The sequence below is a fragment of the Somniosus microcephalus genome, chromosome 20, assembly GCF_052327205.1.
Source record: "Somniosus microcephalus isolate GS21.2 chromosome 20, FLI_Smic_1.0, whole genome shotgun sequence".
Lineage (NCBI taxonomy): Eukaryota > Metazoa > Chordata > Chondrichthyes > Squaliformes > Somniosidae > Somniosus > Somniosus microcephalus.
In genome coordinates, this window is record NC_141006.1 from 39,730,223 (window position 1) to 39,874,401 (window position 144,179).

The 144,179-nt window shown below is 47.1% G+C and overlaps 3 protein-coding genes across 7 annotated transcripts; 1 reads left to right on the plus strand and 2 right to left on the minus strand.

Moving 5' to 3' along the window:
- Nucleotides 1-3,495: 3,495 nt before the first annotated feature.
- On the minus strand, nucleotides 3,496-39,186 carry LOC147103136 (interferon alpha-inducible protein 6-like). 3 transcript variants are annotated; one of them, XM_085962471.1, is made up of 5 exons: nucleotides 39,069-39,186; nucleotides 33,372-33,509; nucleotides 29,424-29,486; nucleotides 27,166-27,327; nucleotides 3,496-3,688 (listed from the first exon to the last, which is right to left on the minus strand). In XM_085962471.1, exons 2-5 carry the CDS (start codon nucleotides 33,436-33,438, stop codon nucleotides 3,579-3,581), a joined length of 402 nt encoding a protein of 133 aa, XP_085818597.1. In that variant the 5' UTR covers nucleotides 33,439-33,509; nucleotides 39,069-39,186; the 3' UTR covers nucleotides 3,496-3,578. The 3 variants fall into 3 exon arrangements, with proteins under 3 accessions (XP_085818597.1, XP_085818599.1, XP_085818598.1); XM_085962473.1 differs by having other exon boundaries at nucleotides 33,372-33,505; nucleotides 39,069-39,128; XM_085962472.1 differs by lacking the exon at nucleotides 39,069-39,186 and adding an exon at nucleotides 35,258-37,858.
- Nucleotides 36,142-83,943, plus strand: LOC147103137 (ficolin-1-like). 3 transcript variants are annotated; one of them, XM_085962468.1, is made up of 9 exons: nucleotides 36,178-36,258; nucleotides 58,726-58,866; nucleotides 66,808-66,942; nucleotides 69,479-69,532; nucleotides 70,775-70,816; nucleotides 71,817-71,944; nucleotides 81,099-81,228; nucleotides 81,314-81,448; nucleotides 82,764-83,942. In XM_085962468.1, exons 2-9 carry the CDS (start codon nucleotides 58,770-58,772, stop codon nucleotides 83,009-83,011), a joined length of 969 nt encoding a protein of 322 aa, XP_085818594.1. In that variant the 5' UTR covers nucleotides 36,178-36,258; nucleotides 58,726-58,769; the 3' UTR covers nucleotides 83,012-83,942. The 3 variants fall into 3 exon arrangements, with proteins under 3 accessions (XP_085818596.1, XP_085818595.1, XP_085818594.1); XM_085962470.1 differs by lacking the exon at nucleotides 58,726-58,866 and having other exon boundaries at nucleotides 36,142-36,258; nucleotides 82,764-83,943; XM_085962469.1 differs by lacking the exon at nucleotides 70,775-70,816 and having other exon boundaries at nucleotides 36,177-36,258.
- A 31,770-nt stretch (nucleotides 83,944-115,713) lies between these two features.
- Nucleotides 115,714-125,481, minus strand: LOC147103138 (ficolin-2-like). Its single transcript, XM_085963134.1, has 5 exons — nucleotides 125,445-125,481; nucleotides 124,170-124,297; nucleotides 117,664-117,793; nucleotides 117,444-117,578; nucleotides 115,714-116,124 (listed from the first exon to the last, which is right to left on the minus strand). Exons 1-5 carry the CDS (start codon nucleotides 125,479-125,481, stop codon nucleotides 115,877-115,879), a joined length of 678 nt encoding a protein of 225 aa, XP_085819260.1. The 3' UTR covers nucleotides 115,714-115,876.
- Between the last annotated feature and the right edge of the window lie 18,698 nt (nucleotides 125,482-144,179).

Below are 144,179 nucleotides of genomic sequence, written 5' to 3' on the forward strand. Positions count from 1 at the left end.
GCTCCACTCTGACCTCTCTGTCCTCGGCCTCTTACATTGTTCCAATGAAGCTCAACGTAAGCTCGAGGAATAGCACCTCATCTCGATTAGGCACTTTACAGCCTTCTGGACTCAACACTGTGTTCAACAATTTCAGACTATAACCCCCCATTTTTTCAGGCTGTTGATGATTCTGCAACATTTAATCTCTTCTGCCTTCAATCCTAGCACAGATTGTCCCTTTAGTTCCTTCCTCCCCTCCTCCTCCCCCCCCCCCTTCCCTGCCTCTGCACCTGCTTAAAACCTGTTACTTCTCTAACTTCTTCCAGTTCTGACGAAGGGGCCCAGACCTGAAACGTTAACTCTGTTTCCCTCTCCACGGATGCTGCCTGGCCTGCTGAGTGTTTCCAGCATTTTCTGTTGTTATTTCAGATTTCCAGCATCTGCAGTATTTTGCTATTGTATTAGTAAATAGTGCGCCCCTATTTTCATTGTGCTACCACCCTGTTCCCGCCCAAAACCAACAATGAAAATTGGCCCCATATCTCCTCTTAAACCATGTAAGTGGACCCACAAATTGAAGATCAGTGTCAGAAGATGTACTTGGGATCTAATGACATATAATAACAGCACTGTGTGGGTTGGATGGCTTGCCTCTTGGCAATGTGTCAGAGTAACAACGAATGCCTGATCCCATCATCTATCCATAGATACTGCTTTGGTTTCCACCAAAAGAAATGGCGAATGAAAAAGATCTGCAACAATTTCACAGCATTAAGAGAAAAGAACTTTATTGCTCATAACTTATGCAGTTGGAATATTGTGGAATATTTTCCAAGATCAACCTTTGCTTGCTGAGCATCTTCATTCATCACAGATACAGTAACTAGCATTAATCCTTTCAGAACCGGCGTGACATATCGGCGCCAGAAATCAAGTATAACAAATTTACAAAAATTTCAGCTTATACAAGGTACACTTTGGTGACTAGCTAAGTAATTGTTCTCATTCACGTTATCAAGATTTGAGCTTTTTGGCCCACAACAAAGAAGACCAGGTAACAGTATTCATAACAGATATGATAATATGTGAGCATTATATTGTAAATCAATACCTGAATCCACATGGTCATTATGGCTCCAGAGGGGGATGGGGGAAGGGCGGTCGGGGGCGGCAGTAGTTCTGGTCAGGCCCAGAAGTCTGGGTTCACCGAATGCCGGGGAGTTTTGACTCCACAGCGTGCGTGTTTTTTTTCCCCAACAGGATTCCCGCCTGGAAGACAGCCCGATTGACAGGCTTGGCTCCCTGTCAGGCGGGGAACGCTCCAGAAGAGGCCAAAACCCAGGAGCAGGTAGGTTTCCTGCTGCTGGGGTAGTGATTGGCGGTGGGGGGTTGGGGGGGAGTTGGGTACAGCGTGGCCCGTAGGGTCGGAGACAGATCGGGGACAGAGGTGAAGGGTCAGGTGATTGCAGGGTGTCCGATTGTGGGTGGGTGGGGTGGGGGTGAAAGCAGGCGGGGTGGGTCAGTGATTGTGGGGGGGTGGGGTCCGATCACGGATTGAGGGAACAGATCGTGGGAGAGAAGCATGTTAGCTTGAGGGGTCGGGGGAAGCACTCCTGTTCCTCCTGGCACACAAGTAGTGCTGGAAGGGCACTTACCTCTTCCACACAACAGTCCTCGCCTCCCTTTAACTACTGGGTTTCCCGAGGCCTGGGAAACCCAGTTGGCCAGGGTTAAACCTGGAAGAGAGCTAAAATCTGAGGCATCCAGCCTCATTAAAATATTGAAATGGTTGCCCCTCCCCACCCCCTGCCCTACCTCTGTTAAAACTGGAAGTGGGCAGGTTCGAGGCGGGTTGGGTTCGGGTTTGAGATTTAAAACATTTTTACATCCCACCCGACCCAAACCCACCCGTTTTTGGGGGGTTAAAATTTCCCTCTGTATTTTTCTTCATAATGTTCCACCTTTGAAATATAGAGCGTTGATTTTGTGGATTGTGTGTGACAGAAAGTGCAGCCTACTCCACTTCAGTGAACCCCCGTTAACTTAATCATTTTATTCTTTACACTCATTCAGTGATTTAATTCTAACAGGACTAGACAGACTAGATGCAGGATGTTCCCAATGGCGGGGGAGTCCAGAACCAGGGGTCACAGTCTAAGGATAAGGGGTAAGCCATTTAGGACTGAGATGAGGAGGAATTTCTTCACCCAGAGAGTGGTGAACCTGTGGAATTCTCTACCACAGAAGGCAGTGGAGGCCAATTCATTGGCCCAGAAATTCGGGTCTCCACGGGTGAGTACGCACGGGGTACTCACCCGTAAGCCCAATGGAAGTGCCGGTTTCCTGCATGCACTGCGCAGTGCATGCAGGAAACCGGCACTTCCGTTCCCCTGAAAGCAGGGGTTCAGAGGTCGAATGCGTGCGCAGGAGACGCTGCGCATGCGCATTGAACTTCGTTTTTTTTTACAGGTTTTCCCGAGAGGGTAAGCCTCCAGAAGTTAGACATATAAAAAGCAGACGTAAGGCCTGCTTTTTACAATGTAAGTGGTGAATTAATTAAAATTAAAACATTTTTTCCACAGGTTTATTATTTTTAAATACTTTAAAGAAAGATAAGTTTATTTTTAGCCCCATTAGAAAATAAAATTATTTTTTTCAAAAATTTAAATTATTGTTTAAAATAGTTTTCATGTAATTTATAGTTTATTTAAAAAATGTGATGTTTTTAAAAAATTTATTTGAAGATTTAGTGATGTTATGGGGCCCGTAGTATTTCTAAGTTTTGACAGGTCTTCCTGTCAGACTTATGAATGGAGCATTCCCTGCTCCGATTGGCTCCCCATGGCCCACGTGATCCCAGGGGACACATCGAACTAACTGCGCCCCTGGGATACGCAAGCACTGCCCGCGGCAGCTGGAGCAGGCCCCGGATCGGAATTCCACGGGAGCCCACAGCTCAACGGCCGGCGCGCAAGGTAAGTGCAGGTCGGGGGCTTGCACCCATGGGAAGCCCCCGGCCCAAATTTCTGGGCCATTAAATATATTCAAGAAGGAGTTAGATATATTTCTTAAGGCTAAAGGGATCAAGGGATATGGGGAGAAAGCAGGAACAGGGTACTGAATTTGGATGATCAGCCATGATCTCATTAAATGGCGGAACAGGCTCAAGGGGCCGAATGGCCTACTCCTGCTCCTATCTTCTATGTTTCTATCATTTGTTTTTGAGAATGGACTGAAGTTTACAGTCTGCACCGTACACAGGCACATGTCATGTTAATTATGTTACTGCTCACCAAGTAAACACAGTAGCAGAGTAAAACAGTTCACCTGCAATGTAATCCTACCATGCAGTTGATGGAATTATGCAACAGAAAATGGCTGCTAACATTTCATTGTAATCTCTTGAATAGTGAATAAAATGTAGTGTAAAATTGGAGAGCCATTGATCAGGAGAAGGACATATGCACACGATTATGCTCCCATTTCTTAGCCACAGAAAGCGTCAACAAACTGTTTGAAAGCTACAATTTATTTATAGGCAGAAATATCAGAATCACACACACATAATGCAATTCTACTTTCGTTGCTCAGCAATGTCACTCATTTTTGCTTGCCGTTTTATTTTTTTGACACACAAAGGTGTCATGAAAGTAACGTCCGACCTTCGCTCCGAGCCAGCCCCAGGAAGAAATCCCAGCTTTCACCCCTGTTGAGAGAAAACACAATTATTTGCTTGTTGCTCGGATTATCCTTAAAGAATTAACATAATAATTAGGAACCGTAAACAAAGGGATGGTTATTGCGCTGTGGCAATTTTTGTGCGCAGTTGTATAAAGAAATTGCCATGCTGTAATTGCACCTTCCCGCCAGGTTACAGTGCCACCACTTGTGGGAGGGTATATTTACAACGTGACAAACTTAAATAGGTAGTTTCCCTTATAAATGTGGATGTAGGAATTTATAATGGTAATATAAAAATAAGAACAGAATGTATGACTTTAAAAATGGATGTATGTCTGTGTGGCCTGCTTCAATTACCCCCTGCCTTTTAACCCAACTTCACCTGAGGACTTCACTTGATTTCTCATCTATGTGCTGCCCCTCGGCGACATCATCCGAAATCACAGCATCAGTTTCCACATGTACGTTGGTGACACCCAGCTCTACCTCACTATCACCTCTCAACCTCTCCACTGTCTCTAAATTGTCGCACTGCTTGTCTGACATCCAGTACTGGATGAGCAGAAATTTCCTCCAAATAAATATTAGGAAGAATGAAGCCAGTGGGCTCGATTTTTAGTGTGCCGTGGAGTCAGGATTGGAGGCGTGCAGAGGGGTAAATTCCCGAAATCGGGGATCCTGACACCATCCCGCCCCCATGCCAGTTTCAAAGGAGGCGGGTACCCGCCCCGCACTGGGACCCGCCTACCCGAGGCGGGAAGGGATTAGTGCTAATTAATTGCCTGTTAACAGGTAGTTAACAGGCAGTTTTTAGCCTAATCCCTATTTTGAAGGTTGAAGTCCTGCCACATCCAGTCGTGAGTGGTGGTGGACAATTAAACAGTTAACAGGAGGAGGAGGCTCCAAAATATCCCCGTCCTCAATGATGGTGGAGCCCAGCACGTGAGTGCAAAAGACTAGGCTGAAGTATTTGCAACTATCTTCAGCCAGAAGTGCTGAGTGGATGATCCATCTCGGCCTCCTCCTGAGGTCCCCAGCATCACAGATGCCAGTCTTCAGCCCATTCAATTCACTCCACGTGATGTCAAGAAACGGCTGAAGACACTGGATACTGCAAAGGCTATGGGCCCTGACAACATTCCAGCAATAGTACTGAAGACTTGTGCTCCAGAACTAGCTGCACCCCTAGCCACGCTGTTCCAGTACAGCTACAACACTGGAATCTACCCGGCAATGTGGAAAATTGCCCAAGTATGTCCTGTCTACAAAAAGCAGGACAAATCCGACCCGGCCAATTTCCGTCCCATCAGTCTACTCTCAATCAGCAGCAAAGTGATGGAAGGCGTCGTCGACAGTGCTATCAAGCGGCACTTACTCAGCAATAACCTGCTAACTGACGCCCAGTTTGGGTTCCGCCAGGGCCACTCAGCTCCTGACCTCATTACAGCCTTGGTCCAAACATGGACAAAAGAGCTGAACTCAAGAGGTGAGGTGAGAGTGACTGCCCTTGACATTAAGGCAGCATTTGATCGAGTGTGGCATCAAGGAGCCCTAGCAAAACTGAAGTCAATGGGAATCAAGGGGAAAACTCTCCATTGGTTGGAATCATACCTAGCACAAAGGAAGTTGGCTGTGGTTGTTGGAGGTCATTCATCTCAATCACATGACATCACTACAGGAGTTCCTCAGGGCAGTGTCCTAGGCCCAACCATCTTCAGCTGTTTCATCAATGACCTTCCCTCCATCATAAGGTCAGAAGTGGGGATGTTCGCTGATGATTGCACACTGTTCAGCACCATTCGAGACTCGTCAGATACTGACGCAGTCCGTGTCCATATGCAGCAAGACCTGGACAACATTCAGACTTGGGCTGACAAGTGGCAAGTAACATTCGCACCACACAAGTGCCAGGCAATGACCATCTCCAACAAGCGAGACTCTAACCATCACCCCTTGACATTCAATGGCATTACCATCGCTGAATCCCCCACTATCAACATCCTGGGGGTTACCATTGATCAGAAACTGAACTGGACCAGCCATATAAATACTGTGGCCACAAGAGCAGGCTGGGAATTCTGCGGCGAGTGTCTCACCTCCTGACTCCCCAAAGCCTTTCCACCATCTACAAGGCACAAGTCAGGAGTGTGATGGAATACTCTCCACTTGCCTGGATGAGTGCAGCTCCAACAACACTCAAGAAACTTGACACCATTCAGGATAAAGCAGCCCGCTTGATTGGCACTCCATCCACCACCTTCAACATCCACTCCCTCCACCACCGGCGCACTGTGGCTGCAGTGTGTACCATCCACAAGATGCACTGCAGCAACTCGCCAAAGCTCCTTCAACAGCACCTTCCAAACCCGCGACCTCTACCACTTAGAAGGACAAGGGCAGCAGACGCATGGGAACATCACCACCTACAAGTTCCCCTCCAAGCCACACACCATCCTGACTTGGACCTGTATCGCCGTTCCTTCACTGTCGCTGGGCCAAAATCCTGGAACTCCCTTCCTAACAGCATTGTGGGTGTACCTACACCATATGGACTGCAGCGGTTCAAGAAGGCGGCTCACCACCATCTTCTCAAGGGCAATTAGGGATGGGCACTAAATGCTGGCCTAGCCAGCGACGCCCACATCCCATCAATGAATTTTTTAAAAAGTGTGGGATTCCCGACGACTCCAAACCACGCCGAGTTGGAGGAGTTTTGCCGTCGGGTTGAAGGACTTGGAGGGGTCGAGATGTCGGTGTTCAGGTGAGTGATGTGTGCATAGAAACATAGAAGATAGGAGCAGGAGTAGGCCATTCGGCCCCTCGAGCCTGCTCCGCCATTCAATGAGATCATGGCTGATCATTCAAATTCAGTACCCTGTCCCTGCCTTCTCCCCATATCCCTTGATCCCTTTAGCCTTAAGAAATATATCCAACTCTTTCTTGAATATCTTTAATGAACTGGCCTCCACCGCCCTCTGTGGCAGAGAATTCCACAGGTTCACCACTCTCTGGGTGAAGAAATTCCTCCTCATTTCAGCCCTAAATGTCCTACCCCTTATCCTTAGACTATGACCCCTGGTTCTGGACTCCCCGACCATCGGGAACATCCTTCCAGCATCTAGTCTGTCCAGGCCTGACAGAATTTTATAGGTTTCGATGAGATCCCCTCTCAATCTTCTAAATTCCAGTGAGTATAAGCCTAATCGACACAATCTCTCCTCATACGTCATTCCTGCCATCCCAGGTATCAGCCTGGTGAATCTTCGCTGCCCTCCTTCCATGGCAAGAATGTCCTTCCTCAGATAAGGCGACCAAAACTGCACACAATACTCAAGGTGCGGTCTCACCAAGGCCCTGTAGAACTGTAGCAAGACATCCTTGTTCCTGTACTCGAACCCTCTTGCTACGAAGGCCAACATACCATTTGCCTTTTTAACCGCCTGCTGCACCTGCATGCTTACCTTCAGCGACTGGTGCACAAGAACACCCAGGTCTCTTTGCACTTCCCCTTCTCCCAATCTATTGCCATTCAAATAATAATGTACCTTCCTGTTTTTGCCACCAAAATGGATAACCTCACATTTATCCACATTATAGTGCATTTGCCATGTTTCTGCCCAATCACCTAACCTGTCCAAATCGTACTGGAGTTTCATGACATCCTCCTCGCAGCTTACCCTCCCACCCAGCTTTGTGTCATCTGCAAATTTGGAGATATTACATCCAATTCCCTCGTCCAGATCATTAATATATATTGTGAACAGCTGGGGTCCTAGGACCAATCCTTGCGGTACCCCACTAGTCACTGCCTACCACTCGGAAAATGACCCGTTTATTCCAACTCTTTGAATAGTGTTTGGTGTGTCTAAAGTGATTAAAGAAGTGTAAATTACCTTTTCTTACCTTTTCAGCCTTCCTTCCTTTAGGTTCATGGAGTCCCTCATCTCACCGGCACAGAAAGCAGAATGGCTGCGAACTGTCAAAAGTGACAGCCTGCAGCTTTCTGTGCGGGAGAGATTTCTAACTGAGTCTGTGTAGAAGGACTCATGTTAGAAGTAAGACTGTCAGTGTTTGACAGCTTCAAACAGCTGTGAAACACTGATATTTCATCTGTCAAAACCTCTTGACAGATGAAATTTCAGTCTGTGACGTCACCTGTTGCCGGGTAGCCCTTAATTGGCCTGCTGAGCCCGCTGGGCGGGCTCAACAAGGTCAATCAAGTTAAAATTGCGTGGGTTGGCCGCATCTCGATGGAGGCGGGACTACAACCCCGAAAGTTGTAGTCCCGCCTCCAACCCAACTCCTGAATGAAAATCCAGCCCATTGTCTTCGGTCCCCGCCACAGAATCCGTTCCCTAGCCAACAAATCCATCCCTCTCCCTGGCAACTGTCTGAGGCTGAACCAGACTGTTCGCAACCTTGGTGTCATATTTGACCCCAAGATGAGCTTCCGAACACATGTCCATGCCATCACTAAGAACGACTATATCCACCTTTATTTTTTATTCGTTCTTGGGATGTGGGCGTCGCTGGCAAGGCCAGCATTTATTGCCCATCCCTAGTTGCCCTTGAGAAGGTGGTGGTGAGCCGCCTTCTTGAACCGCTGCAATCCGTGTGGTGAAGGTACTTCCACAGTGCTGTTAGAGAGGGAGTTCCAGGATTTTGACCCAGCAACGATGAAGGAATGGCGATGTACTTCCAAGTCAGGATGGTGTGTGATTTGGAGGGGAACTTGGAGGTGGTGGTGTTCCCATGTGCCTGCTGCCCTTGTCCTGCTAGGTGGTAGAGGTCACGGGCTTGGGAGGTGCTACCGAAGAAGCCTTGGCGAGTTGCTGCAGTGCATCTTGTAGATGGTTCACACTGCAGCCACGGTACACCGGTGGTGGAGGGAGTGAATGTTTAAGGTGGTGGATGGGGTGGCAATCAAGCGGGCTACTTTGTCTTAGATGGTGTCGAGCTTCTTGAGTGTTGTTGGAGCTGCACTCATCCAGGCACATGGAGAGTATTCCATCACACTCCTGACTTGTGCCTTGTAGATGGTGGAAAGGTTTTGGAGAGTCAGGAGGTGAGACACTTGCTGCGGAATACCTAGCCTCTGACCTGCTTTTGTGGCCACAGTATTTATATGGCTGGTCCAGTTAAGTTTCTGGTCAATGGTGGCCCCCCCAGGATATTGATGGTGGGAGATCGGCAGTGGTAATGCCATTGAATGAAAGGGACGGTGGTTAGATGCTCGCTTGTTGGATATAGTCATTGCCTAGCACTTGTGTGGCGCGAATGTTACTTGCCACTTATCAGCCCAAGCCTGAATGTTATCCAGATCTTGCTGCATGCGGGCATGGACTGCTTCATTGTCTGAGGAGTTGCGAATGGCACTGAACACTGTGCATTCATTAGTGAACATCCCCACTTCTGACCTTATGATGGAGGGAAGGTCATTGATGAAGCAGCTGAAGATAGTTGGGCCTAGGACACTGCCCTGAGGAACTCCTGCAGCGATGTCCTGGGGCTGTGATGATTAATCTTCAACTAACACAACCATCTTCCTTTGTGCTAGGTATGACTCCAGCCAATGTTGCTTTTCCCCCCGATTCCCATTGACTTCAGTTTTACTAGGGCTCCTTGATGCCACACTCGGTCAAATGCTGCCTTAATGTCAAGGGCAGTCACTCTCGCCTCACCTCTGGAATTCAGCTCTTTTGTCCATGTTTGGACCAAGGCTGTAATGAGGTCTTGAGTTGTGTGGTCCTGGCAGAACTCAAACTGGGCATCAGTGAGCAGGTTATTGGTGAGTAAGTGCTGCTTGTCGACTGTCGACGACACCTTCCATCACTTTGCTGATGACTGAGACTAGACTGATGGGGCGATAATTGGCCGGATTGGATTTGCCCTGTTTTTTGTGGACAGGACATACCTGGGCAATTTTCCACATTGTCAGATAAATACCAGTGTTATAGCTGTACTAGAACAGCTTGGCTAGAGGCGCGGCTAGTTCTGGAGCACAAGTCTTCAGCACGACAGCCGGGATGTTGTCGGGGCCCACAGCCTTTGCTGTATCCAGTACACTCAGCCGTTTCTTGATATCTTGTTTCTTGATATCGCTTCTGTAACATCTCCTGACTCTGCCTCAGTTCACCTGCTGCTGAAACCCTCACCCATGCCTTTGTTACCTCTATACTTGACTATGCAACACACCCCTAGCTGGCCTCCCATCTCCCACGCTCTGTAAGCTTGGTTATCAAAACTCAGCTGTCCATGTCCTAACTCGCACCAAGTCCCATTCACCCAGCACCCTTGTGCTCGCTGACCTACATTGGCTCCCGGTTAAGCAACGCCTCAATTTTAAAATTCTCATCCTTGTTTTCAAATCTCTCCATGGCCTTGCCCCTCCCTATCTCTGTAACCTCCTCCAGCTCTACAACCATCTGAGATATGTGTGCTCCTCCAATTCTGGCCTCTTAAGCATCCCTGATTTGAATGGCTCAACCATTGGCGGCCGTGTCTTCAGCTGCCAAGGCCCTAAGCTTTGGAATGCCCTCCCTAAACTTTTCTGCCTTTCTACATCTCTTTCCACCTTTAAGACGTTCCTTAAAACCTACCTCTTTGATCAAGTTTTTGATCACCTGCCCTAATATCTCCTGATGTGGCTCATTCTGAAATTTTGTTTGATAAAAGCTCCAATGAAGCACTTTGGGATGTTTTACTACGTTAAAGGCGCTATATAAATACAAATTGTTGTTGTTGTTGATCTTGTCTCCTTGTGTGCAATGCCACAGCAGATTGACTAGTTGCAGATTCTTAAATAAATTTGTTCCCCTCATACTGCACTTACATAAATAAATCAACCTTTGCAGGTAATATTGGAGAGTAGTGCTTTAAGGGCTGATTTCTGAGTTCATACTTATTAAAATGAATAGGCGGGAAATTGTGATTTCCCGATATGAGCAGCTAGGAGCAAGGCTCCCTGCCAATAGCGTCAACTCAGAAAATTATCTGCTTATTGTCCATTTATTTAGGATGGTTTTTTTATATAGTGAAATTTTGTTTGATAACTCTCCTGTGAAGTGCCTTTAGACATTTTGCTACATTAAAGGCAATATATAAATGCAAGTTGTTTAAATTCAAGAAATGTATCAAACTAAAGAAGATTAAACCAATTTTCATTTTTCATTCTTTACCAAATATCTCTGCAGCAGTACTTTATGCACTCAATTTCCACTCGTTCATAGTCAATGGGTGGAAAATCTAGAGTGTTATCAAAAAATTCTGTTTAAAGAAACAGCTAAATCAGGACTTTTATTCAGAACTTCCCTCCAAACTTCGACAATAATACAGTCCTTCCAAAACATGTCATAATTTATATATGAATCATTTTATTTTCCTAGTTTTTGAGTTCTGTGATAAACCTAATTAAAAGAAATATATCAGGTATAACCATTTAGAATACATTACAAAATATAAAAAGACATTGTTCAAGAAAGGAGAGAGGAATAAACCAGCAAACTACAGGCCAGTCAACCTAACATCAGTGGTGGGAAGTTATTTTTTTTTAATTCGCTTATGGGATGTGGGTGTCGTTGGCAAGGCCAGCATTTATTGCCCATCCCTAGTTGCCCTTGAGAAGGTGGTGGTGAGCTGCCTTCTTGAACCGCTGCAGTCCATGTGGTGAAGGTACTCCCACAATGCTGTTAGGGAGGGAGTTCCAGGATTTTGACCCAGCGATGATGAAGGATTGGCGATATAGTTCTAAGTCAGGATGGTTTGTGACTTGGAGGGGAACTTGGAGGTGGTAGTGTTCCCATGCGCCTGCTGCCCTTGTCCTTCTAGGTGGAAGAGGTCGCGGGTTTAGGAGGTGCTGCCGAAGAAGCTTTGGCAAGTTGCTGCAGTGCATCTTGTAGATGGTACACACTGCAGCCACGGTGCGCCGGTGCTGGAGGGAGTGAATGTTTAAGGTGGTGGATGGGGTGCCAATCAAACGGGCTGCTTTGTCCTGGATGGTGTTGAGCTTCTTGAGTGTTGTTGCAGCTGCACTCATCCAGGCAAGTGGAGAGTATTCCATCACACTTCTTACTTGTGCCTTGTAGATGGTGGAAAGGCTTTGGGGAGTCAGGAGGTGAGACACTTGCTGCGGAATACCTAGCCTCTGACCTGCTTTTGTGGCCACAGTATTTATATGGCTGGTCCAGTTAAGTTTCTGGTCAATGGTGACCCCCCAAGATGTTGATGGTGGGGGATTTGGCGATGGGAACGCCGTTGAATGTCAAGGGGAGGTGGTTAGACTCTCGCTTGTTGGAGATAGTCATTGCCTGGCACTTGTGTGGCGCGAATGTTACCTGCCACTTATCAGCCCAAGCCTGAACGTCATCCAGGTCTTGCTGCATACGGGCATAGACTGCTTCATTATCTGAGGAGTTGTGAATGGCGCTGAGCACTGTGCAGTCATCAGCGAACATCCCCATTTCTGACCTTATGTTGGAGGGAAGGTCATTGATGAAGCAGCTGAAGATGGTTGGGCTCAGGATACTGCCCTGAGTAACTTCTGCAGCGATGTCCTAGGGCTGTGATGATTGACCTTCAATCACCACAACCATCTTCCTTTGTGCTGGGTATGACTCCAGCCAGTGGAGCGTTGCCCCCCCGATTCCCATTGACTTCAGTTTTACTAGGGCTCCTTGATGCCACACTCGGTCAAATGCTGCCTTGATGTCAAGGGCAGTCAATCTCACCTCACCTCTGGAATTCAGCTCCTTTGTCCATGCTTGGACCAAGGCTGTAATGAGATCGGGAGCTGAGTGCTCTTGATGGAACCCAAACTGGGCATCAGTGAGCAGGTTATTGGTGAGTAAGTGCCACTTGATAGCACTGTCGATGACACCTTCCATCACTTTGCTGATGATTGAGAGTAGACTAATGGGGTGGTAATTGGCCGGGTTGGATTTGTCCTGCTTTTTGTGGACAGGACATACCTGAGCAGTTTTCCACATTGTCGGATAGATGCCAGTGTTATAGATGCACTGGAACAGCTTGGCTAGAGGCGCGTCTAGTTCTGGAGCACAAGTCTTCAGCACGATAGCCGGGATGTTGTCAGGGCCCATAGCCTTTGCTGTATCCAGTACGCTCAGCTGTTTCTTGATATCACGTGGAGTGAATCGAATTGGCTGAAGACTGGTTTCTGTGATGGTGGCAACCTCGGGAGTAGGCCGATATGAATCATCCACTCGGCACTTCTGGCTGAAGGTGGTTGCAAACGCTTCAGCCTTGTCTTTTGCACTCATGTGCTGGGCTCCACCATCATTGTGTGTGGGGATATTCATGGAGCCTCCTCCTCCCGTTAGTTGTTTAATGGTCCACCACCATTCACGACTGGATGTGGTAGGACTGCAGAGCTTTGATCTGATCTGTTGATTGTGGGATCGCTTAACCCTGTCTATAGCATGCTGCTTCCGCTTTTTAGCATGCATTGTAGCCCTGTGTTGCAGCTTCCCCAGGTTGGCACCTCATTTTTAGGTACGCCTGGTGCTGCTCCCGGCATGCACTTCTACACTCCTTATTGAACCAGGGTTGGTCCCCTGGCTTGGTGGTAATGGTAGAGTGAGGGATATGCCAGGCCATGAGGTTTCAGATTGTGGCGGAATACAATTCTGCTGCTGCTGATGGCCCACAGCGCCTCATGGATGCCCAGTTTTGAGCTGCTAGATCTGTTCTGAATCTATCCCATTTAGCACATTGGTAGTGCCACACAACTCGATGGAGGGTGTCCTCAGTGTGAAGACGGGACTGTCTGTGCGGTGGTCACATCTACCAATACTGTCATGGACAGATGCATCTGCGACAGGTAGATTGGTGAGGACGAGGTCAAGTAGGTTTTTCCCCCGTGTTGGTTCTCTCACCACCTGTCGTAGGCCCAGACTGGCAGTTATGTCCTTCAGGACTCGGCCAGCTCAGTCAGTAGTGGTGCTACCGAGCCATTCTTGGTGATGAACATTGAAGTCCTCCACTCAGAGTACATTCTGTGCCCTTGCTACTCTCAGTGCTTCTTCCAAGTGGTGTTCAACATGGGTGAGTACTGATTCATCAGCTGAGGGAGGGCGGTAGGTGGCAATCAGCAGGAGGTTTCCTTGCCCATGTTTGACCTGAAGCCATGAGACGTCATGGGGTCCGGAGTCAATGTTGAGGACTCCCAGGGCCACTCCCTCCTGACTGTATATCACTGTGCTGCCGCCCCTGGTGGGTCTGTCCTGCCGGTGGGACAGGACATACTCGGGGTTGGTGATGGAGGAGTTTGGGACATTGGCTGAGAGGTATGATTCTGTGAGTGTGACTATGTCAGGCTGTTACTTGACTAGTCTGTGCGACAGCTCTCCCAATTTTGGCACAAGTCCCCAGATGTTGGTGAGGAGGACTTTGCAAGGTTGACTGGGCTGGGTGTGCCGTTGCTGTGTCCGTAGCCGGTGCCGAGGTCGGGTGGTCCGTCCGGTTTCATTCTTATCAGGGACCAAATAAACTTTCATTTGGAAAGGCATGGGTTAATCACGGAGAGCCAGCATGGATTTGTTAAAGGCCAATCATGTCTGACTACCTTGATTGAATTCTTTGATGAGGTAACAGAGAAGGTTGATCAAGATAGTGCAGTAGATGTATATATGGACTTTCAAAAGCCATTCAGCAAAGTGCCACACAGGAGGCTTATTAAGAAGATGGAAGCCCATGGAATTAAGGGGAAAGTGGCGGTATGGATATGGAATTGGCTCAGTGACAGGAAGCAAAGAGTGGTGGAGGGATGTTTTTCAGACTGGGAGGTGGTTTGCAGTGGTGTTCCCCAAGGATCAGCTTTGGGTCCAATACTCTACAATTTTTATAAACGACCTACCTCGGGTGTAGGGAGCAGCATTATAAAGTTTGCAGATGACGCGAAACTTGGCAAAGTAGTGCATAGTGATGAGGATAGTTATAGGCTTCAGGATGACATAGACAGGATGGTGAAATGGGCAGGAGCCTGGCAAATGGAGTTCAGTGCGGAGAAGGTTGAAGTGATGCACTTTGGAAGGACTAATATGGAAATACAGTGTACTATAAATGGCATGATTTTGAAAAGTGTAGTTGAGCAGAGAGACCTTGGTGATCACATACAAAAATCCTTAAAGGTGGCCAGGCAAGTTGATAAGGTGGTTTAAAAAGCATATGATTTACTTGGGTTTATAAATCGAGGAACGTAGGAACATAGAAGCAGGAGGAGGCCATTTAGCCCCTCGAGTCTGTTCCACCATTCAATGAGATCATGGCTGATCTGTGACCTAACTCCATATAGAATAGAATAGGATATAAAAGCAAAAAGATCGTGCTAGAACTTTATAAATCATTGGTTAGGCCTCAGCTGGAGTAATGTGGACAATTCTGGGCACCACACTTCAGGAAAGATGTAAAGGCCTTCGAAAGGGTACAGAGGAGATTTACCAGGATGTTACCAGGGATGAGGGACTTCAGTTATGAGGAGAGGTTGGAAAAGTTAGGACTGTTCTCCTTGGAACAGAGAAGGTTAAGAGGTGACCTAATCGAGGTTTTCAAGATGATGAGGGGTTTTGGTAGAGTAGAGAGAGAAACACTATTTCCTCTGGCAATTGGGTCAATAACCAGAGGTCATAGATTTAAAATCATTGGCAAAAGATCTAGAGGGGAGATGAGGAGAATTTTTCTCACTCAGAGGCCTAGAAATTCAGTATAGCCACACTTGGGGCGCTACAGCCGGGCAGTCGCTAAATTTTGCGCCCGGCGCAACTTAGCGCCACCTTCGCCGAAATTGAGTTGCATCGCCCCAAGAGGTTGCTGCTGCGCTAAAGCAGGCGATGCACGACTATCATAAGGCGCTAAGCCGGCGAGCCGGGGCGCTACCACCGAGGGCGGGCACAGCGCAGGTGCGGCGAGTTGCTGATTGAAGGCAGACACGCTGGCGCCGGTCAGCTCTTAAAGGGGGAGGGTGGATTTGTGTAATGTATGTACCTTTAAGGGGAGAACTACTTTTTACAGCTCCTGTATACTGTAGTACCGGCAGTGACCACACCTGTATATAAACCCTGAGTAGTGATTTGTACAGTCAGTTGCAGTTTGAACCCTCATTCAGTAAACACCTGATCGTTCCCTGCAGTCTTTTGTCTGATTATTGAAGGACACTACATTAAGATACCCGGATCTAACATTGGCGACGAGAAAGATTCGAACCTACCTGCAACTCTGCATCACCTCCCAGGGATTCGCTCCTGGAGAACAGTGGAGGAAGGTCGAGTCCAGAAATACGGGCATCGCGGGGGAGGCTGTCGAGAGCCAGGCTTGGCTTTCCAGTCACGGTGGTCCAGCGAAACGGGCTGGCAACAGGTACTGTGCAGACCCTTCCCGGACAGCGGCGGCTAGAGCCGACCGAGCGGCACAGAAAAAGGCCGAGCAGCATCGACGGGGGAGAGAGAGAGGGCAGAGCGCACAGGGCGCAGCCGGTGTTCAAGGGCCGAGCAGCGTCAACGGGGGAGAGAGGCGCGCAGGAAAACACGAGGCGCTGCCATTGCCATGAGGACTGCAGAGAGTGGCATTGGCAGCAGCGCAGGAGCAGCGCACGAAACCCACAGGGCATCGCCATTTGCCATGAGGACCGCCGAGAGCGGCGTTGGCAGCAGCGCGGGAGACGTCATTTTAAGCCGCAGTGGGGAAGAAAGGAAAGCGCGGGAGACGCCATTTTAAGCCGCAGCGGGGTAGAAAGGAAAGCGCGGGAGACGCCATTTTAAGCCAGTCTAACCACACCCAAAAATGCCAAAGAGTGGCAGTATCACAGCGTTCGACAATGAAGTCGAAGATTGGACGACATATGTCGAACGCATAGAAGTATACTGCAAGGCGAATGAAGTGCCAGATGACAAGAAAGCGCTGGTATTGTTGAATTCAATGGGTGCAAAAATGTATGGCTTACTACGAAACCTAGTAACCCCAGAGAAGCCAGTAGAAAAGGATTTTGAAAACATAGTGTCAATCCTACAGGACCACTTAAACCCCACACCACTGCTGATAGCAGAAAGATTTAAGTTTCACAAAAGGAACCAGCATAAAGATGAAAGTAATGCTGAGTATTTAACGGAACTGCGCAAGCTATCGAAACACTGCCAGTTTGGAACGGGACTAGCAGATACTTTAAGGGACAAGTTTGTGTGTGGGCTTCAAAGTGAAGGAACCCAGAAACGGCTTCTATCAGAAAAGGATCTTACACTGGACAAGGCTTTCAGCATTGCAGTATCACACGAAGCAGCCGCACGGGGCGCTGCAGAGATACAACGGAGACCGCAAGAATATGGCACAAATGAAATGTCATACGGAACAGTGAAGTGCTATCGCTGCGGCAGAACAACACACGACCATAATGATTGCTGGTTCAAGGACAAAGTGTGCAGACAGTGTGGAAAAGTAGGACACATAGCAAGAGTCTGCAGGTCGGGAAAGAAAACCAGCAGCAAGAAATCTCCACAGGAGAAGTACAAGAAGGTACATAAGGTGACGGAGAGTAGTTCAGACGAACAGAAGAGTGATACAGACTCCGGAAGCAAGGAGCTGGGTTGTCTGAAACTACATAATGTGATCAAAACGGAGGATCACCAAACTATCTGGGTCACACTCAAGATAGCAGGAGTCCAAGTGAAAATGGAATTGGACACAGGATCAGCCCTAACAGTCATAAACCGAAGGGACTACAAGTGGCTATTCTCACATATACCCTTGAGAGATACAAAGATTGTCTTGAAGACGTACACGGGGCAAAAAGTCTACCACAAAGGAAAAATAAGGGTGAACGTTATATATAACGGCAAGGAAACAACAAAAATGGACCTATATGTATTGCCAGATGGAGGACCACCACTACTAGGACGTGAATGGATCCGGAAAATACAGCTAGATTGGCATTCCATACAAGCACTGACTGTAGATGCCAAAAAGGATGATGACGTCACACCTGGACGACTGTCAAAAATGCTAACTGATGCACAAGAAGTGTTCCAGCAGGGACTCGGAACACTAAAAGGCATAACAGCGATGATCAAAATAGAGGAAAATGCAAGCCCAAAGTTTTTTAAGGCCAGACCGGTGCCTTATGCGATCCGCCCAGCCGTCGAAGCAGAGCTGGAAGGTTTGGAACGTTCAGGAGTACTGTCCAAAGTGGACTGGAGCGAGTGGGCTACACCCATCGTTCCTGTAATGAAGAGGTCATTGAGTACATCCCAGGGTGCTTAAGGAAGTGGCCCTAGAGATCGTAGATGCATTACTGATCATCTTCCAGAACTCGATAGACTCTGGAACGGTACCCATGGATTGGAGGGTAGCTAATGTTACCCCACTATTCAAAAAAGGTGGTAGAGAAAAAGCGGGGAATTATAGACCGGTAAGCCTGACATCGGTAGTGGGAAAAATGCTAGAGTCTATTATAAAAGATGTAATAGCAGAGCACTTGGAAAGCAGTGACAGGATCGGACAAAGTCAACATGGATTTACAAAAGGTAAATCATGCTTGACTAATCTACTGGAATTTTTGGAGGATGTAACTGGTAAAATAGATAAGGGAGAACCAGTGGATGTGGTGTATTTGGACTTTCAGAAGGCTTTCGATAAGGTCCCGCATAAGAGATTAGCGTGCAAAATTAAGGCACATGGGATCGGGGCAAGGTATTGACTTGGATAGAGAACTGGTTGGCGGACAGAAAGCAAAGAGTTGGAATAAACGGGTCGTTTTCCGAGTGGCAGGCAGTGACTAGTGGGGTACCGCAAGGATCGGTCCTAGGACCCCAGCTGTTTACAATATATATTAATGATCTGGACGAGGGAATTGGATGTAATATCTCCAAATTTGCAGATGACACAAAGCTGGGCGGGAGGGTAAGCTGCGAGGAGGATGTAGGGAAACTCCAGTACGATTTGGGCAGGTTGGGTGATTGGGCAGAAACATGGCAAATGCACTATAATGTGGATAAATGTGAGGTTATCCACTTTGGTGGCAAAAACAGGAAGGCAGATTATTATTTGAATGGCAATAGATTGGGAGAAGGGGAAGTGCAAAGAGACCTGGGGGTCCTTGTGCACCAGTCGCTGAAGGTAAGCATGCAGGTGCAGCAGGCGGTTAAGAAGGCAAATGGTATGTTGGCCTTCGTAGCAAGAGGGTTCGAGTACAGGAACAAGGATGTCTTGCTACAGTTGTACAGGGCCTTGGTGAGACTGCACCTTGAGTATTGTGTGCAGTTTTGGTCACCTTACCTGAGGAAGGACGTTCTTGCCATGGAGGGAGTGCAGCGAAGATTCACCAGGCTGATACCTGGGATGGCAGGAATGACGTATGAGGAGAGATTGTGTCGATTGGGCTTATACTCACTGGAGTTTAGAAGATTGAGAGGGGATCTCATCGAAACCTATAAAATTCTGTCAGGTCTGGACAGACTAGGTGCAGGAAGGATGTTTCGGATGGCCGGGGAGTCCAGAACCAGGGGTCATAGTCTAAGGATAAGGGGTAAGCCATTTAGGACTGAAATGAGGAGGAATTACTTCACCCAGAGAGTGGTGAGCCTGTGGAATTCTCTGCCACAGAGGGCGGTGGAGGCCAGTTCATTAAATATATTCAAGAAAGAGTTGGATATATTTCTTGAGGCTAAAGGGATCAAGGGATATGGGGAAAAGGCAGGGACAGGGTACTGAATTTGGATGATCAGCCATGATCACATTGAATGGCGGAGCAGGCTCGAAGGGCCGAATGGCCTACTCCTGCTCCTATCTTCTATGTTTCTATGTAATATGCCTGGGGAACCAAAGAAGGTTCGCATCTGTGGGGACTTTAAGGTGACAGTGAACCCAGTCCTTCACACTGTACAATATCCGCTTCCGCGGATTGAAGATATTTTCGCCTCGCTATCTGGAGGGAAACACTTCACTAAGATTGATCTGGCCCAGGCGTACCTGCAAATGGAGGTAGAAGAAGCCTCGAAACAGTACCTCACGATCAACACTCCTAAAGGTCTCTACCAATACAACCGGCTGGTGTTCGGGGTAGCATCAGCTCCGGCTATTTGGCGAAGGGCAATGGATCAAGTCCTGCAAGGGATTCCAGGGACCCAGTGTTATTTGGACGACATCCTGGTCACGGGCGAAAATGACAGTGATCACCTCACCAACCTGGAGCAGGTGCTCACTAGATTGAAGGAATATGGGCTCCGAGCTAATCGCCACAAGTGCGAGTTTTTCCAGAAGCAGATCTCGTATTGTGGCCACGTTATTGATAAAGAGGGGTTACATAAGTCCCCTGAAAAGATTGAGGCAGTAGTCAAGGCTCCAGCACCAGAAAATGTGTCACAACTGAGGTCGTTCCTCGGGCTGGTGAACTACTACCATAAGTTCTTGCCGAATTTGTCGACAGTACTACACCCACTGAACACCCTACGGCAAACGGGGGTACCATGGAAGTGGAATGACGAATGTAAACGAGCTTTCCAGAAGTGCAAAGAATTGATCACATCAAAAGAGGTGTTGGCTCATTTCAACCCAGCACTACGAATTCGGTTGGCATTGGAGTGGTGCTGTCGCACAAATTCCCGGACGGCTCGGAGAGGCCAGTAGCCTTTGCGTCTCGGTCACTAACCTCAGCCGAGCGTAACTACGTCCAGATTGACAGGGAGGCCCTCAGCCTAGTGTGGGGAGTGAAAAAGTTCAACCACTATCTGCACGGGCAGAAGTTCACCTTGTTGACTGACCACCAACCACTTGTCTCCATTTTTAATCCAAAGAAGGGCGTTCCGGTGATGACTGCGCAACGGCTACAAAGATGGTCCCTTTTTCTAGGGGCGCACCAATATGATATCGAGTATAAGGGCACGAAACAGAATGGAAACGCTGATGGGCTATCACACCTGCCACTGCCTACTGCGGAGGAAGCACCAGCAGTGGATCCTGTTGAAATATTTCATTCGACTATAATTGAATGCTTGCCAGTAAGTAACGCTGGTATAGAGAAGGAGACCCGAAATGACCCGACACTGTCTCGGGTATATGATTTGACGGTGAAGGGATGGCCAGCACATGGCAACTCACTGTTGCCAGCATTCTCATCCAGAAGAGAACAGCTGTCAGTATGCCAGGGGACCTTGATGTGTAGATCCCGAGTGGTAATTCCACCCAAGTTAAGGGAGAGAGTGCTCAATGAGCTTCACGAAGGTCATCTGGGAGGGGTGAAAATGAAAAGCCTTGCTAGGGCTTATGTATGGTGGCCGGGGATCGATCAGCAAATCGAGGACCTGACAAAGAGCTGCTCAGGATGCCAGAAGGTCCAAAATGCACCACCACATGCCCCTCTACACCCATGGGAGTGGCCCTCATCTCCATGGCAACGGGTGCATATTGATTTTGCTGGTCCATTCATGGACTCAATGTTTTTAATAGTCATGGATGCGCACTCGAAATGGCCTGAGGTGATCAAAATGTTCTCCACCACCACGGAGAAAACTATTGCAGTCCTACGGACCATTTTTGCCAGGAACAGCTTGCCAGAGCAGATTTGCTCTGATAACGGACCACAGTTTGTGTCCGAAGAGTTTCGAAGATTTATGAAAAGGAATGGGGTAAGGCATTACACATCCGCCCTGTATCATCCAGCCACAAATGGATTGGCTGAGAGGTTCGTACAAACCTTTAAAAAAGCAGTAAAGGCCATGTGCGATGACGACATTCCACTGCAGCATAACGTGGACAATTTCCTGTTAGCCTACAGAAATGCGACACATGCAGTCACCAACCAGGCCCCGGCCATGATGTTCTTTAACCGAAGGTTGAGATCTCGTCTGGATTTGCTCAGACCAAATGTCCGAAGAGATGTTGAGAAAAAGCAATTCCAGCACATCAATGAGAAGCCGACAAGGAGCTTCAATGTAGGGCAACCAGTCTTGGCCCGCGACTACCGAACAGAGAAATGGCAACCAGGAATGATATGCACACGGCAGGGGCCACTAATGTACACAGTGGATGTTGGGGATAACATTGTGAGACGCCATGCTGACCAGATCCTAGAGTCACAGGAACGAGTCAACCCCATGTCTCGGCCATACGTACCTGGTGAGGAACCCGACGTACAGGTCGCATCTACCTCAGAAACAGTAGCATCGGAAGCTGATGAACCAACCGACGACAGGGGGCAAGAATCGCCTCCGCACCAAGAGCAAGACACGGGAAAGGCGCTATCCAGAAAGGATCAGGAAGCCTCCCAAAGACTGAATTTATAAATAGACTATTTTCAGCTAATGTTGCATGTTAAAAGTGTTAATTGTAATTAGTTTGCTATTTAATTGTTAAATGAGTGTTATGGTACTGTTAAACTAAAAGGGGAGGAATTGTAATGTATGTACCTTTAAGGGGAGAACTACTTTTTACAGCTCCTGTATACTGTAGTACCGGCAGTGACCACACCTGTATATAAACCCTGAGTAGTGATTTGTATAGTCAGTTGCAGTTTGAGCCCTCATTCAGTAAACACCTGTTGATCGTTCCCTGCAGTCTTTTGTCTGATTATTGAAGGACACAACATTAAGATACCCGGATCTAACAATTTGTTTGGCTGCCACGCCCTGCACACTGCAGCCCTGAAGCAAGGCCTGGCCATTGCTGCTTGAACAGTTCAACGCCCAGGACAATGGAGAAGGCCAGGGAGAGAGTGCAGCGCTTCAGCGAGGGTGACCTGAAGGTACTGGTTGGCGCAGGGGAGCGCAGGCGCCTTGTCCTCTTCCCTGAAGGTGGCAGGAGGCCGCTGCCCAACGAGTATCGAAAAGCCTGGAGGGAGGTGGCAAACAGGGTGACCTCCAACAGCGTGGTTGGCAGGACTCCTGTGCAATGCAGAAAAAAGTTCAACGACCTCACTCGGGTTGTCAGGGTGAGTACCCTTTCCAGTATCCTCTTCATCCCTGCATGTGCACCTCACTTTATGGCCAAAGGGACCTGAAAGCCCTAATGCCCAGCCCTCATCCAGCAGCTATGGGACTGTCATGAAAATCACTTGCAAATTCAGGACTTTACACACTGTCGGGGCTATTCCACCATGGGAGGCAGTGCAGGCAAGATGAGGGCTTCACACTGTCAGGGCTATTCCACCATGGGAGGCAGTGCAGGCAAGAGAAGGGCTTCACACTGTCAGGGCTATTCCACCATAGGAGGCAGTGCAGGCAAGAGAAGGGCTTCACACTGTCAGGGCTATTCCACCATGGGAGGCAGTGCAGGCAAGATCAGGGCTTCACACTGTCAGCGCTATTCCACCATGGGAGGCAGTGCAGGCAAGGTGAGGGCTTCACACTGTCAGGGCTATTCCACCATGGGAGGCAGTGCAGGCAAGATGAGGGCTTCACACTGTCAGGGCTATTCCACCATGGGAGCCAGTGCAGGCAAGATGAGGGCTTCACACTGTCAGGGCTATTCCACCATGGGAGGCAGTGCAGGCAAGATGAGGGCTTCACACTGTCAGGGCTATTCCACCATGGGAGCCAGTGCAGGCAAGATGAGGGCTTCACACTGTCAGGGCTATTCCACCATGGGAGGCAGTGCAGGCAAGATGAGGGCTTCACACTGTCAGGGCTATTCCACCATGGGAGCCAGTGCAGGCAAGATGAGGGCTTCACACTGTCAGGGCTATTCCACCATGGGAGGCAGTGCAGGCAAGATGAGGGCTTCACACTGTCAGGGCTATTCCACCATGGGAGGCAGTGCAGGTAAGATCAGGGCTTCACACTGTACTTAGAGGCCGTCCTTTCTCTTGCAGGGCAAGCTGGCCCACAACCGAAGGCAGCAGCGACAGACCGGGGGAGGCCGTCCTGACCTCAAACAGCTCAGCGACCTGGAGCAGCGTGTGGAGCGCATTATGTCAGGCCGGCTGATTGGCCCCGTCGCCAGTGGAGATGCCGACCCTGTTCTGGGCCCCAATGGTAAGGGCATCACCTTTTTGACCTCTCTCTTTCCACTTGCGCCTCACACCAGCATCCTTTGCCACTATCGAACCAATGCAGTGCATAGCAGCACTCATGCCTCCCTCGCTGCCGCCCCGTCCTCACTCTAAAGCAACTCTTATGCCTCCCTGCTTTCAGAAGGTGAATCGCCAGGTCAGGAGGTGGGCCCTCAAGCTGGCACTGTGTCTGAATCGGAAATGGAGGAGGAGGAAGAGGAAGCCGGCCCATCAGTGACGCCCTCAGCCGAGGCAGCCCATGGCCATGATGGGGACACGTCTTCCCTGGAGGGGAGCAGGGGGGAAGGGTCTGAGGAGTGGCAAGGATGCCTGACTCCATAGAGTCACTGGCAAGGAGTGTACAGGAATTCGGGGCAGCACAGGCCAGGAGTCTGCAAGAATTCAGTGCAGCACAGGCCAGGAGTCTGCAGGACTTAGCGGCAGCACAGGCTAGGTGTCAGCAGGACTTCGCTGCATCACAGGCGGCTTCCAGCCAAGTGCTCAGTCGTGCCGTGCATTCACTGGCTGGTGTGATGCAGACACAGACCAGGGCCACAAGGGCACTAACTGCTGCCACCCTCACTGGATCGGCCAGGCATCGCCGGGGCACTCGCCGCGCCGCAGCAGCCCAGCAGTCTCTGCTTCAGCAGATTGCTGCGCATGCTGCAGTGCTGGCCCGTGCGAGTGCCAGTGTATCAGCCGACCAGGGAGTGCCTGTGCTCTATCAGGTTGGCAGCATTCCTACAGCCAACACTGTCACTCCTCCACTGCAGCTGCCACCACCCGTAGGACAGACTGCTGCTGCCCAAGCATAGTTGGAGCAGTCAGCAGCCGGCCCCTCCAGGCCCAGAGCTGGTCCAGGCCGACCCCCAAGGGCATCTGCCGTCTCACCATCTGACCCTCAGCAGCCTTCCCCCAGCCTTGCTGCAGCGACTGGGGTCCCATTGAAGAAGAGCTGCAGGGCAGGAAGGGGCCACTTGCGGAAGTGAGACGGATCACCCTCGCAGGGGAAAACGTAGAAGGTGTGGCCAAATGATTTTTTTATATATGAGGCCACGAGGGTTTTTTTATATATGAAGGCCGAGACTGTTGTGTTCTTTTATATATGAAGGCCGAGACTGTTGCGTTCTTTTATATATGAAGGCCGAGACTGTTGTGTTCTTTTATATATGAAGGCCGAGACTGTTGTGTTCTTTTATATATGAAGGCCAAGACTGTTGTGTTTGTTTTTTATAAAGGCTGAGGATCATGGTCATTTTTGTTTAACTGCTTTTTGCATTTTCTGAAGGTTGTGAGAGCCAGTTATGTCTCTGACTGTTTTTTGGGGGGTTTCTCTGAATTAGTTTGTCATGCGGGAAGGGCACAGAGTTTGCACAGTAAAAAAAATTCTTTAATCGCATTGTCCATGTTTGCTTTTGGAAGTATTTGTTGCCTTGACCGGCTGAGGGCTTGCGGAGTGGCTACATTCATCTTCTTTCATTGGCACAAGCCATTCCCTGAGAGGGGGCCTAGAACCGAGTTGCAATAAGCCGCCGACGGACGGCCCTTGCACTTTGTGCCTCCCTCCCGTGCTGGTGCTCCTCCTCCTCCTCCTCCTCCTCTGGTGGTCCTCCAATGTCTGCTGGCAGTGGCTGAGTCCTGCGGATAGCCAGGTTGTGCAGCATGCAGCACACTACAACAAAATGGGAGACTCGCTCAGGCGAGTACTGTAGGGCTCCCCTGGAACGATCCAGACAGCGGAACCATTGCTTGAGCACGCGGATTGTGTGCTCAATGATGTTCCTGGTTGCTTGATGGCTGTCATTGTATCGCTCTTCAGCAGGGGTACTGGGCGCACGGAGTGGGGTCATCAGCCAGGTGCACAAAGGATAGCCTTTGTCCCCGAGAAGCCATCTTTGTGGGTGAGGCTGGGCTTCGAAAATGTCTGCCACAGAAGTCTGGCGCAGGATGAAGGCATCGTGGCTGCTGCCTGGAAAGCGGGCATTGACAGCTAGTATGAGCTGCCTGTGGTCACACACCAACTGCACGTTGAGCGAATGGTAGCCCTTCCGGTTGCGGTAATCCTCGGCATTCTGTAGAGGTGCCCGCAAAGCCACATGCGTGCAGTCAATTGCGCCCTGCACCATGGGGAAGCCCGCTAATGCTGCAAATCCCATTGCACGCTCTTGCTGCTTGTCCAGGGTCATGGGGAAGGAGATGAACTGACGTCTCATTCTGAAAAGGGCATTGGTCACCTGGCGGATGCAGCAATGTACCGCGAGCTGGGAGATGTTGGCAATGTCCCCAGTAGCGGATTGGAAGGAGCCGGTGGCATAGAAGTTGAGAGCCACCGTCACTGCCACCGACAGAGACGTCCTGCTCCTCAGCTGTGGCTGCAGATCTCCGCGAAGCAGGTGGCAGATCTCATTGACCACCTCCCTTCTGAATCGCAGCCTCCGAACACACTGCTCCTCAGACATGTTCAGACATGAGAACTGCTGGCGGTATACCCTGGGTGGGTAAGGCCTCCTGTGCCGACGCCTGTTGGCCCTTTTCCGTCTGGCCATGACTGGCACTCTCTCACGGCGTCTGTGAGCCCTTTGAATGCAATGCATAAGCCAACGTTTCCACCCATTGCAGCCCCCATTATATGCGGTGACTCAAGGCTATGGCACTGAAAGTTAAATCCAAGTGCAAAGCTCTGGCCTGAAGCCAGAATTACCTGTGCGAGCGTTGAGTCAAACCAGAACGCTCTCTCCCTTTGTCTCTCTCCAAATATCCATCTCTCACAAAGAAGGAGTGAAGCAAAATGGCTGCCACTTATACTACAGGAGGAGTCCCCTTTAAATAGCGCCCCCCTGCGCCCCGCAGCGACTGGGAACCGTTCCCCTCTACCAGTCGCTGGGGGCGGCAGGCGCACATAAGGGCGGCGCCACTGAAGTTCCGGTTCGGGGCGCACCAAAGGCGTTGCACCATGAAATGACATCAGGATCTGCGCGTGCAGCTGAGCGGGCGCTGCGGTTTTGCGCCGCCGCTAATTCTTAAGTGAAGTTCGCGAGATGCGCAGATCGCGCCGCACTCGGGCGCTAGCCGCTTAGCGCCCCACTTCTCCTCCTTCTAAGGTGCTAGCGGCTGGCGCTAACAACTGAATTTCTAGGCCAGAGAGTTGTCGTGATCTGGAATGCTCGGCCTGAAAAGGTGGTGGAAGCTGATTCCATCAATAATTTTAAAAGGGAGTTGGACGGGTTCTTGAGGAACTTACAGGATTACGGGCAAAAAACGGGGATGTGGACTAAGCACGACTGCTCCTTCAAAGAGCCAGCACAGGCACGATGGGCCGAACGACCTCCTTCTGTGCTGTAAGTTTCTATGATTCTATGAATTTCCGTGTGAGTTCTCCCAATCTTCCAGCAACAAATGTGATGTAATGCTGAGATGTGAAATCACAGTAACAGATGTGAAAGTGTAGCACAATTGCTGGATTAACACAAAGGTTGTATAATACTAAATAAGTGCAACAAGACAATCATATAACTTACCAAGACTTTGGAGCGTTGCCACCACGCCTCCTGCAGCCACCCCTCCACCATTTGTTATTGCGCCGATTTTCATCATTGCAGCACCAATGGATTTTGCAGCTATCCCCTTCGCAGTAAATCCAAGAACTTCAAGAGCTGCAGGACCAACTAACATAGCTGCTCCTATGTCCAATGGAAAGGTGACACATCATTCAATAACATTCTGGTCAATCATTCTTCAACTATATGTAAGTTTTATACACAGTTATCACAGAATCTCTTTGAATTTATTTTACATAAAGATAAGACAACATTTTCAATGGAACACGCAACAATTGTTATTGTTAGTGATGGATTAGCTAAAATGATAACACTACCAGATGGAAAAGTACCTTTTAAAAAACAGCATCATTTGAAATGAACAGTCTCGCTGTCTTGGCAAGATATGAATCTTCAACAGGGATGAGTTCAGCAGATTGTGGCTGTACATTTCTGCCCACCGCTAGCCTTTTCCTACTTCGCAGGCAGCACAGTGGGATTGCGATAACTGATGTGGAGGAAGTTGCCCTGCTATCTGCTTGTATCCACTGACTGCCTCATTGATAACCAGCCTGTCTGCTCCACAAACCCAGGCACCAGCTTCTTAATGCCTGCGCCAACTAGAGGGATAAATATTAACCCAGGGCTCCGGTTCAATTCTGTACCTTGTCCTGTGTTACATGGGGCAGTTGTTGGGGCACTATAATTGGCCTGAACTCTCCAAACTATGGAGGAAAGAATCATCTCGGGGAGCTCCGTTCCTGATTGATTCTGCTGGAAAGCGCACACGTGTGGATGAGCCCAGAATCGGTCTCAGCCGTGGTGCTTGTCAGTGTAGAATAAGCTGCCAACACTCACCGGACAAGCTTACACAGGAAGAATGCTTAGTTGGGTGAGGTATTGATGGGCAGCCAGCATCTGTGAAACATACCCCGGTAAGAGTTACACCCTTCAGGAGGGAAGGAAAGAAGCGTAAGGGAAAAATTGCTGGGGAACAATGGAGAACTGCTGCAGTAGCAACAAATTTCACTTATTGGCAAACAGCTGTTTGGCGCAATGTAAAACAATACTATTGCGATTCATATGCAGAAAATGCAAAAATACATTTGTGGAATGTGTGAATATACGCATGCTTATGGTTGGCATTTTTCATGGATGCAATGGATATATGTACATAAAAGATAAGCTACCATCCTCTCAATTGTAGTGACCTTTTTGCTCCCATGGTATCTACTCATACACTACTGCTTGTGCTAGTCAAGGCTGAAAATGAGCAAGCATGGATCCGACCAGTTTTTCACTTAAATTAGCCAGGAGTATGAAGGGATGCATGTTCAATCCTCTACTCTACTGAGCTCTTGACCTCAGCCTTGCTCTGTACAGAGACTAATAAAGCCAGGCTTTTCCCCACAGGCAATAGAGCAAAAATGAGTGGGAAGCCTATGCCAAACCATCCACATCCACATGTGCCTCTTGATGGGCATCTAAGAACACGACAGGCAGCTGCCTGGAAGCAGGCTGCTAATCCACTTGAGCACAGCAGGTGCATACTCTGAGATAGGGTGACCTATGAAGTAAGAGGGTGTGTGTATACACAGAAAGATACATACTCCTCCCTTAGAAAAAAACATAACAGCCAACCACAATTGTTCCTTTTTCACAGGTATTACAGATATGTGCATTAGAATTTCAGACAAAGGAGTTAACTACTGAAGTTGCACAGCATGATTTCTTCTCATTAGTTCATAATACACAGTAACAGCAATGTTTGTTCATTATTCACAGAATCACAGAATCACAGAAACCCCACAGTGCAGATAGAGGCCATTTCAGCCCATCGAGCCTGCACCGACACATATCCCACCCGATCCCCGTAACCCCTACACCAACACATATCCCACCCTATCTCCGTAACCCCACGTATTTAATCCCCCTAACACTAAGGGTCAATTTATCATAGCCAATCAACCTAAACCCGCACATCTTTGGACTGTGGGAGCACCCGGAGGAAACCCACGCAAACACGGGGAGAATGTGCAAACTCCACACAGACAGTCACCCGAGGCCGGATTTGAACCCGGGACCCAGGCGCTGTGAGGCAACAGTGCTAACCACTATGCCACCGTTCTATCCAATCCCTTTGTTGGATGAATTATATATTCAATGGATCCTCAACATGTGTTCTCAATATTATTGAGACAAAGCTACTGTGAGTAGGAAATATTAACTGTTGTTCCTACCTCCACCAACAACAATGTATGGGAGCGCATCCATGAATCCACAGGAGTCATCCTCATCCTCATCTGTTAAAGAGGAAAAATAAAAATGGCTATCTTTTCTCTTACTCCTCCATTTTTCTTTCCTACCTCTTCTTCTGATGATGCTGACTCATGGTTGAATATGAGGGTAAATTCTTGCTGGTGTGGAAAATCACGGCTGCACAATTTCACGATATGCAATCCTGGTGAATGCCAGGAGCAGAGAAGTGCAAAATTTACCCTCTGGTTCCATAGGTTACCCAACTGGCTTTTCTTTGTGTCTGAGTCCAGACAATGAGTGTCAGCATTTGATTATTGAGCCATTATAGCTGAGCCTAATCCTTTCCCAACCCAGTGCTACCAAGAACAAGGGGACATAGATACAAGATTATCCAATGGCCCTGAAATTAGGATCGGGTGCTCGCCACGCGTGCAAGCCCCCGATCTGCACTCATCCTGCGCGCCGACATCTGAAGCCCGGGCCTGCTTGCATTTCCTGTCACTGGCCCGGTTCAGATGTCGGCACGATGTAAAATCAGTTTGGGTGGAGCTAAGAAACAGCAAGGGGCAGAAAACATTGGTGGGAGTTGTTTATAGGCCCCCAAACAGTAGTTGTAATGTAGGGCAGAGTATAAATCAGGAAATTAGAGGCGCATGTAACAAGGGTAATACAGTAATTATGGGGGACTTTAATCTACATATAGACTGGGCAAATCAAATTTGCAGTAATAGTGTGGAGAACGAATTCATGGAATGTATGCAAAATAGTTTTCTAGATCAGTATATTGAGGAACCAACTAGGGAACTGGCTATTTTAGATCTAGTATTGTGCAATGAGAAAGGGTTAATTAATAACCTTGTAGTAAAGGGGCCTTTAGGGAAGAGTGACCATAATATGATAGAATTTTATATTGAGTTTGAAAGTGATTTAGTTAAATCTGAAACTAAGGTCTTAAATCTAAACAAAGCAAACTATGTAGGTATGAGCGGCAAGTTGGCTAAGATAGATTGGGAAACTACAGTAAAAGGTATGAAGGTAGACAAGCAAAGGCTAGCATTTAAAGAATTAATACATAATTTACAACAAATATACATTCCTTTAAGGCACAAAAAACCCACAGGAAAAGTAGTCCAACCATGGCTAACAAGAGAAGTTAAAGATGGTATTAGATCTAAGGAGGATTTCGGAATTCAGCAAAGGAGGACCAAAAAATTGATAAAGAAAGGGAAAATAGAATATGAGCGTAAACTAGCAAGAGAAATAAAAACAGACTGTAAAAGCATCTATAGGTATGTAAAAAGGAAAAGATTAGTGAAAGTAAATGTGGGTCCCTTACAGGCTGAGACAGGAGAAATTATATTGGGGAATAAGGAAATGGCAGAGAAATTAAACAAATACTTTGTATCTGTCTTCACGGAAGAAGATGCAAAAAACTTCCCTGAAATAATGGTGAACCAAGGCTCTTACGAGAATGAGGAACTGAAAGAAATTAATATTAGCAAAAAAAATAGAACTGGAGAAATTAATGGCACTGAAAGCCGATAAATCTTCTGGATCTGATGGCCGACATCCTAGGGTTTTGAAACAGGTGGCTATAGAGATAATTTTCCAAAATTACATAGATTCGAGAACTGATCCTGTGGATTGGAAGATAGCAAATGTAATCCCATTATTTAAGAAAGGAGGGAGAGAGAAAACAGAGAACTATAGATCAGTTAGCCTGACATCAGTAGTAGAGAAAATGCTACAATCTATTATTAAGGATGTGGTAACAGGGCACTTAGAAAATAATAATAGGATTGGGCAGAGTCAACATGGATTTATGAAAGGGAAATCGTGTTTGACAAATCTGTCAGAGTTTTTTGAGGTTGTAACTAGCAGAATAGATAAGGGGGAACCAGTGGATGTGGTGTATTTGGATTTTCAGAAGACATTCGATAAGGTGCCACACAAGAGGTTATTAAACAAAATTAGAGCTCATGGGATTGGGGGTAATATACTAGCATGGATTGTGGATTGGTTAATGGACAGAAAACAGAGTAGGAATAAACAAGTCATTTTCGGGTTGGCAGGCTGTAACTAGTGGGGTACCGCAAGGATCAGTGCTTGGGTCTCAGCTATTCACAATCTACATCAATGATATCAGTTTGCAGATGATACAAAGCTGGGTGGGAATGTAAGTTGTGAGGAGGATGCAAGGAGGCTTCAAGGGGATATAGACAGGCTAAGTGAGTGGGCAAGAACATGGCAAATGGAATATAATGTGGAGAAATGTGAAGTTATCCACTTTAGTAGGAAAAATAGAAAAGCAGAGTATTTTTTAAATGGTGAGAGATTGGGAAATGTTGGTATTCAGAGGGACCTGGGTGTCCTTGTACACAAATCACTGAAAATTAACATGCAGGTACAGCAAGCAATTAGGAAAGCAAATGGTATGTTGGCCTTTATTACAAGAGGATTTGAGTATAAGAGTAAAGATGTCTTACTGCAGTTATATAGGGCCCTGGTGAGACCACACCTGGAGTATTGTGTACAGTTTTGGGCTCCTTACCTAAGGAAGGATATACTTGCCATAGAGGGAGTGCAACGAAGGTTCACCAAACTGGTTCCTGGGATGGGGGGAATTGTCCTATGAGGAGAGATTGAGTAGACTAGGCCTATATTCTCTAGAGTTTAGAAGAATGAGAGGTGATCTCATTGAAACATACAAAATTCCTACAGGGCTTGACAGGGTAGATGCAGGGAGGATGTTTCCCCTGGCTGGGGAGTCTAGAACCAGGGGTCACAATCTCAGAATAAGGGGTCGGCCATTTAGGACTGAGATTAGGAGAAATTTCTTCACTCAGAGGGTGGTGAATCTTTGGAATTCTCTACCCAGTGGGCTGTGGAGGCTCAGTTGTTGAGTATATTCAAGACAGAGGTCGATAGAATTTTGAATATTAAGGGAATCAAGGGATATGGGGATAGTGCAGGAAAGTGGAGATGAGGTAGAAGATCAGCCATGATCTTATTGAATGGGGGAGCAGGCTCAAAGGGCCAAATGGCCTCCTCCTGCTCCTATTTCTGATGCTCATATGTTCAATATTTGATTGGATAGATGAATGAAGGAAAGGTGGTTAAAAGGGATATGGGAACAGGGCATGTAAATGTGATTAGAACTATTTGCTCGCATAGAGGGTAAATGCTTCTTGTGGGAGCACTACGCGCTGGGATTGTGGGATCAAGGAAGTACCCATTGCTCCTATAGTTAGGAAGCGCATGAACATACAAAAATAATGAATAGAAGAAGACTTTTTTTTTTATTTTACAGCCTGGATTTCGAACCTTTCACAGTTTGGCGGTGCCCCTAGAGGGAAAAAGGGCATGTCTATTTTTCATTTCTGACTGGTGGTATCAGCCACCCCAAGGAACCAATGAGGAGCCAGAAATGTGTTTCTTAATTCTGATTGGCGGCACCAGCTATCCCAAGGAGCCCATCAATAGATTAAGAAGACCATCACTCTGTTCTATTCAGCTGTGTTGCAACCAGGCAAAGTGACCCCCAATGCTCCCCACCTTCCAGCAGGCATGTCGTCTCCTGGGAGCGGGAAGAAAGGAAACAGATAAAAAGGAACCCTAGGCCAAATCTGGGAAAATACAATTCTAGGAAAATCCTCTCTGACCCCAAAGGCACTGGAAAAAGAGCTTCTGGACATTAACAGTGACTACAAAGTATCTCATGCAGCATCAGGTGCAAGTGTGACACAGACTTTGCATATCAGAAATGTGACACCTGTGGTGTGTGACACAGGAATTGTAAGGAAGTGTGATAGGCAGACAGCGTGTGCAACCATTAACTTTGTACAATATTAATGGGTAGATAAATAAATGCTTCCATTGGTTAATTATACTGTAATAATGTATCATTTGATGGCAATACCTCTACTCACCTGTGGTTGCGAATGTGCTTGTAAATAGCAGGTAGATTATGAAGAAACTGAGTGTCCCACGAAACATAATTGAAGTCAGGTGGGGGATTGTCACAGCAACTATTGGATAGTTCTAGTTTCACACAAAGAGATTTCTATCTGCAAAACATAGTAAATTGCGTTATATTTTCCCCATCAAACTTTCTCCCTCCTCCCATGTTGAATTACAGTTCCATAGTACATTCTTCATTTGGTGTTGGTAGGCTATTGAACGATGAGTGCCAAGACAGCTGAGCCTGATCTTTTCCTGCCCTGAGGAGTAGACTTTTGCCCCACACACTTTCTTTCCAGCAAGAGCCACTGGATAGTGATCACGAGCAGGAACTCTGGCTCAATTTTCCCTCCTAGCCCATGGATACAGAGGCCAAATGTGGTGCCCCACAGCTGCCTGGACTGCAATCAGATGATTTGGGACAGGGCAGACTTGGGACCTTCATAATTTGTGCAGCAATGAACCACAGAACCATCAGGAAAACCTCCAACGAACATTTTAATGTGTGTACAGGTAAAGAGATTTTTTTTTTACAAGACGTTTTTCCTTTTCTTTGTCAAGAGTTTTATCTTTTGTTCACTTGCATTCTTCCAGAAATTCGGGTCGGGGGCTTCCCACGGGTGCAAGCCCCCGACCTGCACTTACCTAGCGCGCCGGCCATTGAGCTGTGGGCCCGCGTGGGATTCCGATCCTGGGCCTCCTCCAACTGCCAGCGCACGGTGCTTGCGTATCCCAGGGGCGCAGTTAGTTCGATGCGTCCCCTGGGATCACGTGGGCCATGGCGAGTCAATGGTAGCAGGGAATGCTTCATTCATAAGTTTGACAGCAAGAGCTGTCAAATCTATAAATACTATAAGCACCAAAACATCACTAAAACTTCAAATAAATTTTTTTTAAATCACATTTTTAAAATAACTATAAATTACATGAAATAATTATTTTAAATAATAATTTAAATTTTTGAAAAAATTAATTACATTTTCTAACAGGGCTAAAAATAAACTTACCTTTCTTTAAAGTATTTAAAAATAATAAACCTGTGGAAAAAATGTTTTAATTTTAATTAATTCACCACTTACCTTGTTAAAAGCAGGCCTTGCGCCTGCTTTTTAAAAGTGTAACTGCTGGAGACTTACCCGCCCGGAGAAACCTGCATAAAAAACGTAAGTTCCATGCGCACACGCTGCCTCTCCGGCGCATGCGTTTGACCTGTGAACCCCTTCTTTCAGGGGAACGGAAGTGCCGGTTTCCCGCGCATGCGCAGTGCATGCAGGAAACCGGCACTTTCGTTGGGCCTACGCGTGAGTACCAAGTGTGTACTCACGCATTGGGACCCGAATTTCTGGGCCAATATATGTTTTTCTCATATAATTTAACATCAATTGCCATTGTACAAAATAAGCACTAAATTGATGTGTGTAATGAGTCAACAGCCAGAGAGAGCTGTGTTAAGAAGTAATGCACTCTGACAAAACGTGTTCCATGTCTGTAGTTTTATAGTGTCTGCATATTACCAAAGGTGAATGGTTTACATGCATACAAAAATGATGTAGAGGAAAAGACCAGCTGATCCATCGAGCCCGTATCACACATTAATCATGACCCTCAATGCTCTCACCGACCAGCAGCCAACGCATCCAACGCCATATTGGTTCGGGCGCTGCAGAGGCATCCATTGTTGTTGTTTAAAACAGGCGGTAGGCCCCTTGAATATGCAAATAAAGGTTTTAACACTTGTTTTAGAACCCAATCCGGAAATTGGTTTACCCTGAACACCACGTTAAAACTGTGGGCTACAGCCCGCCACCCCTTGCCCCCATTCCCCCCACCGCCTCAGCCTTCACATCAGACTTACCTTCGGGCCTTTCGAAGAAGAGCAGGGGAGTTCTCTCCGGTGTCCTGGGGCCAATATTTCTCCCTCAACCAACATAACAAAAAACAGATTATCTGGTCATTATCACATTGCTGTTTGTGGGAGCTTGCTGTGCGCAATTTGGCTGCTGCATTTCCCACATTTCAACACTGACTCCACTTCAAAAAAGTACTTCATTGGCTGTAAAGCGCTTTGAGACGTCCGGTGGTCGTGAAAGGCGCTATATAAATGCAAGTCTTTTCTTTCTTTTTTGGCCGGCAGCCCAGCTGGACGATCTTGCTCCCCATCGAGACAGGTGAGCTGCCTCTGGGGCCGCCACTGGCGCCTGCAGCTCGCCGCCACTATCCTAATGGGGTTGGCGGACTTATTTGCCGTGGTCCTGCCTTCGGTCTTATTAGGCGTGTGCATCGTGTGCTGCACTGGGATCATGCCCAATTTCCAGGCCGCTATATCGACCGGGCTACCTTAAGCCACCAACCGAGTAACCGCCTCAAAAAATTCAAGCAGGTTGGCGAGACATGACTTTCTTGTCCAGAAGCCATGTTGTGAGTCTCAATAGCCCTTCTCTGTTCAGATGGTCACGTAGTGTATCTCTAATGATCCCTTCTAGTAAATTACCAAAATCCAAAGTCAAGCTAATGGCCTATAATTTTCTGGTTTTGACTTGTTGCCCTTATTGAATATTGCTAATCCCTCCAATCCTTGGAAACAGTTGCTGACTTTAGTGAGCTGTTAAATATGTAAGCAAGGGGTTCATTTAGCACAGCTCCCATCTCTTTGAGTACCCTCAGGTGAATGTCGTCAGGACTAGCCACCTGATTTGCTTTAAGATCCCTTATTTTTTCTCAGATTACACATGCATCCACTTTGACAATTGCAACTTTGGTGTTAACTGAACATTGCATTAATGGCATCTGAGCACGGACTGCTGGAGTGAAGACTGATGCAAAGTAATCATTTGAAAACTCTGCTACATCCTAGGAGTGAGTTCACTTGAATCTGCCCTGAGGAATCCGTTAATGGCTATCCTTTAACAGTCGTTTATCGCCCTCTGACACCTAACATAGTTGAGAAAGATTTTACTATTGCTAGCACTGTTATCTACTCTCTTCTTCTCTATTGACCTTCTCCTGCTGATAGCAGCTTTCGTTGCCCTTAGCTGAGCTTGATACCTATTGTTCTCTTGAGAATTATTTTCCTTTAGTCTGCAAAGGCGTTTTTGCTCAAGTCTGATTCTATGTTCATAACCGGGGGCAGAAAATGATATCCATTATCTTTATGGGCGAATGAAGCAAGGCGATGAAAATGTTGTGACATGACTTATGTAGCCCTCTTGATGTAGTGGAATAGCCCAATGTGCATCACAAGGGGTTGGGCGGGCGAAGAGGACAGCGATCAGAGATTGCAGGAAGAAGGTTGCATGTGATGACTGACGGTGTGGTCAAAGAGGTAGGTTTTAAAGGTGGGCCCTGCTGGCCTCATTCCAAGAAAAGCAAATCAGCTTCATTACTTGAGAACAAACTTTAGCTTCAGTTTTTGGTGAAAACATATCCTTTTCGCTTGAGCTAAAAAAAAAAATACAAAATTGAAATGCTGGTTGCCCCAAAGGCTCAGCTGAGAAAAATAGGTTGTGAACTGGGCCAACACACCAGAAGGCCCGGGTTTGATTCCTAGTTTGGGTAGAGCTGGGTGCTCTGGGCCTGGGTGGCAGAAGAAGTGTGACAATTGAACCCAACTTGCTGGGAAAATCAGCCAGCTTTCCCAGCCCTCATTGTGATCCAGCGACAGAATGGGTTGCCAGCTGCAAACCGCCCCAATTTCTCAAGTCTGTCTTCATATTTGTATTTTCTCATACCAGGCAGCTTACGAGAGAATCAGTGCCGCACCCTCTCTGTTACCTCAGCATCCTTTTGGTAGTGAGGAGCCCAAAACTGTACACAGTACTCCAACTGTGGTCTAACTATAGTTTTGTATAGATTCTCCATTATATCTCAGCTTTTATGTTCTATACCTCTTGCCATAAAACCCAGTACTCCGTTAACTATGTTCATGGTGTCACAAATACAAGGCAACCTGAGGAAATCTCCCTCCTTGGCGCTTAGCAGAGTCCATGATATTTCACATAGGGCTGGAAGTGCCTGCATAGTTCACTTTATCCTATTCCCCAACTCCTTTATGATCCTGTGTTAATGCTGAAATGTTTATATATACTGGTTTAACTGAAAGTTGTACAGAATTCTGGTCTAATTTAGAGCTCTGTGCATTAGGAAGTATAAGACTGATCATCATTGTCAGATAACAACAGAAAATGCTGGAAAAACTCAGCAAGTCAGGCAACATCCGTGGAGAGAAATTTGAGTTGACGTTTCGGGTTTGACCCTTCTTCAAAACTGGAGAGAAAAGGAACTAGATCGAAGGCAGGGCTGCGATCGGACAAAAGAATAAAAGAAGTAAAAGAGATTAGAAGCTAGACGAGATGGTAATAGGCTGTGATTAGGTGTAAAGTGTACTGGCAGGGCAAAAGATAGCTGCCAGGTGTGAGAGAGAAACAAAAGGAAAGGGGGGGGGGGGAAAGGAAAGGAGTGGAAAAATATAAGTGAAAATGAAATAGGGGCCGAGGTTATGATCTGAAATTGTTGAACTCGATATTGAGACCGGAAGGCTGCAGAGTGCCTAATCGGAAGATGAGGTGCTGTTCCTCGAGTTTACGTTGAGCTTCCGTGGAACAGTACAAGAGGCCAAGGACGGTGAGGTCCGAGTGGGAATGGAGCGGTGAATTGAAATGACAGGCGACCGGAAGCTCGGGGTCACCCTTACGGACTGAACGGAGGTGTTCCGCAAAGCGGTCACCCAATCTGCGTTTGGTCTCCCCAATGTAGAGGAGACCGCATCGTGAGCAGTGAATACAGTATACTAGATTGCGAGAAGTACAAGTAAATCGCTGTTTCACCTGGAAGGGGTGTTTGGGGCCCTGGACAGTGGGGAGGGGGGAGGTATAGAGGCAGGTGTTACATCTCCTCCGCCTCGATGGTGGGGTTAGTGAGGTTGGGGAGCGGGTGAGATTCCCCCTGTGCAATTTGCAGCAAAGCCATGAATCTGCTTGTGACGAACAAGTTTTAAGATTTTGTTACAAATAGCCCATAGTGAAAACCTTACCCTGGACGAGGATAATGTGATGAAATATTCCATTCATCACTGCCTGTGACTGTGGTCGGTTTCAGTGTCATTCCCCTTCCCCCAGTCCTCATTGTATTGTTTATTGGAATGTGCTGGAATGTGGTGTGTGTGTAGGGCTCCGCCCATACCTGGCCCCTTTTGTAAGCTAGCTCAGTCTGGCCTCAGTCTCCAGAAGGAAGATATCTCTCTCTCTTACGTGTTACGTTCTAAGTTAATAAAAGCCTTGTTTTGTTTCGCTAACATCGAGTCTCGGAATTATTGAGGCACATCAGATAACATCGGGCTGGATGTCCCCTCTGGCTGAATAGTCTGGTAACACTCACAATCTGAGTTAACAAATGAGGAATGCCCACTTTGCTGAGTTAGTGGAGTGCAGCGGACACCCGTGGAATAATACTCCAGCAAAGGGTCAATGGCGTCAGGAGAGGAGAAGGATATTTTAAAAAGTATTAAAATACGTAGCGCCGCAACATAAACACCAGACACCCCGACCCACACTATGACTGAAGTGAGAAAGTTAAAAGTAAAATTTAAAAAATTTGTGTGGGGCACTATGCATTACCAATTATTCATAGATTATTGCAAACCCTTCATCAGAAGTATTAGAATACCTTACCGCAGTTTGCTGAAGATCTGTTTGTGATCACAGTAAAGAAACAAACTCACAGTAAATGTCAAGCTGGCAGCACTGCGGGTTTTTATATTAGCAGACCTGGCCTCATTCCAAGAGAAATAGATCAGTTTCAGTTCTGGTGAACAAACCTTAGTTTCAATTTTGGTGAAAGCGCCTCCTTTTTGTTTGAGATAACAAGTACAAAATTGTAATGCTGGCTGCCCCACAGACGCAGCTGAGAAAGACAGGTTGTAACTGGGCCAATTAACCCCAAATTACTGAGAAAATCAGCCAGGTTTCCCAGTCCTCATTGTGATCCAGCGGCAACCGCTGGAAAATACACATGTGCATGTCAGGTGGGAATGGAACTTTGCTGACCTGTGATGCAGCCCACCTCTTCCCTCCACAACAGAATAGGTTGCTAGCTGCTGTCCGTGTTGAAGGAAGAAATAGCTTGCATTCTTTGGTGCCATTTCACATCGCTCAGGACTACCCAAAATTCTTCACTAACAAAACTTTACCTTGGCGTGTAGTCACTCTTGTTATGTATAACCAGTTGCCTACAATGTTAGGTATTACATCTATGTGACATTTATTACACCAGCAATCCCTAGAAATGATGGGCAGTTTATGCTAAGATTCAAGCCCACTAGGATCTCGGTTGCGAATGTCTAAATTCAATTCATGTTGGCCTCTGGCAGGCACAACAGAGATGAAGTTTTCTTCTCATCGGTCTGGACTGGATTCAAATCCAGGTCATGGGGTGAAAGGGCAGGGTGTTAACTCACTGTGGCACTTTGACCTTAATGTACTATCAGTGAAAGCTCATTAATTTGTGCTGTACAAATTGACTAATGGCAGCCTGGGATGAGTCTAAGGCATGAAAGTTCAGAGTTGAAGCGGCTCTAATAGTCTTTGACTGGAGTGTGTTGCCCTGGAGTTTGGTAGGAGCTTAGCTAGCAGCAGGTGGCACAACATTGTTCACAGCCTCCATGGTGACTCTCAGCCCACACGTACGCTGTTTCTCAGACAAGTCCAGGTAAGTTCACCTTGGCCTAAATATGAAGGTTGGGAGGGTAACGGGTGGTTGTAGCTCTCCTCTCGTGTAGTCTGACATCTAGTCATGCAAATTGTAGTCTGCAAATCCATTGGCAGGATAGGCGCACCAACATCAGTGTTCTTGCTTAGGCCAACATCCCCAGTATCGAAGCTTTGAACACACTCGATCAGCTCCGATGGATGGGCCACATCGTCCGCATGCCCGATACGAGACTCCCAAAACAAGCGCTCTACTCGGAGCTCCGTCACGGCAAGAGAGCCCCAGGTGGGCAGAGGAAATGCTTCAAGGACACCCTCAAAGCCTCCTTGAAAAAGTGCAACATCCCCACCGACTCCTGGGAATCCCTGGCCCAAGACCGCACAAAGTGGAGGAGAAGCATCCGGGAAGGCGCTGAACACCTCGAGTCTCTTTGCCGGGAGCAAGCGGAAGCCAAGTGCAGGCAGCGCAAGTAGCACACGTCAACCCAAGCACCCCACCCACCCGCCCCTTCAACCACCGTCTGCCCCACCTGTGACAGAGACTGTAGGTCCTGCATTGGACTCATCAGTCACCTGAGAACTCATTCTTAATGTGGAAGCAGCAAGTCATCCTCGGTTCCGAGGGACTGCCTAAGAAGAAGAGTCTGACATGTCTCACACCCCTCTGTTATTCCTCTTCCTCTTCCTCCAAATAGTATAAATAAAGAGGGATAGAAATAGGCATACCCATTATCCCAATTAGTGGGTTGGCAGCATAAAATGTGTGGGTGAAAACCGTTGCCATTTATTATTTGAAAAAAAAAACCTCAGCGGAATTTGTGAGTGAGAATTTGTAGGCTTTATTTTCTAAAAAAATAAAGATAAATGGGAATAATAGGAGGGATTCGGTGATCCCACTCTCCCAGTGGGGATCTCACACTTATGGGGAGCACGGCTTTCTGCTGGGGGTGCAGAATCACCCCTATTATTGCAACTCCACGATCATTCTTCAGCCCTGTCCTGCAGGTTAAACTGATGAAGCAGCAGATTTACAAACATGTATAGGTTTTCTCTTACTCATTCCAAACAAAGGAGGAATCTTCATGTTATCTCTGTTTAGATGACAGTTTCTTTGGAGACAAGGGTTGGCCAGGTAAATAAAGTGTCAGCTTGGCGCGGAGAACTTTCAGCCTCACGTTCTCCAGAATCAGCTGATTCAGCTCAGCAGCTCCTTACATTATCTTCCATACAGACACGGCCACGATTTTCCCCAAGCCGTCGGACGGGGTTTCAGGTGTGGGGGGGGGGGGGAAATCCCGAATTTGGGGGTCCCAACACCATCCCGCCCAAAACCCCGCCCCACGCAACTTTCAGGGGCGGCGGGTACCTGCCCCGCACTGGGACCCACCGAAACCAGGCAGGAAGGGATTAGTGCCAATTAACTGCCTGTGAACAGGTAGTTAACAGGCAGTTTTTAGCCGAATCCCTATTTTGAGGGGATTCGTGTGGGTTTCCCGACGGCTCCAAACCACGCCAGGTTGAGCAGGTGGGCCGTCGGGTTGAAGGAGTTGGAGGGGTCGCGATGTCAGTGCTCAGGTGAGTGATGGGTGCATGAGTGCAAAGGTAAGTGTGTTTGGTGTGTCTAAAGTGTGTAAAGAACTTTTACTTACCTGTACTTACCTTCACAGCCTTTCTTCCAGTAGCCGTCGGGAGCCCATCACTCAGCCGGAACTTAAAGCTGAACGGCTGCGATCTGTGAGAAGTGACAGCCTTCAGCTTTGAATGCCGGTGAGAGTTCTAACTGAGTCTGTGCAGAATGACTCATGTTAGAATTCAAACTGTCAGTGTTACACAGCTTCAAACAGCTGTGAAGCACTGATATTTCATCTGTCAAGAAATCTTGACAGATGAAATTTCAGTCTGTGACGTCACCTGTTGCCGGGTGGCCCTTAATTGGCCTGCTGAGCCTGCTGGGCGGGCTTAACAAGGTCAATCAAGGGAAAATCACGCGGATTGGCCGGACGTCGATGTAGGCGGGTCAAAAACCCGAAAGCTGAAGTCCCGCCTTCTTCCCGACAGGTTCGGGAAAATCTACCCCGTTTTCCTGCTGTCCGCCTGAGCTTCACATTATATTGCGGTTGGATATGGAAACTCTCTGGTATCCGGCACCAACGGGACCGGGATGGTGCCGGTTGATTAAAAATTCCGGATGATGGAGAGGGTTATCTACCGAGGCTATTTTTTAACAAACAAAGAGTCAGACTCCTGTTATTGAGGTGTTCGGACTTCTGACAGTGCCAAGAAGCCGAGTAGTGGCAGTTTGGAGAACTACCCCCACTGACTAACTCGGCCACCACGGGAGACTCGGACTCTGACTCGGCAACATTTCCGGTTATTGAGGTGTTTTCGGAGTATGAATTTTGCCGGTTAATGGAGAATTCCGGATATTTAGGTGCCGTTTAAACGAGAGTTTCCATATATACATATATATGTCTCTCTACTTTTTAGATCTCTTACACACTAGGCAATGCACCCAGGCTGAGTGGTTGGCAGGCATTCTGCTCCTTGGCCTTTGCCACTGTAGCAATTGAACCAGCCAGATGTGGAATACCAATGATGGTGGAGCTTGTGCACTAACCACTGGTGGATCAGGCCAGGTAAACTCACTTGCCACACAACTCATAATGTTGCCTCTGGGAAGCATGAGAAAGTGGCCTGAAGTCCCTGTGCAAAATCACTCGGCTTCTTCAGCTTGGCATCCTGTCAAACTCTCTGTGTGGGCATCACATGTTTTAATGTTTATCATTGGCCCATATTTTCCGATCGGAGGCTTCCTGCGTGCGGAGACCTCCGATCTGGAAAAAATCTACGCCCTTACCTGAGGGCTCCAGAGGTCCGGCCATTTCTGATCCTGGGCCTCTCCACGATGGAATGCGCAGTGCCCAGGTATCCCAGGGGCGCATGCAGTTCACAAGCGTCCCTGGGATCACATGGGCCATGGGGAACCAATGAAAGAAGGGAATCTCCCTTCATACTTTTGACAGCTTAGACCTGTCAAAAGTATGAATGGAGATCATTCCAAAAAGACATCAAAACATTAAATAATTTTTTAAATCGCGTTTTAAAAATTCGTTAACATTACATTAAATTAAATATTTTAAGCAAAAATTAATTTTTTGAGAAAAAAAATTAAAGTTTTTTACGGGGCTAAAAATAAACTTAACTTTTTAAAAAGTTTTTAAAAATTATAAATGAGTGAACATTTAAAAAAAACTTTTTAAAACTCTTATGCTGGTAAAAGTAAAGGCCTGTTTTTATCAGGCGTAAGATTTCTAAGGGTTTTCTGCGGGCGGAGGTTGTGCAGAAAGCAGAACTCTCCCCCCAGCAGAGGCCCTTCTCCAGGGCAGGCGTGCGATCTGTCAAGAGGATTCTTAACAGATTGGAAATGCCAGTTTTCAGCACCTGCGCTTCGCATGCCTGAAACCGGCACTTGCGCGGTCCCTACGGGTGTGTACACAGCTCGTACACATCCGTAGGGATCGGAAAATATGGGCCAATATGTTTTTAACCTTTGCTTTGAATTGTTGTATATCATGAGGTGATTCCATGCCTGGTACAGAACAATCTAGGTGACAAAGTTTCAGATCTAGAAATTAAACTAGAAATTTTCAGCTGATCAGATGCTTGTTATTCTAATGGGATGAATCAAGGGCGGACTGGCTTCCCCGAAAGGGCACGGAATTCAATGGGATTCTCATGGAAAAAAGGGACCTCAATAATACAGCGTTATGAACCATTCAAGGGGGCACTTCCTAATTTCCCATTTGGACACCCTGTCCCTGGACTTAATGGATCCAGAGTGGCTGTATAATTGTCAGCAATGCTTTAAGGAAACACATCAAACTGGCATTGTCTGATGCTCAGGACAGAGAGGTCCACTTACACGACTGGTGTTTTTTCAACCCATCAACCAGTGAGTGCAAAAATATCCCTTCATGAGAGCAGAATCCAGTATGTTCTTGGTGAACAGTGCAGAATAACGACTCTTAATTACTGCTAGATTGTCAACTAGAACATTGGCTCCCCCTTGTGGGCATTGTTTTCCTGTCCTAAAGAAGGTTTCTATTCAACTTTGGTGGAGGAACAGAACCGGTGGGAGCAGATCGGCCGCCTGTTTTACACCGCGCCAGATATTCCATTCTGTTGAAGGCAATGGAAAAGAAAATCGGACATGGTGTATAACAGGCGGACAATCTGCTGCCCCCAGTTTTGTGCCCCTGTGGCACTTGAAAATGACCTCCAGTACTGTGTCTAGTAATGGTGTAAACTAGTTAAAAAATCTCCTGCCCTGATAGGAGATATTCCTGTTTTGAGTCTTGCGTCTCATCAGCCAGATTGGACACGATGGAGGTGCACTTGTTGTGCCCTGTTTTGTTGTGGAACTGTTTCTACTTGAACCAGTCCTGCAGTGTGCTCTGGGGCTCACAGGCCTGGAGCATCCAACCCATTTATATTGCAGGGGGATACCAGAGGATGGGGGGCAATGAAGAAACCACTATTGATGCCCAGCCGATTCTAACTGTGATTGTGAGTTTAATTTTCTAACTGTGACTCTTCCCTAATGTTTGGAGAAGGTTTGTTCAGAGCAGCAATGGGAAAATACACTGCTGGTAACTGTGCTCCCATAATGTGCAGTTGGAGGCAAACAGAGGCTCAATTGTGGAACAGCGCCTCAATTGCCCTCCCTCTCTTTCTCCAAAAACATGAATGTAGAAGGATTCCCACAGGGAAATGGTCTCCTTCTGGGCCGTACGTTTCTATGATTCTATGATTCCTCCCCCTCTCCCAAACTCCTCCCCTCTCCCAAACTCCTCCCTCTCTCCCGACCTCCTCCCCTCTCCCGACCCCCTCTCCCGATCTCCTCTCCATCGATCTCCTCCCCCCTCCCGATCTCCTCCCCCTCTCCCGACCTCCTCCCCCTCTCCCGATCTCCTCCCCCTCTCCCGATCTCCTCCCCCTCTCCCGACCTCCTCCCCCTCTCCCGACCTCCTCCTCTCCCGACCTCCTCCCCTCTCCCGACCTCCTCCCCTCTCCCGACCCCCTCTCCCGATCTCCTCCCCCTCTCCCGACCTCCTCACCCGATCTCCTCCCCCTCTCCCGACCTCCTCCCCTCTCCCGACCTCCTCCCCCTCTCCCGATCTCCTCCCCCTCTCCCGACCTCCTCTCCCGATCTCCTCCCCCTCTCCCGACCTCCTCCCCTCTCCCGACCTCCTCCCCCTCTCCCGACCTCCTCCCCCTCTCCCGATCTCCTCCCCCTCTCCCGACCTCCTCTCCCGACCTCCTCCCCCTCTCCCGACCTCCTCCTCTCCCGACCTCCCCCTCTCCCGACCTCCTCTCCCGATCTCCTCCCCCTCTCCCGACCTCCTCCCCCTCTCCCGACCTCCTCCCCCTCTCCCGACCTCCTCCCCCTCTCCCGACCTCCTCCCCCTCTCCCGACCTCCTCCCCCTCTCCCGACCTCCTCCCCCTCTCCCAAACTCCTCCCCTCTCCCGACATTCTCTCCCGACCTCCTCCCCCTCTCCTGACCTCCTCCCCCTCTCCCGACCTCCTCCTCTCCCGACCTCCTCCCCTCTCCCGACCCCCTCTCCCGATCTCCTCCCCCTCTCCCGACCTCCTCTCCCGATCTCCTCCCCCTCTCCCGACCTCCTCCCCTCTCCCGACCCCCTCCCCTCTCCCGACCCCCTCTCCCGATCTCCTCCCCCTCTCCCGACCTCCTCCCCTCTCCCGACCTCCTCCCCTCCCGACCTCCTCCCCCTCTCCCGACCTCCTCTCCCGATCTCCTCCCCCTCTCCCGATCTCCTCCCCTCTCCCGACCCCCTCTCCCGACCTCCTCCCCTCTCCCGACCTCCTCCTCTCCCGACCTCCTCCCCTCTCCCGACCTCCTCCCCTCTCCCGACCTCCTCCTCTCCCGACCTCCTCCCCTCTCCCGACCTCCTCCCCTCTCCCGACCCCCTCTCCCGATCTCCTCCCCCTCTCCCGACCTCCTCTCCCGACCTCCTCTCCCGATCTCCTCCCCCTCTCCCGACCTCCTCCCCTCTCCCGACCTCCTCCCCTCTCCCGATCTCCTCCCCCTCTCCCAACCTCCTCCCCTCTCCCGACCTCCTCCTCCTCTCCCGATCTCCTCCTCCTCTCCCGATCTCCTCCCCTCTCCCGATCTCCTCCCCCTCTCCCGACTTCCTCCCCCTCTCCCGACCTCCTCCTCTCTCCCGACCTCCTCCCCCCATCTTATGATCACCTCCCCTTCCCTGACCGCCTCCACCACCCCTCCCAGTGCCTACCTAGAGGCCGCCCCCGACATTGCAGCAACTTATATTGATGTCTGCCTTGCCAGTGAGCTGCCTGGGGATGGGACGCAGGGATCTGCAGCTCGCCAATCTAATTTAAACGAGGCACGAGGCCAAATTTCGATTGGGCCTTGGGGCCTCCTGTTCTGGCGCTGGGATCGTTCCCTGCGGCCAGTATCTTCCAGCAGGCCGGCGCTATGCAACTTCTGCCCATTGTCTGTCAACTAGAAAAGAGCAGCTTATCTCAGTCAGACCAGGCTGAAGTATCGGCGGTTTTAACCAGCACATTCTATAAAGGTCAAATATTTAGATCCTTCACTGATGGAAAGAATGATCTGTCTGTCTGGCAATCTCTCTGCAGTATTTTTACATACAAGTACAGGAATCATCCGAACTGTCTCTAACAATCAGTCACTGCCACGCGCTGTGTGGCTGTGGTTTGTTTTGACGCTTCAACTTTCTCCCCTTCCCGTTCCAGTCCTGAAGCCGCTGATATTCCAAGGCCAATGGCAGCCCTTCACCACAGCCTGTTCAGGTGGCCATTCTTCACTAGTGAGCCTGGATGGGATATGTTGGCGGACTAGTCTTCTGTGGGAGGGTGGAAGAGAGAATCACAGTCAGGCCCAATGCTGTCCTCGGGCGATGTCCACACACGTGCACTTTCCAGCAGGGCTCACTGGCTAACAATCGACAGCAGGGGCGTCAGCGGACGAAGGGCGGTTTTAGTGCTGCCCACCCCCACTGCTTTCCCGACTGAGACTGGCAAACACAGCACAGGCCAGACACTGAACCTGCAACCTTGCTGCTCTGTTTGGATTTACTTGATGCATTTGTGACAAGTCTCAAGTAATATAAAATAAATAATGGTGGTCTATAACTAGAACTCTTCACAATGCTTGTTTGTAATGTGTTAGAACCAAAGAATGGAACAGGAATAGACAGAAGATGTTTCTTCTGCATTGACAGGTGCTTTGGTTCAAAAATGTAACCTATATTGCAATTTATATCTAATTCTATGTAATAGCAAAATTGGAAACCTGGGCCTAGAAATTCAGTGGGCCTTGCGCCCACTTAGCGCCTAAAGAGGTCTTCTGCGCCGGCGGGGTTGGTAGCGCGGAAATTGAGTGCAGCGTTAATGGCGGCGGTAGCCGGTAGCGCTGCGCCGGCACCGATGACGTCATCGGTGTGCGCAGCGCCCCGGTTCCGCCCCAATGCCGGCCCGACGCCCATATTCAGTTGCGGCCGCCTCTTCCGCAGCGGCCGCAAACAACGTTTGTGAAACACGGCCTTCATGCAGCGTTAGTGGGACGCATAAAGGCCGCCTGCCCGCACCTCCCTCCCCGGCCTCCTACACCACCCCCCCCCCGCGGCATTGGTGGCTGATTCCCGCGAGCCCGGCACTTCTCCGTGGTGCCGGGCTCATTTGCCGGCAGAATCCAGCGGCGATCTCACGGCTGCAGGCAGCTCCTCCTTAAGAGAAGGAGGAGGCCTGCAGTACCCCAGCCTGCCGCACCGCATCGGGTGGCGCAGCGGCAGCTGGAGCGCTGAAATTCACTTTCAGCGCCCCAAGCGGAGGCGGGCACACCCTGGAACAGTGCCCGGTTCCGACTTGGGGCGCTAAAAGTGAATTTCTGGCGGGTGCAATGGGCTCCGGGCGCTGCGCAAACTTTTGGGCGCAACTGAGCTGGCGGGGCCATACCTAATTACTAGGCCCTGATCTTTTAAAATGTTTTTTTATGATTTTGCGAAAAACAGCAAACATGGGAATTCTTCCCGTTGTGGTTGCAATGGTGGTAACACTCCGCAGTCAGAGGGGGTCTTGCCAATATGCTTATAACATCGGTAATACATAGTGGCCAGAGGACATCTTCCCTCAAACAGGTAAATAAAGACAAAAGAATGGAGTGGAGGCATTGCCTTCAACTTCTCTCACCACTTCTGCCTCATGTGTCGGCTGTGGCTCAGTGGGTAGCACCCTCGTCCCTGAGTCAGAAGGATGTGGATTTAAGTCCCACTCCAGAGACTTGAGCACATAAAGCTAGGCTGACACTCCCAGTGCAGCACCGAGGGAGGGCTGTACTGTCCGGGGTGCCGTCTTTCGGATGAGGCTTTAAACCGAGGCCTCGTCTGCTCTCTCAGGTGGACATAAAAGATCCCATGGCACTATTTTGAAGAAGAGCAGGGGAGTTCTCCCCGGTGTCCTGGCCAAAAAATATATAGTTATCTCTCAATCCACATAACAAAAACAGATTCTCTGGTCATTATCACATTGCTGTTTGTGGGAGCTTGCTGTGCGCAAATTGGCTGCCGTGTTTCCCACATTACAACAGTGATTACACTCCAAAAGTACTTCATTGGCTGTAAAGTGCTTTGAGACGTCCGGCGGTCGTGAAAAGCGCTATATAAATGCTGTTAGATCCGTGTGTTAATGGAGACACGGAATGCAGGAGTTGATTTAACAAGTGTTTACTGAACAAAGTCTGGAGGTGAACTAACTACACAAGACGCTACACAGGCTTATATACCCGAGTGGTCACTACTGGTACTACAGTATACAGGGGCTTCAAAAACATAGTTCCTCGTAAAGGTACATACACTACAATTCCTCCCCTTTTAGATAAATAGTACATAACATTTTAAGTAATCATTAAATAACATTTTTACAAGAACATTAATATGCACATTTGCTGAAGTTAATCAATTACAAATTCAGTCTCTCTGGAGGCTTCCTGACTCGGTCCAGATAACGCCTCAGTGGTGTAGTAGGTTTCGGTGGTGTAGTAAGTTCTTTTGGCAAGGTCGATTCAGCTTCAATGCCAGTGTCGGGTTCATCTGGTTCCAGTATCACCGGATCGGAGGTAGATACTATGGGTATCTCTGCTTCATCACTAGGCGTATGGAGTTGTGGTGTAGGTTGTCCTTTTTCGGATGACTCTATGATCTGGTCAGCATGGCGCCTTATTATGCTTTCTCCAATGTCCACGGTATACATCAGCGGTCCTAGTCGTGTGCAAATAGTTCCAGGCTGCCATTTCTCGGTACGGTAGTCCCGGGCCAAAACTGGTTGACCTATCTGGAAGGTTCTAGTTGGCCCTTCATTCATGCTTTGAAATTGCCGGTTCTCTACGTCCCTTCTGACGTTTGGCTTGACCAAATCCAGCCGGCATCTTAGTCTTCTATTGAAAAACATCATGGCGGGGGTTTGGTTTGTAACCACATGTGTTGCATTCTTGTATGCAAACAAGAAGTTATCTACCTTATGTTGTAGATTTATGTCTTCATTACCCATGGCCTTTATGGCCTTCTTGAAGGTCTGGACAAACCTTTCAGCCAATCCATTGGTGGCGGGATGGTATGGGACGGACGTGTAGTGCTTAACCCCATTGTTTTTTAAGAACTTCCTGAATTCTTCGGATACAAATTGCGGTCCATTATCAGAACAGATCTGTTCAGGCAGCCCATTCCTGGCGAATATGGTCCTTAATACTGTGATGGTTTTTTCCGTGGTGGTGGAGGACATCTTTATTACCTCCGGCCACTTGGAGTGTGCATCCACCGCGATTAAGAACATTGAGTCCATAAATGGACCAGCAAAGTCGATATGTACCCTTTGCCATGGAGATGAGGGCCACTCCCATGGATGTAGAGGGGCTTGTGGTGGGGCATTTTGGACCTTCTGGCATCCTAGACAGCTCTTGGTCATTTCTTCGATGTCTCCATCGATACCTGGCCACCACACAAACACTCTGGCTAAGTTCTTCATTTTCACTCCACCCAGATGCCCCTCGTGAAGCTCCTTTAGCACTCTATCCTTGAGTTTGGGTGGAATCACCACTCTGGATCCACACATCAAGGTTCCTCGGCACAATGACAGCTGTTCTCTTCTTTGCGAGAATGCTGGCAACAGTGGTTCGCCATGTGCTGGCCATCCCTTCACCGTTAAATCGTAGACTCGTGAGAGAGTCGGGTCATTTCGCGTTTCCTTTTCAATGGTAGAATTTGTCACCGGTAGACATTCCACTATGGTCGAGTGGAACATCTCCACTGGGTCCACTGTAGGCACCTCTTCCACCGTTGGCAACGGTAGGCGTGATAACCCATCAGCATTCCCATGCTGTTTTGTTCCTTTGTATTCTATGTCATATTGGTGTGCCCCTAGGAAAAGGGACCACCTCTGTAGCCTTTGCGCTGTCATAATGGGAACGCCCTTTTTAGGGTTGAATATGGAGACGAGGGGTTGATGGTCAGTCAACAAGGTAAATTTTTGTCCGTGTAGGTAATGGTTGAATTTCTTCACCCCCCACACCAGGCTGAGTGCCTCCCTATCTATCTGAGCATAGTTGCGCTCAGCGGAGGTCAATGATCTGGATGCGAATGCGACTGGCCTTTCCGAGCCATTTGGCAACTTGTGTGAGAGTACTGCTCCAATACCATAAGGGGAAGCATCACAAGCTAGACGAAGAGGTAGCGTTGGGTTGAAGTGAGCCAACACTTCCTCAGAGGTGATCAATGCCTTGCTTTTGCGAAAGGCCTTCTTACAGTCCTCGCTCCACTTCCATGGTACTTCTTTCCGCAACAGAGCATTCAGCGGGTGCAGCACCGTGGATAGATTTGGCAGAAACTTATGGTAATAGTTAATCAACCCCAGAAATGACCTCAACTGGGATACATTTTCCGGAGCGGGGGCCTTCACAACAGCGTCGATCTTGTCAGGTGACTTTTGCAGCCCCTCTTGGTCAATGACATGACCACAGTACGAGATCCGTTTCTGGAAGAACTCACATTTCTGGCGATTAACTCGAAGGCCATATTCCTTCAACCTGGTGAGCACCAGTTTCAAATTTGCGAGGTGTTCCTCCTCGTCCTCTCCTGTAATCAGGATATCGTCCAAGTAACACTGAGTGCTTGGAATTCCCTGTAAGACCTGCTCCATGGCCCTCTGCCAAATTGCTGGAGCCGAAGCCACTCCAAAAACCAGTCTATTATATTGATACAAGCCTCTGTGCGTGTTGATTGTGAGATACTGGCGCGACTCTTCCTCAACTTCCATCTGTAAGTGCGCTTTCGCCAGGTCTATCTTGGTGAAGTGTTTCCCACCAGCCAATGAAGCAAAGATATCCTCAATCCGCGGAAGCGGATATTGTACCATGTGAAGCACCGGATTAACTGTGATCTTGAAGTCTCCGCAGATGCGGACCTCTCCCGGTTCCCCTGCCTTGTTACTCGATGAATGCTTCATGACGGGAACAATGGGCGTGGCCCACTCACTCCAGTCCACCTTAGACAGTACCCCTGAACGTTCAAGCTCTTCCAGTTCAGCCTCCACAGGTCGTATCGCATAAGGTACCGATCTGGCTTTGAAAAATTTTGGGGTTGCATGTTCTGCAATCTTGATTTTCGCCTTAATTCCTCTCAGTATTCCCAGTCCCTGTTGGAATACCTCTTCAGCCTCATCCAATATTCTGGACAATCGTTCAGGTTTGACATCTTTCTTTCCAGAATCTACCGTTATCGTGTTTAGGGAGTGCCAGTCCATATTTATTTTCCTGATCCACTCCCGTCCCAGAAGTGGTGGACCTCCCTTGGGTAGTACATATATGTCCATTCCTTGGTGTTCTTTGCCCTTGTGTAACACCTTGACTTTTATCTTTCCGATGGGGTATACTTTTTGTCCCGTGTATGTCTGCAATACTATCTTCGTATCCCGTAGGGGAATATGTTTGAATAACTTTTTGTAATCTTGCTTATTCATGACCGTCAACGCTGATCCGGTGTCCAATTCCATCTTCACTTGGACTTTTGCAATCTGCAGTGTGACCCAGATAGTTTGTCGGTCAGTTTCCTTACTCACATTGTGAATTCTCAGACTACCCAGTTCCTTGCTGTTGGAGTCTGACTCCGAATTCTGTTCATCTGAACTCTTCACAGTCACCTTATGTACCTTTCTGTACTTCTTCTGCGGTGACTTATTGTTGCTGGTCTTCTTTCCTGACCGGCATACTTTAGCTATGTGACCAAGCTTGCCACATTTTCTACATTCCTGGTTTTTAAACCAGCATTGGTTCTGATGGTGTTTTGTCTTCCCACAACGATAACATTTCGTTGTACCCGAAGCCATTTGATCTACGCTGAGTACCGCTGCCTTCAGCTGCATTTCCGCAGTGCCTCTTGCTGCGGCTTCGTGCGATGCTGCAATAGTGACAGCCTTATCAAGTGTAAGATCATTCTCTTCGAGCAGTCGCTTTTGTGTTCCTTCCTTCGACATCCCACACACGAACTTGTCTCTCAGTGCCTCTGTCAGATTTTCCCCAAACTGACAGTATTTTGCTAGCCTACGCAGTTCAGCCAAGTACTCCGCGTTGCTTTCCTCTTTCAGTTGCGTTCTCACATAAAATTTAAATCGTTCCGCTAACATCAGCGGTGTGGGGTTCAAATGATCCTTCAGGACAGCAACAATATTAGTGAAAGTCTGATCCGCCGGTTTAGCTGGTGATAGAAGATGCTTCAATAGCCCGTATGTCTTCGCACCCATTGAGTTTAGTAAGGTTATTGCTTTATCATCATTTGATATGTTATTTGACTTACAATATATCTCTATGTGTTCTACATACGTGGCCCAATCTTCCACCTCGGAATCGAAATCGTTGATGTTACCACGCTCAGGCATCTTCGCAATCTTTTTGAGAGACAACAACGAAATTTTTCTTTAACTTTTTTTTTCAAAATAAAAATATGGCGGTTTCCCGCGCTTGCCTTCTTCCCCGCCTCCGAAAATGGCGGTTTCCCGCGCTTGTCTTCTTCCCCGCCTCCGAAAATGGCGGTTTCCCGCGCTCACACGGTCTCCCTCGCTCGCTCGGTCTCGTTCTCCCTCGCTCGCTTGGTCTATCTCTCCCGCTCGCTCGGGCTCTGGCTCTCCCGCTGGCTGTGACGGCGATTGCCGTATTGCTGCGTTCGCCCTCCCCAGCGGTTTTCAATCGCGCCTCCCAGCCCCTCTTGCAGTCCGGTCCTTTCCCCCCCGGCTGCGGCTGAGTTCTCCGCGGTTTTCTTTTATTTGTTTTATTTTCCCCCGCGCAAGCGGTTCTTGGTCGCTGCGCCTCGCCGCCTCGGTAGCTGCCCGGCCTTGTTTACCGGTCGCGGTCGAGCTTGCTCTCGACGCCGTTGCGTCTCCCAGCCCGCTTGCAGCCCGGTCTCTCACACCGGCTGCGTTTGCCTGCACCGCGGCTTCCGTGCCTTACGCTGCCCCAGTCTCAGCGCCTCTGGCCCCGACTTCTGTCCGGCTCTTTTTCCCCCGACCGTGGTCGAGTTCTCCGCCCTTATCCTCCGTTTTTTTTTTCTCCCCTACTCACAGTCAACGTGGCCGACTTGCTTTTCGTCGCTGATCGGCTCACCCACCACCGTGATATAAGGGACGATCACTGCCTGTTGCTGATGGAAGGCTTCGTGTCAGAATTCTTCCTTCTTCCTTGCTCTGCAGACTCGAGTCTTCTCTCAACAGAATGACGAGGGCGGATTCCTCTTCTCGACGCCCGTTAACTGCCTTGGATGTATCTCTGCCGCAGGGTAAGATCGAACTCGTCGCCACTGTTAAGTCTGTGTGTTATATTGCGAATTACTACACAGACCACAAGAGTAAACTTTAACAGGACTTTACTGGTTGAAGGTCAGGGCGGATCTGCCCAATAAATCCTTACACAGCACTTATATACCGGTGTGGTCACCACCGGTATTACAGTATACAGTAGCCAAGATAAAGTAGTGCAACCCTTAAAATAGTTCTCTTAAAGGTGGAACGTTACATACACTACATAAAGCACTTTGAGACATCCGGTGGTCGTGAAAGGTTCTATATAAATGCAAGTCTTTCTTTCTTTCTTTTGTTCTTAACAGCCTGGGATACATTTCATCCTGGCCTGGCGAGTTATCTACTTCAGGAGGTCGGGAGAGTGGGGCGGAGATAGGGAGAGGCGTGAGATCAGTAAGGGGGCAGGCGGTCGGGAGAGGGTGAGGTGATCGTGAGGGTGTGGAACTTAAGGTCAATGAGAAATAAATTATAATAAAAAAGAAATTTATATTAAAAAGCTACCCCAAAGAATCAGTGAGCACTGCAGCTGAGCTATGCTGACCAAGAGGTCCAGGGTTCAGGTCCCGGTTTAATCGCTGGTTAGATTATCTCAGCTGAGGTGATAGTAAGCCTACTACAGTTGGCCTCAGTATCTCTTAGTTAAGGAGGGGAAAATTAGGCAGTGTTCCGAGTTCAGATCTCTACCCAGAGACTCCTCCTGGAATTGCACATGCCTGGAGATTCTCCCTGTGCTATTTGTAGCAAACCCATAAACCTGCTTATGAAGAACAAGTTTTAAGATTTTATTACAAATAGCACATAGTGAAAATCTTACCCTGGATGAGGATAATATCAGGCTGGATACTCTTTCAACCAGTGGAGGATCTAAACTAATAATTTAACATTTACAGAACATGGCAGTTAGAATCACAGATACTTAACCCTGGGCTGGGCCAGTTAAGGGACAAATAGGGGAGAAATTCGGTACCTTAGCGCCTCCAGTTAGTGCCTGGTGGGGGCGCTAATGTGGCACTGAGGCAGTAGCGCCACGGCGAGGTGATCCAGTGCCGCACGCCAAATTCTGTCCCTTCCGTAGCGCCGCCGCTACGAGTGCGCCAGGCAGTTCGTGATGTCACGCTCACTGGACGCCTGATCTGCCAAATTGAGTATCGCCCCCTGCCTTAGCGCCTTGCCTCGCCCCGACAGCGACAGCGACGGGGAGGAGGCGTGAAGCAGTCGGTAGCCAACTCCAGGGGCGCTACTTAAAGGGATCATGAGTAATGAGTCACAGCTCTCAGGTTAGTGTTGTTTCACTGCTTCCTGGTCAGTTTGACATTGTGCAACAGTTTAAATCAGTCATTTAAAGGTTGTTTAGTCTCTGAAGTGTTGTGGCAACTAAAAATTAGTTACATTTATTCTCACAAAATATCCAAGTGCTACACTTGGTTACATTAATGGGGGCTGTACTGGCAGTCGACCTTGCCCTCCAGGATCTACTGCGGAGGGAGCGCAGGCAGCGAGAAAAATTGTGGCCAGAGGGAGGAGGAGGGCCATCAGGGCTCTCAACAGGAGGCCTTACCCTCCCAGGGTCTTCAAACAGCAATTCTCCTACCTCCAATTAAGCCAGGAGCAGTGTATTAGAAGGCTCCGCTTCAGCAAGGATGTGGTCACCGAACTCTGCCACCTCCTGCAACCAGACCTCGAGCCTCAGATCAGGACGACCACGGCTCTCTCAGTGGCAGTCAAGGTCATCGTCGCCCTCAGTTTCTTCACCAGCGGATCCTTCCAGTCTGCAACAGGAGACATAGCTAACATCTCGCAGTTCGCCATCCATCGCTGCATCCGAGAGGTCACAGAGGCTCTCTACAGTAGGAGAAGGGACTACATTTCCTTCCCTATCACCAGAGAGAAGCAGGACGAGCGTGCATGTGGCTTTGCCAGGATAGCGGGATTCCCCATGGTGCAGGGCACCATTGACTGCACCCACGTGGCTTTGTGGGCATCGCATAACAGTCCTGAGATCTTCCGTAATGCAAAGGCTGCCATTCACTTAATGTGTAGTTGGTGGGCGACCACAGATAGCGAATCCTCAATGTGAATGCCCACTATCTTGGCAGCAGCCACGATGTCTTCATCCTGTGCCAGATTGGTGTGCCAGCACTCTTCCAGCCACCACATCAAGCTTGCGGCAGGCTGGATGGAGACAAGGGCTATCCGATCGTCACCTGGCTCATGACTCCCCTCGGCAACCCCAACACTCCTGCTCAGCATTCATATAATGAGAGCTATGCTGCCACCAGGAACATCATTGCACAGACCATCGGCCTGCTGAAGCAACGGTTCCGCTGCCTTGACCACTCGGGAGGAGCCCTCCAGTACTCGCTGGAGCGGGTGTCCCATTTCATCGTGGTGCGCTGCATGCACCACAATCTGGCCATCATGAGGGCCCAGCCCTTGCCAGCGGGGATTGCAGGACCACCTCAGGAGGAGGAAGAGGAATTGGAGGAGGAGGAGGGTGACGAGGAGGACAAGTAAGATGAGGAGGAGGAGGAGGACAAGGAAGACTAGGAGGAGGAGGAGGAGGAGGAGCAGGAACGAGGAAGAGGCAGCCACTCAATTGGCCTTCCGGAGGGGCAGTCTGTGACCACCTCATCAGACTGCAGTTCCAGTAAATTCAACCCCAGATCCCTGTTGCTCACCACATCCCCATCATTCCATCCCTGTCGCAGGCCATATCACAACACACAGCTGAAATGGGAGACAGTACAAAATTATCCAAAGTGAATTAATAAATTAATCAATAATCAGTGAACACATCTTTACAACAACAATATTTACTATTCACCCTTGTGCAATCCCTTAGTGCCGCTCGTTACTGTGCCTTTGCCTGCTCTAGTGCTCCTACGAAGTGTTGGCCCAGTGCCTGCAGCAGGGCTGGTGGAAGGCTGCTGAGTGTCCGTGTGGGAGACTTCAGATGGCCTTGCTGGACGCCCTTGACCAGCTCTGGGCCTGGAAGGCCTGGCTGTAGACTGCACCACCTCAGCATGGGCTGCAGCAGTCTGGGCTGGCTAGATGACAGGCAGCGACAAGGGCAATGGTGGAGTAACAGTGGTGGGAGCAGGAATGCTGTCATCCTGAGAGAGGACAACAGGTTCCGGCTCCACTGACCCACTGCCACTCCCCCGGGGCAGCACCTCAGCATCCCTAACAATCTGTTGGAGCACAGATTGCTGGCCTGCTGCGACACCGTGAAAACCCCAGTCGATGGTGGTAGACCCAGCCATGATGGCAGCAGTCAGAGCTTGCGTGGCATCAAGCTGAGACTGCATGAGAGCAGTCTGAGATTGAATGGCACCAACTATAGACTGCATTACAGCACTAAGATGTTGCGTCGTTTCTGCCTGTGCTGCAATGGAAGCTGCCAGATCGCCCATCACACGCGGCATCAAGTCTGGGCCACCACAGTCTCTCTGGGAGTCTACCATTCTTTCCAGACTGGAAATGATGGGCTCCATGGTGTGCGCAGAGCCTTGTGCAATGTTGGAGGTGGACTCCTCCACAGTCCTTACCATTGCTGGGTGGGAGGGTATGGTGTGAGGAGGATGTCGTGAAACTCCAGTACAATTTGGACAGGTTGGGTGATTGGGCAGAAACATGGCAGATGCGCTATAATGTGGATAAATGTGAGGTTATCCACTTTGGTGGCAAAAACAGGAAGGCAGATTATTATTTGAATGGCAATAGATTGGGAGAAGGGGAAGTGCAAAGAGACCTGGGTGTTCTTGTGCACCAGTCGCTGAAGGTAAGCATGCAGGTGCAGCAGGCGGTTAAGAAGGCAAATGGTATGTTGGCCTTCGTAGCAAGAGGGTTCGAGTACAGGAACAAGGATGTCTTGCTACAGTTGTACAGGACCTTGGTGAGACCGCACCTTGAGTATTGTGTGCAGTTTTGGTCGCCTTATCTGAGGAAGGACATTCTTGCCATGGAAGGAGTGCAGTGAAGATTCACCAGGCTGATACCTGGGATGGCAGGAATGACGTATGAGGAGAGATTGTGTCGATTGGGCTTATACTCACTGGAGTTTAGAAGATTGAGAGGGGATCTCATTGAAACCTATAAAATTCTGTCAGGCCTGGACAGACTAGATGCAGGAAGGATGTTTCTGATGGCCGGGGAGTCCAGAACCAGGGGTCATAGTCTAAGGATAAGGGGTAAGCCATTTAGGACAGAAATGAGGAGGAATTTCTTCACCCAGAGAGTGGTGAACCTGTGGAATTCTCTGCCACAGAGGGTGGTGGAGGCCGGTTCATTAAATATATTCAAGAAAGAGTTGGATATATTTCTTAAGGCTAAAGGGATCAAGGGATATGGGGAGAAAGCAGGGACAGGGTACTGAATTTGGATGATCAGCCATGATCTCATTGAATGGCGGAGCAGGCTCAAAGAGCCAAATGGCCTACTCCTGCTCCTATCTTCTATGTTTCTATGTTTCCAAAGTTAGCGCCCATTCCTTGGCTATAGTGAATTTCTCGCCCAAACAGTTGCATACATTCAACACGGAAAAGCAGCTACTTTGGGCTGACTGCCGAGTTTCAGTTAAAGTGAGGATAGTTTTCTCGGTAGGCTGTCTATAATTAAACTGTAAAACTATTCTTTACACCTTTGACCTCACAAATGTATTTGCGTATTCAGGAAAGAGTGTGTTTTTCCAGCCTTTGTATTCATTTCCTTCATTGCAGAATAAAAAGTGCAGCACAAAGGGTCACTAACACAACACAGAAGAATGGCTTCCAGACTTTCTCCAGCACACGTACAGATCATTTTAATTTTGTTTTCTACAGTCATTTACTCTGAGGTTCCGAATTCTCAGTCTGACTCACGTAAGTGTAACTTTAAATTTTAAAGTATAAGAAAAAATTATGCCTCAAGATCAATTTAAACTTCTCGTCCTCATGTTCAAATCCCTTCATGGACTCGGCCTTCTCTATTGCTGTAACCTTTTCCAGTCCTACAACACTATGTGTTCCTCCAGCTCTGGCATTCAGTGCATCCCCCATTCCCTACATCCCACCATCAGCGGCCATACCTTTAGCTGCCGAGGCCCTAATCCCTCCCTAAACCTCTCCACCTCTCCACCTTCCTCTCCTCCTTTAAGACCCTCCTTAAAACCTACCTCTTTGATCAAGCTCTTTGATCACCCCTCTTAACATCTTTTTTGGGCTTAGTGTTGATTTGCGCCTAATTACACTTCTGTGAATGTCCCTGGGATGTCTTTTCTATGTTTAAGGTGCTGTGTAAATGCAAGTTGTTGTTCAGGCTGTAACGGGGTATCAGTGATATTGTAGGCATGGTCAAATTCCTATCCAGAGATTGAGTTCGACGCAGGCAATCAATCAAAAAGGTTTTAATGTCAAACTAACAAGTTTAAACAGATTGATGCAAGAGAACTATGTATACAGGTCTTAACTGGCTGGAGGCTCCACGAGGACTGCCTGGGCGTCCTCACGTCCATCCCGCGTTTAGGGTGATCACTTGATCGGCGGCATGACATCATCGCATTTGCCCGTGCTCTTAAAGGGTCCGCGCCCTGTACATGCAAACAGTATATACAATGGTACAGATTTAGTCTGTAGCTAACACATCGTTAAAAGGAATTATGTACACTTGTTCAGAGTCTCTCAGTGGCTCTGCCACATGCGCCCCCCCAGAATTGTCTTTAACGAAAAAAGTCCAACGGTGAGAGGGTCTGACGAGCCTGTCAGAACGAGGCTTGTATTCCCGAAGCGGTAGCTGTTGGACGACGGGCAGTCTGGCGGGCGGTTGCACTTGCTCCAGCATGACGACGGTGGGCGGTCGACCTCGACTTGGCGGCTGTGCGGTCTCGACGGGTCGGTCAAGGTCCAGGTGTGCTGGTTTCAAACGGTCAACCGAAATGTGCCACCGACATCCACGGTGAAGGTCTTGTCTCCTGCCTCTATCACGCAGAAAGGACCAGTGTATGGGGCCTTGAGCGGATCCCGGTGAGCATCGTGGCGGATGAACATGTAGCCGGCATCTTTCAGCTCTGCTGATACGTGAGAGCCCTGAAACCCGTGATGCAATGTGGGAACCGGCGCGAAACGTCTGGCTGCTTCCTGGTGGCTGATGAGCTGGCCTGAGGCGGACCATGGCTCCGTTGGTGTTGGCAGGAAATCCCCTGGCACTCGCAGAGGCTGACCATAAATGAGCTCTGCCACGGAAGAGCAAAGATTTTCCTTGGGGGCCGCGCGAAGGCCCAACAGGACCCACAGCAGCTTGTCTGCCCATCCGGCATCTTGGAGGCTGGCCCTCAGTGCGGCTTTAAGCGATCTGTGAAACCGTTCGCACAGACCGTTCGCTTGTGGGTGGTAGGCTGTGGTGTGGTGCAATTTAACCCCGAGTCCCTGAGCTACCGCATTCCAGAGCTCGGAGGAAAATTGCAGTCCCCGGTCCGAAGAGATGTCATCAGGCACCCCAAAACGGGCGACCCAGGAAGAGATGAATGCCCTGGCCACGTCCGCCGAAGTAGTAGATGACAGGGGAACCGCCTCTGGCCATCTGGTGGTGCGATCTACTATGGTCAGGAGATGCGTAAAACCGTGGGAAGTTGGAAGTGATCCTACCAGGTCCACGTGGACGTGGTCAAACCATCGCTCTGGAACTGCAAAGGTGGTCAATGGAGCCCTGACGTGGCGCTGTACCTTGGACCTTTGGCAGACTACGCAGGTGTTGGCCCAGTCGCGGACATCTCTATGCATGCCCCGCCAAACGAACTTAGATGACATTAGCTTCTGAGAAGCCTTCATACCTGGGTGTGACAACCCATGTACAGCGTCAAACACCTTGCGGCGCCAGGCGACCGGCACGATAGGACGAGGGTCCCGAACGGAGACGTCACAAAGCAGCGTGGTACCAGCTGAATGAAACCGGACGTCGGCCACTTGGAGGCTAGTGGTGTTGGTGCGGTAAGCCTGCACTTCGGGGTCTGAGACTTGGTCCGCTGCCATGAGGGCGTAGTCGATGCCCAGCTGGACCGCATGCACAGTCGCGCGGAAGAGGCAGTCTGCCACCAGGTTGTCTTTACCGGACACGTGCTGAATATCCGTAGTAAATTCGGAGATATATGTCAGCTGGCGTTGTTGCCGGGATGATCATGGTTCGACGGTCTTGGCCATGGCGAAAGTCAGTGGCTTATGATCAACGAAGGCAGTGAAAGGGCGTCCTTCCAACAAGAATCGGAAATGGCGGATGGCCAGAAAAAGGGCTAGTAACTCCCTGTCGAAAGTACTGTACGCTCGCTCGTTGCGCCGTAATTGACGGCTGAAGAATGCCTACCTCTGCCACGTCCCATTCACCCACTGCTCCTGTACAGCGCCGATTGCGTAATCTGACGTGTCGGTGGTGAGAGCGATGGTGGCTCCTGGAAGTGGGTGCGCCAGCATGGTCGCATTGGCCAAGGCGCTCTTAGTGTTGGTGAATGCCCGATCCATGTCAACTGTCCAGCTTACCAGATCCTTGCCAGACTTGCCCTTGAGGGCCTCGTACAGGGGCTGCATGAGCAGAGCTGCCTTAGGCACGAAACGGTGGTAAAAATTTACCATTCCGAGGAACTTCTGTAGGGCCTTGATGTTCTGCGGGTGCGGAAAGGATGTCACCGCCTCTACCTTCGCTTGCAAAGGCACCGCTCCCTCCGAGGTAATGCAATGTCCAAGGAAATCAATGTGGGGCAGACCAAACTGACACTTGGCCGGGTTGAGAATCAGGCCGTGTTGGCTGAGGCATCGAAAGAGGGTGCGTAAGTGCGCAATGTGTTCCTCCTTATTACGACTGGTAACGAGGATATCGTCTAAATAGACGAAAAGGAACTTGAGGTCCCGCAGCACGGAGTCCATGAGGCGCTGGAAGGCCTGGGCGGCGTTCTTCAAAAAATTCGAAAAGGCCGAATGGGGTGATGACTGCGGTCTTCTGAACACCCTGCGGGTGTACCGGGACCTGGTGGTAGCCTCGGACAAGGTCAACCTTGGAAAACACGGTGTTTCCTGCCAAATGGGCAGAGAAATCCTGAATGTGGGGGATCGGGTATCGATCAGGAGTGGTGGCATCGTTTAGTCACCGATAGTCGCCGCATGGCTGCCATCCGCCGCCAGGTTTCGGTACTATGAGGAGAGGTGAAGACCAGGGACTATTCGACCGGCGAATAATCCCCAGGCGTTCCATCGTTGCAAACTCCGCCTTAGCGACCACCAGCTTGCCGGGTTCGAGGCGCCGGGCCCGCGCGTGGACCGGGGGCCGGTGGTGGTGATGTGGTGTTCCACACCATGTTTCGTGGCCGTAGAGGAGAACGTAGGTCTGGTCAGGTCTGGAAATTCACCTAGCAGGCGAGCGAACTCATCCGGAGTTGGGAAAGCGCAGGAGACGGCGCGCGACATGGTGTTACTATGGTGGCAAGGAATAGAGTGAAACGTGGCCGCGTTGATCAGCTGCCGGTTCCGCACATCGACCCGGAGGCCGTTGGCGCACAGGAAATCCGCACCGAGAATGGCGTGTGAAACCTTGGCCGTAACAAATTCCCAAACAAACTGCTGGCCGCTGAAGCACACCTGGACCCGCCGTCTGCCGAAGGTCCGAATAGCGCTGCCATTAGCTGCTTCGAGGGGAAGGCCGTGCCTCCCAGCCTGTACATCAAGAGCTGACGCGGGTAGGATGCTGCACTGCGCTCCGGTGTCGCAGAGGAACCGACGACCGGAGAGGGTATCCGTGATAAAGAGCAGCTTGCCTGCGTTGCCGACTGCCATCGCGGCCGCGGGGCACCCGTTAGACCCGCTCTTCATCGGACGGAGTTGTCATTTTTTTTTGAGAGAAGCTGCAGGGAAGGCGGCAACATCTCGCCTTCGCGCCAAACCGGGCGTGGTAGAAGCACAGCCCCGCAGGCTGAGTAGCTGGGGCGGCATCTGTGGGGGATGGGCGCCTCGTGGCAGCGCAGTACTGCTGCGTAACTGCAAATATTTTATCTGCCTCGGCAGTGAGCGCTGCGCAGTCTTCGACCTCGGACCTGGTCAAGGCCGCTTGCACCTGCTCCGGCAATTGGCTGAGGAATAACTCTCTGAAAAGAAAGCATTGCGGTTCGGAGCCGAGGAGAGTGAGCATGTGGCTCATCAGCTCGGAAGGTTTGGAGTCCCCGATCCCGGGCATAGCGAGCAGTCAACGGGCGCAATCTGATTTCGTGAGCCCGAAGACCTGCAGCAACCGTGCTTTGAGGGTCTCATACTTGCGCTCCGTCGAGGGGTTTTCCAGAAGACTGACGATCCGCGAGGCGATGGAGCTATCGAGAGCGGAGACCACGTAGAAGTATCGGGTTTGAGCCTCAACGATGCCTCTCAGGGCGAACTGGGCTTCAGCTTGGATAAACCAGGAGGCCGCCTGTTGCTCCCAGAACTGCGGCAGCTTCAACGAGGCAGCGTTGTTCTCCATGCTGTGTTCCTTTTGCGAATACCGTTCACAAAAGTTGGGGTCACCAATGTAGGAATGGTCAAATTCCTATCCAGAGATTGAGTTCGATGCAGGCAATCAATCAAAAAGGTTTTTAATGTCAAACTAACGAGTTTAAACAGATTGATGCAAGAGAACTATGTATACAGGTCTTAACTGGCTGGAGGCTCCACGAGGACTGCCTGGGCGGTCTCGTGGATGGCGTCATGACGTCATCACATTCTTCCCGCGTTTAGGGTGATCACGTGATCGGCGGCATGACGTCATCGCGTTTGCCCGCGCTCTTAAAGGGCCCGCGCCCTGTACATGTAAACAGTATATACAATGGTACAGATTTAGTCTGTAGCTAACACATCGTTAAAAGGAATTATGTACACTTGTTCAGAGTCTCTCAGTGGCTCTGCCACAATATCAGCCAATCTGCCATGCACAGATGCTTCCGCTTGGTGGCAGTGTGCAACTGATATGCTCAACAACCTAACCTTGTGCTTCTTCTCGGTGTTCCTCCAGTGGATGACATATGTTAGGGTGGCGTACGACTGTGTATTTGTGAGAGCCTTTTGGGTTTGAGGTGCCCCTCTTATCTTTGGAATTCTCTACCCCAGAGGGCTGTGGATGCTCAGTCGTTGAGTATATTCAAGGCTGAGATCGATAGATTTTTGGACACTAAGGAAATCAAGGGATATGGGGATTGGGCAGGAAAGTGGAATTGCGGTCGAAGATCAGCCATGATCTTATTGAATGGCGGAGCAGGCTCGAGGGGCCATCTGGCCTGCTCCTGCTCTTAATTCTTACGTTCTTACGTTCACCCTCTGTGAACCAGCTTCTGACATGGCCCAGCTACTGGCTGCCCACTTCTCCAGCTGTAGCAAAAGCCTGGCCATGTGCCACCTCTACAATCATTGGGAGGGGTTGGGGAAAGGCGGTACAGTGTTGGAAATTTTCCAAAGATATATTTTATGGTGCTCAATGACAAAGACTACTTCCATAAGCAAGCTCTCACTCTCTGTGAACCATAATGGCAAGGCAGCTAGCACCTCCAGCAAAAGGCTGGCTCCTCCAACAAAGAGATAGCACAGATGCGATGGGCCAAATGGCCTCCTTTTGGTCACCCCTCTTAATTTCTCTTTCTTTGGCTCAGCGTCCATTTCTTTCCTTCTGTCTCTGTGAAGCGTTTTGGGATGTTTTTGTACCTTTAAAGCAGCAGATAAATGCAAGTTGTTGTCATTGTAAGCCTTTGTACTTTAATGGAATGTACCTTAACCTGTCCATTTTCTAGGTTATTGGAGTGAGCCCAAGATTTTAACAGAAACCTGTGTCACTATTCACCTTACTGGATATATCATGTGCCCCCAAATCCTCTCCTTGGCTTCAAAAAGCAGTGGAACAAACTATCAAATGGTCTCATTAATACGAAGTAGAGAAGACAAACAGCACTCAAGCCTGTGCCTCAACTATTCACAGTATTTATTAACGACTTAGGCACAGAAAGTCATCAATCCAAATTTGAAGATGACACAAAGATAGGCGGCACTGTAGGCAGTGTAGATGAAAGCATAAAATTACAAAGGGATATTGATAGATTAAGTGAATGGGCAAAACTGTGGCAAATGGATTTCAATGTAAGCAAATGTGAGGTCATCCACTTTGGACCTAAAAAGGACAGAACAGGGTACTTTCTAAATGGTGAAAGGCTAAAAACAGTGGAGGTCCAAAGAGACCTGGGAGTCCAGGTGCATAGATCATTAAAATATCATGAACATATGCAGAAAATAATCAAAAAGGCTAGTGGAATGCTGGCCTTTATATCTAGAGGACTAGAATACAAGGGGGTAGAAGTTATGCTGCAGCTATACAAAAAAAACCCTGGTTACACCACACCCTGGAGTACTGTGAGCAGTTCTGGGCACCACACCTTAGGAAGGATATATTGGCCTTGGAGGGAGTGCAGCGTAGGTTTAGCAGAATAATACCCAGACTTCAAGGGTTAAGTTACGAGGAGAGATTACACAAATTATGGTTGTATTCCCTAGAATTTAAATGGTTAAGGGGTGATCTGATCAAAGTTTTTCAAGATATTAAGGAGATCAGATAGGGTAGATAGAGAGAAACTATTTCCGCTGGTTGGGGATTCTAGGACTAGGGGGCATAGTCTAAAAGTTAGAGCCAGACCTTTCAGGAGTGAAATTAGGAAACACTTCTACACACAAAGGGTGGTAGAAGTTTGGAACTCTCCTGCAAATGGCAATTGATGCTAGATCAATTGTTAATTTTAAATCTCTGATTGAAAGCTTTTTGTTAACCAAAGGTATTAAGGGATATGGGTCAAAGACGGGTATATGGAGTTAGATCGTAGATCAGCCATGATCTCATTGAATGGCAGAACAGGCTCGAGGGGCTGAATGGCCTATTCCTGTTCCTATGTTCCTAAGACAAACAGTAGAGTTGCATTTTTTACAGACTAGCACAGTCTGGCACAGGCATAATGGACCAAATGACGACCTCCTGTGCTGTAAGATTCTATGATTCTACTTAGTATATTTTCATCTATACCGTCTGGGCATGAATTATGGCTTGGGTGGAGCACAGGGAGGAATATTGGACAGGAAGGATTGCAGGTAACAGAGCTCACCTGATTTTTCTTCCATTAATTCAAGTGGAGGGGAAATCAAGCAGAGTCTGTCATGGGTGCACACTACCCAGGCCATGCTTTATTCCCAGGTGGTACAGGTGAAAATCCCATTGCTGCTATGGCAACTTTGGGGTCCGAACTCCAAGAGGTAGCTACGGCCAGATTCAACTCACTTGGACACTGATTAAAGGCAACCAATGATGGATGGATTACAAAACCTCGTAGTTGCCCACTGTTCCACACATACATCAATCAGGGAGCACTGTGAAGGGACCAAGACATAGACGTGTTGAACGTGTCAAAGTAAATATCAAAAGTGAGTGCCTGTGAATATTGAAATGGAGCCAAGAGATGGCTCCTCAGTACTGTAATCATTCTGATCATTGCTAGTGTTGCCTTTTATTGTTCATTTTATTGTAAGTATTGATTAGTGTTAGAAGCTAGGATTGAGTAAAATAGTGCAGCTTTTCATTCCGTAGTGTATTAACTGCTTGATATATTGGACCATGGGATTTAACAAAATACCTCATAAAATGTAGAATTGTAATTGACTTTCAATTAGAATACATTTACATGCTGCTTGTTATTCAACCGTGTTCCAAGTGATCAAAAACTTTAAAATGACTAATCTTGTTATTCAACCCTACCACTAATATCCTGTTTTGTGCTTTTTCTTTCAAAGAATGTAAGGTTACAAGCCCGTGTACAATTGTTCAGGGTGCTGCTGGTGTGCCTGGAGTGCCAGGAATACCAGGGACACCAGGAATAAATGGGATTCCTGGATCCAAAGGAGATGGAGGGGGTTGTGGTTTGAAAGGTATGATATATATACTCACCCGCTCCCACTTTTTCGTGAAGCTTTTCCCTGTAATGAATAATTGCAGTGATTGGTTCTCAAAGTGAACACTAACAATACAGACTTACCATTCAAAATGCTGATTAAGATGAATGACCAATTAACCTATTGAGGGATGAATGTCCAGGAGACTGGGAGAATCGTTTCTTTGGGAATAGTGACATGGAATTTTTAAACCACTTTAAACATTCACCCCCTCCACCACCGGCATACCGTGGCTGCAGTGTGTACCATCTACAAGATGCACTGCAGCAACTCGCCAAGGCTTCTTCGGCAGCACCTCCCAAACCTGCAACCTCTTCCACCTAGAAGGACAAGGGCAGCAGGCACATGGCAACACCACCACCTCCAAGTTCCCTTCCAAGTTAAACACCACCCTGAGTTGGAAATATATCAGCTGTTCATTCATCGTCGGCGGGTCAAAATCCGGGAACTCCCTCCTTAACTGCACTGTAGGAGTACCTTCACCTTCTCAAGGGCAATTAGGGATGGACAATAAATGCTGGCCTTGCCAGCGATGCCCATATCCCGTGAATGAATAAAACAGTAATGTCCAGCTGAATGACTGGAACAGGGAGACAGAGCTTTGGTTTAATATTTCATCTAAAGGAAAACATTCCTTATAATGCAGCCCTCTCAGTTCTGGGGCTTAGTTAATTTTGCTAATTCTATTTTAGAATAAGCTCAGAGAGTTTCAGAAAACCAGACAGAAAGGAGCAAAGAAAGTGTCAGCTTGGCTCAGTAGGTAACACTTTCAGCTCTAAGTCACAGGTTATCGGTTCAAGCTCCACTCCAGAATGTAAGCATAAAATAAAGGCTACACTCCAATGTAATACTGAGGAAGTATTAGATACATAGAAGATAGGAGCAGGAGTAGGCCATTCGGCCCCTCGAGCCTGTTCTGCCATTTAATGAGATCATGGCTGATCATCCAAATTCAGTACCCTGTCCCTGCTTTCTCCCCATATCCCTTGATCCCTTTAGCCTTAAGAAATATATCTAACTCCTTCTTGAATATATTTAATGAATTGGGCTCAACTGCCTTCTGTGGTAGAGAATTCCATAGGTTCACCACTCTCTGGGTGAAGAAATTCCTTCTCATCTCTGTCCTAAATGGCTTACCCCTTATCCATAGACTGTAACCCCTGGTTCTGGACTCCCCTGCCATAGGGAACATCTTTCCTGCATCTAGTCTGTCTAGTCCTGTTAGAATTTTATAAGTTTCAATGAGATCCCCTCTCATTCTTCTAAACTCTAGCGAATATAAGCCTAATCGACCCAATCTCTCCTCATACGTCATTCCTGCCATCCCAGGTATCAGCCTGGTGAATCTTCGCTGCACTCCTTCCATGGCAAGAACATCCTTCCTCAGATAAGGCGACCAAAACGGCACACAATACTCAAGGTGTGGTCTCACCAAGGCCCTGTACAACTGCAGCAAGACATCCTTGCTCCTGTGGTATTAGTCTGCCTGTTTCAAAAGTTCAGGTGGGTGTTAGAGATCCTATTCCAATATTTGAAGATGAGCAAAGTTCTCAGTAGATTAACTGGTCATTCATTTCAATGCTATTTGTGAGATATTGCTACGTCCAAAATGACTGCTGCAATTAACAACATAACAATAACCACGGTATTCAAAGTAATTCATTCAATGGGAGCCACTAAGGGATGTGTCCAAGAGATATGATAAAGTTCTATAAATGCAAGCCTTTCAATGTTGATAATGATATGGCAATATCTTCATTTGAATGGTAATCCTGTAAAGGAACATGTTTGAGTTCATTTTGCAGCTACGAATCACATGAAATGAGTTCGAAGGTAGTTTCTGAATCCAAATGAGTTGAGTCAGATATCAGATTTATCCAAATAACTCACTTTTCAAGGAGTTGGATTTCATCTTCTTCAAGTCTGAGTTTTGGATTTTAAGAATTCAAACTATTCAGATCCATAAACAGAAGATTTGGAGCATCCAACTTTCATTCTAAAGCTGGGCTGTAAAGTGTTTTGGGATGTCCTGAGTTTGTCAAAGGCGTTAGTTGTCTTCCTAAAGTCAATCCTCATTCCTAATTGATAGAACCATTAGATTGTGATGGTAGTGAAATATCTGCAGGGGTTTGAATGAATGGGCCTCAATTCAATCAGTAGTCAACCATAAAGGGTATTAGATTATAGTATAACTTTCAAGAGACTTCATTGAATTTTCATGTGGAATATACGTACAACAGAGAATTAAATGTACAGCTTTTCAAACACTGTATAAATGTGGGTGAGTAATTGAGAATAAAACTGGTTTTCATCCCAACAAAGCAGATAAAAATTATCTTTAACTTTTTCTTCCTGGCATTTCTGTTAATTACTTAAAATATTTAAAATGTAGTTACATGTCTGACGTTACAATGTATAGACATCATTTTAGATTTGTGATGATCACTGACCGAGGATTTCTGAGTGTATCAGTTTCACAAATGTCAACAGGTGTTTTTAACATTTGTCGCAGGAGATAAGGGTGATCCAGGGATACCTGGGAAAGCTGGACCAAAGGGGGAAAGAGGTAAATATTTCAAGAAAAACCTTTGTTCAATAAATGCTGAATACGTATTACAATCAGTTCAGTGACCCGCTCATCGGGGTAGATCAAAGCGAAAATAGCGCCCTGGACGAATTTATATTTTGTCAATAGCAAAATATCGCGGATGCTGGAAATCTGAAATAACAACAGAAAATGCTGGAAATACTCAGCAGGCCAGGCAGCATCCGTGGAGAGAGAAACAGAGTTAATGACGTGGGAATTTCACCCACCTAAGTGTTTAGTAGTATTAGCGAAAAGAAATGTCTAAACCACATTGCCTCCATTAAAAACAGGGAACCTGTCAATGGGCTTGCATTCTCTAAGCAACTTTCACCTACGACTCACTCCCAAATCCCAACTATTACATATTTAAATATTTTAAAAACTCCCCTCTCTTAAACAAGGCTCAATAAAAGTCTGTGCATTAAACACAGAGGTTCTTTTGTTTATTTTATGGATTGATTGGTTTATTTAGAAGCCTGCCTGAATTCACCTGGCGCCCACCACCAGCCTTGGTAACTGCGGGCCTACCTGGCGATCTCCGTGCCGCTCTTAGCGCTCCTCCTTGTGCGCTCCCCTAGGTGAGACAGCCAGCTCACTCTGCGCTGCACATGTGGCGGCCGTTCTCCGCTCCCTCCTCCCGGCTCACACCAAGCCCGCCTCCGGTCGCTGCTCATTCCCGATGGGTGCGCTGATTGTTCCGCCCGTGGTTGTCAATCAGACAAACTGGCAGCCCACTCTTGGAGCGCCCTGTTGAAGGGTTTGGGGGCGGGGAGCGAAGGAAAGTTCTGCTCAATCTGACTGCAGAGCAATTTGCTGCTCACGATGCGTGTAAAAAAAAATGACTGAATTTACTTTTCTTTCAATCAATGTTTCAGGGTTTCCCACCAAGTCTTCTTTCGCTATCCCCTCCCCCCCCGAGCATGGCATCCTTGGCGCTCGCCCACGTCACCCACCCGTAAAGCTGGCCCTGCCTCTCATACCTTTAGCAATTCTGAAATGAATTACTACCATTAGTGGAATAAGTCATAAATCCAATTTAAGATCAAATATTACTTATCATTAAAACATTCAAAATATTCAGATGCGGTGAACCAATTTCAAAGGTATGAAATGATACAACTTTTTGTGTAAACCAGTTATTATAAAAGTGACTGTGTGTTGGGTGCCGTGTTGTGTTATACAGCACTGAGAGGCATTGACAAGCTGCTGCTGTTCACACAGGGGAAAGCACCACTCTGAGTCCTTCTTACAACTGTCATACTGGTAAGTTTTAGAGCAATTTATATCAAAAAGTCTAAGCTGCATTCTTTATGAGATTGTTTATTAAATGTACTGCTAGATTTTGCTGTGTTAATCTGATTTGTTACCTTGAATCTTTATCTTGATTTAGCAAAGAGTACTGGGTTGTAAACTCGGTAACAAGGTAGGAAGGAGATATCCTGTATATGTTCTAAACTCAGATCTTTTTTTTTTAAACGTGCCAAGGTAGTTATACCATGGAAATCCCAAATTGAGGATAATATGAAACCTAGTTAATATAGGGTTGGTCCCAAAGCAGTGCCATTGGTTTGGTAGAGTCCACCCTACCTTTCATATAGTGCAAGTTTACCTAACGACCAACATCCTCGGGTTGAGGTAAATGATGTCTTTTTGAGGTTGAGTTGGCTGCAAGATAATATGCCTGTTAATGAGAGACTGGAACCAAGTCAATAGACCCACTCAGCCAATACCTGAGCCATACAGACCAGTGTGCTACAGGGTACTGTTAATGATTGATGGGAACTTAAGGGGCAGAAACATCACTGGGACTGGGATTCTTCCCACTCAGCTCCAAAAAGACCCTGGAAGCCGATGCTTTAATAAATAGGATGGTCCTAGCTGGACAAACAGTGGGAAGTTTACAGGTGCTTTCTGTTGGTAAGCTGTTGGGTGTTGGCTGGCTATATTCCCACAGTACCTCTACACACACTGAAGAGTCACTAAACATTGTCATTGCCAAGCTGCACCTAAATTCTCTGGACTTAGGTGGATGACCTACAGGGACAGAGGATGCACTCCGTAATAGGCAAATGGAAACACTACTTATGTGGATTGCTCAACAGTTAGATTTGGAGACTCTTAAGCATGGTGGGCTTCTGCAAGTGGCTAATCAAAAACATAGCGTAAACTGGACTAAAGTTGGCCGTAGGATATAAACAAAATGTATATAAGCTGGAGGTAAACTGAATATCTCTCAGTCTCACTCATCTTTCCTTTTCATTAGGTGCTAGGAACTGTAAGCAGTTGCAGGACAGAGGAGTAACACTGAGTGGCTGGTACACCATATACCTGGAAATCTGTAAGTCACTAACGGTGTTCTGTGATATGGACACAGATGGTGGAGGATGGCTGGTGAGTGAATAATTTCAGCTTCTTTGGATTTCCTGGTGTTACTTGTGAGATGTTGGGGGTGAAATTCCAATTTGGCGGTAGCAGATTGGCCCGTTCTACACCTCATTCCATTTACTGCAATGGTGTGGAGACGCTGGAGTTGGACTGGGGTGGACAAATGTAAGAAGTCACACAACACCAGGTTATAGTCCAACAGCTTTATTTGAAGTCACAAGCTTTCGGAGGTGACGAAGGAGCAGCGCTCCGAAAGCTTGTGACCTCAAATAAAGCTGTTGCACTATAACCTGGTGTTGTGTGACTTCTTACATTTACTGCAATGGAAAGGAAAATCAGGAAAAAGGTGTATAATGGGAGTCCTATTCTCTACTGGCTATTCTGTGCCCCCACCGAAGTTACATGGAATTTACAGCACATTCGTCACTTGACCAGTGTAAGATTCGCAAAATTTCCACATTTCCCCAAAGTTATTAATAAAAGGGACCCTGCATGGACAATTTAAACAGGGTACCCAAAAGATGGCGTCCGCACCTCGTGACCAAAAGCCTGCAAGATTTTAAAAAGCTCGGACTCTCTGTGGCAGCGCAAGCAGCTGGGGAAATCGAAACCTAAAATGCAGTTTCTGTGAAAAGGACTTTGTGTTTTGGAAAAGCAGACAGCAAACATTGAATATGCATTAAGCCAGATCGTAGACAGATCAGAACTAGTTAGGCCTATACTTGAGGCCATCAAGTTGTCTGCATAAATAATCGGAAACAGCTTAAGGAAGCCATCAAGGCTGGACAGGCCGATTAGAATGCATTAATAACAATACAGCTCGGACATCAGACCATTAGGTGCGATAAATGGCCATCTAAAACCAGTTATTTTAGATTACTATAATTATTTAAAACAGCCCGCCAAAATTGGAACAATGAAGTTACCTGATTTGGCGTGCAGATAAGGGCCATTCGAAAGGAGTGTAACTGCAGGCCCCAGGTAGCAATCTCTTTCTTGGCTCTTGCTCTCGTGGCTCCGGCCTCTTGGGCTGCCGCTGCCCGTACTCGTGCCCTGGCCTCGTGGCGGGTTCTCTCCTCGCTCCCTGCGGTGAGCTTCCAGCAGTCTAGGACACCATAACAAGTGCAGGGGAGGAGAACGAGACCCGAGTCCCTAGTCATCCAGGATGCCCAGGCCGCAAAAAGGGGCGAGACGAAACTGAGTAGGCAGCCCAGGACTTGTATGGTAACCGAACGAGACGAGACGAAAAGAGACGAAGAAGAAGGTGACAACTCGATAACAGCAGAGCAGGGCAGCGAAAAACGTTTTGATGAGGCCAAGCGCCTAATTATAAGCTGGCGCTTGGTGAGACGAACATCTTGTTGAACACTGCGATAATGCAGGTGTCCACGCCACAACGAATATACTGGCGTTTGACACATAGGTAGCAAAAATCTAAATGGCAAAGACTGTTAACTGTCCGATAAACATAACGTTACCGCCACTGACCGCCTGAGGGAGAAGAAGAGGAGAACCCATCGAGACGAGACGACGACGGTAGCGGAGGAGAAGAAGGTGTGTCGCAGTAGCAGCTCCAGCACCGCGCCCCTGAAGACCATGTGGCGACGGGGTATCTAAGAGGACAGAGAACCAAACCTCAAAACCTGCATTTCGTTAACAGTTGGCTTTGCTTTGGATTGGTGAGCATGAATTCTGACCCCTCATAGCTTAATCTAGTTAGGTATAGGGGGTGGGATAAGGATAAGGGGATTTGAACCGCTCACCAACAGTCAGGGGCATAACTGACTGGGCGCACGCGCCACACCTGCCACCCCCCCCTTACACCATTACGTAATAACCTGATTAATGTTGGCCATTTCACTAGTTCTGTAATATTCATGGAATAAAAATTCTGCTTCCATGCACTGAAAGTGTAGCTTTCTGTCCTGTATTCTATTGTATTGTGCTGGTATATACATTATGACTATTTATATTTTAACCCATTTAGTAATAAAATGTAAACTACTATATTATATATATGATGATCTTAGTTATTCTTCAAATAAAATTATATGTTACCATGGGTAAGAGAGAGTGCATCTAAGATAGACAAGATAGACAGCCTAGCCAGGAAAATCATTGTCAGGTATTTCTTTTAAAACTTTTATACCAGAACCATGTAAGCTTTTACTATTAGAATGTTACCCCAGGTAATGTTCTTTTCATCCAGAAGCTTTAGTTGTGGAAGGAACACTTGAATGTTCCTTGGATTTCCTGAATGAGATAAACTTACTTATAAAGGCAAATTGTGCCATATTGTTAGGCTTCCTTGTACAGTGGCCAATGTACTTTGGGAATTAGGTTGAGACACCCAAAATTTATTACATTTAAGATCTTTATAGGAGGAAGATACATTACTTTAACCCCATGAAATCTGCATATGGGGAAATCAGAGGCAGCTGAAATTCAATGTAAACATGTGGCACAATACATATCACAAGGGCATGAACAAACCCAGCCAGCAGCTTTCACATAAGTATTACATATATATAGAACATAAAATAAAACTGCAATTAAATAGTTGCATTTTAGTCCTACAACACAAGTTATCTCAATTCAGAGCGCACAATGGTGGCAAAATTGGGGGCACTACGAGGCCCCTTAAGGTTCCAAAATGGCATCTGCGGCGTGCGTGCACACTTCTGACGCGAAGTGCGCCGGACCCCATATTGGTAAAGGGGTTAGTGTGTGTGCACCTAACATCTGTCGGCAGCATGCAGAACAGGCAGATCATGACGTCAATCAGTGTGCACTGCTGATTTGACACCAGTGCTGCCATTTTGAAGCTCCACACTCCAGCCTACGCCCTGTCTTAACCTCGCACAGCTGAACACAACGTTGAGCAGTATGAAGGGCACCCCACCAGCACTATTTAATGGGATCATCAACTACTTACATGTTAGTTGCTGGTTTATTTCTTCTGGCTGTTGCTACAATTCTGCACGTTTTGGGTGTTTTCCATAGCTGTTTTAAGTTTCAAAAGTCTACAGGGAGTTGTGTGGCAGATGTGAAGTACTTTTTTGCTGACTTCAAGGCTTCTGCACAAACCCATTGCTCCAAGACATGGGTGCACTAGTAGGCCTTCCTCTTGGAATCGAGCATGACTGGGAGAATGAGCAGAGGCCACACGGAGCAGGACAAGCTGCTGGAAGAGGGAGGAGGAGGAGGGGGAGAAGGGCTCTCAGCAGGAGGCCAGATCCGCCCAGGGTGTTCAGGGAGTAATTCTCCTGCCTGAACTTCAGCGACAACCAATGTTTGAGATGTCTGTGCTTTACTAAGGAGGTTATCACTGAAATCTGCTATCTGCTGCAGTCACAACTCCAACCTCAGAGCAGGGCAAGGAACACATTGCCATGGCTGGGAATGTAAATGTGGCCATGAACTTTTATGTGCCTGACTCCTTCCAGGCTCGATATTAGCAATATCTCCCAGTTTGCACTGTTACATAAGGAGGGTCACTGAGGCTCTCTATTCAAAGAGAGATAGGTTCATTTCATTCCCTCTTGCCAGAGAGAAGCAGGCGGAGCGAGCAGGAGGGTTTGCAAAGATTGCAGGCTTTCCCATGGTGCAAGATGCTATTGACTGCCGCACATTGCTTTGCATGTGCCTCATGTCAACTCTGCCCTGTACCAGAACCGAAAGGGATTCCACTCCCTCAATGCGCAGCTTTTGTGTGACCATAGACAGTGCATCATGCCGGCCAATGCCTGGGATCCTGGCAGCAGTTATGATGCATTAATCCTGCAGCAGTCCTCTGTGCCAGATGTAGTTCAACCACCATGGCAAATCAAAGGATGGGTACCGGGCGAGAAGGGCTATCCGCTGACGACATGGCTCATGACTCCGGTTCGCAACCCATGCACACATGTGCAGCAGGTATAAAATGAGAGGCATGCTGCCACAAGAAATCTGATAGAGCAGACCATTGGCATGCTGAAGTAATGATTCCGCTGCCTGGACCGCTCTGGAGGAGCCCTGCTGTACTCGGCGGGTCTCAAGATTTGTGGTGGTACACTGCATGCTGCACAGCCTCGCCATCATGAGGGAACAGCCCTTGCCACCACCTATCAGGCGAGAAGCTGAAGTGCGAGTAGTAGGAAGATGGGGGAGGATGATGAGGAGGAGACGGAAGAGGAGGAGGTGGAAGAGGAGGAAAAGGAAGCGAGGCTGCAACCTAGACAGCCCCTTTCTGCTCGGACTGTATGTGAACAACTAATTCAAGTACGATACCAGTAACCTCAATCCCAATTCCCCATTCACCATCAGTCCCACACTCCTTACCTTCCCTCTGTCACTGACTATCACATTGTCCTCTTGCCCACAATGCAAAAATAAAAGCCAAAACAAAATACACATTCAAATCCAAATTTATAAATTAAATCATGCCATATTGCATACAAAAATAAAGTGATCAACCTTGTATATTCCCTTAGTGCCTGTCTTCCATGTTCCTTTGCCTGTCCTAGTGCTCCTACGAGGTGCTACCCCAGAGGCTGCAGCATGCCTGGTGGAAGGCTGCTGACTTTGAGTGGAGGAGACTGCAGATGGCCTTGGAGGTCAACCTCAAGCAGCTGTGGGTCCAGAAGGCCCAGCTTCAGACTGCACTTGGCGGCAGCAGTCTGGGCTGGCTGGATGACAGGCAACAACAGCAAGGGCACTGGCAGAGTGACAGGGGTGCGAGCACAAATGCTGCCATCCTGAGAGAAGACAACAGGTTCGTGCTCCATGGAGCCACTACCACTCTCCCAGACGGGGCTTCATCAGTCCTAGTAATCTGTTGGAGGACAGACTGCTGGACTGCTGTGACACCCTGGAAGCCTCTTTCCATGCTGGTATCTAGAGCCATGATGGCAGTAGTCTGAGCTTCCACGGCAGCACTCAGTCGTTGGGTGGCTGCTGCTTGTGCTGCAATGGAAGTTGAGACATTGATCATCAGACGCTACATCATGGTTGGTTCCCAAGTGTGTTGGTGGAGTTGGCCACCAGTTCCATGCTAGAAAGGATGGGCTCCAAGCTCTGCGCAAAAGTTGGTGCTGGACTCCTCCATGCTCCTTGACATTGAACACAGGCTTTCTGGCAGGCTTCCCAATGCACCAAGCATTTCGGTGTGTACACCCATCAGCCTTTATCTGCAGCTTGGCCCATCAAAGTCCTCATCCTCTGCAGCAGAACTCGTGTGTGACCTCACCCTCCAGCGAGCTGGCACCTGCAGTATCCTTACCCCCTGCCCTCCCTGCAGTGCACTTGGGCCTGGTGCCGCGCCACATGCAGTTTCCGCCTCTATGCTATCCTCTGAAATATGCGCAGTGTCAGTATCTGAGCTGATGGCTGCAAGAGCGAAATCAAGTGATGGAGTGTCTTCATCATCACTGTCTTCCTGCTCTTCCACCACTACCTGCGCAGGGTGCAGTTCCTGGGTATCTGAAATGAAAAAGGGACAAGGGTTAGGTTGTGGTGAGGGGAGAGCAGAAAGTAAGAAGTGCCTGCTTTCACCATCTGCAGCTTGTGAATCTGAGGAGAGTTAGGGATGAGGGAGAAGTGAGATGTGAGAAGGAGAATTAGGTATGAGGATACCGTCATCTTCAAGGGCTTTAGCCCTGCCAGTGGCCATGGCCTCAGCAATGGTGCTTCCCATAATGGCCAGCACCGTCTCCTTCATGGGGGTTAGAACATGCAGGCGCACCTCTCCCTCTCTGGTTAGTTCCTGCTGCCTCCGGTTCTGCCCCACCTTCTCCTGCAAGTGAGAGGCAAGTGTGTCAGTGAGTGTCGAGCAATATGTTTGGGTGAAAAGGCTGTCATGGTCGAACAACTGGCAGAGTGTACAAGCTGTGAGATGTGGGTGTGAGGCTTGCAATAGTGTTAAGCGTATGAGGGTAAGGTGAAGCATATGAATGTTAGGTATGAGTCCTAATTGATAAAAATTGTTGGTAGGTGAGTGATGGGGGTGTGGTGAATTGAGCAGTGGCTGAGGCTAGTGGTGCAGTTGGTAGGATATGACATTTGAAGATGCATTCACTTACTTTGACCACTCAAGTGAGGTCATGAAACTTCTTGCGGTACTGCGTTCAGGTCCTTGGGGCTAAACTCCTGGTATTGACCTCCACGGCTATCTGTTCCCACTGCCTTCGCATTGTGTGTCTGGAGGGCCTCCTGCCCCCCTCGGGATACAGGACATCTCTTCTCCTTTCCACATCCTCCACCAAGACCTCCAGTGCAGTAACCGTAATCCTGGGTGCCCGCTCTCTCCCATGGTCAGCCATTCCTCACTCTTTCCCGGTTCAGTTGTAGAGTAAACTCCCAGCACATGCTCCTGCCACAATGCACCTCCCCTTTAAGAGGTGAAGACTTGCTTTAAGTAGTGCAAGTTAGTAACAATATTGGGCTCCCTGCTGATGTGTGCAGCTAATGAACAGTGTGGGTACCGCTGGCTGCATGCAGCAATCATTATAATGAGCAGACAGCACAAAGTTGGCGTGCTGCCTGCATTACACTCAATGGGCGTGGGTTACTCGGGCCTCATGATCCCCGCGCCTGTTTTGGGGGGTAATCCAATTTAACCCTCAGTACCTTTCTAAATCCGTTAAACAATACAACAAAATTAGATTTCAAAAGCTATTGCATAAAGGAAGGAAAAGTAAGTGCCACAGGTATACTATGGATGGTGTAGAAATAGCTAAAGGGGAAGTGGGAAGGATCTGGGAGATAGTAGATTCAGCAGTTAACATGTCAAATCACTGCAAAGTTAAACAGACTGTTGCCAGATCAGCTGAGTATAAACCAGAAGGTGTCTTGCTAAAACCGTGTCATGCCCTGAAGAGAATACATCTTAAGGACTGTGTGCAACTTTAGTTCCCAAGACATGAGTGAAACATCCAAACCATGGAGCCAGTGCAGAGGAGGAGCGTTGAGGCAGTTGCCTGGCATCAAAGGATTGAGTTATGAGAAACTGGCATTCTTCATCCTTAAAAGGAGACGATCGAGAAGAGACCTTATAGAAATATATAAGATGTTAAACAGCACAGGTAAGGTAAATCCCGAGCACAGTTTCAGGGTGTGCCAGAATATTGGAACTAGGGCTTTATTTCCCCTGGATGATGTGTCATTAATTAGGTTTCAAGGGGGATAAATTCGTTATCACCCCGTTTGGGGCGCAATTATCGGCCGGGCGCAAAGTTTAGCACCTGGCGCTAATTATTGCCTCTGACTGCAAACTTGGCTTCTATCGCCCCTGGAGGTGATTGGAGCGCTAAATCAGGCACTACACACCTCTCTTAAGGCGCTAATGCTGAGGAGCGAGGCGACATCTCAGAGCGCTGGCGAAGCTCATGTGATGTCAGTCAGCAATGGAACACAGACACACTGGCGCTGGCCAATTCTTAAAGGGGAGGGTCGATCTTGCTCTCCATCCACACCCTGCTCATTGCAGCCTTGAATCTCAGCCTGGAGAGACCTGTACATCAAATCTGCTGGAAAGAACAATAGAGAGGCCCAGGGAAAGAGCTCAGAGTGCAGCCCCCATAGTCTCTTCTAAATCGATGCAAGGAAGGTCAAAATGAACCTGCAAAGTGCTGCTCAGTACCCAAAGCTCCTTCATACAGCGTTGAATCTCTCCAGAAGTCTCTGGGCTGGATTTTCATTGAGGAGGCGGGACAACTTTCGGGGTTGTAGTCCCGCCTCCATCGAGTTGAAGCCAACCCACGCGATTTTGACTTGATTGACCTTGTTGAGCCCACCCAGCGGGCTCAGCAGGCCAATTAAGGGCCACCTGGCAACAGGTGACATCACAGATTGATATTCCATCTGTCAAGACCTTTTGACAGATGAAACATCAGCGTTTCACAGCTGTTTGAAGCTGTCAAACACTGACAATCTGTACTCCAAGTTAATTCCTTCCTCTCAGGGTGATTTAGAGATCTCTCCGGAACAGAAAGCTGAATGCTGCAATTTTTGAGAGATCGCGGCCATTCTGCTTTCTGTGCCAGTGAGATGAGGGACTCCCAAGACCTGAAGGAAGGAAGGCCGTAAAGGTAAGTAAAACTTCTTTAAACACTTTAAACACACCAAACACACTTACCTCTGCACTCATGCACCCATCACTCACCTGAACACCGGACATCTCAACCCCTCCAAGCCCTTCAGCTCGACGGCCCGCCTCGCTAACTTGGCGTGGTTTAGAGCCGTCGGGAATCCCACACTTCAGCAATAAAAATAGGGATTAGGCTAAAAACTGCCTGTTAACTACCTGTTAACAGGTAGTTAATTGGCACTAATCCCCATTCCACCTCGGGGAGGCGGGTCCCAGTGCGGGTCGGGTAACCGCCTCCTTTGAAACTGGCATGGAGGCGGGTTGGGGGTGGGATGGGTTCGTGCCAACCGATTTCGGGATTTTAACCCTCCCACACGCCTCCAATCCCGCCTCCACGGTCCAATGAAAATCCTGCCCTCTCTCTCTCAGAATGCGTGGTGCAAAAATGTCGCCGACAAAAAAAGGCAGGATGCGGTCACCTTTAAATAGCGCTCCCCCAGTCCCTTCCTGGCTGCAAAACGCTCCCCTCACCCTGTCGTTGCTAGCGGCAGGCGGTAAGGCAGGGGGCGCCACTCAATATCCGGTCCGGGGTGCTACCGGGGCGTTGCACGCTCGACTGACGTCACGATCTGCGGGCGCAGGAGATCGTGGCGGTAGTGTTTAGCGCCGCCGTAAAATGTCTGGTCAATTTCACGAGCGGCGTAAAAATCGGCACGCCCGGGCGATAGTTGCTTTGCGCCCCATTAGCGCCCTAGGGCGCTAACGGGAGGCGCAGAGCAACCAAATTGTTCCCCCCAACAATTTTATATTGTCACTTAAGAGTGGGAGAAATTTCTATACATAGATAATAGGACATGTTTTGTCATAGGAAATAACTGAGACAGAGACCATTGCATGGTTTAAGGGAAAAGGATGAATAATTGAAGCAGAGGCTGATACTGAACTATGGGGAGGGATCAGTGCTGTGGAATTAGATCTGAATTGCTCCAGCAAAGAACTGACAAACATAACAAGGCAAATGGCTCCTTCTCTGCTGTAGATTCCCATGGTGCTATGGTTTGATTAAACTGTACCATCGTGTTTCCATGTCTTTAGGTATTCCAGAAGCGCATGGATGGGTCTGTTTCTTTTTATCGAGGCTGGACTAGCTACAAGAAAGGATTTGGGAATCAACTCTCAGAATTCTGGCTGGGAAATGACAACATTCATGCGCTGACAAAAACAGGTCATTTGAAACTAATTTTTAAAATCATATCGAATGTTTATTCAATTTTTCCTAATTAAACATTTATCCACTTTTATTTCTCCAGGCATTTTTCAGTTGCGTATAGATGTGAAGGATTTTGAAGGCAAACTAGGATTTGCTGAATATAAATCTTTTAAGATCCTCGATGAATCTGAGAAATACAGACTTATTTTGGGGGAATACACAGTCGGTGATATAGGTATGAAATCCTTTTCTTCCAATGTGAAGAGTGTAGCCTTTAGTGTGACTGTATATCCCAATTGTAAATCTGAGGAAATATCCCAACATAAAAAGCCAAATCCAAGTACCAGCTGTTAATCAATGACGTACATTTCTACTAGCCTGCATTGTACAAACATACGACCAACTTCCAGTATGTCAGAGGGAATCTAAAGCGGAATTTTCAGTTAGGCACAGAATTCAGAATGTGTGTCTGAGCTCTGCAAAAGTGAAGTTAGAATTTGGATCTTTATTTTTGCAGTGTTTGTGCGCTGTTGTCTGTCTGAGCATTTCTGAATTGGGGGAAATGCAAAACTATTCAAAAAAGAAGCAACTTGAGCGATTGCCCCAAACACACCCACATCAGGAGCACAACTTGGCAGATATATGTGGTTTCCCACTGGTTGAAGCTTTTAATTCTGTTAAATGATTCTCTTATCTGTGGTTTATATTCCTGTAAGGCACCAATAAAAAGTAAGTCCCAACATTAGCACTGATCCTTATTGTGATCATTATATTACAGTGACTTATTGGCAATAACTAGGTGCCATTAAACATAATAGAGACACAATAACATCCCAGACCTATTGCTGCATTTCCCCTTTGACTTGTCCAGTTTGGAGTCACTTTCATTGCCAATTACCTCAGATTGATTCACCATATGGTGCTGCTTTCACTGTGCTACTGCTCCACGCGTGTATCCAAGAGTGCACGGGCAAAGTTTTGTCGTCCCTGATCTCAGTGGGACCCACAATTAGGTGCAGTCAGCAGTACAGCTAAGGCTCACCAACTGCACGCCACACACACAAACAGTATTCTGAGAATGAGGGGTGCAGTATATCGAAAGAAAGAAGTAATGGACAGAGAAAGAAAGAAAGACTTACATTTATATAGCGCCTTTCACGACCACCAGACGTCTCAAAGCACTTTACAGCCAATGAAGTACTTTAGAAGTGGAGTCACTGTTTTAATGTAGGAAACGCGGCAGCCAATTTGCGCACAGCAAGCTCCCACAAACAGCAAAGTGATAATGACCAGATAATCTGTTTTTGTTATGTTGGTTGAGGGATAAATATTGGCCAGGACACCGGGGATAACTCCCCTGCTCTTCTTCGAAATAGTGCCATGGGATCTTTTACGACCACCTGAGAGAGCGGACGGGGCCTCGGTTTAACGTCTCATCTAGAATAAATGCTTGACATTGTGATACTATTTTAAAAAACATTATTGATATTTATCCTATTGTGCTGTGGATTTTTTGCATTAATTAATTAATTATTTTTTGATTTTTGCAGGTGATTCGCTTAATCAGCACAATAACTATTCATTTAGCACACATGACAGAGACAACGACGCCGATTCTAGACATTGTGCTGCAACATACAATGGAGCTTGGTGGTATTCAAAGTGTCATTTTTCAAACCTTAATGGTCTTTATCTAAAAGGCAATCATTCTTCTTATGCAAATGGGATAAACTGGCGTACAGGAAAAGGCTATCATTATTCCTACAAATACGTGGACATGAAAATTAGGCCAGAATAAAGATTGTGTTTGGTTTCTCCGATTCAACACAATAAAGGAGCCAATTAATGTTTTTCTCAACCTTCATGGAAAGCAGAATTGTTAGTCATTACCTTTGATACAGGAGCTGGGGCTTTAGAAAATAAGACAGGTTTCTTGTGTAACATGAGATATACAGCGATGAGCACAATATTCACAGTAATATCCAGTTCGTATTCAAATAATATCCTTTATATTTTAATAACAGCTATTAATGATTAAGGTATTCTTTGTTCATTGCTGCAGTGCTTTTCTAATATGAAAGGTGCCTCAGCAACAGAGCAAATAGTAATAGGGATTCTCCACGTGGAAAATGTTTTAGTGTAGTTATCAATTCTCAACAGTACATTTATGTATATTTTCTGGCACAAAGTGTGAGATGCTTTTCACTTCTGATCAGAATAGGACAGACACACAGACCATGCTCTGCCGACGTGATCATTTGGGTCGGCCCCTAATCCTCATTGCTCCCACATTTCTGAAGTCCCTATTAAAATGGTGCCCTTACCTGACCAATCCGCTGAGATCAGTAACTTGTACCCGTTCAGTAGCGTCACTACCTGCTGTTTCCGTGACTATTTGTAAAGCAGGTATTTCAAATATATTTGTGAAACTTAACATCAGCAAAATTCATTTAACTGTAACAATTTAAAATGTAATAACTACAAAATATTTAGGGGCCTACAGGACATGTTGCTTTGAGTTGTCCCAGAATCACATGGAGTGTATCATATATTGGTGTCTGTTTCGTCTTTAACTGTTGCTATTTGAAAGTGAAAGTTACTTTCACATTTAACCAATAATTCTACACAAGGATCTTTATTACTTAACAGATTCCTGTATCCCATTGAAATAATGGAACATTATAAAATAATAAAAATCAGTGATGCGTTATCAAAAATTACCTTGAATCGTTAATACATTCAAATACTGAAAGTCCAGCATTACATCTGTACACTGAACCATTATAGATTGGAATTTAGGATTGGAATTCTGAAATGATCACACACCAAATCAAAGAATTTACAATAAGATTGAAAATAAATCAACTCTGGTAAAATAAAAACTAAGAGCAGATCAGCTGGTTCTGTCTCTTCCTCTCCCTTCTGTCATTTTACTGATCAGCCTGACGTGCAAACCTGGTATGGCGGTGGAGAATAATTGATCTTCTTGCGACAACATCAGCTGCTCTGCATACAGCAGATTTAACTGATTCCGGTAACTCCACATCATTATCTCCAGTTTTATATGTCCACAGTTCACAGCATTCAGAGATACAACACATTTAATACACTGATTAATATTTGAGCCCCGCCCCCCGGGTTAAACTCGCGAGTGCGCCGGGGGGAGGAAGGAGTGAGCGGCAAGCTCACGTTGCAGCACCCCATAATACCCTTGCCTCATTTCCACATTCGAGGTTGGTCCCCTGCGGGAATCACCAGGTGGCCGGAGGGCGGAGGGCAGAGGCAGGATTTTGGGGCGGCAGGTGGTTGTTGCCGGGGATCCAAGAGGACATTGCCTGGCACTAAGGTAAGTGGTTAAGGCAGGCAATTGTGGCCATAGAAACATAGAAGATAGGAGCAGGAGTAGGCCATTCGGCCCTTCGAGCCTGCTCCGCCATTCAAAGAAAACATGGCTGATCATCCAAATTCAGTACCCTGTCCCTGCCTTCTCCCCATATCCCTTGATCCCTTTAGCCTTAAGAAATATATCCAACTCGTTTTTGAATATATTTAATGAACTGGCCTCCACCGCCCTCTGTGGCAGAGAATTCCACAGGTTCACTCTCTGGGTGAAGAAATTCCTCCTCATTTCAGTCCTAAATGGCTTACCCCTTATCCTTAGACTATGACCCCTGGTTCTGGACTCACCGGCCATCATAAACATCCTTCCTGCATCTAGTCTGTCCAGGCCTGACAGAATTTTATAAGTTTCGATGAGATCCCCTCTCAATCTTCTAAACTCCAGTGAGTATAAGCCCATCGACACAATCTCTCCTCATACGTCATTCCTGCCATCCCAGGTATCAGCCTGGTGAATCTTCGCTGCACTCCTTCCATGGCAAGAACGTCCTTCCTCAGGTAAGGTGACCAAAACTGCACACAGTACTCAAGGTGCGGTCTCACCAAGGCCCTGTACAACTGTAGCAAGACATCCTTGTTCCTGTACTCGAACCCTCTTGCTACGAAGGCCAACATACCATTTGCCTTCTTAACCGCCTGCTGCACCTGCATGCTTACCTTCAGCGGCTGGTGCACAAGAACACCCAGGTCTCTTTGCACTTCCCCTTCTCCCAATCTATTGCCATTCAAATAATAATCTGCCTTCCTGTTTTTGCCACCAAAGTGGATAACCTCACATTTATCCACATTATAGTGCATTTGCCATGTTTCTGCCCAATCACCCAATCTGTCCAAATCGTACTGGAGTTTCACGACATCCTCCTCACAGCTTACCCTCCCACCCAGCTTTGTGTCGTCTGCAAATTTGGAGATATTACATCCAATTCCCTCGTCCAGATCATTAATATATATTGTGAACAGCTGGGGTCCTAGGACCGATCCTTGCGGTACCCCACTAGTCACTGCCTGCCACTCGGAAAACGACCCGTTTATTCCAACTCTTTGCTTTCTGTCCGCCAACCAGTTCTCTATCCAAGTCAATACCTTGCCCCCAATCCCATGTGCCTTAATTTTGCATGCTAATCTCTTATGTGGGACCTTATCGAAAGCCTTCTGAAAGTCCAAATACACCACATCCACTGGTTCTCCCTTATCTATTTTACCAGTTACATCCTCAAAAAATTCCAGTAGATTAGTCAAGCATGATTTACCTTTTGTAAATCCATGTTGACTTTGTCCGATCCTGTCACTGCTTACCAAGTGCTCTGCTATTACATCTTTTATAATAGATTCTAGCATTTTCCCCACTACCGATGTCAGGCTTACCGGTCTATAATTCCCCGCTTTTTCTCGACCACCTTTTTTGAATAGTGGGGTAACATTAGCTACCTTCCAATCCATGGGTACTGTTCCAGAGTCTATCGAGTTCTGGAAGATGACCAGCAATGCATCTACTATTTCCAGGGCCACTTCCTTAAGTACCCTGGGATGTAGATTATCAGGCCCTGGGGATTTATCGGCCTTTAGTCCCATCAATTTTCCTAACACCATTTCCCTACAAATACTGATTTCTTTCAGTTCCACCCTTTCATCAGGCCCTATGTTCCCCGGCATCTCTGGGAGGTTATTTGTGTCCTCCTTTGTGAAGATAGAACCAAAGTATGAATTTAGTTGGTCTGCCATTTCTTTGTTTCCCATTATAAATTCCCCTGATTCTGACTGTAAGGGACCTACGCTTGACTTCACCAATCTTTTTCTCTTCACATATCTATAAAAGCTTTTACAGTCAGTTTTTATGTTCGCTGCAAGCTTACTCTCATATTCTATTTTCCCTTTCTTAATTAATCCCTTTGTCCTCCTTTGTTGAATCCTAGACTGCTCCCAATCCTCAGGATTATTGCTTTTTCTGGCCAATTTATATGTCGCCTCCTTGGATCTTATGCTATCCCTAATTTCCCTTGTTAGCCACGGTTGAATCACCTTTTTTGTTTTATTTTTATGCCAAACTGGGATGAACAAATTCTGTAGCTCATCCATTCGGTCTTTGAATGTTTGCCATTGCCCATCCACCGTCAACCCTTTGAGTGCCATTCCCCAATCAATCCTACCCAACTCGCTCCTCAGACCATTGTAGTTTCCTTTATTTAAATTGAGGACCCTAGTCTCTGAGTCAACTACTTCATTCTCCATCATAATGAAGAATTCGATCATATTATGATCGCTCAGACCCAAGGGGCCTCGTACAACAAGATTGCTAATTAATCCTTTGTGGTGAGGGGGGAGGGGGGGGTGGAGGGAACTTTCACAACTACAAGCTAAAATCGCATCGGGGTCCTAGTTGCGTCATAGGACCCCAACACTTGCATATATATCAAGCCCTTGTCTGCTTGCTGCGAGTAGTCCGACGCTTCCCAATAGCCGGGAGTTAAATTTGCAGTGAGTGGAGAAGTAAATACTCCGCCAGTATTTTAACCCCCCCACACACACCATTATTGGCTGGTGCGATGGGTTAAAATCAGAGGCAGCAAGACCCGACCAAATTGCAGCTGAGTATGGGCCATATGAGCTACTGCATGGCATCTTCTTTGAAGGCCAAATACTCATTTACAACACATGGACTCCCTGTAGATGGGACATTTCCATGGAGAGTAAAGCCAGCAAGAGAATAGGCTGGGAGCTTTAACATTCAGCCAGCTCTTAAAGAAGACACCAGTTTCTGTGCTGGCAGGAAAATCAGAGCTCTTACCAGAAATTGCTGATGGGAGGGATGTGGGCAAAACTGATGAGTCCTTGTAGGTTCTTCTGCAGCAAAGGAGAACAGCTCTTATTGGAGCAAGAAGGCCCCCCGCCCTGTGCAAATGGAGGTGTGTGCTCCATAGAAGGAGGTGGCATTAGGAGTGAATGCAATCCCCCAGGTCCATCGTTCCTGGGAGCAAATGAGGACGTTTTCCAGAATAAAAGTGCCAAAGTCGCACCTTTCTTTACATAAATGTTTGTTCTTCGTCCACGGAAAGTGTAACTCCAATGGACTCCAGTGCACCTAGGGAGAGAGCATGCAAACATCCGTTACCCATTTTAGTTGCACGCTTGCATACAGCGGAAGGCGGATAGCACACCTGCTGTGTGGCAGCGTTAAACCTGTACTCAGCAGTTCCATATTCTGTTTGTACAGAGTACTGTCAACAGATTGGGCTGAGCAAAATGAGCTTAAATGATTGGTTGAGCCAGATCTGGTGTTGGCTGACTAGGCCAGTCATTGCGCTCAACTTGGCAGCTCTTGGTCTTAAGGCAGCAGTCCTGGAGGAACGGCAGGAGTGGGAGATAGTGAGTGATTTGTTGGGAACAAGTTTCCCGAAATCGGTGCTGAGGGAACAGTTGAGCAGGTCAACATCTTTAGAGATGTCATGACTGGTGGAGGGCCAGAGGAGAGGGAATATGGAGCTTAGCAGCAAATTTGTGAGGGAGCTAGGGGGACAGTTTCTTCCCTGAGTAAGGATACTGGGGTTGGAAGAAGGCAGAGGAGTATGGGTGGAAAAGGAAACAAGCAATTAGCAGCAGCCTGGGCCACTGAAGAACAGCATGTTTTTCTACCAATTTCTTGATAGGCCTCCTTATAGAAGGAGCCGAAATGGGTTGTAGTTGGGGTCTGGGAAGGGAACGGGTAAACTTCCCCCAGTGGTGGGCAGGTTTTGAATTTTCTGACCACATGGGACAGCTGGGCACTGGAGATGTGCCCACAGTCACACCGGCACCCGCCTGCCCCATGCAAATTAGGAGACCTTCCACCAAATTCACAAACTCCATCAGGGTCAGCACTGAAGGGCCCCAGCGGGCATGATCTCAGCGTCACCACCAGGGTCGCAGCCCACAGACTTTCGAGCCTGATATTTGTTCAATCAACTAACTTGTCTCTGTCCTTCTGATACCAGTTGCAGTCCCCTTACAGTTAACCACATTCCCTATTTTTGTGTCGCCACCAGATTTTGATATTGAGCCCCTAAACCTAAGTCCAGATCATTTATATGTTGAGAACGGTAATGGTCCAAACACTGATATCTGGGGGAACACCCCTCCGGTCTGAAAAACAGAGCAACCCTCCTCTGCTGCAGTTCATCCAAAAGCGCCTCCTCTGCAGTTTACATAAATAATGGCATTCGTGGTCCTTCCCTTGCTTCAGGCATTTCAGAAACCGGGAATCACTAGCCAGCAAAATAATCACAATTTCTAAACTGCAGCCCTTTAAGAGCTGCTGATGTGCTTGTTCATGCCCTTGTGATATGTATTGTGCCACATGTTTACTTTGAATTTCAGCTGCCACTGATTTTCCCAATATGCAGATTTCATGGGGTTAAAGTAATGTATCTTCCTCCTTTAAAGATTCTAAATGTAATAAATTTGAGGCGTGGCAACTTAATTCTCAAAGTAAAATAACAAGAGAAAATGCTGGAAATACTCAGCAGGCCAGGCAGCATCCGTGGAGAGAGAAACAGGGTATAAAAGTTTTAAAAGTAATACCTGACAATGATTTTCCTGGCTAGGCTGTCTATCTTGTCTATCTTAGATGTACTCTCTCTTACCCATGGTAACATATAATTTTATTCAAAGAATAACTAAGATCACACATATAATATAGTAGTTTACATTTTATTACTAAATGGATTAAAATATAAATAGTGATAATCTATGTACCAGCACAATACAATAGATTGCAGGACTGAAAGCGGATGGCTAATTCTTTGTTTTAACCATTAAACACAGGGGCAAAAACAAGTGTGAGTTGATCATACCACTTTGCTCTGCTCTCTTGATCCATCAAATTTACGTCTTTTAAAACTGAGAAAAAGTTAATGGCCCGTAATTTGCGGTCAGCGGCGAAGCAAAGACCATCGCCGCTGGCTCCTATGTGAGTTTCTCACACAGATCTCACGATCTCTGTGGCGAGAAGTTTGGCTTTTCCGACATTCAGTTGAAAACAAGCTGTCTAAGCAACCAATCACAATGCAGAATTCTCATACACCAGGAACCAGGAAGTGAGCGAGCTCAAATCCAAAAGCAAAATACTGCAGATGCTGGAAATCTGAAATAAAAACAGAAAATGCTGGAAAATACTCAGCAGGTCAGGCAGCATCTGTAGGGAGAGAAACAGAGTTAACGTTTCAGGTCGATGACCCTTCGTGAGTAAGCGCCTTTGATTTTAACTTTTTCCAAAATGTTATAGAGAGCTAAACAAAGTTTGGGGCTCTCGTATGAGGAAAAGGCAAACCTGAAATAAAGATGAAAAAACTTTTTGGTTAAATTTGACACTCCACAAAAAATTAAAATTAGTTTTTCAGGCCCATAACGTCTGTTTAGTAGTCAACGCACTGTTAAAACCCCAGTTACACCTAATCCAAAAGGGTCTAAATTTTAACTGGGTATTTAACAGCGATATTACCGCGGAAAAGCCCAAGTTGTCGTCAGTTTTCCTGATTTTCCTGATTACACTCATTGCTGGCTGTGGGGGGAGGGGGAGGGGGGGTACAGCGCTGCCAGTGTCGGAGCAGTGAATGACTGACCGCAACTTCAGGATTTCCAAGTTAGGATGCGCATGCGCTAAATCCTGAAGTTGCGGTCAGTTTCAAAGGGGTAACAACAGCAAATGCTGTGCATTCACTGTTATTACCCAGCGCAAATTCTGGGCCAGCAGCAAACTGTCTTTTGACGTGGATGCCTTTGGAATTTTACCATTTGTAATACATGTTACAGTATAAAAAAGAATCATATTGAGCAGCTATACATAAAATCAGTTATTATTTTATTGATATAAATTAACACTGTGGCTTCACGATTCCATATTGTGGGTCCTCTGATATCATGTACTTATTATGACTATATTAGGGATAAAAACAGAAAATGTTAGAAAACAGTCAGCAGGTCAGGCATCATCTGTGGAGAGAGAAACTGGTTCTGACAGAAGGTCATTGACCTGAAACATTAACTCTGTTTCTCTCTCCACAGATGCTGCCTGACCTGCTGAGTATTTTCCAGCATTTTCTGTTTTTATTTCAGATTTCCAGCGTCCGTAACTATTTTGCTTTTTAAGGGATATGTTCCTGATAATATGAACAAATTACAAAACCAGGATATGGCAAACACAGAGATCCCAGCTCCCAACTGTGGTATGTTGGATAGAACATTCTGCCTCAGTGCTCCGGAAGAGCACCACGGGCGCACATCGCAAAACTACACAAACCCAGTCTGCCAGTTTCCATCTTTTACATTAACAGAAAGAAAATTACGGCTGGGAGTGCTCAATTTCACAATATGCATTTTCAGTGCATGGAAGCAGAATTTTTATTCCATGAATATTACAGAACTAGTGGAATGGCCAAGTTATGACGTAATGGTCAAGTGACGAATGGCCTGTTCTGTGCTGTAAATTCCATGTGACCTCGGTGGGGGCACAGAATGACCGGTAGCGAATAGGCCTCCCGTTATACACACCATCTGATTTTCCTTTCCATTGCAGTTACCGCCAAATTGGAATTTCACCCCTAAGATCTCACACAGTAATACCAGGAAATCCACAGAAGCTGAAATTATTCACTGACCAGCCATCCTCCACCATCTGTGTCCATATCACAGAACACCGTTAGTGACTTACAGTTTTCCAGGTACATGGTGTGCCAGCCACTCAGTGTTACTACCCTGCCTTGCAACTGCTTACAGTTCCTCGCACCTAATGAAAAGGAAAGGTGAGTGAGACTTAAAATTCTAAACTCAGACTTGAAGAAGATGAAATCCAACTCCTTGAAAAGTGAGTTATTTGGATAAATCTGATATCTGACTCAACTCATTTGGATTCAGAAACTACGTTCAAACTCATTTCAGTGATTCGTAGCTGTTAAATGGACTAAAACATGTTGCTTTACAGGGTTACCATTCAAATGAAGATATTGCGATATAAAACTCAACATTGGAAGACTTGCATTTATAAAACTTTATCATATCCCTTGGGCACATCCCATAGTGGCTCCCATTGAATGAATTACTTTGAACACAATGGTTATTGTTATGTTGTTAATTGTAGCAGCCACTTTGGACATAGCAATATCTCACAAATAGCAATGAAATGAATGACCAGTCAATCTACTGAGAACTTTGATCATCTTCAAATATTGGAATGGGATCTTTAACAGCTCCCTGAACTACTGAAACAGGCAGACAGGCCCTTGTTTTAACATTTAATTTGAAGGACAGCACCTGTTACATTCTGGCACTTCCTCAGTATTACATTGGAGTGCAGCCTTTATTACATTCTGGAGTGGAGCTTGAACCGATAACCTGTGACTTAGAGCTGAAAGTGTTACCTACTGAGCCAAGCTGACATTTTCTTTGCTCCTTTCTGTATGCTTTCCTGAAACTTTCTGAGGTTATTCCAAAATAGAATTAGCAAAGCCCCAGAACTGAGAGTGCTGCATTATAAGGAATGTGTTCCTTTAGATGAAACGTTAAACCAAAGCTCTGGCCGCGATTTTGCCTACCGAGGCGGGTCCGGTGTGGCCAGGGTCAGTGGCGGGTGCGACCCCGCTGCTGGCTGCATCCCACTCTGTGAAAAGATTTCCAATGATTGGGCTTGTTAAGCCGGCCCAGCTCGTTTGTCGGCCAATTGAAGGAAGCGGATCTGATGATGTCACTTGATGACATGTCATCAGCCGGTTTCCTTAAAGGGACCATGTGCAAATTTATTTTGACAGTTGTGCTGTCCGTGTTCTCCAGAATTGAGGTGCTGCAAACACTGACAAGCACGGCACAGAGGTGCAGGGCTACACCCAGGCTCTCCCATGACTCCCTCCATATGCTTATGGAGGGAGTCACAGCACGCAGGGAGGTCTTATTCCCTTCCAATGGACGGAAGAGACCTCCCCAGGAGATCAACGCAGCCTGGTTGCACATTGCGCAGGAGGACACAAGCAGGGATGTCGTTAGGAGGACCAGGCTGCAGTGGTACAAACCTTTCAATGATCTCAGTAGATCACGAAACGTTACTTCAAAGCCACACTCAACCTCATCCTGCTGTGCCTCTTATCACATCCCCATCACTCTGCCTTCCCTACCCTACTCCTGCACATCCTTACTCACACCAACTTACCTTGCACCTCCACCCATCCCTCTCTATCTACATTATCACATCCCCATCACTCTGCCTTCCCTACCCTACTCCTGCACATCCTTAATCACACCACTTACCTTGCACCTCCACCCATCCCTCTCTATCTATATTATCACTTCCCTATCTCACTAGCCACCCCTCACAATCACCCTCATCCTAGTCTAATCATACCAACTAACAACACACAAGGATAGGCACTTGGGTGTTTTAGTCAATGTTCATATGAAGTTTCTGTTAATGTGCTGTCAAACATTGAAATCTTTATTTTCAACACTTTGCATTCTTGGACAGATTTGTGTGCACCTTTGGAAGTGGCTTAGTGAGTTGCAGTGAATGGTGAGACATAACGGTACCCCCCACAATGGTGATGAGTGTGAAAGGAATGACTTGGGCATTGTAGGGATGCTTTATGGTGTTGGTGTGGGGTGGTGCCAACCTGGCGCATCATGTGGCAGCCAGGGTGTACAGCATCAAGTGAAGTAAATCTGGCTATGGTGAGGCCAGCCCTGGCATCCCAGGCAGCAATGTGGTCAGGTACTGATGCCCTGTGTCCTGTGCAGCATCAGTTGATTGTGAAGAAGGTTGGCGTTGTTGGTGCTGTTGGTATGCCTGGTTCTGCTGGTGTTGGGGCTGATCATGGTGGGATTCTGAAGACCAAGGTGGTGTGAAGGAATAGCCGTGATTCAGAGAAATACACTATACCATGAACAGATTTCTAATATTATTAATACATGATATACTGGGTTTAAAATCTAAAGCCTCAGAGACACAGGCTGTAAACAGAATACAGGCTTCTGAGATAAAGATCAGTTGATAACAAAGTTGTAAACAAGCTTTGAAATGGGAATTAGTTAAATATACTAAAACAATGAAAGATTGAAACAAACCATTGGTGCTTCCGAAAGGTCTAGAGTTTGGAGGTAACACAATGAAAATGCCCAGTTTAAAGTGTGAAGAAATAACACATAAAACAGAAACAAACATTAAAAGAACCATGTGCCTTTGAAAACATGACATCAAGTAAAGAAACACCTGCTGGTCAAATAGTTTTATGTTAAACTTGGGAGACAGGAACCATAAGATTAAATATGCAACCAATTGAGATAGCTAGAAAACAAGTAAACACACAGTTAAAGTGGTTTTGATTTACATATTGTAAATATAATACCAACAAGAAGGCTTTGAAAATATGACTTCAATAGAGACACCAAGCAATTGCATTGTGTTTGTATTGAATTTGGAGCAGTGAGGAGAGTCACAATGTCTGCTAAAAACCAGTAAAGCCAATATTAAGAATTGAAGGAAAGCATTTTGTAGGAATGACATCAAACAGAAACCGTAGCTGTCATTGTTTTTATGATGGTTTTTGGAACACCTAAAGGTAGAGAAATAATTATTCATGCAATAGTTGAATTGACAGTAAGATAGAAAGCATTCGAAAGAGGTATCAATAAAGACAATTAGCTAACATCAGCAGAAAACATCAAAGGAGAAACCACTGCCAAAAGAGAAAAAAGAAAGGCAGACTTGCTGAACGGGCAAAGCATTTCTCAACTCTTCAGAGGCATCTCTGTAAGTCTTTAACTATGAGTCTCGGGAAGTCAAAGTGATTGATTTTGGTGGATGTTCTGGATTTAGAAATAAGTAAGAAATAAGAAATCTAACGAAGTAAAGGTTTGAAAATAAGTATCTCTGAGAAATAAGAAATGTAAGCTAATTGTATTTTAAATTGTTAATGTTGCGACTGATTCAACAGATGTTAACTGAGCATCGGCTCTTAAATAAAACTGTATATTTTTAGAATAGTCTCAAAGAGTAATTCTGTATAGACTTGTGAACCCACGTTTCTGTACACTATTTTGTAAGGAGTTGCAGAATTCTGGGGGGGGGTATTCCGGACCCTCATAATATCCGGAAGGTTACAGTCTAGTTCAACTTATTAAAAGTACTATCTGGAGGATGGTAACATCTTCAGTCGTTCTGTTCCTTTAGGGAGAAATAGCCTGAACCTTTAGACCCATTTAAGCGTCTTATGGAATTCGGCTATCTCTAACTTAAGTTGAAGGTGAACGTCTGGGGAATACGCCTGATCTGGGATAGCCCAAAAGGGCTAGGACTGTAATTATCCCTTCAGTGGGAGAGTGTAACCCATACCCATTCTGATGTAATAGATGACAGGTGAAGGTGAGATGAGAGAAGCAAATCTGCCAATGGTCAGAGAGGTTGTTCCAATGAGATGGCACTGGATAGAGAGTTGCAAGCTGCATAAAACTCAACCTGCCTTCCAAATGCAGTAAGCAACAGTTTCTGAGCTTGGAAAGTGAACAGCTGTGAGATGGGAGCTTTTATACAACTTTTGCAGCTGTCAGGTAATCAAATAATTCAATGCTGAATCCACTCATGACATGATCCCCGAGCAGCAGGGAAGCCATGGGGGAACACACAAAATTGAAAGGTAAGCTTAAAATATTATTTAAGTGCCTCTTAACAATCTCTCTAATGATCTAAATTGCCTCCCCGCCGCTTAGTGTTGGGTCTGTTCAGCGATGACAGGCCTGACATCTGGCAGAGTAGCGTGGAGATGGCTTGAGAGCGGGTTCCCTATCCGCTGTCAAAAAGAATATTTTCCCACCCAACCCACCACCAAACGTGACCGCTGACCCCTCGAAAAATTCCCCCCTCTGTCTCCCCATTCCAGTCATTTAGCTGGACATTTTAAAAATTCATTCATGGGATGTGGGCGTCGCTGGCAAGGCCAGCATTTATTGCCCATCCCTAATTGCCCTTGAGAAGGTGGTGTTGAGCCATCTTCTTAAACCGCTGCAGTCCGTGTGGTGAAGGTACTCCCACATTGCTGCAAGGGAAGGAGTTCCAGGATTTTGACCCACCGACGATGAAGGAATGGTGCTATATTTACATGTCAGGATTCTATGTAACTTGGAGGCAGTGGTTTACCCATGCAGCTGCTGCCCTTGTCTTTCTAGGTGGTAGAGCTCACGGGTTTAGGAGGTGCTGTCAAAGAAGCCTTGGTGAGTTGCTGCAGTGCATCTTGTAGATGGTACACGCTACAGACACGGTACGCCAGTCATGGAGGGAGTGAAGGTTTAAGGTGGTTTAAAAATTCCATGTCACTATTCCCAAAGAAACTATTCTCCCAGTCTCCTGGACATTCATCCCTCAATAGGTTAATTGGTCATTCATCTTAATCAGTATTTTGAATGGTAAGTCTGTATTATTAGTGTTCACTTTGAGAACCAATCACTGCAACTATTCATTACAGGGAAAAGCTTCACGAGAAAGCAGGAGCGGGTGTGCATATATATCATACCTTTCAAACCACGACCCCCCCCCCCCATCTCCTTCGGAACCAGTAATCCCATTTATTCCTGGTGTCCCTGGTATTCCTGGTACTCCAGGCACACCAGCAACACCCTGAACAATTGTACACGGGCTTGTAACCTTACATTCTTTGAAAGAAAAAGCACAACACAGGATATTAGTGGTAGGGTTGAATAGCAAGATTACTCATTTTAAAGTTTTTGATCACTTGGAACACAGTTGAATAACAAGCAGCATGTAAATGTATTCTAATTGAAAGTCAATTACAATTCTACATTTTATGAGGTATTTTGTTAAATCCCATGGTCTAATATATCAAGCAGTTAATACACTACGGAATGAAGATCTGCACTATTTTACTCAATCAGTAGCTTCTAACACTAATCAATACTTACAATAAATGAACAAAGGTAACACTGGCGATTACAGTACTGAGGAGCTATCTCTTGGCTCCATTTCAATATTCACAGACACTCACTTTCGATATTTGCTTTGACAAGTTCAACACTTCGATTAACAGCCTTCTGGACTCAACATCGAGTTCAACAATTTCAGACCAAACCTCTGCCCCTATCTTTTTTTTCCTGTTTTTTCTCTCTCTCACATGGCAGCTGTCTTTCACTCTGCCATCGCCATTTACACTTCATCTAGAGCCATCTTTTGTTTCTTAACTTGTCCCATTACCATCTCCTTTTGCCTTGCACCATCACCCCTTTTGTCTCTTAATCTCTCCTGCCTTCCACCCTATCACGGACCTTCCCTTTTGTTCTTTCCTCCCTTTCCACCTTTCCCTGCCCCTACACTTGCTTAAAAGCCTGTTCCATCTCCAACTTTTTCCAGTTCTGATGAAGGGCCATCGACCTGAAATGTTAACTCTGTTTCTCTCTCCACAGATGCTGCCTGACCTGCTGAGTATTTCCAGCATTTTCTGTTTTTATTTCATCACTTCTATGTCCTGGTTTACAGAATATAAAATTCTACTCACTGATGTACATTTAAGGGAGAGGGGAAAAACTTTACTTTAGATCTCAATGGCAGTGGAATTTCAGTGGGACGGGACTTCAGCCTGCACCATGCCTGTGCTCTGACCCTAGGTGATGTCCCACTTTACAGGGTCATTTGACAGGTTGCAGCGGCATTCCATTGGAGGGGGAAATGATGGATTGAGATGATTTGAATGTGGAAGATTTAATGAACTAATTTATTAATTGCATATTTATTTAAGGGTTGTTCAGTGGGTGTAGGGTGCTAGTGAGTGGATAGTTTGTTTTAATTGAAGATTTAGAGAGTTTGCATTAGACATCGAGGATGAGAGGAATCATGGAGTGGCAGACAAATTAAATATGGAATATTATAGGAATTAACTTCATGCAAAGGTAGAGTGATATAATCATCTGATCAATAATAAGCCATATGAGATTTTGTTTTTAAAAAGATTTGAAAATAAAAATTCTGATTTGAAGAACGCAGAATAGTCATACTATACCCGATATAATATTGCTTCCTGCATGTAAAATTGGATTTAATATAAAAATAAAGAACTTACTTTCATGAGAAATAGTAAATCGAAGAAAATAAACTGATTAAAATATCATTTTTAATATTTAAAAATGTTTAAAATAAATATTAGGAACTGAATTTTTTCAGGACTATTAAATAGAAGAAAATAAACCTGATAAAATATAATTTACTTACTTATATTAAGCAAGTGAGAGAGGTACTGGGACCTAGCCCAGGCCCAGCATCTGACAGACAACAGTGTGACGCAGACGACAAACTGAAACTGGCTATCCTAAAACTCTTCAACTTGGTTCTGAGTGTCGGTTATTTCCCTGACATCTGGAACAAAGGACTCATAACACCCATATACAAAAGTGGGGACAAAATCGACCCAAACAACTATCGAGGCATCTGTGTAAACAGTAACCTGGGGAAGGTATTCTGTAGCATCATAAACAAAAGACTTATAAACTTCCTTGAAGAGCACAATGTCTTGAGTAAAAGCCAAATTGGATTCCTGCCAAACTATAGAACATCCGATCATATCTTCACCCTACAGACCCTAATTGACAAACACGTTCACCATAACAAAAGCAAAATCTACGCATGCTTTGTAGATTTCCAGAAGGCTTTTGACTCCATCTGGCATGACGGTTTATTCCTGAAACTTATCGAAAGCGGGGTAGGAGGTAAAACATATGATGTAATTAAATCAATGTATACAAACAATAAATGTGCAGTTAAAATTGGAGACAAACAAACAAAATACTTCCCACAGGGGCGGGGGGTGACGCAGGGCTCGCCAATCTCACCGACACTCTTTAATATTTACATTAATGGATTGGCAAAACTACTTGAACAATCTACAGCACCCGGCCTCACCCTATATGAATCCAAGGTTAAATTCCTCCTCTATGCCGACGACCTGGTTCTGCTGTCACCAACTAAGGAGGGTCTACAGCAGAACCTGGACCTGCTGGAGTCGTACTGCCAGACTTGGGCCCTGACAATAAATCCCCAAAAAACCAAAGTCCTTGTGTTCCAGCAAAGATCCAAACAACATGGACCCACAATAAATTTCACAGTAGGAACAACCAAAATTGAACAAACCACTCACTACACATACTTGGGCTTAAAAATCAGTTCTACGGGAAACTTCAAACTGGCTGTGAATGAACTGAAAGAGAAAGCAAGAAGGGCTTTCTATGCCATCAAAAAATCAATCCAAATAGAAATCCCAATTAGCATTTGGCTCAAAATTTTCAAATCAGTAATTGAACCAATTGCACTCTATGGCAGTGAGGTCTGGGGACCACTAACACAACAAGATTTTGCAAAATGGGACAAACACCCAATTGAGATCCTACATGCGGAATTCTGTAAAAGTATCCTCCGGACTCAAAGGAAAACAGTAAACAACGCATGCAGGGCGGAACTAGGCCAATACCCATTAATAATCACTATCCAAAAAAGAGCCACCAAATTTTGGAATCACCTACAAATGAGCAACCCCCAATGCTATCACTACGATGCCCTGAAATGCCAAGAGCTGACCATAAAGAAGAATACCCTCAGTCAACTAGTCCTGGGACTCAATAAAGTAACTAATAACAATACTAACAATAACCAGCCCCAGGACAGTGACAGGGTAACACAAAGAATTCGACCCAACACAATCGTCGCTAAGCAAAAGGAAAAATATCTGTCATATTGGGCAGAAACAACAAAAACCCAAAGCAAACTCAATTGCTACTTGGCCCTAAACAGACAATACAACATAGCTGATTACCTGACCATGGTAAAGGATAACAAACTGAGAAGAACCTTGACAAGGTACAGACTTAGCGAACATAGCCTAGCGATCGAAAAAGGCAGACACAGGCAGACCAGGCTGCCAAGAGAAGACAGGATATGCTCTCACTGCAGTCAGGGAGTAGTTGAGACAGAGATGCACTTCCTCACAGCCTGTGGAAAATATCAGGGCATCAGAGAGAATTTCTATCAAAAATTCTCACAAATATGCCCTGAATTCAGAAATCTGACTGACAACCAAAAACTCCCATTCCTACTGGGGGAGGAGAGAAGCTGTGTAACACTGGCGGCACACTATGTTACAGCTTGCCATGAACAGAGGGATAACCAGTAAACTAAGACAAGAGTATATATAAACAAGGCGAAAATATATTTATAAACTCAGGGATATACCTGTTTATACACTGTATGAATGGAACCGCGTTTATGTGTTCAACCATAAATGTATTTTGATGCTTTGGCAACATAAGATGTACCTTATCATGCCAATAAAGCGATTTGTATTGTATTGTATTGTATTGTGAGGAGGAGGTCCGCTGATGTGTATTGACACCGCCCCTTTGGCATGGCAACCAAGGCCGACTCAGCCCAAGGGATTTTTCCCCGTTCTTTGCCCGCTTCTATTCTAGGGTTGCCAACTCTCCAGGATTACCCTGGAGTCTCCAGGAGTTGAAGACTAAGCTTCAGGACACTGCTGCGAGCAACCCAGGAGAACAATCATAGGGGCATAAACAAATTGTGTTTTCAAAAAAGTTTTCTTGGAACACTTTTGTCTATAAAAGTATCGGACATGGGAAGAAAGGCTGTTTGACGGACAATCAAAAATCATCCCGTCGGCTAATGAAGAGTATATTCGCTTTCCAATTGGTGTGGGAAGGCGGTTCACCGCGAGTATGGGCATGCTAGGCGACCAATGGCAGGAGTGTGGGGGGTGGGGCAGTTGGAGGCTGGAGGACATATGATGACACCTCCAGGAAAATGTCCAAACGGAGTCGGCAATCCGACGCCATTCCCTTCTACCTCCTGCAGTGCAGGGCCAGGCCAAGCCTGGGACTACTATCATGAGACTGCCTGGCTCCAGAAACATGGAGCTGAGCAAGCCAACAGGTCAGAGAATACCTGCAGAGGCAAAAGCAGAGGCCCACTCAGCTACGGGGATGGGTGAAGATGGCGGTTGTCATGGGGGTACTCAGTCAGAGAGGGGGGTGGTGGCATTGTCAAAAGGGATCAGGCCAGTACTTAAAAGTGGACTACCGTCAGCTAATGAAGAGCACACAGAGGGAAAGAACAGAATGAGAACCAGGCCCTGGTAAAACAGCGAAGTGGGAGAGGAGCCCAAGAATAGGGAAGGGCTCTCGGTAGAGGGAAAATAAAGGAATCAATATTTGAACCATAATAGTGAAAAGGTTAAATAATGGAGACTTTAGCTGCCACCTTGGTGTTTTTTTTATTCATTCATGGGATGTGGGCATCGCTGGCAAGGCCAGCATTTATTGCCCATCCCTAATTGCCCTTGAGAAGGTGGTGGTGAGCCACCTTCTTGAACCGCTGCAGTCCGTGTGGTGAAGGTACTCCCACAGTGCTGTTTGGGAGAGAGTTCCAGGATTTTGACCCAACGACGATGAAGGAACGGCGATATACTTCCAAGTCAGGATGGTGTGTGATTTGGAGGGGAACTGGAGGTGGTGGTGTTCCCATGCGTCTGCTACCCTTGTCCTTCTAGATGGTAGAGCTCGCGGGTTTGATGCTGCCAAAAAAGCCTTGGTGAGTTGCTGCAGTGCATCTTGTTGATGGTACACACTGCAGCCACGGTACGTCGGTGGTGGAGGGAGTGAATGTTTAAGGTGGTGGATGGGGTGCCAATCAAGTGGGCTGCTTTGTAGTAGATGGTGTTGAGCTTCTTGAGTGTTGCTGGAGCTGCACTCATCCAGGCAAGTGGAGAGTATTCCATCACACTCCTGACTTGTGCCTTGTAGATGGTGGAAAGGCTTTGGGGAGTCAGGAGGTGAGACACTCGCTGCAGGATACCCAGCCTCTGTCCTGCTCTTGTAGCCACTATATTTATGTGGCTGGTCCAGTTAAGCTTCTGGTCAATGGTGACCCCCAGGATGTTGATGGTGGGGGATTCAGCAATGGTAATCGTGTTGAATGTCAAGGGGAGGTGGTTAGACTCTCTCTTGTTGGAGATAGTCATTGCCTGGCACTTGTGTGGTTACAAATGTTACTTGCTACTTATCAGCCCAAGCCTGAATGTCATCCAGGTCTTGCTGCATGCAGGCATGGACTGCTTCATTATCTGAGGAGTTGCAAATGGAACTGACCACTGTACAATCATCAGCGAACATCCCCACTTCTGACCTTATGATGGAGGGAAGGTCATTGATGAAGCAGCTGAAAATGGTTTGGTCTAGGACACTACCGTGAGGAACTCCTGCAGCGATGTCCTGGGGCTGAGATGATTGGCCTCCAATAACCACAACCATATTTCTTTGTGCTAGGTATGATTCCAGCCAGTGGAGAGTTTTCCCCGACTCCCATTGCCTTGATGTCAAGAGCAGTCACTCTCATCTCACCTCTGGAATTCAGTTCTTTTGCCCACGTTTGAACTATAAGGCTATAATGTGGTCTGGAGCCGAGTGGTCCTGGCAGAAACCAAACTGAGCACTGGTGAGCAGGTTATTGGTGAGTAAGTGCCGCTTGATAACACTGTCGACGACACCTCCATCACTTTGCTGATGATTGAGAGTAGACTGATGGGGGCGGTAATTGGCCGGATTGGATTTGTCCTGCTTTTGTGGACAGGATATACCTGGGCAATTTTCCACATTGTCGGGTGGATGCCAGTGTTGTAGCTGTATTGCAGTAGCCTGGTTAGAGGCGCGGCTAGTTCTGGAGCACAAGTCTTCAGCACGACAGCCGGGATGTTGTTGGGGCCCATAGCTTTGCTGTATCCAGTGCACCAGCCATTTCTTGATATCACATACTTATCCAACTCCCTTTTTATTATTCCACATAATACTGAAGCTACACAATAAATGACACAGAACCAATAAATGTTTTCTTTACCCTGTTTAAATGCCTTCATGGTCTTTCCCTCCACATCTCTCTGTAAGCATCTTGAGCCCTACAAATCCTCCCAAACTCTCCGTTCCTCTGACTCTGGTCTCCTGTGAATCCCTCCCTTTGCTTCTGCATATGTAGCCATACATTCAGCCGCCAAGGCACCATGCACTTGAATTCCATCCCTAAACCCCTTCACCTCCCTCTCCTCCTTTAAGGCCCTCCTTGAAACCCACCTCATTACACTATCTAGCTCCCACATTGGCCGGAATTTTAATTTGGAGGCGGGTAGGGAGTGGGGGTGGGGCTGGAATGCAGTCAGGAAACCCAGGAGAATGGGTTTCCCGCAGGCCCTGCCAAATTTAATGGCAGGGCCTGATTAGCATTTCAGTGCTCTGTTTCCTGCCCACAGCCAGCCAGATGGAGAGGCTGGCTAGCTGTCGGGCGAGTAGGCCTGCAGTACCAAGCTGCAGAGAGGCGGGAGGGAGGGAGGGAGGGACTGGGGTGGGGGGAGGGGAGGAGTGCAGTCAGAGCCCGGAGGAGGATTGGGGCCGGGGGGCGAGGGGGGGTGCCGAAGGAAGATTGGGGCCAGAGGGAGGAGGATCGGGGCTGGAGAGGGGAGTCCAGAGGGGGATTGGGGCTGGAGGGGGCTAGATTGGAAGGCCAATAAGGTGATCGGGGGCCAGAGGGTGGTGGTCAGAAGGCCAGGAAGGCGATCAGGGGCCAGAGAGGGGAGGTCAAAATGCTGGGAAGGTGATCGGGGGTCGGAGATGGGAGGTCGAAAGGCCATAGGGGTGATTGGAGGCTGGCATGAGCAGGTCGAAAGGCTGGAGGGTGATTGGGAGCCAGAGGGGGGATTGGGGGCCGGTGGGGGGATTGGGGGCCATGGGCTGAGGATCGAAGGCCAAAGGGGGCAGTTGGGGGGCCGGGGGGGGGGAGTGGAATTGGAGGTCAGAGGCCTCAAAGGGGAGTCAGGTCTGACTGCAGTTTTAAACAAACATGCAGAACTCTTCAATGGTGAACTTGGGAGCATGAAAAAGATCAGCGTGAGACTGGACATTAAATCTGACAGCAAGCCGAAGTTTCACAAAGCCCGACCTGTACCCAATGCAATTAGGCCAAAAGTTGAGGCTAACTTGGAGGCCTTCGTCGAGAATGGAGTCCTGAAGCCTGTGAGCATGAGCAAATGGGCCACACCCATTGTTCCTGTCCTGAAAAAGGATGGATCTGTTCGAATCTGTGGGGATTTTAAAGTGACTATTAACCCGGTGCTGTCTGCGGAACAGTACCCTCTTCCCCTCATTGGTGATCTTTTTACGGGCCTGGCCGGAGGGCAAAAGTTCAGCAAAATAGACTTATGCCAGGCTTATCTACAAATGCATGTCGATGACAAATCAAAGGAGCTGCTGACAATTGTGACACACAAGGGGCTATACAGGTACTGCCGCCTTCTGTTTGGAATTACGTCGGCCCCTGCTCTATTCCAAAGGGCAATGGATCAGATTTTGAGTGGACTGCCAGGAGTCCAGTGCTACCTGGACGACATCCTTGTCACTGGGACAAATGAGGAGGATCATCTTCTGAACTTGGATGCGACACTACAGCGACTGAAAGAGTACGGACTCAGACTTCGTAAGGACAAATGTGAATTCTTTCAGTCTTCAATTGAGTACCTGGGGCATGTGATTGACGCTACTGGCCTGCATAAGGCGCCGTCAAAAGTCAAGGCAATCGTGGAGGCCCCAGCACCCCAGAATGTGAGCCAGTTACGTTCATTTCTGGGGCTACTTAACTACTATGGGAAGTTTATTCCAGACTTCGCAACATTGCTGAAGCCATTACATCAGTTGCTATGTCAAGGCTGTAGTGTATGTAACTGTTCTACCTTTAAGAGAACTATTGTATGTAACCGTTCACCTTTAAGAGAACTATTTTAGGTGTGGCACTACTTTATCTTGGCTGCTGTATACTGTAATACCGACGGTGACCACACCGGTATATAAGTGCTGTGTCAGGATTTATTGGGCAGATTCGCCCTGACCTTCGAATAGTAAAGTCCTGTTAAAGTTACCCTTGTAGTCTGTGTATTAATTCGCCATAATACCCACAGACTTTACAGTGGCGACGAGTTCGATCTTACCCTGCGGCAACAATACTTCCGAAGCAGTTAACGAGCGTCGAGAAGAGGCACCCGCCCTCGTCGTTCTGCTGAGAGAAAACTCGAGTCTGCAGAGCAAGGAAGAAGGAAGAATTCAGACACGAAGCCTTCCATCAGCAACAGGCACTGATTGTCCCTTCTGCCACGGTGGTGAGTGAGCCGATCAGCACGAGAAGCAAGTCGGCCATGGTGACTGTGAGTAAAGGGAAAATAAAAAAATAAACGGAGGATAAGGGCGGTGAACTCGACCACGGTCGGGGGAAAGGAGCCGGACAGAAGTCGGGCCCAGAGGCGCTGAGACTGGGGCAGCGTGGAGCACGGAAGCCGCGGTACAAGCGGGCTGGGAGACGCAACGGCGTCGTGAGACAGCTAGACCGCGACCGGCGAAAAAGGCCGGGCAGCTACCGAGGCCACGAGGCGCTGCGACCGGGATCGTAAGGCGCGGGAAGATATAAAAATAAATAAACCGCGGGGAACTCAGCCGCAGCCGGGGAGGAAAGCACCGGACTGCGAGAGGGCTGGGAGGCACGATTGGAGTGAAAAAGGCCGGGCAGCGACCGAGGCCACGAAGCGCTGCGACCGGGATCGTAAGGCGCGGGAAGATATAAAAATAAATAAATCACGGAGAACTCAGCCGCAGCCGGGGAGGAAAGCACCGGACTGCGAGAGGGCTGGGAGGCGCGATTGGAAGCCGCTGAGGGAGAGACAGAGCCCGAGCGAGCGGGAGAGACAGAGCCCGAGCGAGGGAGACTGAGCGAGATCCAACCAGCGGCTGAAACTGTTCGCCGTCAACGGGTTGTACCCAGCGCCGGTTGCCCTGCCGAGAAAAGGGAACAGAGCCCGAGCGAGGGAGACTGAGCGAGATCCAGCCCAGCGGCTGAAACTGTTCGCCGTCAACGGGTTATACCCAGTGCCGGTTGCCCTGCCGAGAAAAGGGAACAAGGAACGCACTGAAGCTGACGCGCAGGCTGCGAACCCCGAAAGCCAGCGGTCGTCGCCCGAGGGAAAAGCTTACCCCTCCCGCCAGGGGAAGAAACGCGGGAAGCCGCCAGTAGGTGGGGAAGACGACAGAAGCGGGAAACCGCCATTTTGAAAGTGGGCGGGGGAAGAAGACAAGCGCGGGAAACCGCCATTTTGAAAAAAAAAGTTAAAGAAAAATTTCGTGTTTGTTTCACAGAAAGATAGTGAGAGATAGTGAAGATGCCTAAGCATGGTAACATCAACAACTTTGATTCCGAGGTGGAAGATTGGGCCACGTACGTAGAACGTATCGAGATATATTGTGAGGCCAATAAGATAGCAGATGATGATAAAGCTCTCACCTTATTAAATGCAATGGGGGCAAAGACATACGGGCTATTGAAGCATCTTCTATCACCAGCTAAACCGGCGGATCAGACTTTCGCTAATATTGTTGCTGTCATGAAGGATCATTTGAACCCCACACCACTGATGTTGGCGGAACGATTCAAATTCTATGCGAGAACGCAACGGAAAGAGGAAAGCAACTCGGAATACTTGGTCGAACTGCGTAGACTAGTGAAATACTGCCAGTTTGGGGAAAATCTGACAGAGGCATTGAGAGACAAGTTCGTGTGCGGGTTGTCGAAGGAAGGAACACAAAAGCGTCTGCTAGAAGAGAACGATCTCACACTTGATAAGGCTGTCCTTATTGCAGCATCGCACGAAGCCGCAGCGAGAGGCACAGCGGAAATGCAGCTGAAGGCAGCGGTACTCAGTGTGGATCAAATTACTTCGGGTACATCGAAATGTTATCGTTGTGGGAAGACAACACACGACCAGAACCAATGCTGGTTTAAAAACCAGGAATGTAGAAAATGTGGCAAACTTGGTCACATAGCTAAGGTATGCCGGTCAGGAAAGAAGACCAACAACAACAAAAAAAAGTCACCGCAGGAAAAGTACAATAAGGTACACAAGGTGGCTGAGAAGAGTTCAGATGAACAGAATTCGGACTCAGACCCAACCGTTCAGGAACTGGGCAGTCTGAGAATTCACAATGTGAGTAAGGAAGCTGACCTGCAAACTATCTGGGTCATGCTAAAAATAGCCGGAGTCCAAGTGAAAATGGAATTGGACACAGGATCAGCCCTATCAGTCATAAATCGAAGGGATTACAACCGGCTATTCTCACACATACCCTTGAGAGATACCAAGATTGTATTGCAGACATACACGGGGCAGAAAGTATACCCCATGGGAAAGATAAAAGTCAAGGTGAGAGACAGGGGCAAAGAACACCAAGGAATGTATTTATATGTACTACCTGAGGGAGGTCCACCACTTCTGGGACGGGAGTGGATCTGGGAAATAAACATGGACTGGCACTATTTAAAAGCAATAATGAGTGAGAACTCGGTGAAGACAATCAGCTCAGACTCTGAAATGGATGACGATAAGACCAGCCCAGGTGCGAAAGACAAGTTTAAAATGGACTTGCTGACTAAGGTTGGAAAAACGAAGGAGTGCATAAATGCTTATGCTTCAGAGGAGAACAAAGTTTCAGAACAGAATTCCACTGAACAACAACAACATAGTTTGACAGAGAATTCTGAGTCTGTCCAGTTTACAGATATGCACAATTCTGAGGAACACCGGGCTCGAACTCAACTCCATTTCAAATTACAACAGCAATTAGAACAATTGAGTTGCCGTCTCGAACAAGAGATGAAAGCAATGAAAAAGTTCTGTGACACAGAGTGGGAGAACCTGGAAAGACAACAGAAACAGCTGATGGAGAAAAAGGAGCAGGAGCACACAAACTGTCGGGGCAAGGAGGCCAAACGAATCAAAGCTGATTCGGTTTCAGAAGGTGCGTGCTTTAATCTGGTGGAGCAAGAGGTTCAGCAACTGAAAGCGCTTGTTAGCGGATTGCAGGCAGAAAAGACTGATTTGGTCGCCATGAACTCTGAGCTCCTACTGAAGTTGGGTGCAGCATCACCGGACGATTCAAGTGGGGAAATTCGAATGGTGGAGGCTGTGGATGATGGCGAAGTAGAAACAGCAAAGGAGCCCCAGGGCAAGGTTATAAACAGCCCTGCAGCTACTGGGAAACGTATGAGGTCAGGAGAGTTAACGGTCAGCCAACTCTTTCATATGCTGAAGGACCAGACTCTGAAATGGGAACAAATTGAACATGAGTTTAAATCTTCAAAGGAGAGGGGTTTGGAGTTAACGGTCAGCCAACTCCTTCATATGCTGAAGGACAAGACTCTGAAATGGGAACAAATTGAACAGGAGTTTAAATCTTCAAAGGAGAGGGGTTTGGAGCTCCCAAAAGTTATTGAAATAGCTGAGGTTGCAACACAGACTGAGAAGATGGCAGCAGAGCAACCCTTGGATGCCAAAAGTACGCTGACTCACGTCAATGTTGAACAACAGAAGGTTGAAACAGCTGCTGCAGTAGAGGGATTGAATAGTCCGATCAACCAATCTCCGAATGAAGTTGAAGTATTGAAATCACAAATGACGTCATTAGTAAAAGACTTGCAGGAAGCCCAGAAAAAGCTGGATGAAGCTGAACGCCTGAAGAAGTCTCTTCAGGAAAGATGTCTGGATTTGGAACAAAAGCTGGCTAATGTCCAGCTGGGTATGGAGGAAATAGAAGACCCTCTCACTGGCCTAGCTCAAGATGACACCGAATATTACCATGACCTGTTGGACGACATCGAATATTACGATGACCTGTTCTGCCCAGCTTGTGATGAAAACTCCCAAAGTGCAGAAACCATGAAGAATCACAAAAAGTCTAAGGAACATCGGGAGATGGTGGCGCTACTACGGAAAAAGGAGGACGAGAAGGAGGAACTGTGCATGCAGCTGGCAGCTGACAGTGGAGCCCAGAGAGTCTCCAAGAAGCAGAAAAGGAAAAGACGAAGCAGAAGATGATGATCATCTGGACCATCATCATCACTACTAGATCACGCACGGGGTCCCTTCAAATGGAGCCAAATCAGTTTGGAAGTAGAAAAACTTCCCAAGGTACTCAAGTTTTTACAAGCCAACAATGCTGGTTCAGAAGGACGGAAGTTCAAGCTGTTAAGTCCAGTGAAGGACTATTGGATGAGTCACTCCAGCAACGTGAACCGACTACACCACAGGAACTGCTACACCACTGAGGTGTTGTCAGGACCGAGTCAAGAAGCACGGAAGGCGCATCCACCGAAATTGAATCTGTGAACTGTTTTCCGCAGAGACTGAATCTATGAACTGTTTCCCGCAGAGACTAAATCTGTGAACTGTTTCCGCAGAGACTACATCTGTGAACTGTTTTAACATGAAGTTGGATATATGTTATGATGTTATGTTTAATGGGGAATAAGTATGTTGTAAGCTAAAAAGGGAGGATTGTAGTGTATGTAACTGTTCTACCTTTAAGAGAACTATTGTATGTAACCGTTCACCTTTAAGAGAACTATTTTAGGTGTGGCACTACTTTATCTTGGCTGCTGTATACTGTAATACCGACGGTGACCACACCGGTATATAAGTGCTGTGTCAGGATTTATTGGGCAGATTCGCCCTGACCTTCGAATAGTAAAGTCCTGTTAAAGTTACTCTTGTAGTCTGTGTATTAATTCGCCATAATACCCACAGACTTTACAAAGGCAAAACATGGAAATGGACTGAACTGTGCAACGAAGCTTTCGCCCAAGCAAAGAAAGCATTGCTGAAGTCGGAGGTCCTGACACACTTCAACCCAAAGCTACCCGTGCAGCTAGCATGTGATGCATCACCATATGGTGTGGGAGCAGTCATATCCCACATCATGCCTTCTGGGGAAGAGAAACCTATTGCCTTCGCATCACGCACCTTGAACAAGGCCGAGAGTAACTATGCACAAATTGAGCGCGAGGCCTTGGGAATCGTTTTTGGAATTCGAAAATTTCATCAGTACCTGTTTGGGAGAAGGTTCACACTCCTGACGGACCACCGTCCATTGACTTCAATCTTCGGGCCCCACACCGGAATTCCATCTCTTGCTGCAAGCAGGATGCAAAGGTGGGCTTTACTGTTGTCAGGACACACATACGACATCAAATATCGCAAATCAGACTTGCACGGCAACGCAGACGGTCTCTCGAGGCTGCCCTTGCCTGTTCCTCCCCCAGAGCCTCGTCAGATAGACATCTTCTACTTTAGACAAGTGGAGGGAGCACCTGTCACTGCAGTTCAGGTGCGAAGGTACACCCGCAACGATCCAGTCCTGTCTGAGGTAATGGATGATGTCATTCGAGGGAGAGCTATAGGAGATTCTCCTAGTTTGAAACCTTACATTTCAAAAAGAAATGAGCTCTCCGTCCAGGCAGGTTGTCTTCTTTGGGGACACCGTGTCATCATTCCGCCACCTCTGAGGGAACCTATACTGCAACAACTTCATACAGGCCACAGTGGGATGGTTCGGATGAAGGAAATGGCAAGAAGCTACTTCTGGTGGCCAGGTCTCGATGGAAATATTGAGGAGAAAGCCAAAACATGTTCCCCATGTCAAAGGGTCTGGAATGTTCCACAGCTGGCAACCCTACACCCCTGGGATTGGCCTGAAGAAGTGTGGCAGTGAGTACATGTGGACTTCACCGGTCCTTTTGAAGAGAAGATGTTTATGGTGGTTGTGGACGCTCGTAGCAAGTGGCCGGAGGTCGCTGTGATGAGGTCTACCACGGCAGAGAAAACAATTGAGAAACTTGGTGAGATGTTCAGCCGTTATGGCTCACCGGAACAACTCGTAAGTGACAACGGTCCACAATTTGTATCACAGGAGTTTGCAACCTTCCTGCATGTGAATGGTGTCCAACACATCAGGTCTGCGCCCTATCATCCCTCTACTCACAGCCTGGCAGAAAGGTTCGTGCAAACTTTGAAGCACACCTTGAAGGCATTGCAAGGTCAGGGCTCAATCCACCAACCTCTGAACAACTTCCTGTTGTCCTACAGGAACGAGCCGCATGCCACAACCAAAACTTCCCCCGCTTCGCTCATGATGAAGAGGCAGTTGCGGACAAGTTTTGACTTACTCAAACCTCCAAGGGCAGAGCAGGTTGTCCATCGTCAACAACAAGCTCAAGTTGAAAAGAGAGAGAAAAGAGCCAAGGAGAGATGGTTTCATCCTGGAGAGCACGTCCTAGCTCAAAACTACAACACTGGACCGAAATGGGTTCCTGCTACAGTGATCACGCAGACGGGCCCTGTGTCTTACACGGTTGAGACTGCTGAGGACGTCGTCTGGAGAAGACATACAGATCAACTGTTGCTAGGAGCAGAGACAGCCACAGAGGCTCCAACGGCTGGTTGGCCTGAACTGTTTCCGGATGATACCGCAAACCAGCATCCTTTGCCACAGTGCTCTTCTCCAACACAGGAAGTCAAATAGACTGTTCCACCTGTGCAAACTCCTGACTTTCGACTGACACAGGCACCTTCTCTATCTAGGCCTGTGTCAATGCCTACTGCTGTGGAAGCCAGCGATGACCGCCGGTATCCTGTCAGAGAGCAGCGGCCTCCAAGACGCTTGGATCTGTAGGCTTAGTGACTTACCCACAAGACTGGGGCAGAATAAACCCCAGGGTAAAGTCAGGGTTTGAGGCAGTCTACCACTACCCTTGGTTAGTTGAGTGCATTGAAAGTAACTTACCTATTGAGGAATAATGTGGACCTTCCATTTAAGAGGGGAGGAAATGTTATGTATTGTGTGTTCTCCTCCCACCTGCGGTGGCACTGTCACAGCAGGTAAATGGTTGGGGTTGTTCTCTTGGTTAAGTTTTAGCTCTCTTTGTTCGGTTCTCCCCAGAACCTTCTTTTTGAATAAAGCACTTCATGTTTGAATCTCTGAGTTCTGAGTTCTAAATTGTGTCTAGGTAGAAAGATACAGACACAACAGTAGGATGCAGTACGCTCTACATATTGTCACTGAGAAAGGTGTATGCAAACTTTTCAAGAGCAGCTGCACCAACACAGGCCCCAGAAGGAAGATGAGAGGGATCATAAACCCTTGCGTGCACAGTTGCTGCCCAAAGTGGCTCAGGTGCAATGTGCACTTATCAGAGTTTTTACCTTGAGACCTGCACATGTCCCTTTATGCAAAAAGAACAGAATAAAGAATTTTAAAAATATATTTTAACCAAAGGCTAAGAGGGTAATTTTAACAACAAAAGACGTGTCGGTTGGGGTCGGGTGGAGTATTAAAAATGTTTTAATCTCAAACCCGCCTCCAACCCACCCACTTCCAGTTTTATCGGAGGCAGGACAGGGATGGGCAACCAACCCGCTCCCAGGATGTGGGTTGGCCATTTAACTTTCATAATGAGGCTGCGTGCCTCATATTTAACCTGTCTTCCAGGATTAACCCTGGCCAACCGGGTTTCCCGGGCCTTGGGAAACCCAGCATCTAAAGCAAGGCGAGGGCAGCTTCGAGGAGAAGGTAAGCGCATTTACAACGCTGCGAGTGGGCCAGGAGGAGAAGGAGTGCTTCCTCCCAGCCCTGCTTCGCTGCCCGCCATCGGACCATACTCATGATCCAAAGACCGTGCCCCCCCACTATCGGACCTCCCGGGATCAGGAATCGGAACCCCCCCCAATTTGGCGACTACACCCTCGCCCCAAGATTTGGAACCCCCCCCCTCACCCCCCGTACTATCATTATACCAGCTGCAGGCTCCTTATCTGCTCCTAGCTTGCAGCCTACTCTGAGAGTGTTCCCCGCCCGACAGGGGAGCCAAGGCTTTCAATCAGAATGGCTTCCGGGCAGGCATCCTGCTGGAAAAAAAAGATGCACGCTGTGGAGTTAAAACTTCTGTCTTAAATATTAGGTGCGGTTTTCTGGTGACATTGCAGGGCAGTCAGGACTGGATTGATGAGAGCACGCTGCGCCCATTAATTTTAAAGTGTTGATCTTGTGGTATTTTGTGAGATAAGTTAATTTAAATATCATCTCTGAGCGTGCAGAAATGGTGTTGTTCAGGGAGCTCACTGATGGTGGGTAGTTGGAATCTGAAGCACATCAGCAGCTCTTAAAGGGCTGCAGCTGTTTAAGGGGAGCTGGCTGCAGTTTAGAAATTGTGATTATTTTGCTGGCTAGTGATTCCCGGTTTCTGAAATGCCTGAAGCAAGGGAAGGACCACGAATGCCATCATTTATGTAAACTGCAGAGGAGGCGCTTTTGGATGAACTGCAGCAAAGGAGGGTTGCTCTGTTTTTCAGACCGGAGGGGTGTTCCCCCAGATATCAGTGTTTGGACCATTACTGTTCTCAACATATAAATGATCTGGACTTAGGTTTAGGGGCTCAATATCAAAAGCTGGTAGCGACACAAAAATAGGGAATGTGGTTAACTGTAAGGGGACTGCAACTGGTATCAGAAGGACAGAGACAAGTTAGTTGATTGGACAAATATCAGGCTCGAAAGTCTGCGGGCTGCGACCCTGGTGGTGATGCTGAGATCATGCCCGCTGGTGCCCTTCAGTGCTGACCCTGATGGAGTTTGTGAATTTGGTGGAAGGTCTCCTAATTTGCATGGGGCAGGCGGGTGCCGGTGCGACTGTGGGCACATCTCCAGTGCCCAGCTGTCCCATGTGGTCAGAAAATTGAAAGCTTGCCCACCAATTGGAGAATTTACCCGTTCCCTTCCCAGACCCCAACTACATCCCATTTCGGCTCCTTCTATAAGGAGGCCTATCAAGAAATTGGTAGAAAAACATTCTGTTCTTCAGTGGCCCAGGCTGCTGCTAATTGCTTGTTTCCTTTTCCACCCATACTCCTCTGCCTTCTTCCAACCCCAGTATCCTTACTCAGGGAAGAAACTGTCCCCCTAGCTCCCTCACAAATTTGCTGCTAAGCTCCATATTCCCTCTCCTCTGGCCCTCCACCAGTCATGACATCTCTAAAGATGTTGACCTGCTTAACTGTTCCCTCAGCACTGATTTCGGGAAACTTGTTCCCAACAAATCACTCACCATCTCCCACTCCTGCCATTCCTCCAGGACTGCTGCCTTAAGACCAAGAGCCGCCAAGTTGAGCGCAATGACTGGCCTAGTCAGCCAACACCAGATCTGGCTCAACCAATCATTTAAGCTCATTTTGCTCAGCCCAATCTGTTGACAGTACTCTGTACAAACAGAATATGGAACTGCTGAGTACAGGTTTAACGCTGCCACACGGCAGGTGTGCTATCCACCTTCCGCTGTATGCAAGCGTGCAACTAAAATGGGTAACAGATGTTTGCAAACTCTCTCCCTAGGTGCACTGGAGTCCATTGGAGTTACACTTTCCGTGGACGAAGAACAAACATTTATGCAAAGAAAGGTGCGACTTTGGCATTTTTATTCTGAAAAACGTCCTCATTTGCTCCCAGGAACGATGGACCTGGGGGATTGCATTCACTCCTAATGCCACCTCCTTCTATGGAGCACACACCTCCATTTGCACAGGGTGGGGGACCTTCTTGCTCCAATAGGAGCTGTTCTCCTTTGCTGCAGAAGAACCTACAAGGACTCATCAGTTTTGCCCACATCCCTCCCATCAGCAATTTCTGGTAAGAGCTCTGATTTTCCTGCCAGCACAGAAACTGGTGTCTTCTTTAAGAGCTGGCTGAATTTTAAAGCTCCCAGCCTATTCTCTTGCTGGCTTTACTCTCCATGGAAATGTCCCATCTACAGGGAGATGTGTTGTGAATGAGTATTTGACCTTCAAAGAAGATGCCATGTAGTAGCTCATATGGCCCATACTCAGCTGCAATTTGGTCGGGTCTTGCTGCCTCAGATTTTAACCAATAATGGGGTGTGTGGGGGTTAAAATAGTGGGGGAGTACTAAAATAGAAGAGAAACCTGCCAGCAAACATGATCGGGGCTGGAAGAGGCGTAGGCATGTAGGCTTTAAAAAAAGTTTTTTTGATGGTTCCCTTGTGGGCATGGAGGAGCAGGAGTGCACAGATACAATGCTGGACGTTCAGTATTTGAATGTATTAATGATTCAAGGTAACTTTTGATAATGCATCACTGATTTTTATTATTTTATAATGTTCCATTATTTCAATGGAATACAGGAATCTGTTAAGTAATAAAAATCCTTGTGTAGAATTATTGGTTAAATGTGAAAGTAACTTTCACTTACAAATAGCAACAGTTTAAGATGAAACAGACACCAATATATGAGAAGTCACACAACACCAGGTTATAGTCCAACAGCTTTATTTGAGATCACAAGCTTTCGGAGCGCTGCTCCTTCGTCAGGCGAAGTGAAGCGATGCATATAGGCACAGCATATATAGTCAGAGAACACTGCCAGATGATTACAGGTAATCTTTCTAACTGCCCTTTATCACACCTCGGCAGAGAGATAATCACAGCAATCAAAGGTATGAAAGGTGTCCAAACAGGTCAGTCAGGAAAACATTACATCAAAGAACAATGAGGTGGGGTCACAAGGGGTCAAATGTTGCTGTGATTTCCAGCAAAAAAAAAAATTTTTATTCTTTGTTTTTTGTTTTTCATACAGACCCCAGCACCTGCAACATTTAGTTATTACATTTTAAATTGTTACAGTTAAATGAATTTTGCTGATGTTAAGTTTCACAAATATATTTGAAATACCTGCTTTACAAATAGTTACGGAAACAGCAGGTAGTGACGCTACTGAACGGGTACAAGTTACTGATCTCAGCGGATTGGTCAGGTAAGGGCACCATTTTAATAGGAACTTCAGAAATGTGGGAGCAATGAGGATTAGGGGCCGACCCAAATGATCACGTCGGCAGAGCATGGTCTTTGTGTCTGTCCTATTCTGATCAGAAGTGAAAAGCATCTCACACTTTGTGCCAGAAAATATACATAAATGTACTGTTGAGAATTGATAACTACACTAAAACATTTTCCACGTGGAGAATCCCTATTACTATTTGCTCTGTTGCTGAGGCACCTTTCATATTAGAAAAGCACTGCAGCAATGAACAAAGAATACCTTAATCATTAATAGCTGTTATTAAAATATAAAGGATATTATTTGAATACGAACTGGATATTACTGTGCTCATCGCTGTATATCTCATGTTACACAAGAAACCTGTCTTATTTTCTAAAGCCCCAGCTCCTGTATCAAAGGTAATGACTAACAATTCTGCTTTCCATGAAGGTTGAGAAAAACATTAATTGGCTCCTTTATTGTGTTGAATCGGAGAAACCAAACACAATCTTTATTCTGGCCTAATTTTCATGTCCACGTATTTGTAGGAATAATGATAGCCTTTTCCTGTACGCCAGTTTATCCCATTTGCATAAGAAGAATGATTGCCTTTTAGATAAAGACCATTAAGGTTTGAAAAATGACACTTTGAATACCACCAAGCTCCATTGTATATTGCAGCACAATGTCCAGAATCGCCGTCGTTGTCTCTGTCATGTGTGCTAAATGAATAGTTATTGTGCAGATTAAGCGAATCACCTGCAAAAATCAAAAAATAATTAATTAATTAATGCAAAAAATCCACAGCACAATAGGATAAATATCAATAATGTTTTTTAAAATAGTATCACAATGTCAAGCACTTATTCTAGATGAGACGTTAAACCGAGGCCCCGCCTGATCTCTCAGGTGGACGTAAAAGATCCCATGGCACTATTTCGAAGAAGAGCAGGGGAGTTATCCCCGGTGTCCTGGCCAATATTTATCCCTCAACCAACATAACAAAAACAGATTATCTGGTCATTATCACTTTGCTGTTTGTGGGAGCTTGCTGTGTGCAAATTGGCTGCCGCGTTTCCTACATTAAAACAGTGACTCCACTTCTAAAGTACTTCATTAGCTGTAAAGTGCTTTGAGACATCCGGTGGTCGTGAAAGGCGCTATATAAATGTAAGTCTTCCTTTCTTTCTCTGTCCATTACTTCTTTCTTTCTTTCGATATACTGCACCCCTCATTCTCAGAATACTGTTTGTGTGTGTGGCGTGCAGTTGGTGAGCCTTAGCTGTACTGCTGATTGCACCTAATTGTGGGTCCCACTGAGATCAGGGACGACAAAACTTTGCCCGTGCACTCTTGGATACACGCGTGGAGCAGTAGCACAGTGAAAGCAGCACCATATGGTGAATCAATCTGAGGTAATTGGCAATGAAAGTGACTCCAAACTGGACAAGTCAAAGGGGAAATGCAGCAATAGGTCTGGGATGTTATTGTGTCTCTATTATGTTTAATAGCACCTAGTTATTGCCAATAAGTCACTGTAATATAATGATCACAATAAGGATCAGTGCTAATGTTGGGACTTACTTTTTATTGGTGCCTTACAGGAATATAAACCACAGATAAGAGAATCATTTAACAGAATTAAAAGTTTCAACCAATGGGAAACCACATATATCTGCCAAGTTGTGCTCCTGATGTGGGTGTGTTTGGGGCAATCGCTCAAGTTGCTTCTTTTTTGAATAGTTTTGCATTTCCCCCAATTCAGAAATGTTCAGACAGACAACAGCGCACACACACTGCAAAAATAAAGATCCAAATTCTAACTTCACTTTTGCAGAGCTCAGACACACATTCTGAATTCTGTGCCTAACTGAAAATTCAGCTTTAGATTCCCTCTGACATACTGGAAGTTGGTCGTATGTTTGTACAATGCAGGCTAGTAGAAATGTATGTCATTGATTAACAGCTGGTACTTGGATTTGGCTTTTTATGTTGGGATATTTCCTCAGATTTACAATTGGGATATACAGTCACACTAAGGGCTACACTCTTCACATTGGAAGAAAAGGATTTCATACCTATATCACCGACTGTGTATTCCCCCAAAATAAGTCTGTATTTCTCAGATTCATCGAGGATCTTAAAAGATTTATATTCAGCAAATCCTTTTTTGCCTTCAAAATCCTTCACATCTATACGCAACTGAAAAATGCCTGGAGAAATAAAAGTGGATAAATGTTTAATTAGGAAAAATGGAATAAACATTCGATGTGATTTTAAAAATTAGTTTCAGATGACCTGTTTTTATCAGCGCATGAATGTTGTCATTTCCCAGCCAGAATTCTGAGAGTTGATTCCCAAATCCTTTCTTGTAGCTAGTCCAGCCTCGATAAAAAGAAACAGAACCATCCTTGCGCTTCTGGAATACCTAAAGACATGGAAACACGGTGATACAGTTCCTGTATGGATCTAATGGTGACTGAGAGACATAGGCCGGAATTATAATAGAGAGGCATGTTGGGAGCGGCAGGGGGCTAGAAAGTAGTTGGGAAACCTGGGAGAACAGGCTTCCCACAGGCCCTGCCAAATTTAATGGCAGGGCCTGATTTGTATTTCAAACCTTTGCTTCCCACTCGCAGACTGCCAGATGGAGAGGCTGGCTGGCTGTGGGCAGGTAGGCCTGTGGCACTAGGCCGCAGAGAGGAGGGAGGGAAGGAAGGAGGGAGCGGGTGGGGGCTGGGGGGCTGCACCAGCATTGTGAGGGGTGATGGGGGGATCGTGGGGAAGGATTGAGGCCGGAGGAGCATCGGTTAAATCTGAAATGCTGGTTAAATCTGAGGCACGCCAGCCTCATTATAATATTTAAATGGGCGACCCGCCTCCTGGAAGTGGGTTGGCTGCCTGCTCCCCGTCTCTCCTCCGTTTAAACCAGAAGTGGGCGGGTTGGAGGCAGGTTGGTGTAACATTTGCATATTGAATTATCATTGGCCCGCAGGCATCTGTAAGGAATACCTATTATATTCACATGTGATTGATGTGCCTCAATAATTCCGAGACTCGAAGTTAGCAGAACAAAAACAAGGCTTTTATTAACTTAGAACGTAACACGTAAAAGAGAGTGATGTCTTCCTTCTGGAGACTGAGGCCGGACTGAGCCAGCCTACAAACGGGGCCAGGTATGGGCGGAGCCCTACACACAGCACATTCCAGTATACAATACAGCACATTCCAGTACACAATACAATGAGGTCTGGGGGAAGGGAAATGACACTGAAACCGATCTCAGTCACAGGCAGTGATGATGATGAATATTTCATCACAGTGATCACATGCTGAGTTGTCATTGGCCTGCAGGCATCTGTAAGGGGTCTTAACTCCATCTTGTAACCACTGTACTGCTGTGTGTTTGAGATCACAGACCTGATGCTTCATAAAAGAGTTTAAACTGTAATACTCCGTTGTCCTGCAAGTTATTATTTTTGTACAAAGTGTGCAAAACAAGGCAGTTGGGATTCTGTTTTTTAACACTTTAACCTCCTACCCAACCCCAACCCACCTGTTTTTTGGGGTTAAAATTCCCCCCATAGTTAGTTAGACACTGGCCTGTTGAAAATTAAACCTGCTGAGATTAAATTTAACTGTTGGAACAACAATCTTCTTTCTGCCTCCTATAAGGATTGTATGGAAAGTAAATGTAAACAATCTCAACCTAATTCCCAATCTGTCTGGGTCACAAATAAAATCTGCATATTACCAGAACAAAAATGACCTCCCAGTAAGTCTATCACATTTGGGCAATCGAGAGAATTTTCAAGAATTGCATCCACAACTTAAACTTAAGCTTATGGATCAAAAGAACTGAGGAATGGCATCTGAGGAATTGTTCCAATAGTAGAAGGTCACACAGTTCTGGCATGAAATCTTTTAGAGACAGCAGACAATGATTACCTCGAGACGCTGCCCTACCTGCTCATACCTGTTCCAGTACAGCTACAACACTGGCATCTATCTATGTGGAAAACTGCCCAAGTATGTCCTGTCCTCAAAAAGCAGGACAAATCCAACCCGGCCAATTACTGCCCCATCAGTCTACTCTCAATCATCAGCAAAGTGATGGAAGGTGTCATCGACAGTGCTATCAAGCGGCACTTACTCACCAATAACCTGCTAACTGATGCCCAGTTTGGGTTCCGCCAAGACCACTCGGCTCCCGACCTCATCACAGCCTTGGTCCAAACATGGACAAAGGAGCTGAATTCCAGAGGTGAGGTAAGACTGACTGCCCTTGACATCAAGGCAGCATTTGACCGAGTCTGGCATCAAGGAGCCCTAGTAAAACTGAATGTCAATGGGAATCAGGGGGAAAATGCTCCACTGGCTGGAGTCATACCTAGCACAAAGGAAGATGGTTGTGGTGGTTGCAGGTCAATCATCACAGCCCCAGGACATCGCTACAGGAGTTCTTCAGGGCAGTGTCCTAGGCCCAACCATCTTCAGCTGCTTCATCAATGACCTTCCCTCCAACAGAAGCTCAGAAATGGGGATGTTCGTTGATGACTGCACAATGTTCAGTGCCATTCACAACTCCACAGATAATGAAGCAGTCCATGCCCGCATGCAACAAGACCTGGACGACATTCATGCTTGGGCTGATAAGTGGCAGGTAACATTCACGCCACAGAAGTGCCAGGCAATGACTATCTCCAACCAGCGAGAGTCAAAACACCTCCACTTGACATTCAATGGCATTACCATCGCCGAATCCCCACTATCAACATCCTGGGGGGTCACCATTGACTAGAAACTTAACTGGACCAGCCACATAAATACTGTGGTAACAAGAGCAGGTCACAGGCTAGGTATTCTGCGGCGAGTGTCTCACCTCCTGACTCCCCAAAGCCTTTCCACCATCTACAAGGCACAAGTCAGGACTGTGATGGAATACTCTCCACTTGCCTGGATGAGTGCAGCTCCAACAACACTCAAGAAGCTCGACACCATCCAGGACAAAGCAGCCCACTTGATTGGCAACCCATCCACCACCTTAAACATTCACTCCCTCCACCACCGGCGTACCGTGGCTGCAGTGTGTACCATCTACAAGATTCACTGCAGCAACTCGCCAAGGCTTCTTCAGCAGCACCTCCCAAACCCGCAACCTCTTCCACCTAGAAGAACAAGGGCAGCAGGTGCATGGGAACACCACCACCTCCAAGTTCCCCTCCAAGTCACACACCATCCTGACTTAGAAGTATATCACTGATCCTTCATCGTCGCTGGGTCAAAATCCTGGAACTCCCCACCTAACAGCACTGTGGGAGTACCATCACCACACGGACTGCAGTGGTTCAAGAAGGCGGTTCACCACCACCTTCTCAAGGGCATTTAGGGATGGGCAATAAATGCCAGTGACGCCCAGATCCCATAAAACGAATAAAAAATTAAAAAATACAACACATATCTCGGTCTGAAAAATTGCTACAATCATGCATAAAAGTTAGCAATCCACCGTTTAGTACTAAGTGGGTTAAAATGTAATGAAATATATATACACACTCACTACACTATAGTATAATAAAAAAAGACTGCTGGGAAATACTCAGCAGACGAAAGGTCATTGCCTGACCTGTTGAGCATTTCCAGCATTTTCTGTTTTTATTTTAGATTTCCAGCATCCACAGTATTTTGCTTTAGCCACGCTATACTATACTTGCCTAATGCCTCCAGCCAGCCAAATCCTATTCAAACCATTAGACAGATGGGAGAAGGGGATTGATAATGACAGTTTAGGGTCTCATATGGTGTAATGTCTTAATCTAATAAACTCATTCTATAATTCATTCCTTTAACACTTATGGGGGGGTAATTTTTACTTTCCCCGCCTGGGCAGTATTGCCCGCCCGTTATTGAACACGTCCAATTTTCATCCCATTCACTTCAATGGACGGCTTCGAGAACCAGCAGGCAATCTGCTTTGCCAGATTTCCACCCAGCCGGAGAAGGTGAAAATTACCCCCATTGATCCCATTTCTCATTCTCAATCAGATTTCTATTTGTTAAATGCATCATGTAAAATGTAACCTCAAGTCGGTTTCAAACATGGTTGATGCCAGAATTTTACCATTTAAAATACTTTTTCCACCATTGATAGAACCCCAAGAATGTAGAATCACAGAAACAGTCAGTTGTGGCAAAGCCACCAAGGGACTCCTGTATGATTGTATAACTGCCTTTAACAGAGTGCTTCAGCACCTATGTTTGTTTACTGTATGTAAATAGCCCGTTCTCGGTAAGTTCCAGAACCAGCGCGATGACGTCATCACGTTGGTCACGTGACGTCCCGAACGGCGGGAAACATGATGACGTCATGACGTCAGACTGGGAGGCTCCCTGGTTCAGACCTCGTGGAGCCAGCCACAAGTAAAGACCTGTTGATTGTTTCTCCTGCATTTCATTGTTTTGTTCTACCAGTTTGCATTAAACTTCGTTTAGTTATCGGACTGGCTCGATCTCAGTATTTCAGTTAGGGATCTGACCATTCCTACAGTAATGATTTTGATGAGATAAAACTGATAACTTAATTTTGTGATTCTAGGCTGTAGCAGAAACCTTTACAAATATGGGGTTGGATGTGAGCGGAAAAATTCCTGATGAGTTGGAGTTTGTGTAGAGTAGAGTTTGGAATGTTGGCAAGGAGATGTTTGGAACAGTTGAGCCTGGAATGGAACAAGGTGTGGGGAGGAGTTTCAGTGGATTTGGAGGTAAGGTAGGGGAGGAGGTGGGGGATTAAAGAGTGAAGCTAGGCCATCTTCATTTGGACCAGATGTGGGGTTTGAAGTCCAGTTCAGGGTCAAACAGGACATGAAGGTTCCACACTGTTGGGTTCAGCCTGAATGAGCAGCCAGCAGGCGGGTTGAATCGAGAGCTAAGCATCAGAGTTTCTCAGGGGCAGAGGAGAATGGCTTGAGCCTTGCCAATCTGGAGCTGAAGAAAGTTTGGCTCATTCACAACTTGATGTCCGACAGCACATCAACACTCGTGGAATTAAGCAGGTAAAACTGGGCCTCATCAACATGCAAGTGGTTGGTGACCCCTTGCTTGTAGATAGTGGGCCGGATATTCCGATCCCTACGGGTGGGTACGCGATGTGTACAGACCCGTAGGGACATTGGAAATGCCGGTTTCAGGCATACGCTGAAAACCGGCATTTCCGATCTGTCAAGAATGCTCTTGACAGGTCGGACGCCTGCCCTGGAGAAGGGCCTCTGCGGGTGGAGAGTTCCGCTTTCTGCAGAACCTCTGCCCACAGAAAACCCTTAGAAATCTTACGCCTGGTAAAAGCAGACTATGGTGTGTTGCTATGGTGAGCAGGTATAAGGCCTGCTTTTACCAGCATAAGATTTGAAAAAAGTAAAAAAAAAAATTTTCACTCATTTATCATTTAAAAATACTTTTAAAAAGGTAAGTTTATTTTTAGCCCCATAAAAATCTTTAACTATTTTTTTCAAAAAATTAAATTTTTGTTTAAAATATTTAATTTATTGTAATTTCAACTAATTTAAAAAATGTGATTTTTTAAAACATTTATTTAATGTTTTAGAGTGTTTTGGGATGATCTCCATTCATATATTTGACAGGTCTTCCTGTCAAGTGTATGAAGGGAGATTCCCTTCTCCTATTGGCTCCCCATGGCCCACGTGATCCCAGGGACGCTTACGAACCGCATACGCCCCTGGGATACGTGGGCCCTGCGCACTTGGAGTTGGAGAGGCCCAGCATTGGAACTATACACACCTCGGGAACCCTCAGGTAAGTGCGTAGATTTTTTCCAGATCGGAGGCCTCCGCACACGGGAAGCCTCCGATCGGAAAATACGGCCCATTGTTTTGCTGAGAAGCAGCATATGAATGAGGAAAATGAAGAGCCAAGGATGGAAACTTGGAGCATGCTGAAGTGGTCGTGCAGTTAAGGAAAGAGAAACCACTTCAGGTGGTGTGTTGCTATGGTGAGAGGTAAGAATGGAAGCCTGATAGGGTGGAAGATCACAGAGGAAAGGCTATGGAGGATAATGGAGTGGTTCAATGTGCCAAAGGGCACAGAGAGGTAGAGGAGGACATGAAGAAATGCCATTGCACAGAAGTATTGGAGACTTTGATGAAGACACTCTTGGGATAGAAATTGAAATTGAAAGTGAAATAAAGGGATTCAAATACATATGGATATGGATTTTCATAGTGATTATGTATTCAAGAACTTTGAACTTTGAAAAGGAAGGCAAAATTAGAGATTGGGCAGTAGTTGTTTAGGCTGCCACTCTTTAAAGAGGAGGTGATGACAATAGTTTTGAAGGGGGGAACAATACCTGTGAAGAGAACTATTGGTGATGTTGCTGAGCTTTAGATGAAGAAGATCAACAGGGGCTGGTTTGGAAGGGGAAGGGGTCAAGGGAGTAGGAAATGGGTTTCATGGAGGTGGTGAATATCATGAGGCCTGCAGGTAGAAATAGGGAAGAACCTATAAAGCATTGCGAGGTGAGGTGTGGGGTGTGAAGGGCTGGGGCCTGGGAGACAATAGGGCAGGAGGATGCTGGAGCAGCCAAAAGGATAGCTCAGTTTTACAGGTACAGATATTCATGGGCTCTTTGCTTCTGCCATTAAGGTGAAGATGTGGAGGCAGGGAAGGGAAGCTGAAAGAGACAGAGCACGCAAGACATGATATTAACTGTTATACCACTTGTAAAATGACCATTATTATTAATTCACTGGTGGTTTATAAATATCACGTAGCAGAAATTATTCACTCACCAGCCATCCTCCACCATCTGTGTCCATATCACAGAACACCGTTAGTGACTTACAGTTTTCCGGGTATATGGTGTACCAGCCACTCAGTGTTACTCCTCTGTCTTGCAACTGCTTACAGTTCCTAGCACCTAATGAAAAGGAAAGATGAGTGAGACTGAGAGATATTTAGTTTACCTCCAGCTTATATACATTTTGTTTACATCCTACGGCCAACTTTAGTCCAGTTTACACTATTTTTTTGATTAGCCACTTGCAGAAGCCCACCATGCTTAAGAGTCTCCAAATCTAACTGTTGAGCAATCCACATGGTTTCATTTGCCTGTTATGGAGTGCACCTTCTGTCCCTGTACGTCACCCACTTAAGTACCAGCCACTCATTGTTACTCCCTTGTATTGCAACTCCTTACAGTTTCTGGCACCTAATAAAGAGGAACGGTGAATGAGACTGGGAGATCGTCACTTTACCTCCATCTTAGATGCATCTTCCTTTTATGTTCTATGCTATAGTTATTGCCAATTATTTATAGTCCAATTCGCACCACAGATGTAAAACATTTATTGAAGCCATATGACAAGCAACATGGTAATGTGAACCCTAACAAACCAATGACGATGGCTTTGAACCAAGTACCCATGATTAAGTTTGATACTGACTTGAAATTGATATTTCACTAGTCTAAGGCACTGTGAACCCTGTAACTCAGTAGGATTTAATTTCCTTTTAAATTCAATTGCAATCTGCCGAAGTTGTGTTTTGACACACACGGATAATATTTGCTGCTGAACAACTGTCTCCTCTCAGCAGAAGTTCTAACCAAAGCTATGAGAATTGTTTGGTTGGACCTAGTCTAATAAAGGTTGAGTACCTTACCTGGGCAGGGACAGGATCCAGCTTGTCTGTGACACATTTGAATTAGTTCTAGATATTAACTATATAGACTGACAATTGTCCACTGGGGCAAAGCACTGGAGGACAGTTGGCACCATTAGCCACAGCCCAACAAGTGTCAGTGTCTTCAGGGGAGGAAGGGAGGGAGAAAAACAAAAGAAAATTGAAAAAAAGAGAACAAACATTAGAACATAAGGAGTAGGTGCAAGAAATAGTTATTCAGCCCGGCTATTTCAGATGGGCTAACTCCTTCCTGCATTGGTGTCAAGCAAACGTCCCACTACTCTCTGCTAAATAAAAAATAAGGATCAGGATAATGCACCGAAGTTTGTGTATTTAATTACAATTTTCATTACAATGAAGCTTAAACAAACATTGAAACTTACCAGTCTGACAGGCGAAAGATGGATCCAGAGTGGCCATTTCCCCTGTATATACAATAACAACTTGTCAATTAAATCTCAGTGCTGGATAACACAACACGTTCAAAGGGGTAGAAATTAGTCTTGGTATCGGATTGGCCGCCCGTTATACACACTGCCTGATGGGCAGTTCCGCTGACTGAATATCGAGTAGGCATATAACAGGCGGCTGACAAATTTCTATGCCAAAGTATTGTGAACAAGTAAAGCCTGCAATATTCTACAAGGACTGTGGTGCTGAGAAATACCTGCAATATTTACAAAAAATACAACTTACAGCCCTCACTGAGCAAACATGCTCAAATGGGACTTTTAGTGAAATTTAAGGACACAGATATACGCAACAACAACGTGCATTTATATAGCGTAGTAAAAAATCCCAAGGCACTTCACAGCAGTCCTGAGATTAGAAGTTCACCATGTGGGCAATAAACGGGTATGAAGCATAGATGTCAGGTGGCGCTGTAGCACAGCACATTGGTGCTGCAGCATCCTGGGCCAGGGGTGATAGGCGATGGATTCATACCCGCTTATTGCCTACATTTTTATTTCTAATCTCAGGACTTCTATTGTCATGGGGCTGGGGGCTGTGGCCAGGGTGGAGAAAGGGAAGGGAGGGTTGAGTTAACTTAAATAAATATTAAGTCTACTTGGGTTTTGCCATCTGTGGCACTGACACATTTAGAACAACTGTTATGATTAACTTTACACAAATATTCTTTTTATAAAATTGTAAAAAAGCAATGCAGATTGACATTGGCCCAGAGTTTGCTGCGGACATAATGGCGAGTTCAATGCGCATGTTGTTATTAGTGTGTAAATAACCCAGCAACTAGTGATGAGAAAGAGATATAGGGAAGGGAAAATTGGCTCGCGCCCCCTTTTGGTGTGCTAACTTCACCGGGGCGCTACTTTTAGCGCCCTGAAAAAATTAGTGCCCCTGCGCCCGAAATTCAATTCACTCTGCAAGCGCTTCCCCTCCCTCTTGGGGCGCTCCCATTGATTATCGCGGCGCTACGTCTAGCAACACCACGGTACTACAGGCCTCCCTCCCCTGATTAAAGGGAAGGGGCCTAGCGCAGCGTGCACCGGGGCCCTGCTGGACCACTGGGTAATGGGGTGCCAGCAAAAGAGCCCGACACTCAAGAGGAGTGCCAGGCGGATGGATCGCAGCCGGCACCCCGCAGCAGGAAGCAAGAGGGGGCAGGTGCTGGCAGGTGGCCCAAAAAAAATGGCCGCCCGGCACCTTGCCCTTTATTTATCGCCGCCCTGGCTGCAAAAACGCCACCCTGACCCTGTCCGACATGGCGTCCGGCGGCAGGTCAGGGGCGTGAGTCAAGTTTGCGGCCGGGGCGCGAGCGGGGCGCTGCGCACGGTGATGATGCTGAATTTTGCGGGAGGCGTTAGCGGCGCCGCTAATGAGGCACAAAGCAACCGAATTTCTCCCCCATGGTATGTGTTGCAAATTGCCACAAATTGCTGGACGATTTGTGCCACTCCGCCGCTAGCCTCGCGAAAACAGGAGCTCTCCGTGTGCTTCACAAAATTGCTTCATTTGTGCTGTGAAAACAAATTGAAGGCGCCGCAGAAAATTAGGGTTCGTACTTAACAATGCAAGGATCCTTTTAATGATGAGATTTAGGTTCCTGCAATGCCACTCAACCTCTCCGGCCCAGAAAGGGAACAATTTAAAATGTGGACTTTCATTACTGCAGGGAGTAAATTGTTGCTAGAGGTTTTCAAACTTTAACGTTTTATAATTTTATTCTTACTTTTCCTTACTGTCTCTTTTTACTCTCTCCCTTAATCCAATCTTTCTCTTTATTTCTCTTTCTGTACCTAATGTGACTCTAATTCCCCCTAGTTCCTTCACCGGCATTCCTCTGTTTCTTTCTCTATCCTTAAATCTCATTGATTAAGGAGATACACTTTTGGTCCCATCGTTCCCCAAGGTCCCAGACGCCCTGTTATCAGCTCGCACTTCCAGCAAACTGCGGCACAAACATTTTTCGAGCTGAAGGTTGAGGAAAAGCAATCTAACAAACAGGACCCGTCGCGAGATACTCGATTCCAGCAAATTCGGGCCATTAAATTTGTAACTCATTTCCATGCATACTCTGATGATAGAAAGTGTCGCAATTGATTCTAATTCTCGCAAATCATGTAGTTTCGTTTATTCTTAAGAAATGTTACCTTTTTCCCCATTGATACCACGTGCTCCAGGTATCCCGGGTAGCCCAATTAGTCCTGTGGTAAAGAATGAAAAATTTTCATTGACATTACAATACTAATATGTTTAGATTTTACGTAAAAAAAAACTAAAATCCACGTTCCATATAGAGCCTAAAGAAAATATTTTCCAATTACAAAAGATTCCATTTTGTAATTTTATTAAATAACAAGTACAAATAGACCCGGTAGTGATGCTTTAATGAGTTCCCAGCTCATGTTCCTGAATGATCGCTTTCTTGTGCTCGAACAACAGCAACAACAACAACAACTTGCATTTACATACCGCCTTTAACGTAGTAAAACGTCCCATGGCACTTCACAGGAGTATTATAAGACACAATTTGATACCGAACCAAATAAGGAGAAATTAGGGCAGATGAGGTAGGGTTTAAGGTGCGTCTTAAAGGAGAAAAGAGAGGTAGCGAGGCGGAGAGGTTTAGGGAGGAAATTCCAGAGCTTGGGACCTAGGCTGCTGAAGGCACGGCCACCAATGGCTGAGCGATTAAAATCAGGGATGCTCAAGAGGCCAGAATTAGAGGAGCACAGATATCTCGGGGGTAGGGAGCTGGAGGAGATTACAGAGATAGGGAGGGGCGAGGTCATGGAGGGATTTGTAAACAAGGATGAGAATTTTAAAATCATGGAGTTACTTAATCTGGAGCTGATGTAGGTCAGCGAGCACAGGGGTGATGGGCGAACAGGACTTGGTGTGAGTTAAGATATGGGCAGCCGAGTTTCGGTTGTCCTCAAGTTTACGTAGGGTGGAATGTGGGAGGCCAGTCAGGAGTGCATTGGAATAGTCAAGTCCAGAGGTAACAAAGGCATGGATGAGGGTTTCAGCAGCAGCTGAGCTGAGGCAGGGGCGGAGTTGGGTGATATTATGGAGGTGGAAATAGGCGGTCTTAGTTATGACGTGGATATGTGGTCAGATGCTCATTTCAGGGTCAAATATGACACCAAGGTTGCGAACAGTGTGGTCAGCCTCAGACAGATGCTAGGGAGAGGGAAGGAGTCAGAGGCTAGGGAATGGAGTTTATGGCGGGGACTGAAGACAATGGCTTCGATCTTCCCAATATTTAGTTGGAGGAAAGTTTCTGCTCATCCAGTACTGGATGTCAGACAAGCAGTCTGACAGTTTAGAGACCGAGGAGGGGTCGAGACAAGTGGTGAGGTAGAGCTCGGTACGGCCAACTGATGCTGTGTTTTCGGATGACGTCGCTGAGGGGCAGCATGTAGATGAGAAATAGGAGAAGGCCAAGGAAAAATCCTTGGGGGGACACCAAAGATAATGATGCGGGAGCAGGAAGAGAAGCCATTGCAGGTGAAACCCACCTGGAAAGCAATTACCTTATGCCTGCCAGCTACTGACCCAATCTTATTTCTTAAAAGTTGTAAATATGTTTCAGATATATGCTGTAGTAATTTAAAAGGATCTGGTTTACCTTCATCAATGGAGTTGCCTTACTCTGGCCTGAGCTGTTTGCAAACCCACAGCTGCAGCAACTGCTAATTAGCAACTGTGTTTCGGATAAATTGTGCATTCTTGCTATTATTAGTTACTATATAATGGTTGGAGGTTCCCCTACTGTGGACAATTGCTTATTACTGAAGCCGTACGTTTTCAAACAGGGGTCTGTGGAACGTAGGGAGTCCACAAGGAAGCCCAAGGATGTCCATGAGGGAATCTAATTTCTGACCTTTTAGAGCCAGGCATAATGTGTGCCAGATTGCCTCGAGGAAGCTGTACTCTACATTCTTTAATTTTTCTGCATTTGTCGACTTCCTAGCATTTTATTTCTGCTGCTATATACACTGATAAAAAATGCATTCTGCAATTCAGACAGCTGATACTGCGGCCCTGATATTTACTGGGGCGGGATTTCCAAGCGGGAGCGGAGGAGTTCTGGTTGGGAAACCCCGAAGTTTTGTTCCTGAAGACCGGAAGCCAGCCTGGACCCATCGTTCCCCAAGGTCCCAGACGCCCTGTTATCAGCTCGCACTTCCAGCAAACTGCGGCGCAAACATTTTTCGAGCTGAAGGTTGAGGAAAAGCGATCTAACAAACAGGACCCGTCGCGAGATACTCGACTCCAGCAAATTCGGGCCATTAAATTTGTAACTCATTTCCATGCACACTCTGACGATAGAAAGTGTCCCAATTGATTCTAATACTCGCAAATCATGCAGTTTCGTTTATTCTTAAGAAATGTTACCTTTTTCCCCATTGAAACCACGTGCTCCAGGCAACCCGGGTAGCCCAATTAGTCCTGTGGTAAAGAATGAAAATATTTTCATTGACATTACAATATTTAATATATTTAGATTTTATGTATCAAAAAACTAAAATCCAGATTCCATATAGATCCTAAAGAAAATATTTTCCAATTATAAAAGATTCCTTTTTTGCAATTTTATTAAATAACAAGTACAAATAGACCCAGTAGTGATGCTTTAATGAGTTCCCAGCTCATGTTCCTGAATGATCGTTTTCTTGTGCTTGAACAACAGCAGCAACAACAACTTGCATTTATATACCGCCTTTAATGTAGTAAAACGTCCCAAGGCGCTTCACAGGAGTATTATAAGACAAAATTTGATACCAAGCCACATAAGGAGAAATTTGGGCAGATGAGGTAGGGTTTAAGGAGCGTCTTAAAGGAGGAACGAGAGGTAGAGAGGCGAGAGGTTTAAGGAGGAAATTCCAGAACTTAGGACCTAGGCAGCTGAAGGCACGGCCACCAATGGCTGAGCGATTAAAATCAGGGATGCTCAAGAGGCCAGAATTAGAGGAGCACAGATATCTCGGGGGTTGGGGGGTGGGGTGGGGATTGTTATGGGGCTGGAGGAGATTACAGAGATAGGGAGGGGCAAGGCCTTGGAGGGATTTGGAAACAAGGATGAGAATTTTAAAATCGTGGCGTTGCTTAATCGGGAGCCAATGTAGGTCAGCGAGCACAGGGGTGATGGGCGAGCGGGACTTGGTGTGAGTTAAGATATGGGCAGCAGAGTTTCAGTTGTCCTCAAGTTTACCTAGGGTAGAACATGGGAGGCCAGTCAGGAGTGCGTTAGAATTGTCAAGCCTAGAGGTAACAAAGGCATGGATGAGGGTTTCAGCAGCAGATGAGCTGAGGCAAGGGCAGAGTTGGGTGATATTATGGAGGTGGAAATTGGCGGTCGTTGTTATGCTGTGGATATGTGGTCAAATGCTCATTTCAGGGTCAAATGTGACACCAAGGTTGCGAACAGTGTGGTTCAGCCTCAGACAGATGCTAGGGAGAGGGATGGAATCAATGGCTAGGGAATGGAGTTTGTGGCGGGGACTGAAGACAATGGCTTCGATCTTCTCAATATTTAGTTGGAGGAAAGTTTCTGCTCATCCAGTTGGACAAGCAGTCTGACAATTTAGAGACTGAGGAGGGGTCGAGACAAGTGGTGAGGTAGAGCTCGGTACGGCCAACTGATGCTATGTTTTTGGATGATGTCGCCGAGGAGCAGCATGTAGATGAGAAATAGAAGGGGGCCAAGGATAGATCCTTGGGGGGACACCAAAGGTAACGATGCGGGAGCGGGAAGAGAAGCCATTGCAGGTGAAACCCACCTGGAGAGCAATTATCTTATGCGTGCCAGCTACTGACCCAATCTTATTTCTTAAAAGTTGTAAATATGTTTCCAATATATGCTGTAGTAATTTGAAAGGATCTGGTTTACCTTCATCAGTGGAGTTGCCTTACTCTGGCCTGAGCTGTTTGCAAACCTATAGCTGAAGCAACTGCTAATTAGCAACTGTGTTTGGGATAAGTTGTGCATTCTTACTGTTAGTTACTATATAAGGGTTGGAGGATCCCCTACTGTGGACAAATGCTTATTATTGAAGCCATATTCTTTCAAACAGGGATCTGTGGAATGTAGTGAGTCCACAAGGAAGCCCAAGGATGTCCATGAGGGAAACTAATTTCTGACCTTTTAGAGCCAGGCATAATGTGTGCCAGATTGCCTCGAGGAAGCTGTACTCTACATTCTTTAATTTTTCTGCATTTGTTGATTTCCTAGCATTTTATTTCTGCTGCTATATATACTAATAAAAAATGAATTCTGCAATTCAGACAGCTGATACTGCGGCCCTGATATTTACTGGGCGGGATTTCCAAGCGGGAGCGGGGCGGAGGAGTTCTGGTTGGGAAGCCCTGAAGTTTTGTTCCGGAAGACCGGAAGCCAGCCTAGACCGATTGTTCCCCAAGGTCCCAGACGCCCTGTTATCAGCCCGCACTTCCAACAAATTGTGGCGCAAACATTTTTCGAGCTGAAGGTTGAGGAAAAGCAATCTAACAAACAGGACCCGTCGCGAGATACTCGACTCCAGCAAATTCGGGCCATTAAATTTGTAACTCATTTCCATGCACACTCTGACGATAGAAAGTGTCGCAATTGATTTGAATTGCTGGTCATCTTCCAAAATTCGATAGACTCTGGAACAGTTCCCATGGATTGGAGGGTAGCTAATGTAACCCCACTATTTAAAAAAGGTGGTAGAGAGAAAACGGGGAATTATAGACCGGTAAGCCTGACATCGGTAGTGGGGAAAATGCTAGAGTCCATTATAAAAGATGTAATAGCAGAGCACTTGGAAAACAGTGACAGGATCGGACAAAGTCAACATGGATTTACAAAAGGTAAATCATGCTTGACTAATCTACTGGAATTTTTTGAGGATGTAACTGGTAGAATAGATAAGGGAGAACCAGTGGATGTGGTATATTTGGACTTTCAGAAGGCTTTCGATAAGGTCCCGCATCAGAGATTAGTGTGCAAAGTTAAAGCACATGGGATTGGGGGTAAGGTACTGACTTGGAAAGAGAACTGGTTGGCAGACAGGAAGCAAAGAGTTGGAATAAATGGGTCTTTTTCCAAGTGGCAGGCAGTGACTAGTGGGGTACCACAGGGATCGGTGCTAGGACCCCAGCCATTCACAATATATATTAATTATCTAGACGAGGGAACTAGAGGTAATATTTCCAAGTTTGCAGACAACACAAAGCTGGGTGGGCGTGTGTGCTGTGAGGAGGATGCCGAGAAACTCCAGTATGATTTGGACAGGTTGTGTGATTGGGCAGAAGCATGGCAGATGCAGTATAATGTGGATAAATGCGAGGTTATCCACTTTGGTGGCAAAAACAGGAAGACAGATTATTATCTGAATGGCAATAGATTGGGAAAAGGGGATGTACAACAAGACCTCAGTGTCCTTGTGCACCAGTCACTGAAGGTAAGCATGCAGGTGCAGCAGGCGGTTAAGAAGGCAAATGGTATGTTGGCCTTCATAGCGAGAGGATTCGAGTACAGGAGCAAGGATGTCTTGCTGCAGTTGTACAGGGCCTTGGTGAGACCACACCTTGAGTATTGTGTGCAGTTTTGGTCGCCTTATCTGAGGAAGGATGCTCTTGTCGTGGAGGGAGTGCAGCGAAGATTCATCAGACTGATACCTGGGATGGCAGGAATGACGTATGAAGAGAGATTGCGTCGATTAGGCTTATATTCGCTCGAGTTTAGAAGAATGAGAGGGGATCTCATTGAAACTTATAAAATTCTAACAGGACTAGACAGACTAGATGCAGGAAGGATGTTCCCGATGGCGGGGGAGTCCAGAACCAGGGTTCACAGTCTAAGGATAAGGGGTAAGCCATTTAGGACTGAGATGAGGAGGAATTTCTTCACCCAGAGAGTGGTGAACCTGTGGAATTCTCTACCACAGAAGGCAGTTGAGGCCAATTCATTAAATATATTCAAGAAGGAGTTAGATATATTTCGTAAGGCTAAAGGGATCAAGGGATATGGGGAGAAAGCAGGGACAGGGTACTGAATTTGGATGATCAGCCATGATCTCAAAACTGGCAGAACAGGCTCGAGGGGCCGAATGGCCTACTCCTGCTCCTATCTTCTATGTTTCTATGTTAATACTCGCAAATCATGCAGTTTCAGGTTTTCTTAAGAATTGTTACCTTTTTCCCCTTTGACACCAGGTGCTCCAGGCATCCCGGGTATCCCTCTTGGTCCTGTGGTAAATAATGAAAATATTTTCATTGACATTACAAGACTAATATGTTTAGATTTTACGTATCAAAAAACAAAATTCCAGCTTCCATAGAGCCTAAAGAAAATATTTTCCAATTACAAAAGATTCCTTTTTTGTAATTTTATTAAATAACAAGTACAAATAGACCCGGTAGTGAGGCTTTAATGAGTTCCCAGCTCAAGTTCCTGAATGATCGCTTTCTTGTGCTCGAACAACAACAGCAACAACAACAACTTGAATTTATATACCACCTTTAAATTGTAAAACAGAATAAGGAGTCGCCCATTTAAGACAGAGATGAGGAGAAATTTCTTCTTTCAGAGGGTCGTGAATCTTTGGAATTCTCTACCCCAGAGAGCTGTGGAGGCGGAGTCATTGAATATATTCAAGGCGGAGATTGACAGACATTTGAACTACAGGGAGTCGAGGGGTATGGGGAGAGAGCGGGAAAGTGGTGTTGAGGCCAAGCTTGGATCAGCCACGACCTTATTGAATGGCGGAGCAGGCTCGAGGGGCCGATTGGCCTACTCCTGCTCCTGTTTCTTATGTAAAATGTCCCAAGGCACTTCACAGGAGTATTATAAGACAAAATTTGACACCGAGCCACATAAGGAGAAATTAGGGCAGATGAGGTAGGGTTTAAGGTGCGTCTTAAAGGAGGAAAGAGAGGTAGCGAGGCGGAGAGGTTTAGGGAGGAAATTCCAGAGCTTAGGGCCCAGGCAGCTGAAGGCACGGCCACCAATGGTTGAGCGATTAAAGTCAGGGATGCTCAAGAGGCTAGAATTAGAGGAGCACAGATATCTCAGGGAGGGGGTGGGTGTTATGGGGCTGGAGGAGAATACATAGATAGGGATGCACGAGGCCATGAAGGGATTTGAAAACAAGGATGAGAATTTTAAAATCGTGGCGTTGCTTAATCGGGAGCCAATGTAGGTCTGCGAGTACAGGGGTGATGGGCGAGCGGGACTTGGTGCAAGTTAGGATATGGGCAGCAGAGTTTCAGTTGTCCTCAAGTTTGCGTAGGGTACAACATGGGAGGCCAGTCAGGAGTGCGTTGGAATAGTCAAGTCTAGAGGTAACAAAGGCATGGATGAGGGCTTCAGCAGCAGATCAGCTGGGGCAGGGGCGGAGTTGGGCAATGTTATGGAGGTGGGAATAGGAGGTCTTAATTATGGCGCGGATATGTGGTCAGATGCTCATTTCAGGGTCAAATATGACACCAAGGTTGCAAATGGTCTGGTTCAGCCTCAGTCAGATGCTAGGGAGAGGGATGGAATCAGTGGCTAGGGAACGGAGTTTGTGGCGGGGACTGAAGACAGTGCCTTCGAACTTCCCAATATTTAATTGGAGAAAATTCTCTGCTCATCCAGAACTGTATGCCGGACAAGCATTCTGACAATTTAGAGACAGTGGAGGGGTCGAGATTGATGTGCCTCAATAATTCCGAGACTCGAAGTTAGCAGAACAAAACAAGGCTTTTATTAACTTAGAACGTAACACGTAAGAGAGAGAGATGTCTTCCTTCTGGAGACTGAGGCCAGACTGAGTTAGCTTACAAACGGGGCCAGGTATGGGCGGAGCCCTACACACAGCACATTCCAGCACATTCCAGTATACAATACAGCACATTCCAGTACACAATACAATGAGGTCTGGGGGAAGGGAAATGACACTGAAACCGATCTCAGTCACAGGCAGTGATGAATGGAAGTATTTCATCACATTCACCCCTTCTATAGATTTAGTCTGTTCGGGGGTTTGATAGTCCTCTGCGACCGACGTGGCTGTTGCGGTGCCGCGGGTGTCGGCTGGGTGTCCCCGTTAGCCTCCTGGGTCTCTGCCGGGGGTGCCGCCAGGGTTGTTGAAGGGGTAGTTGGTGGGGGTGCCGTTGGTCGGTGTTCTTCCGGGGGTGATGAAAGAGTAGTGGGTGGGTAAGAGTTGCTGTGATCGTCGTTGCCGCTATTGCCGTGGTTGTTGTCGATGCCGGCTGGGGCGACGTCTTTTATGGACACGGTGTCCTCCCTTCCGTCGGCGTGCCGGACATATGCGTATTGGGGGTTGGCGTGGAGTAGGTGTACTGGCTCCACGAGAGGGTCCGTCTTGTGGCCCCTCACATGCCTTCGCACGAGTACCGGACCTGGGGTGGAGAGCCATGACGGCATGGATACGCCTGAGGTGGATTTCCGGGGAAAGACAAACATTCGTTCATGAGGCGTGGTATTAGTGGCCGTACACAATAGCGACCGTATCGAATGGAGCACATCCGAGAGGACTTCCTGCCAGCGGGAGATAGGGAGGCCCTTGGTCCTTAGAGCTAGAGTGACTGCTTTCCATACTGTCCCGTTCTCTCGCTCCACTTGGCCGTTACCCCGGGGGTTGTAGCTGGTGGTACGGCTTGTGGCGATCCCCCTGGACAGCATGTACTGGCGTAGCTCTTCACTCATGAAGGACGCCCCCCTATCCGTATGGATGTAGCTCGGCATACCGAACAGGCAGAACAGGCTGTTGAGGCATTTAATGACCGTGGCGCTGGTCATGTCTGGGCAGGGGAAGGCGAATGGGAACCGGGAGTATTCGTCCACAATGTTCAGGAAGTAAACATTGCGGTCGACGGACGGGAGGGGGCCCTTGAAATCTAAGCTGAGCCGCTCAAAGGGCCGTGTAGCTTTGATTAAGCGGGCTCTATCTGGGCGGTAGAACCGAGGCTTGCACTCAGCGCAAGTGCGGCAGTTCCTGGTCAGGGACCGAACTTCCTCAATCGAGTAGGGTAAGTTACGGGACTTTATGAAGTGGAACAGCCGCGTGACCCCTGGGTGGCAGAGGTCGTTGTGGAGGGTCTGTAGCCGATCCCCGGTGGCGCTGGCACACATCCCTCGTGAGAGGGCGTCAGGGGATTCGTTAAGGGCCCCTGGCCGGTAAATGATGTCGTACTCGAAGGTGGAGAGCTCGATCCGCCACCTAAGAATCTTATCATTTTTAATCTTCCCCCTCTGTTTATTATTGAACATAAACGCTACCGACCGCTGGTCGGTAAGTAGGGTGAAGCATTTGCCGGCTAGGTAGTGGCGCCAGTGGCGCACTGCCTCCACGATGGCTTGGGCCTCCTTTTCCACGGAGGAGTGTCTGATCTCGGGCCCTTGGAGGGTCCTCGAGAAGAAAGCTACGGGCCGCCCCGCCTGGTTGAGGGTGGCCGCCAAGGCGAAGTCAGACGCATCACTTTCCACTTGAAATGGAGTGTTCTCGTCCACTGCCTGTAGCGTGGCCCGCTCAATATCCTGCTTAATGCTTTTGAAGGCGGCGTGGGCCTCAGCAGAGAGCAGGAAAGAGGATGCTTTCAAGAGGGGGCGGGCTTTGTCGGAATAGTTGGGGACCCATTGGGAATAATAAGAAAATAACCCCAGGCACCTTTTCAGGGCTTTGGGAGTGTTGGGCAGGGGCAGCTCCCGTAGGGGGCACAATCGGTCGGGGTCTGGTCCGATTTCCCCATTCTCCACCACGCTGCCTAGTATGCAGAGGCGCGTGGTGTTGTAAACGCACTTGTCCTCGTTGTAGGTGAGGTTGAGTTTTTGTGCGGTTTTCAGGAACCTCTCGAGGTTCGAGTCATGATCCTGCTGGTTGTGACCGCAGATGGTGACGTTGTCAAGGTAGGGGAATGTTGCCTGCAAGTGGTGGTCATCGACCATGCGGTCCATCTCCCTCTGGAAGACCGAGACCCCATTCGTCACCCCAAAGGGGACTCTGAGGAATTGGTAGAGGCGTCCGTTCGCCTCGAAGGCGGTGTACGGGCGGTCCTCTGGTCTGATAGGGAGCTGGTGGTACGCTGACTTGAGGTCGATGGTGGAGAACACCCGGTATTGGGCGATTTGGTTCACCATTTCTGATATGCGGGGTAGCGGGTAGGCGTCTAGTAGGGTGTACCTGTTGATCGTTTGACTATAGTCGATCACCATCCGTTTCTTCTCGCTACCCCTTACCACCACCACTTGGGCGCGCCACGGGCTATTGCTGCGTTCAATAATGCGCTCTTTCAGGAGCCTGTCTACCTCGGTCGCGATAAACCGCCTGTCCTCCCAGCTGTACCTCCTGCTTTTGGTCGCTATTGGCCGGCAGTTAGGGGTAAGGTTCGCGAATAGCGAAGGCGGCTTTACCTTCAGGGTAGCCAGACCGCACACTGTGAGGGGCGGCTGGGACCCACCGTACTTGAGCGTGATGCTTTGGTGGTTGCACTGGAAATCCAGGCCCAAGATCACGCTCGCACATAGGTTCTTCATGATTAATACTTTTAAATGATCATATACAGTTCCGTTAACGCACAATTGTACCGTGCAGTAACCCAGAATGGTCGATGTCTGGGTTTTGTCAGCCATAGAGATGGTACCCTGAGTAGGGACCACCTTTAGGGAGAGTTGTTGTGCCAGTTCTGGGTGGATAAAGCTCTCCGTGCTTCCACTGTCAATTAAGCATTTAACCCGGCACCCGTTTACCTCGATGTCCACCATTGATCTGGATAGCAGGTGCGGCCTGGTCTGGTCCACTGTGACCGATGCCACTGTAGGGCCCTGATCGATACAAGATGGCGTCCACGCTGTCTGCTCACAAGATGGCGGACCCCACGAGGTCGGGCAAGATGGCGTCCAAGATGGCCGCTCCCACGGCGCACACGCGGCGGTGGCGGGTTTTCCGGCGGTTGGTTTTCCGGCGGGGTTCCCTCTGCACACCTTCCCGAAGTGCCCCTTCTTACCGCACTTAAAGCAGGTGGTGCCTTTCACCGGGCACAAGTTTCTGGTGTGCTTTGACTGCCCGCAGAAGTAGCAGTTGGGTCCCTGACGCGTCGCGGCTGTCGTAGGGCTTCTGGGGGGAGAGCGGGACCCAGCCGGTGTCGGGCTGTCGGGCGGGGAAGATGCCTTCCAAGATGGCGGCGCCCTCGGTGCACACGTGGCGGTGTGGACGGCGCGGGCTGAAGAGTAGGCATCCGAGTTTCTCTGGGCCACATCCAGGGATCGCGCGGTGTCCGCAGCCTGTTTCAGGTCCAACCCCGTTTTTTCCAGCAGTCTTTGCCGGATGTAAGTGGAGCTGAGGCCTGTGATGAAGGCATCGCGAACAAGCTCGTCAGTGTACACTGCGGCTTTTACATCTCGGCACTTGCAGTCTTTGCCAAGCATTTTCAGGGTGCTTAGGAACTCCTCCACCGATTCCCCAGGTCGCTGTGCGCGGGTGGCGAGCAGGTGCCTAGCATATACCTCATTCGTAGGCTGCTGGTAATGCGCCTTTAAGATGTCGCAGGCGGCCAGGTACGTCTCGGCGTCTTGGATGAGGGGGTAAACCCGGTGGCTTACCCAATTCCGCAGAATTCCGAGTCTCATCCTCGCAGCGTCCGTAGCATCTTTGACGGCTGCGGAATTGTCCAGGAAGAATTCCATACACTCAAACCAGTGTCCGAAGCGTGCTGATGCGTCCGGAGCATGTTGATCCAAATCCAAACGTTCGGGTTTCAGGAGTTGATCCATAGTGTTGAAAAATAAGTTAATAAAATTGATGTGCCTCAATAATTCCGAGACTCGAAGTTAGCAGAACAAAACAAGGCTTTTATGAACTTAGAACGTAACACATAAGAGAGAGAGATGTCTTCCTTCTGGAGACTGAGGCCAGACTGAGTTAGCTTACAAACGGGGCCAGGTATGGGCGGAGCCCTACACACAGCACATTCCAGCACATTCCAGTATACAATACAGCACATTCCAGTACACAATACAATGAGGTCTGGGGGAAGGGAAATGACACTGAAACCGATCTCAGTCACAGGCAGTGATGAATGGAAATATTTCATCACAGAGATAAGTGGTGAGGTAGAGCTGGGTTTGGCCAACTGATGCTGTGTTTTTGGATGATGTCGTTGAGGGGCAGCATGTAGATGAGAAATAGGAGGGGGCCAAGGATAGATCCTTCAGAGAAGCCATTGCAGATGAAACCCACCTGGAGAGCAATTATCTTATGCCTGCCAGCTACTGACCCAATCTTATTTCTTAACAGTTGTAAATATGTTTCAGACATATGCTGTAGTAATTTGAAAGGATCTGGTTTACCTTCATCAGTGGAGTTGCCTTACTCTGGCCTGAGCTGTTTGCAAACCCACAGCTGAAGCAACCGCTAATAAGCAACTGTGTTTGGGATAAGTTGTGCATTCTTGCTGTTAGTTACTATATAAGGGTTGGAGGTTCCCCAACTGTGGACAATTGCTTATTACTGAAGCTGTATGTTTTCAAACAGGGGTCTGTGGAATGTAGTGAGTCCACAAGGAGGCCCAAGGATGTCCATGAGGGAATCTAATTTCTGACCTTTTAGAGCCAGGCATAATGTGTACCAGATTGCCTCGAGGAAGCTGTACTCTACATTCTTTAATTTTTCTGCATTTGTTGACTTCCTAGCATATTATTTCTGCTGCTATATATACTAATTAAAAATGCATTCTGCAATTCAGACAGCTGATACTGCAGCCCTGATATTTACAGGGGCGGGATTTCCAAGCGGGAGCGGGGGCGGAGGAGTTCTGGTTGGGAAACCTGGAAGTTTTGTTCCTGAAGACCGGAAGCCAGCCTGACTGACAGACCTGAACTTGGCTGCAGCCCAAGAACAGTTAGAATTCCTGCTGCTGAGAGATTGCGAGGGGTTGGGATGGGGGCGGTGGGCGCTTTAGGGTACAGTGGTTTGGAGGGTCGGGGGTGATGGCAGGGGGTCGGAGATAGATTGGGGGCAGAGATGAGGGTTTGGGGTGCCGGTGATCGTGGGGAGTGATCGGTGATCGTGGGGAGGGGTGCTGGTGATTGTGGGGGGCTCCGATCACGGGGAGGGGAGTGTGTCCGATCGCGGGTAGGGAAGCAGGTTAGCTTGGGGGCCCGGAGGAAGCACTCCTGCTCCTCCTGGCCCACAAGTAGTGCTGGAAGGGCACTTAACTCTTCCATGGAGCATTCCTCGCTCCCTCTAGCTGCTGCGTTCCCTGAGGCCCGGGAAACCCAGCTAGCCAGCCAGCGTTAAACCTGGAAAAGAAATAAAATCTGAGGCATTCAGCCTCATTAAAATATTCAAATAAACAACCTGCCTCCTGGCAGCGGGTTGATTGCCCACCACCCCATTCCACTTCCATTAAAACTGGAAGTGGACAGGTTGGTGGTGGGTTGGGTTCGGGTTTGAGATTTAAAAGTTTTTACATTCTACCTAACCCAAACCCACATATTTTTGGGGGTTAAAATTCCCTCTGTATTTCAGAAGGGTCCCAGATTGAAAGGTCAAGGAACTGGTGACGTTCTTAAGTGTTAAAGCAGTGTACCACAAATTCTTTGTGGTTTCAGTGATTTTCTGGAATCTTCAGCTGATGTATATTTTGCATCATGTGCAATGTTAACAAAACATTTTTTTTTCTGAATTGCAATTCTAAGGAAAGGAATTTCTCCCTAACATACTTACGGTAAATTATGCCCCAGCTCTGATGCTTAATATTCTTAAGCAAAATTGGAGAAATGAAGAGAGCCTCTGAAAATTATTCTAAGTAATTCAAAACAAAGGGAAAAAATGTTCCAGCAGTTACCGATACAACTTTCTTCTGGTACCCATTCTCTCTAAACATCACCTGTCTTTTTGAGAGGGGAGATTATTAGGTGTGTTAACAGAGCCATGCTGAGTAACCCAACGATTCCATTCAATAAAGTGTTTAATAAACCAGGCAGAGAAATCCAGGTATGGTAGATGTGTCATACCTTCTGGACCAGAAGGCCCTTCATCTCCTTTAGCTCCAGGAAACCCAATTATTCCACGTGTTCCTGGTAACCCTGGTATTCCAGGAGCACCCGTAGCACCCTGGATAGCTGTACATACTTGAAAAGAAACAGCACAACACAGGACATCAGTGAAAAATTGAAGTTAGAAATGTACAGGACCAGAAAAGACCATTTTGGTCAAGGTGGCCTGCCTCAGGCAAGAGCAATCACATAAGAAAGGGAAGACAATGGCAAAGGTTAGTGTTGTTCATGGCACTGAGAAACCACCTCTTCAGTATTGTTAAGATTAGAAAGCCCACACGGAGGAAGATTTCTTTGAACAGTTGTTAAACTTGTAGTGTAATTGCACCCAAAGCTATACCAGGGATGTTCTATTATTCATCCTTGTGAAGAAGCGAGACTAGACCGTGCCACATAAAGCATGTGGACAAAATCATAAGCATCAACATACAGCTAATTATTTTATGGAACAATGTAGCAATATAGCAGTACCAATAGCTACATTAATTGTTGATCTCATGGGATTTTACATTGCTGTTACATAGAAGTCCAATAAAATGTACAAGATGACAGTACATTTCTAAAGGTTTATTAACATTGTACTCACATGTGTTGAGCTCAGGACCTTGAGGTTCAGGGCAAACGACTGTAAAGAGCAAAATTAAAATGATCTGTGCATACACTGCAGAAAGTGGTGCAGCCATCATTCTGAGTTGTATTGTTGGGTGGATGCTGCACTGGGCTCTTTTTATTCTGTAATTCAGGAACCTAAAAGAACAAATAACAAAAGGCAGAATAAAAACATCCTATTCCAAAAACACAACTGCTCATATAAGTGGAGCTTGATCAGCAAAAAAAAAAAAAAGTATCCTGTAAACAACTTTTGTTTCCGAGATGAATCAAACTTACTGGAAGTAAATTTGTGCAGCAGAGGTGGTTCACACAATAAGCGATCGTTATCGGTGAGTAATGATGGGAGGTGAAGGTGAGTCTCCAAACTAGGATTCCAGTCTGCTTTCCAAGGTTGCAAGACTGTTTGGGCTAATAAAATGGTCCCCAAATTTTTAACTTGTCTATTTTATGTGGTTAGTTATAATTATTTATGAGGAACCATTTCTGAGGGGGGAAGAAGAGAGAAAATAAAGTTAGAGTTTAAAATACATTTTACTTGAATGGCAAATATTGGTTACCTCATTAAGAAGAGTCATTAGAAAGAGTTGCAAAGCCAACAACAAGTTGCATTTATATAGCACCTTAACGTTGTAAAATGTCCTAAAGCACTTCACAGGAGCGATAACAAATAAAATTTGACACCGAGCCACATAAGGAGATATTAGGACAGAAAAGAGGTAGGTTGTAATGAGCATCTTAGAGGAGGAGGAGAGAAGTAGAGAGGCGGAGAGGCTTAGAGAATTCCAGAGCTTAGGGCCTAGGCAAGCGCTGCCAAAGTTGAAGCAATTAAAATCGGGGATGCGGAAGAGGCCAGAATTGGAGAAGCGCAGAGATCTCGGAGGGTTGTGAGGCTGGTGGAGATTACAGAGATAGGGAGTGGCGAGGCCATGGAGGGATTTGGAAACAAGGATGAGAATTCTAAAAATCGAGGCATTGCTGGAACAGGAGCCAATGTAGGTCAGTGAACACAGGGGTGATGGGTGAACAGGACTTGGTGCGAATTAGGATATGGGCAGCAAAGTTTTGGATGAACTCAAGTTTGCAGAGGGTGCAAGGTGGGAGGTCAGCCAGGTGAGCATTGGAATAGCCAGCTAGTTAGAGGTAACAAAGGCAGGGATGAGGGTTTCAGCAGCAAATGAGCTGAACCAGAAGTTATGAAGGACCCTTAACCTAGCAGCCATGAAATTAGGCAACTTAGCATTGGTAGTTAAGGCTGGTTTGAAGAAAAAAATGGTGGTCACCTCGCCTCGCTTCCACCCACTTCTGGCATGACCTACACTGTTCACCATCTTGGTGAGGGCGATAGCGCGAACGGGATGTGCGTGCGGCAGCAGTAGGCAGATCGTGACATCAATAATGCTGATTTCAAATCAATCAATCAAATCAAATCAACTTTTATTGTCATTGTTAGTGCACAAGTGCAGTACAACGAAATGTAGGCTTGCGACTCCCGAGAGTGTACAATTTGGATTAGGACACTTAAACATTCAACATACATTTATACATTTGGCTTGCAGTATATTAGCATAACTATGACCATAATAAAGTGCATTGGCAGATGTGCAGGCTTTAGTGTTTATTTGTGGAGTTCAGTAGGATGACAGCCCTGGGAAAGAAGCTGTTCCTAAATCTGGTCGTACGGGTGCGAATGCATCTGTAGCGTCTTCCAGATGGTAGGAGGGCGAACAGACTGTGGCTGGGGTGGGTAGGGTCTTTGATGATGGACCGTGCCCTCCGTAGGCAGCGTTTCTGATATATATGCTCTATGGTCGGTAGCCGGGTGCCAGTAATGCGTTGGGCAGTTTTGACTACCCGCTGCAGGGCTTTCCGGTCATGGGAGCTACAGCTGCCATACCATACCGTGATACAGCTTGTCAGGATGCTCTCTATAGTGCAGCGGTAGAAGTTAGAGAGGATCAGGGGTGACAGATTACATCCCTTCAGCCTCCTCAAG

Bases quoted from the DNA above. Each gene is read 5' to 3' on its own strand.
- LOC147103138 (XM_085963134.1), bottom strand. From the start codon at position 125,481: ATGGCCACTCTGGATCCATCTTTCGCCTGTCAGACTG. The intron at 124,298-125,444 runs GTAAGTTTCAAT...CCTTTTCATTAG, and splicing joins ATCTTTCGCCTGTCAGACTG to GTGCTAGGAACTGTAAGCAG. The intron at 117,579-117,663 runs GTCATCTGAAAC...TTATTTCTCCAG, and splicing joins TCATGCGCTGATAAAAACAG to GCATTTTTCAGTTGCGTATA.
- LOC147103136 (XM_085962471.1), bottom strand. From the start codon at position 33,438: ATGTTTCGTGGGACACTCAGTTTCTTCATAATCTACCTGCTATTTACA. The intron at 29,487-33,371 runs GTGAGTAGAGGT...CCTCTTTAACAG, and splicing joins AAGCACATTCGCAACCACAG to ATGAGGATGAGGATGACTCC. The intron at 3,689-27,165 runs GTAAGTTATATG...TTCTCTCAACAG, and splicing joins GGCAACGCTCCAAAGTCTTG to GGGTGAAAGCTGGGATTTCT.
- LOC147103137 (XM_085962468.1), top strand. From the start codon at position 58,770: ATGGCTTCCAGACTTTCTCCAGCACACGTACAGATCATTTTAATTTTG. The intron at 81,229-81,313 runs GTCATTTGAAAC...TTATTTCTCCAG, and splicing joins TCATGCGCTGACAAAAACAG to GCATTTTTCAGTTGCGTATA. The intron at 81,449-82,763 runs GTATGAAATCCT...TGATTTTTGCAG, and splicing joins ATACACAGTCGGTGATATAG to GTGATTCGCTTAATCAGCAC.